This window comes from Lutjanus erythropterus, chromosome 6, assembly GCF_056507025.1.
Source record: "Lutjanus erythropterus isolate fLutEry1 chromosome 6, fLutEry1.hap2, whole genome shotgun sequence".
NCBI lineage: Eukaryota > Metazoa > Chordata > Actinopteri > Lutjaniformes > Lutjanidae > Lutjanus > Lutjanus erythropterus.
This window is the reverse complement of record NC_139322.1, coordinates 14,955,411-15,060,583: the sequence shown is the minus strand read 5'-3', so window position 1 is coordinate 15,060,583 and position 105,173 is coordinate 14,955,411. Positions and strand designations below refer to the sequence as shown.

The following is a 105,173-nucleotide window of genomic DNA, read 5'->3' as shown; positions in this document are numbered from 1 at the left end:
TAGTTACTTGCAGATTAACATAATCTCACCAATCTTGTATAAGGTTTTAGATCTTCTGCAGGAAGGTAACTGGACTGTCTACATACTGGTCTATACAGTTGGTGGGGTCAAATGGGGTCATGTTTACTGTGTTTATGAGATGAGCCTATTTGACCGCCCCCTCATGTTGTGTTCACAACTCCGTGAAGTGGACGACTTCCATGTCATGAGCTCACAAGTTCCATTTGAATGCAGTCATGCGTAGGACCAGCTGGCAAAATGTTGTTTTCTGGGTAGCTGAAAAGTTCACAACATGGTACATTTTTAATAGCTAGGTAAAAAGTTAAATAAATGTTATTGTTTACTAGCTAACTAAAAAAAAATCACAAATCATAACATTGTTTGTGAGCTAGCTAAAAAGTTAGTGATGCCAATTAGCCAACTCATGATGGCTCAGCAGAGAGCAGCTCTAATTTCTCCTTAAACCTGTTGACCGAGGAACTGGCAGGCAAGAAATGAAAGAAAGAAGAGACGCATCATTTTAAAAACTTAAAAAATATATATAAAAAAAACCTCCTCAAATGCAAGTTTAAAGTTAATCACATTTTAAACTGCAGCTCCAAGTTTTGTTGCAATGGATTTAAATTTAATCTTGGATTAGCGTAAAAACTAAATAGGTTTAAATTGAGGTTTTAAGTCTTTTAAAGTTTGGTGTAATATAATTTAAAGTTAAGACATGATTTACTCAAGTTTAAAATTAATCCATATTGCTGCATCTCAGCATAAGTGTTCTTTTATTTAGTCTTGAATGGGTGAGGAGGGGTCTCTGACTGAAAGATTATTGTGTGCGTGTGTAGAGATATGGTACTGTAGACATGTGAGTTACAGTCAGAGTGGAAACCTAAAGCAGACTTTGTTAAAAAAAAAAAAAAAACTGGTTTCCACAACACTAGAAGTTCACCTCCTGTGCTGCTGATGCTTATCAGTAGTTTCCACTCACATTCACAGTGTTTCTCTGAGCAGGAAACAAGACGTCTTCACTCAGAGGGGTGTCGCTATGGTATGAAGATGCAGATGTTATGAGTGGGCGTTCCAAGTCGCGTGGGGGATCATTATCATGTGCGGAAAACATTTATCAAAAAATTTGGTTTGGGGAGAGGAAATTCATATTGGCTTTAAAAAGTAAACTTATGGGAAATGTAATTAAAAGTGCCATTAAACCTGAAAAGGTCATGACATTCATGTAATCATATGTATTTTAAGTCCCCTGCACAATGGTGCAAGGTTTATCTGGTTTATCGGGAGCCCTCGGCAAAAAACAAACAAACAAGCAAAACTGTGCAAAAATCTAGACAGACATATTGATGAAACATCACACTGGTGTGTTTTTGTAAGAGCTGTATGACCAGTAGAACCAGTGTACAGAAAGTCTGTGGTTTATATATTATAAACTGCTGCACAAGCCAAGAAACCTGCAGAGCCAGTGTGGAGGACTTGTAGTCAAGTCCTGACCATTAATCTACATTAACTGTCACAACTTCACAGATAAGTTATCTACTAAGAGAGGAGGGTTTCAGCTTGGGAAACATGTTAAACCGTGATTTTACTCCCTGAGATGTGATAAAGCCTGTGGGCTGAGCAAGGTATGTATCTTCAAGGCGTAACATGTTGGGACACATTAGGTGTTTACAAGAGGAAGTTGAGTGTTCAGGCAAATATGCTGTTTAGCGTGGTCTAAGCTACATCTTAAACTCTTAACTGGTTATAAAACAGTCTCACTTCATTACTGACACCTCTAATATGACCTACATGAGCAAACAAGACCGTCCGTGAGAGGATCGGCCATTTCTATATAGTTATCCTTAACATCCACTCAGTCGGATTCTCCTTAAAATCGGAGAAGCATGTTAACCAGTTAACAGGAAGAAGGAGATTTTAAAGTTGATATTGTATATTTTGTGGTTAACACCATGGAAACACTACTGCTTTTGTTCACAAAAGGCTCCAAAATCAACAAAATCTGAAAGTTCCTTGTAGTAGCTAACCTTCCTTGTACAAGTAACTGCTCTCAAAAAAATGTAGCTTGTCAAGCTAAAACTATTTGACAGTAATAGTAACAGTAAGTAGTTCAACTTGTCTATTCAACAAGTAGTTTATAAGTTTTCACTCCCTAAAGGACACTTATTTAGATAGCTTCAAGTTTGCAGTTATGTCCATAGCTCTTTTCCTAATTTCCCCAACCCTTCCTCAATGATTCTGATTTGGACATTTTCTGGAACATGCATCTTCATCAAAGGGGGTTACTACAGCTATTGACTCAAATATTCGGCACAGTGGTGCAGCGGTTAGTACTTTCACTTCATAGCAAGAATTGCTTTGGTCATGGATCCGAACACGGCCTTTCTGTTTGGAGTTTCCATGTTCTCCCGTGCATGCGTGGGTTTTCCCAACCATCTAAAATTTGTACGAAAGGTCAATTTTCCTGTTGGTACCTCTCACCAAAGTGCAGGCTTAGAACTGAAGTTGGTCCCTGGGCACTGCATAGCGGCTGCTAGGATGGGTTAAATAAATGATGACAATGATGACAATATAACTGTACTTTGTATGGTTGTATATGTCACAGTCAAGTCGACCTTTACCTTTAAATATTCGTAAACTTCATTCAGATTCTCTTTACTGCCTTAAAGCTATCTGGGAGGCAGATTTCAAAGAGGTCATTTCAGGTCTCTTGCAGAAATACTTTATATGGAGTCTCCACCCTGTAATCGATGTCAGCAAACACCAGCAACATATATGCATATGTTCTGGCTCTGCCCTTCCTTTGTAAATACTGGACTGAGACTTTGACACTTTACTTCAGGCTATTACTGCTTTGTTTGGAGTGCCACTCTCACCCCTGTGCTTTATCTCTCTTCCAGTAAAGAGGACATAACAACATTCACTACTCTTTTAGCCAGGAGACTGATAAAATGGAAATCCCCGATTCAGCCTATTTAAACACACTAGATTACAGATGTGCAATATTTTTTTTAAGTACATAAGATTCTGCTAACTTTAGCTCTTTTGACTTTAGTTTCTTTTAACAAACTGTAAAATACCGGGAACTCCTTTCTTTAACATGTTATGAGTACTGTTTTTAAGGCTATTTGAAACTGAGGTTATGGTAATGTATTTTCCCCCATTTTTTTAATCATTCTTTTATTTATAAATAAAATCACTTTGCTTTTGGCTTAATGCTTTTATATTTAATATGTTTATAATTCTTATGGTTGTTTAAAGGGCATTTTTGTATCTTAGGGGGAAGTATGTACTGCAGTGAGCATGGATAGAGTTGTGTATTTAATGTGGTTGCTTAGTGATTGCACCTTCCTTTATTCCCATCTTCTGAAGAATATCAATAACAAAAGTTTGTTTCACAAAGGTTCACCTGAGCTGACACTGACTGAAGTGTAGGTGTGTTTGATTTAGGTATGAGGGCAGGACAGTCCTCACTCAGGCAGCCAGAGGGTGTGTTCAACGGTTAGGATAAAAACTCCCTCTATTAATTTTATGAAAAGGGCTCAAATATACATAAATACCACCTACAATACAAAGGAAAAAGAAAAAAAATAAACAAATGCACAACTTAAATCTTGCAACAGGATTTCATATTGAACAACATATGTGCCAATTCCAATATTGTCTGATATAACTGTGACAGGCTAATATTGGGCTGACAATCTGGGCCAACTGATATATCTGTGTGGCTCCATTTGTAATTAACTACCTAAACCACGACTGAAAGTAGTTAACTACTGAAAAAGCTTCTGAGATTTGAATGCCATTGAACTACCATCCAAGTACGGCAAATTATAGTTATTTTATTATTGTATATTGTTTTATAAACACACATTTTAATCTATGGCTGTATAGTCTTGATTTTAACTATTCTTCTGTCCTTTATTACATAACTATTATAATATTTTTTCTTGGTGCATCTTTTTTACATGATTGTACTTGTAAAACTGGTGTGACAATAAACATCTTGAATTGTATTTTAACAAATAATTGTAGTAGTATCATGTAGATAACCACACATCAACACTGGAAATATGGATCATGAGGAAAAACCAGTCTTTCCACAGAAACATTAAACCTGACAGGTCATGTTCACTGGCAGCAAATCTTTTCACCTGAACTGAAGCGCTCATGTGAATCAGAAACATTCAAACTAATAAGTCTAGAAAAGCTCGTATGAGTCACAACTTCTTTAGAAATTAACAGGCACGAGGGTGGGTAAGAAACATGTGGATATTTGACACATTGGTCTGCAGTCATGCAAAAACCCAGGAAGGTAAACAGACAAAGAGTAACCACAACGTGACCCACAAGTTTAAAAAACTCAATTCTTTTTATTAAACTTCTATCTTTATGCAATCTGTATATATAAAAGTTCTAAAGCCATCAGCCTGAGACTAAGACATACAGTGAGGCGATCGTGTGTTTCAGTTTAGTCCTCATTATTCATTGACCAGCGGCCTGTGTGACACAGACGTACGTTAACAAAACTGTAACAAAAACAGGAGACATGATGGACACAGAGTGACGGACGAAAAAAAAAGGGGGCCACACAACGAAGTCTTGTGCAGCCGGAGTGATTAGAAGTAGTCCATGATAAAAAACGAGTTTGTGGACCTTGTTAAGGAGGAGTAAGCAGAATAAATAACAATGATGTTGCTTGCAACAGTCTCTTGGCGCTCCATTGAAAAATGACTGGACAATAGCACCAGGCCTGGTTTATTTTTTCCTGTTTTTGGGGGGAAAGGTAGGTGATGCATGTGAAGGAGATGTGCTGGGGCAAAGGCATTCTCAGCCAGACCCACGGTGTGTGCATTTTAATGTACACTACATGCATTTTCCTGTTCAAATGTAAAATTACGTGTGAGAGTGTATGTGTGTGTGCATGTGACAGAGAGAGGCAGAGTCGTCTATGCATCATAGTGCAATACTGTGTTCACTTTATGAGTCTGTAAACCATGATCTCATTTGTTTTTGAACATATATCGACCACATACAAGGAATATTTTTATTGGTGATTCTGAACATAACATATTTTTCCATCATTATTATTAATACCTTTTTTTCAATTCTCTTAAATACAATATTTTACATGTCAGATTAAATACGGATTAGTGTGCATGAGTGTGTGTGTGTTTTGGGGCCAAAGTAGTGAATGCTTTCTTTTCCCACTCTGCTACTGGCACTGTTTTTCTTGTGATCTGTGATGGAGGGCTGGGCTCTCATTAGAGAAACATTTACTCCACGACACCTGCAAGGGCCAACACACAAGGTGTGTGTGCGTGTGTGTGTGTATTCAGTCACTGTCACTGGTCTCGCTGCTGGGGTCTCCCTGCACCTTGCTGCGGTGCTGCATGGCGCGGTGATAGGCCACCTGTACTGACTTGCGGATGTTGGACTTCCTGCCCTCCAGCATCTTCTCCTTGTCCAGTTCCTGGTCGACCCCGAGCGGGACCAGCTTAGAGCGCGGCAGCCATTGCCTGGACACACACAAGCAATACACACAAAGAACAGGGATATAATATTTATATTGTATTTTCACATTTAAAGGAGCAATATGTAGCAACTGGGTGCAAAAATGATTACAGCAGTCCAAATATCAAGTTGGAGTTATAGACCATTTTAAAAAGGGTGAAATCCTATTTAATATACAGTCTACGGTTGAAGTGAGTCGTTTCCCCTCAGGCCTTTCCTCCCCAGACACAAGCAGGCTGCACAAACACTGCAGCGCAAGACGACAACATTTTAATTTGACGATAACAAGCGACGACTAGTCCTACGATGTAAGTTGATCAGCTGTTTATAACTGTCAATTGTCTGTCGATGTGAAATTAAGCCTGTTATCCTGAAAGCAAAAGCTAACTGTGAAAATACACACTCTGGAGTTCAGTGACTGACTCCATTAACAAATTGCTCAATTTAGCCATTATGAACATCAGCCTCTTCTAAAAGATTATTAACGATTTCTTAAACTCACCAAGTCAAACATTCTGCATTCATTTGAACTCTAATTAACATGAAATGAGCAAACAAAAACCGTTATTCTGGCCCAGAATAGAAATTTCAAAGGGATATTTCAACTTATCACAACACCTTGAAATGTGATTACATATAATCCAGATTTCTCCTTAAAATAAACAAATCACTGCTTTCACTTCCATGTTGCACTACATTCCTGCTACAATTGTGGCCATCAAAAACATAAGACTGTTCCTTCACAGTGCACTGCTTCACCTTGAAGCAAAATCTAAATAACATTAAATCAGCAGCATTACTTTCACTTTCATATGATGTCTTTAAATTCGATTGAAGTGATGTGATGTCTTGAAGTTCGATTCCCACCTGTGGCCCATTAGCTGCCTGTCATACCCCCTTTCCTGTCATTTCTTCAGCTGTCCTGTGTGTGTCATAACACACATCAGTCGGTAAGTCCAGACAGCTTTAATAGCTTGTTGAAGTGCCATAAAAATTTTCTGTAGGAGAATAATATGCCCAGTCATTTTACGAGGAAAAGAAATTGGATGAACAAGTTCCTGGTTCTTTAACCCTGAAGTTTAGACGCACATGATGTCAAAGCAGCTCAACCTCAGGGGACCATCAAGGTGGTTAAGAATCACACTGGCTGTTGTCATCAAATTTCCAATTTTTTTTTCTTCAAACTTAGAAAACAGATGCAATTGCACAGCACACAATGACCTAAAATATGGCATGTTTTTGCCTCCTCTTCTATTCTCTAAAACCACGTTTGTCCTAATTCTGCTAAATGTTTTGTCAGCTTGCACTTTGGCACAATGAGCGCAGTTTCCTTTGAACTACAGCCACAGCTGCGTATGCACACATCCAGTAACACCAGAAGCCTTTTTTGTTTGCGTCTTGAGTTTTACTGTTCTTCATCATTTAGGGAAAAAAACAAAACAGGATGTCAGGGAGAACAAACAAAGAAGAGCCAATCATTAAAGAGACAGTTCTCCCCAAAATCAAAAATACATAAAAAAAAAAAATTCTTACCAGTAGTGCTTTTTATCCATCTAGATAGTTTTGGCATGAGTTGGAGGGTTTTGGTTTTGGACCTGGATGGCACTCTGCTTTTGGTGCTCAAAGTGCCAAAATTTATGGAGGAACAATTTTCTTTCTACCATCTGCCAAATGTATCACCATGTAGGAGGAAGTATGCATCTACTCCTGGATGAGAGTGTCATGCTCATGACAGCACAGAACATAAATTATTATTAATTATCATTAATGATTATTATTATTGTTATTATCGGAATGGCATGTCAGCTGAGCTACATCCTCTCATCCATGAGTAGATGCACACATTCTTCTGCACAGTTGGCAGGTGTAGTTCAGTAGAAAGACAACAGTTCCAACATTAAACTACTCCCAACAAGGTCTGCAGATTATCTTGAGTAACCAGGTCACTTATTTTCTGCCATCCAGTCCCATTATATATTTTTTGCATTAATTGAATGCAATTTCTCCATAACTCAGCAACTTACACCAAAACAGTCTAGATGGATAAATAGCACTGCAGGCCAGAAGACAAAAATATACTTTTGATTTTGCAGTGAACTGTCCCTTTAAGAATGAGTAACAATTAATTGGATACACAAAAATGAGACAATAAGACCCAGAGCACTGACCAAGTTCTCTTGTTGTCGAAGAAGAGGACCAGGAAGAGGTGCTCTCGGGCCTCCTGGGTCATTTGCTCCCCTAGTTTCAGCACATCCAAAGGGGGGACAGGGATTGGGACACCACGGTGGAACACCCCCTCCCTGGGCATCTTTGGGTCAATTATCTGGAGGCAAATGGTAGCAAGAGGATGGTTAGACGTACGGTCATTAACCTGCAGAATGTCCCAAAGCAAACAGTTCTCTTGACTCTGGTCAAAGCTATTTATTTGTACAGTCCACTTGTGTCTCACCAGTGCAGGATACGAAGGGTAACCTCTGCACTTGGCCCACACCAGGTCCAGAGCTTCCAGAGAAGAATAGTCATCAGAGGTCATCCAGCATCCTGATCTGGCCCGGCCACGCACCACTGATGGTATAACAACACAGGAAACACATTAACAGGAAAACAGTCACCATTGTGTAACCTCAATTCAAGCTAAACACTGGTCATGTACATGATTACACTGTTCTACATGGTTTTTGCAAGTCACATCCTTTTTCACGCTCGACAAAAACATCTTAATAATACTTTTGTTTCCGTAATGGGGCAACTGGGCTGGTTGTGAAAGATCCAGCTTCGATGAGACTGGGTAAGAGATAAATAAATGGTCTTGGTCATCATTTGAGTTTGAAAGTGCAACACATGGACCAGGTAGCACCAACAGAGGTTAGTTTGATCTAAGGTTCTAATCAGAGTCTAGCAAAACTAGGTTTTAAATGAGTAAACCCAGATGTAAAATTAAGAGGAACTCTGACGAACAATTAAACACTAATCTCAGTTTAGTAGTTAAACCCAAGTTTATTGATGTAGGCCAGAATCAAATAGAGTTTAAGCAGTATAGAAATGCTTGCTTACCCAAATATTCAATGATAATAAATAATGAATAAAATAAATACATTTTTAAAAATGAGTGCTGTCAGGACCTGAGGAGGGAACTCATTCATTTTAAGATGCTCTATATTTCTTCACTAAACATTATATTGTTTGCAAGCTGCCTAAAGAGTTAACAAAATGTTACACATTTGCTAACTAGCTAAAAGGTTAGCAAAAGGCTATACTGTCTGTTGATTAGTTTAAAAAAAACCCACTGCAATTAGCTAAAAAGTAAACAAAATATTACATTGTTTTCTAGCTAGTTAAAAGGTTAGTTAGCCTGGTGACAGTTTGGGAGAGAAGGTCTAATTCCTCCTCCTTTGATAACAACCAAATAATAGAAGATTAAAAAAACACAGACGGGGTACAGTAAGGAAAAAAAAGCAGACTGCTTTGCAGCAACTGGCTGACTATTTTAACGGATCAACTGGAGTGAAATGAAGAAGAGACGCATCAATAAAACTCAATTGGGTTGAATTTTTCCCTCCACTTTCTTCGAAGAACTTCACTATTTTGCTCAATCCACCTTATCAAAGCAGCTATTTTAGAAGTTCAACCTCCTCAAGTCTAAGTTTAAAGTTAATACTGGATTACATTTTAAATTGAAGGTTTAACTTTTGGTGCAACTGAAGTAAATTTAATCTAGATTTCGAGTAAAAAACAAACTAGGGCTAAAATAGAGGTTTAAATTTAATGGTGCAACATAATTTAAATTTAAATCATGATTTAATGGTGTTTAAAAAAAATAATCCTTGTTGGTACAACCCAGCTATGGAGAACAGTGGCACACTAGCATTTTCTGTTTTGCCTTATCATACACAGCAACTACAGCAGCTGCCATGCCTATCTGGTGGTGGAAATGTCAAGTTTTCTTTGCACCTCTGGTGGTGAGTTATCTTCTGCCATTTCCTTAGAACTACTGCAACACCAACCAAAGATAATGAATTTATAATAATTAATAGGAGTGTCATGACCTGCAGGACGTACCACGTTTCATTTTAATTTCAATAAAATTGGAATCCAGGGAAAAATGAAAGACATTATACTTTGGAGATGAGCTTTTAAGATCATTTTGAGTCGTGGATAACTTTTAACAAGTGTCATGATAACATCATCAAATCATATTAAATAAATAATCATATTAGATTGGTTACAGACTCAAAGATACTGCAGCTTTCCATAAACAGAAACAAATTGTGTATTCAGTGACATATAGCAGGCATGTGGTTGTGGGTTTGAGTAGCTGCTGAACGTGACAAAAAGTGCTTACAGTGTGAAACGCCCCGTGATCCTCCGACAGAATAAGAATCGTTTTCAGTTCCGGACGTCTCCTCGCTGCTGTCCTCCTGGAAGGCTGAGCGAGAGAACGACGCCTTCCCTCTGCCCTGTTTAGAGGGGGTCGTACTGAGAGAGAAGGAGAGACAGGACTGTAAAGACGCATCAAACTTGGCAAGTGTTAAACATCTGACAAGTCACAGATGTTATCAGCTAGTGGTGTTTTTTATCGGAGTACAGATCATCATGCTTTACTGGTTGCTAAACAAACTGTTGTGGTAAATGAGAGGGGCTGATGATATCATTTTCTTGCGGTTTTGTACTTTTATCTGTTTAGTGTGACTAAAATGTATATTATTTACAGTTACTAACCACTGCACAAATGCCACAGCACTCTTGAAATTACTAACTGGTTGGCCAACACCAGTGCATCATATCTGTAAGAAACTTAAAGGTCAATAGTTTGACATTTGAGGGAATCGTTTTTTTTCCTGAGAGTAAAATGAGAGGATCACTGCCACTCAGCGGCAGCATTAGCTTAGCATGAAGGAATCAGGAAAGATGCAGAGAACCTTTCTGAACCTGTACAAAACCAAAATGTTTGATGCAGCCAACAAGATATGAACAGGTATCAGGTTTTAGAGTTGGTTTTTAAAATTCTGTGTATCATTTTTGAAGCCTGAATGGTTTGGTCCCAAGCTACATTATTGGCCATTTAACCCCCAATGTGTTTCTAGGGGTAGACAAATATTTTATGCAGCAAAGTCAATAATCAGAAATTTAAAACCCAATTCTAAACATTATGATATTGCCTATGACAATTTTGTAAGACCTGGCGGTACTTTCCTTACAGCTGAACCAACTGAATAGTGAAACAAAATGGATGTACACAAGTGTCATGTTTATGATCTCAACTTCTTGACTTTTGGTGAGGATGGCTGGGATGGATATAATCTGACTGGCACTGCAGGGCTTAAAAGCAAACATTTAAAATATAATGGATGTAAATTCATCTGGTTATTTATCTATTGTGGATCATTACAAATACCCTATGTTTAAAAATAGCAAGTTGTCACGCAGTGAGAAAAAATAAACCATATATACAAATCAGAAACTTTGATGTATCGAGATGTATTGATTGGTCTAGAATTGCATCGTATCTTTCATCCTCATTTAAGTCTTATTTATAGGCTAGCCTTCCTGTGATCCCCTGTCTTACCTTATCTTACCCTATCACCTTATTTTTATTGCTCTAGCTCGTATTTTTACATATTGATGTGTTTTATTACTCCATTTTATGATTTATTGCTCATTATACTGTATATTGTTTATTGATGTTACCACTGTTCTTCACATTTTATGATTAGCTGTTGTCTTTATCCTGTAAAGCACCCTGTAAACCCCAATTTGGGAAATTACTCTGTGAATAAAGTTTATTATTGTTACATGCTGGAACTGTTTCTTGGTGACTGGCGGGCAGGTGCAGCGACTTCCTGGAGTCTCTGCTGGCTGTCAGGCAACCTCAAAGTGATGACAAGACAAAAGGAAGTCACAGGAAAGCAAGTAAGAATATTTTTCAAACTGTTCCTTTAAAGTGGCATTAACTGACTTTATGGCCACTTAACTCACCACACCACTGTCCTGTTAATCACTAACCGTCTGTCTGTTGTACAGTGGGTTCGAGTGAGGTTGTTTACACTGATGAAAGAGCTGGGGACTAAACCACACTTGTAAATCTATGCTGTATGTAAGTAGAACTGCAGAGGCGGGTGCCAAGTGACTTAGTCTTTACAAGTGACGCCATTCACTTTACATGTATTCATTTGATTCATTGGTGAAGGAAAAACTACGAGTTAGGGGAACTTTAAAGAACACTGGGTGTGCTGCTCTGTGTCTTATGAACATCCAGTGTGTTTTTGTGCAGTAATAATTACCTGGTCCTGTCAGAAGCTGCACTGCTGCTGCTGCTGGTTGTGGACTCAGAGTCTGAGCTGGATCGAGGGAGACGAGGCTCATTTCTGTACACACGGAAGCTCTCTGTTACCGGCTGACTTCCTCCATCAAAACCGTTACTTGGCAATCCTGAGGGAACAGGCAGTGGAGTGAGTGTGTGTGTGTGTGTGTGATTCAAATACTGGAGGATAAAGTTTATTAGTGTGTTTGTCTGCTGTACCTGGGAGCAGGTCGTCATTGTCACTGTCACTGTCAGAGCTGGAGCTGCTGTGTGGACTGCGGGGCCTCTTCCTCTGCCTGGCTGATGACAGCAAGGGCAGCTGAGGGGGACCGATAGGGCTTTGACTCACCCCTGCCCCACTGTAGGCAGCATCCCGGTTCTTGGGGGGGCGTCCCGGCCTTTTGGGGGGTCCAGCCATTTTTGGGTTCTTCTTAGAGAAGAGGACAGACGTCCGACGGCCCACCTCTGGAGCTAGGGCAGACGAAGACACGCTCAGATCTTGAGGGAGAGAGAATTTGGAATTCGAGCGAAAGTTTATTATGTTACTTTCCTTTAACGTTATTATATTTTTGATATTTTACATCTTCCTAGACGCACCTTTTCCACCAATCTCCTGGCTGCTGCTTTCTCCCCCCTCATCATGGTGTCCTGCAGAGGACGGGTGATGGGGGAGAGAAGAACCCCGGTCTCCGCCTCCCACAGACTCCCGGCCCCCCATACCAGAGCCTCCCTCCCGCTGGTGCGCAAGCTTCCTCTTGATGACACTGATCTCCTTCCTCAGAGCTTTGGCTCTTCGAGACTGACCGATGCTGTGCCTTCCCGAGCTGACCTCATCAAGGCGAGCCTGCAGGTAATGCAGCTGCTCCTCCAGTGGAAGCCGTCGTCTGTTCTCTGGCAGGAGCAGGTCTATGAGGGGCAGGGAGAGAAAAAACATTAAACACCTTCAGTGAGAAAAAAAGAGAAAGAAAATGAAAAAAAGAAAGAAGTCAGATATGACTGAAAATGAACAATAGGAGGAATATGGGCTGTTTCCTGGTAGATGACACATTTGGCAGAATTACTGTTTCCAGAGATGATGACATACTAATTTGTGGATTATTGATATGTGCTGTACCAAAGTCAGCATGTCTGCAAGATTCAAATTTAATCTGACCATGTGCAAATTTAGTCCTAATGGTAGATAAAATTAAAAATGTGACAAAGCCCAATAAGATGGATACAGGTGGGTTTTAACCCAAAGAAGCAGTAAAGTAAGACACACAGTTTTTATAATCAAATAGGATTTGTGATGATGATTTTAGCAAATGAATTGAGTGAATGTGATGCGCCACCTACTGGTCAAGAGGCTTTATTGTGCCAAGGATCTTTTTTACCACCCAATACAATATGTGCCTATTTAGTCTCCATGCATGTCTAATTCTGTTGCAGTGTTCAACAAGAAATGTGTTGCAACTACTAATTCTGTACCATCCAGACACTTCTCCTCCCATCTTACTCCCATTTCTCTACTATCATGATAACCCCCAGTACAAAGCTGAATGGTGACATTCCAGAAGTGAAAATCCCATTCATATTCTGAATTGAGGATTTAGATTATTAGCCATAATGTCATAACCATCCAAGGTAGACAAGGTAGACCATGAGCTGTGAGATTGTGAAGGAACACTATATCTTCCTGTTTTATTTGCCATGTTATGGAGAAGTACTACACTATCCAAAATCCTTAAGTGTAACAGCGAAATCTCTGATTGGTGGAGTTTGCTGTTACCATGGAAATATTAATCACACCTCGAAAGCTTGTGTGCCTTTGCTACCACTGAACTCTATGATCGTTTACGTTACATTTTAAGGAGTGAAAATCAAGAATTCACTCAACCTTGACAAGTGGGGAAAAAGTATTTTAAGGTAGTTTTGACTTTTACTCTTCAATTATGCTGGGAAATTTTAAAAGATCAAACCGGTGACTATTAAACCTTGTCATGGGCTAACCTCCTAATTATTAAATTTATAATTAAATGTTGACATCTTATGGAGTCAACAAAATGTTATACATTTTCCTTTCACAGCACAGCTGTACTGAGTAGCCCTTAATGACAATCAAAATACACATTTTCAAAACAGAATTCTTACTTAGCTTTGATTTACAAGGGCTACGGAGTAGAGTTATGATTGAGACACACATAGGAACATTACTTAATAATTTGTTGGAATCTATAAAGTTTATCATTACTTGAGCTGTATTCCTACCTTTTTTAAAACAGGAAATGAGACATGAGTCCTTAAGGTATACCTAAACCATTTCATGCCCGATTAAATCATATTTTTGTAAAAATCTGACAAAGTTGAGGGAAATCTGGGACAAAACTTAAAAGGGACAACATTTTGTCAAAAACAAAAAAAAAACAAAAAACAAACAACACAGGTATAAATGTGCTATTATAATCATCATATTAAAAACTGTTTATCAGTGTAATTAAAGCAAAACAAAACTTTTTCTAAATTACATATATTTCATATATAAATTATTATTATTACCAAAAACTAAAATCCAAATTAAAGTGTTGATATTAATAATTTTTAAAGTTGTCTTGTTGGTAGGACATGATTTGTCCCAGTTCTCAAGAATGGGTGCACTACAAGTCAGTCAAATGTACTGGACTGTTTGTTTGTGAGGACCAGCTTACTGGTTCTGCCAGTATGACTCACGAGACAAGCAGGATTGTGGTGAGTTTTGCTGGCTGGCTAATTAAGTAGCAAACATGAGTCTACATGAAACTGCACGAATCATACTGATAATGTCGTTATGTGGCAGACACACAAACAACACAAATACATTACAACACTTATGACCAATATAAATATTATAATAATGATAAAAGGTTAAATTTGAGGAGTGCTATCGTTCATAAGGTTTATGGGATGAGTATTTCTTTCACTCTTGAAATAATCATTTACGCAGACTTGTATCTGTTTTCCAATATTTTGCTCCCAATGCAATTTTTTTTAAATCTCATAGTTGGTTGGCTTAGTTCCAGGCTTAAAACTCTTTATATAGGGTTTCTCTGAAACGTCACTGAATGAATGGGAAATTCACTTCTGAAACTGGAGCCACAGAAAAAAAGGGCAGTCACTGGTGAACTCTGTTTCACTTACACTGTGATACAGGATAACTAAGTACATGTGTGCATTTTTGTCTAGCTTCCAGCTGCCAAATGTTTCACAATTGGGAGAGTGTCATTTCAAACATATTGTACTGTCTCCAAGTGTAAGGTATTAACTGGCCACAAAAATGTGGTTGGACAATCTATAAGTAAGACGATCTATATCATTTAAAACATTATACCTCTCACCTACTTTTTCACTTTAGTACTTGAGAAAAAAAAGCTTTTGCTTTTATCAACTTCCCAATCAAAGTGGAACAGGTTGACATACCATCTTCATTAGAAGACAACAGCCCATCTTTTTCTCGCTCTCGCTCTCTCTGCCGTTCTCGCTCCCTCTGCCGCTCTCGCTCTCTCTCTCTGTCCCTTTCTTGGTCACGCTGACTGTCTGGGCTCGGCTCTCGGGGGAGGTGCATGCCAGTCTCGTAGTCAAAGCCGATCCGTTCAGCCTGGCGCCTGGCGGTTCTTATGACGGCCCCGCCCATCTCTCTGAGGCGCAGGGCAGCGCGGTAGAAGACTGTGTCCTTGGCGTTGTACTTGAGACAGTTGTTGACAATGAGGCCAAAGTCTGCCTCGAAGGCCTCAAAAGTGAGGTAGCGATGGGACTCCAGCAGGTTCCACATGGTCTGGAAGTCCATTGGAGTGTCAATGTGGTCCAGGTAGTCTGGCACCTGGATGGTAGAGGACAAAGATCAGGCAGAGGCACATGGGTGGCTTGTAATTTCACAAATATTATATCCTAATTTAAATACATGGTGGAGACAAATCTTAATATAGGCAAATGTGATCAGATTTCACAAAAATGACACTGATATTAAAAAGAAGAAACATAGCAAATGTGAACATGCAAACCTTCTGAGTGTATGTGTGTAACTGTTTGCATTTACCTCTGCCAGCGGTACAGGCTCAGTGAAAAAGTTGTTAGTGTCTCTTTCCTGTAACTGTTCCAGCGTGCTCCTCAACAGCACCAGGAAGGGAGTCAGCTGCATCTCCAGCGCCATCTGCTGCACTTTAATCTGAACATACACACAATTTTTTTTTAGCAGTGTATACTTGCTGACTGAATCAATAAACAGAGAAATCTGAGTGGTAAGAACTGTGTACACAAATTCACCTGCATGTATGCACCCACACACTCACTGTATGTGACTGAACGAAGCTTACATTACTGAGGCAAAGTGTTGTTTCCCAATGTACAGATTTTATTTGGGGGACCCACCTGAACAGTGGGTTGACTGACAAGTGGACAGGTTTGCGTGCTCTCATGTAGATGGAAAGAAACTGATGTTTTGTCGACGATTCTCAAAGGACCCCTGAGTAGGGTTAAGGAGGTATGTTTTCTTTAAAGTATAATCAACTGAAAATAAGGATCATTGTGTTTTCTTTACCTTAGAAAGAGCTGTTTATATCTACAGAGGTAGTGGGTCCTCCTCCACAGAGTTGCCACACTGCCATTTCCACAGTAGCCCAGAATAGACAAACCAACCACTGGCTCTAGAGAGGACCTTTCATGTTTTTCATGATTTTCGTGAACACTCAAGGTTTTCATAATATACTTCTGCATGCTTGGAACAGGGAGGATGAGCGGAGGCTTTTCAAGTGGTAGCAGTTTACAACCTCACTGCTAGAGGCCACTAAATCATCTTCACTGGTCCTTTAAATGTCATACATGTCAGAGCTCCCCCTACATCCACAAGACCTGAGCACGACAAATTAATTCCTAACAAGCAAAAGGACATGTAAAAATAGCTTTTAGATTGTATCAATAATATTTTATTTGGACCTAATTTTTGAAATTATGCTACATTGCATGCATGGAAGCAAGTCTAATTCACACAAAGAACACCTGCACACTAACCACTGTTCCATACAGCTAGTTGGGAAAAACATTTACTATTTTTACACCAAACTTAGTACATATATGCAGTTTTTTCAATGCATGCAAACCTGCTAAAAATAGACAACTGGCTTCTTCCCCAATTGCCTCGTGATGCATCATGTTTGAAATTATGGATGGCCAGAAAACAGAGACAGTCAACAGCAGAGAGCAGCACAGAGGTGAGTGGCAATGTAACAGTAATATTCTCATATCTTTCATTTCTTCAAGTCTCTCAAACTCAACAGCAGCCAATTTGGAACAACTTCTGAATGCTGCATGAACGGAGGATGAAGACAAAAGCCATATGTTTGTGGGTGTTGGTGAGTTTTTTGTCCAGTGTAAAACGGGGTCTAGTGTTCAACAGCTAGTGTAAAGGTTTGGATATCTGTTAATAACAAGGGACTTTTATTGTGAAGAAGTCAAGGAAAACGTGTTTATCCTTGAGACATTTATGAATTTGTTTATCCACCACTATACATCCACACTCGACTCGAGTCTCTTCGAGCTCATCTTCAGGTAAAAAAAAACACCTTCAAGTGGGCAGCCCTGTTGTAATGGAAATGCAAACCCCTGCCATGCTGGGCTGATGACTCAAGTTACCCCAGCTCTGTGTATGGAAAAGGGCCATTAGTGACTCTGTCTTACCGTTTCCCTCTTGAGTTTTTCCCTCTTGCGGATGAGCTCCACCAGTAGCCTGGCTCTCTCCAGGTCATGTCTCAGTCTCTGCCAGGCCTTTAGCTGCTCCTTTAAAGCCGACTGTTTCTCCTCGCTGTCCCTCTGCAATACCACATGTAAAAACCCACAACATGTTAGACCACTGAGTAAGGCAAGTACAGAAATACAGTAACACAAACTAAAATGCATTTTTTTAACAACTATGCTCCTTACTGAAGGGAGCTGTGATGGGGGTTGTGGTGGGAGTGGGTCAATATGTCGCTGTGACTGCAGGTGTGTTTGGAGCCGACGCAGCAGAGGTACGCCGTTACGACTTTGCCTCTTCAGGGTCCAATAGCTGTGAAGTCGCTGCATGAACTGGCTCTTCCTCGGTACTGTCAAGTTACTGGTGATTTTGCTTAGCCTGGAGACCAACAAACACTAATTGAACTCTTGCACTCTCATGTCATGAAAGTAAAACTTTCTTCATTGTTAAAGTACAACTCTCAAGAGGTGAGGGTGATTTACAGAACAGCACTTGCTTAAGTTAGCAGAGATTGGTAAGCAACGAAAAACACAGAAATCTAAGTATAAAAAGTAGAGGTAAAACATGTGTTGTGTACATACCTGTGAGGAGGTATGCAGGGCACAGAGACTACAGGTGCAGCCGCTCTCCTCTCAGCTAAGATCTTCCTCGCTCTTTTCATCTTCAGCCTGGACTTGGCTTTTGCTCTCTTGGCTCGCTCGGAACTCCAGCCCTTGGAGTCATCATCGTGGCCGATGCTGGGTTCGTCATCCTCCTCCAGCTCTCCTTCACTGTGAGATGAGCCCATGCTGGCCCCGCCCACTCCCCCCAAAGGTCGGGCTGATCCTGGAGGCGTGTGAATGTCACAGTAAGCCGTCTTGCGGACACTGAAAGAGGTGCCATTGGCCCCAGTCTCTCTGACAGGCTCCATCTTCATATAGAGGCCGGCCTGCTGAGCACAGGTGACGTGGAAGGCTGTGTAACAGTTGGCCTTGTGACACTGGATGCAGGCGCCTGAACCGCGCTGCTTGCAGATGTAGCAGGTGAGTTTCCAGCGTGCAGGAGGAATGTGCTCAATACTGTCAATTGGCTCCAGAAAGACTGTGTTAGCAAAGCAGACCTGAGGAGAGGCAGAAAAACTCACTTTGAGCCTGTCTACCCTTGATATTCACATGTCCTGGGTGATGCAATCACATGTGGACAGCTTTAAGTACATTTGTGATTTCACAAAAGACACACTGACATCTGATGGCTCAGACTACATTTAGAGGTGGTCTGGGCCACATGTGACCACATTCTTTCAGTGTGTGTATGCCATGTGTCCTCACTGAAGGACCGCCCACTCAAGTGACATCCTGCAAGTACATCACTTGGTTCACTGCAATTCAAATTCTGTGTTTAGGCTCTCTTACCCACCAAATAAAGCAGCAAATGTTTGTGAACACAACAGCAAAAGCAATCACACAATTTTAAGAGTTGCTAAGTTACAGCGGGTCCACATTGCCTGCATGTGCCTATGTGTCACAGAGACCTCGCTGAATTCTTATGCACCCACTGTGGGAAATTTTAAAGCAACTTTAATTCTGAATGAAACAGATTAATACTGAAAGCTGTGTGCTCTGATCAAGAATGCATGTAGTGGTGTCTGGATTTACCTCTGGGATCCAGAGGGCACACACTACATGAGCCCAACGTGCATCGTCTGTCTGTTTGAAAGCACCTCCCTTGTTGGGACAGAGAGCACAGTCCACAGCTCTACTTGGCGACTGCAGACAGCGACGACACAACCACTGGCCCTCTGGGATGTAGGGCACACCGTAGCACTCTTGGTGGACTGCCAGGTTACACATGTCGCAGAACAGGATCACGTTGCTGTTCTGACATTCTCCATCGTTACAGATGCAGCAGACGGCATCTTCATCGATTAGGGTACTGGGGTCCGCCTGGGAGAAAGGAGGCAGAGTTGGATACATTCTACATGTTTCACTGTTAAAATTAGTCCTGGGTGAAATGGATCGTATGTATCATCAGAATAGAATATTCAATAGTTTCACTTAAATGTGTTAAATGCAACTGCCATGAAACATAACAAATACAGCCTGGCTCATAAATCATATCCCTCGACAATGGAGCGTGCCAAGAGTGACACGCAAACGCCCAATCATTGATAGATGTGTCGTTCAGTTGGAACATAAAAATGTGACACAACTGAAACTGTATGGAGTGAGAAAATGAGTACAGATGGTGAGAACATTGTTAATTAAAAGAGGTCAGGTCGTCAGCTTGACAGTATTTAATGCGATCATTACTTTATCCTTATTTCTTTTCAATTTTTGTGCAAATGTATTTATTTGTGTGTTTTTCATTTTAGTGATAACATTAAAATTATTACCTGTGCACCTTGATCAATTAAATGGTTAAATTCAACCTTTTTTTCTCCTGGTTTTATTATAAACAGTTAATTAAAAATTAAAAATAATTAGTGACAGACTGAAATCAAACATTTAATCATGTTAATTTTTTCAGCTATGTCACCCAGCCCTTGTTAAAAATATTATTTTCCCCTCTGTTTCCAAGTTCAGGTACCTTGTTGTGGCTCTCAAAGTAGGACTCCTTCTCTAAACGGTCCATGAGGTACTCAAAGACCTCCTGAGGGATGGGTGTCACACCGTCACGCCGCCGCTTGTCATTCATGATGTCAAGCCAGATGTAGTCCTCTTCATCAATGTCATACTCCACCTCCTCATCCAGCTCCTCCACAGACTTATCAATGTACCTGAGCACCAGAATTGGAAAGGGGGCAAATGACTCTATTATTACATGCAGAGGTGTGTAGTAATAAATAATAAACATTTACTTCATTACATGTATTCAAATAACGTTTTCAAACTTTTTTGAGAAACTGTACTTGTCAGGATAGTTAGGGTAGTTATGTATCCATACACACGGTATATAATGTAATATCATAATATCATGTGGACACGAGTCATATGTTTCAACCACAGATGGTTTTCTTCGGGTCAGAGCTTAGAAGTGAACACACCTGCATTTGACACACAACTAATGCTGAAAAGTTACATCATTATAAAATCCAAATTAGCCTAAAAGAGTCAATTGACATTTTCAGAAAGACTGGATACTGATTTAACCACTTCTATTTGGTCTATTATGCACACTATTTGCTGATTTATTTACCAAATCATAATGTAATATTGGAGACAACAAGGAAAGAATGCAATTTTTAAAATTATTTACTTATTGGTGCGTTTAATAGAGTGGTAGAGTATTAATTAGGGGTGTAATGATTCACTCATGCATCCCATGCATCGGACTTTAATGTGTTAGATACAAGTGTATCAGTTCAGACAGCCTGTCTCTGTAAAAAGCATGAATCTGAAACAAATCAATGGAGCACTAGCGTATCAATACATCTCATTAGGACACGCATATGTTTCAATTTTGGCATCAGCGAGCTGCCGCTGCAAGTTTTCTCTGTTTTCTCTCTCGTCCTCCCTCTGCCTGCACCACTCTCGCTGGACGCCTGCAGCCGCAATCGCACAAAACAAGCGCTCCCTCCTCTCTCTTCTGTGTCTCCTCTTCATTTACTCAAAACAGACTGTGCCGAAAAGAGACAGAAGTGACACTGTACCGCGTTGCACCACCAAACTTTCATAACGCGCAAGTGTAGAATAAGTTTGGGTTTTGTAAGAAAGATGAGAAACACTGCTGCAAATCATTTATGTCCCACAGAGACATCATGTCACTGGGAGAGCAGGTAACACAGAACATCACTGTTCCCCCACACTAATCAAAACCAGATCTCTCTTCATATGAAACAGAGCAGCAGATCATCTTACTGCAAAAATACTAATACTTTAAACAGTTTTAAAGTGTGTTCACAGATTCTCATTCAGGCTACAGTATTTCATTTACACATGAGTCTCATAATAAGATGTTACCACCACTGTAATGTCTCCTTCTGTCTCTCCTGTTACTATATTTAGTAAAATATCAAGATTTGTTTTTGCAACTAACAGCACCCTACAAATGTAGCATTAGTTGAATCAAAATGTAAAGATTCACACATTGCATTGTTTTGTATTGTATTGTATCGAATTGCGACAGAGCTGAATCGTATCGAACCGAATTGGCCATTTAAAAAAAATTAAGATATATAGCATTGTTGAACATGTATCGAAATATCGAATCGGTCTCAGTCAGTGAGATACACACCCGTAATATTAATGTTATATTTTATGATCACCCTTCAGAGATACTTGAGAGATAACTGGGAAAACTGACCAGGTGTACATTAATTTCCTCACAAATAAATACAGATGTATGTTCATTTCTTTACCCTCACCTGAGGAAGACCATCTGTGGTTGAAATAATTCCACTCATATCTACACCAAATGAAACTTGGGAGAAAGAGACAATAGTGTACCAGTGTTGCATCCTTTTTTCTTTTACAATTCTTAAGTTACTCACTAATCAAGTATTTTTTCAGTAAAGTGTTTTGTATCCCAAGTAGCTTGCTACCCACCTCTAATTAAAAAATAGTAAATGGGTAGAAAAGAACTGCCATTAATTCAGGGTATAAGATTGGTACCAACTTCATCTTTCTGTAGAAAAAAGGAATTAATGACAGAATAATAAGAGAAATCTGAGGTCACATTAATTTCCTGATACATGACGATGTACTGCGCAACTGCAAATTAAGTGATGACTTATGTGGTAAAAACGTACTTCAAATGTTCAGGACTCACCACATATATTTTCTGTATAAAAAACATGCCTCCCTCCATACATGCACCCACTGCCATGTGCTTAACAATATTCTCACAGCTGCTTTCCAATTATTACTGAACCAGATTATGACTCTTTATGCAGACCTGTAGTAAGATGATGGTCGAGGAGGAGCGTCGGGTCTCTCTTGGTCCAGTTCTCTGAACACAGCCTCAGGGAGCTTGACTGCAGGACCAGACTGAGCACTGTGATGATGAGATGAGCCGTCCTTCTTCTTTTCTTTACTCTTATGCTTCCCAGACTTTGGGGTGGATTTGCCCCCATTAGAAGATGGGATATCTGGGCGGTCCTTGCCACTACCGCCCACCTCGCTACCTCCACCATCACTACCATTACACACCCCTCCACCGCTGCCGCCAGTACCAGACTGTGGAGCATCCTCTGCATCGCTGTCTTCCTCTGACACCACGTCAATGTTCTCAAAGATGCTGATGCGGTGGATCCGTCCTTGGATCTCAAGCTCCACCATGCGCTGCGCCTGGGCATAGGTCATTGTCTCTCTGCCTGGGGAGTGGGAGCGCTCTGACCGGTTTGGGCTGCCAGGTGTGTTCCCGCCCTGCCCCGGTCCTCCTCCTCCACCTCCACCTCCTCCTCCATTACCTCCACCATCGTCCGTATCCCCTGACCCGGCCAATGAGGCGCGAGGAGGTCGCCCCTTTCTCTTCTTCTGGGGTACAGTCTGTGCAGGAGTTGGGTTGTCATGGTCATAGTGGTAAAGGTGATACTCAATACCACTGTAGCTCTTGTAGACTTTACGGCAGGTCTCCACAGGGCACTCATAAGGGGGCTTGGTGGCCCGCAGATTGTGACAGAATGTCTTCACATCAAAGTCCAGCCCCATTGTGCCAACAGCCACCGCTGGGACAAATACTGTTCAAGTTACATCTGGCAGAAACACAAAGTAGAATAGGAGGATCAGTTCCAGAGATTTAAAGGGACACACAATACATATTTTTCATGTGGCCTGTAGCGCTATTTATACATCTGAGTTTTGGAGATATCAGCCATAGAGATGTCTGCCTTCTCTTAAATATAATGGAACTACATGGCATTTTGCTTGTAGTGCCCCAAAATAATACATTTAAAAAATCAAGATAAATGTCTCTTTCCAGAAATTGTGATCTGATAATACTAATGTAAGAGATAATCATCTGGGAGCTATTTTCTTTCTACCGTCTGCCAACTGTATCACGGTGCAGAAGTAAGTGCGCATCTTTTCATGGATAAGAGGCTTGTGCTCATTAACAACACTGAACGTAAACATTAACAGCATCCTCCTCGGCTGAGCTGAAACCTCTCATCCACGAGTAGATGCACTCTCCCTTCTGTGTGGTGATGCGTTGGCATGTGTAGTTTGGTAGACAGAAAATAGTTCCTACATTAAACTGCTCACTGCAAGGTCTGTGAATTATCTTGAGTGACCTGGTCGTGATTTCTAGAACGACCGTTTGCTGTAATGTTCAAGATGCTTATATTCAAGAGAAGATAAGTATCTTTATGGCTGATATCTCCAAAACTCTGCAACTCACACCAAAACAATCTAGATGGATAAACAACATTACAGGTAAGAGGAAAATATGTATTTTTGATTACGGGGTGAACTGTCCCTTTTGATTGTGATTGCTAGTTTATTTGATCAAAATTCAACACATGAATCAGATGCTAGCCACTGTCCCTGAACTGCGGTAGTCACAGACACCAGTCTAGACAAGTCGTGCCTGCCCATTGTGCACCTGTTATGGTGCAGTCACGTGACATATTTCCCCTATTCCCAGTAACAAACAAATTGTTATGTTCAGTTCACAAATAACAGGTGCAGTTAAGGTCAATATGTTTGCTTTAGTTCCTTGCTAACTACAGTTAAGTTCGGTTAACGTACAGTGAAACAAACATCATGGCAGACAGCCTAGCTGACAGTTGTTTCAAGCTGGAGTACAGTCAAAACATACCTGGCAAAAGCAACAATGCACAGGACAACATTTGGTTTAAATATTCCAAAACTAACCATAGGATTTAATGTATTTTCATCCAGCTAACGCTGGCTGTAGCATTCTGCAGATGCTTCCTCCTCTAACAATGAACCATTGCAGCCTGGAGCGGTCGTGTCAAGAAGGGAACCCCCGACCCGTGAAAGATATCGCGAGAATGATAATATTAACCCATAACATGATCCTTCTCCGTCCCTAATCAAGCATTTTCTGTCCCTAAACGTAACCAATTTTAACCACAGCGTTCTCACATTATGAAACATATACAGTTTGAACAACATACACAATTAAGAAACAACGCAAACAAATCTCGCGAGAATTTCGCAAAACAAGGATTCCCTTCTAGATACGACCGCCGTACGCTGTTAGCCAGCAAGCTAACAGCAGCTAGCAAACAACAACACTAATTCACTGTGCAAACAGCCACGCTACAGAGGGATATTAGCAAATGTTACTACACACGAGTCTACGTTACAAACTAGATATTACTACCTTCCGTTTATTTTTCATGTTATTTGACTCAATGTTTCAGTCAGCTCAGTAACGTTAACTAGGTTAGTTTAATTCCCGTGCTAACTTGTAGCAGAGCAGACGCAAACCTTAGCGCCACAAAAGAGGGGTCACTTTGATCTTAAAGCTTTTTAGTATAGTTAATTAATGGCACATAATAAGAGTGTTTAAAGTTACATACAGTGTAACCTGACTGCAACCATTCAGCCCTCTCAGTGTTTCCCTCCACAATGACCTCACCCTCTGAATCCCACATACAGCAGCAAAATGACAGATTTCATCAGGTTACCACAATACTACAGCATGTGAGCTCAGTTCTATTACTTAATTAAACAGCTACCAAATTAACCCAGTTCTCTGTTGTAAAGCAGCTCTGAAACGTTGAGCGACACGAGAATAAATAGCCAGGCGTGCTTCTTCTGCATTAGGGCTTTACTACTTCGTGTTTTCAGGGCACGGTGGGTTACGATGGAATATTGAAATTACCGTTAAATTACATTAGCTTTACAATGTGACCCAATTCCTCACAAAAACGAGGCTTCAGCCGTTGAACGCTACAGATCTGCTCTAAGGTTATAAACACTTACTACTCCACGTTCCTCAAGACTGCGTGCTTCGGCAACCTCACAGCAGATCGGAAGGGTTGCAGATCGATTTTAATTCATTAGTAAATCCCAGATGAGGCCACGGGAAGCTCAGGAACAGTGAAATGTTTTTGTGAAACAATTTAATATCCCGATCATTTCATTGTGTTGGGAATAATTCAGGAACTCGGTTGAACAAAAGGGGCAACCGTTGCTGTAACGTTACGCCGCAGACGCGGGTTGACACATTCGCCACACAAAGCAGGACCTATTTCTCGGCTGTGGTATTAAAATAAAGCCTATTTACACATTTTAATCGAGATTTAATGATAACTTAAATGATGTTCTGTTCGAAACGTCTATTTAACAATTTATTTTTCATTTCTACTCGACAGATGATTTCCTATTTAATTTTTTAGTTTGCGCTACACGTTGCGAATCTGTGACTTTGTTTCAAAGATGTCGGCAGGACAGAGGGTGAAGCCTAATCTGACAATATCTACAATATAACTGAAAAAAATATTATTTTTTACTATTACATATGTAGATATTCTCTGATTAGGCTTCACCCTCAGTCTTCCGACATCTTTGAAACAAAACCACATATTTGAGGTGTGTGTGTAAGTGTGTGTGTGTGTTTATTGCAGTAAAAATGTCCCAATAGTATACCTAACTTTGATTATATGAATGATAAGATATCTATTGTGATATTACATGGTTAATTATTTTATTTTTGTATTTTTATTTTATTTTATATACTTTTTGCAGATTCTTGTGACTGGCTTCTTTTATTTTAAATTATTAAGGAAAGAAAGCAGAAGCACAAAATTATTTATTATTTAATAAAGGATATTTTAAATCTAATTTTTTTGTTGTAGTTTAATATTGCAATAAATATCGTATCTTGGACTTTTCAATTGTGAGATTGTTGTACTTAAAGTTTTTTGTATTTATTATCCATTTATCTATTTTTAATCTATACCTTTATTATATCCCTCTTTAGCCTATTTATTTCCTTAAATGTATTCATTTCTGTATTTTATTTTTTATTTATCTGTATTTCGTTTCATTATACAAATGAGGGTGTTGTCATTCAAAGTCTCATGGATCAGATATATCAATATTTGCTCCATTCGTCATTTAGTTATTGTTAATGTTGGCAGTTATATTCTTCCATATTAACATTTTTTCAGCATCTAGAAATAAAAACAACAAGACATATCATCAAGCACAAAATAATATTTATTTCTCTCTCAACATACAGTCTGTGATTAGAGTGCAGCAGGGTAGGGTGGGGTAATGCAGTGGGACATACAGCAGGCAGAAGCAATCCCACAGAGTTTAAATACAAGCCTTTGACAACCAGAGCATATTCAACAGGGGGCAGTGTTGTCTAGAGAGACGTTGTGATGAGCAGAGTAGGAGTGAGTGTCAGGACTGCTCCTCCTCTGTGCATTTCAGCCCTCTGTTTGATCACTGCATCCAAATGAATATGCCGACAATAGTTATTCCCTCCTCTGCTCTCCATGAGTTTGCAGTGAGGGAGGTGGAACAAAAACATACCAGATACAAGTGACAGAGAACAGAAATCTCTTACTACTGGAAGTATTTCACCAAAGCAGAAGACTCTGCATAATATCCTATAAAAGTCCAATTCAAACCGAATTGATGGAATAATATACATCAAAGCAACCCCTCCACCACCGCCAACACCCCTACACAATCAAACAAACAAAATGTACAAATATAAACTACAAGAAAACTGTACAATTCACAGCTTGGCAGGATTGGGGTGCTGAAATCTTTCAAATGTGTTGTGGAGATGTGAATTTTCTAACCATAGAAGCTGTATTGTTTATCTTTGCTTTGTGGAACATGAAAAGTTGGCCATGCTTTGTCAGTGATAAAAAAGTACAGGCGGTGAAACCCACTATATACAGTGTAGGAAACTCTTAAACACAGGTTAGAATTAATGGAGACTATTTGTTGTGCAAATCTCCCGCATCAAGTATCATTTGAATTTTGCAATATATATTACTGAAAAGAAAATTAAAAAACAAAGAGGCTGTCGTCAGAAAAGCAACCCGGGAAATCAAAATTCACAACATCAAAATTTCAACAAGGCAATAACACTGCTTTGTGAGCGTTTCTTTTGTTAATTTAATTTGAGGAGTTTATTTTAAGTACCATCTTATGTGACTAGAATGCTTAACTGTACAGTGGAATCACCTCAGACGATAGCAGCATCAAAAAAAAAAAGCTTTAAACGTCAAATAATTTAAAAAACATCAGACTTAACTGGTGATTGCACAAAACATTTTACATACAGTGTATGCTGAGTAATAGGACAGCCAAGTTGAAAGAACATTTTAGCAGTAGTGTCTTCTGTTTGATTTGTGGTTTGTTGTGTTTATGTTTTGCCTGGTAACTATCTGTTGCTTTGTGTTTTTTTGTAACTTTGTTCAACTTTTCAGCTTGCTCCTGTCGCACACATCAGAGATAAGGCTTGTGGCAAGGCCACGATCAAAGCTTTGTGGAGGGGTTAAATTGCACTTTTAAGCCTCAAGCCTTCACATATTAATTGCTACATTCTGATCAATACACTACCAGAGGCATATACTGTAGAAAGAACTATATACAGTATACTGTATATGGCTCTGGACACTGCCTTTCCTCTGAGCACAAGGCTGCAACACTGACAACTCCTGTGCTGTCCAATGCATCAGCTGGCCGTGTCCGACTGAACCATTTGACCTGAAAGAGTGGATTTTGGCTGCTGGCGTTAATTTTTTTTTTCTTCTCTCATCAGTTGTACATTAACCATTTGTTTCTGCAAGGCAACGGTACATCTCACCGCTATGGCATTCCATCTGTCACAGGGGTGGAAAGTAAACAAGGGTTAAAACATGATTTTATTATTTAAATAAGAGCATATACTGTGTTAATAGTGCAGTACTACAAGGGCATTCATATGTAAACCAAAAACAAAAAGTGTCTGTAATGCATTAAAAAAAGAAAGAGACTGCACTCAAGCTACTATTAAATAAAATAACTTGGATGCAGACATGCTTTGTTTCACAGAAGAAGAAAATAAAGAAAATCTATAAATCAATGTTCAAGGCACTACATTTCTTCAAATATCTTCATCATAAATACTGTCCTGTTAATGCATCTCAAACCACTGGTATTTGGATTCCAATGTAGTGTTTAACGTGTACTACGTAACACAGAGAAAGGCTAACTCAATGTGGAAACTGCAGTAATAAAGAATAAAGTGAATTATGCTTTCGTGACCACAGACAAAATGTCTCGTATGGCTGAGTTAAGTCAAGACCAAAAGCCAAAAAGCATTAGGTATCCAGACATACATACTTAACATGTACTGTATAGCATACACACATACGCACACATTCACACATTCACACACACACACACACACACTTAACCACAGATATAGGTGTTGTATAAAGAATATCAACACTTGCGTCATGTTATTTACAAGATCAGATTATGTACATGTGTGGCTCTGGTGAACCAGAACAAACTGGAGTTGAATAATCCCACCCACACACACTAACACATTTTAGTTTGCAGATTAGGTAGTCCTAGTGGTTTTTGGACAGGGGCCGTTCTCTGCATGGTCGTGCATGACCAGAGGGAAGGCTTTGATCCCTGGGTTTGCCATTGTGCCATAGGGCATCATTCTTGCAGCACCAAGCAGGCCTACAGGACCCATGGAGCCTACAGGACTAGGCATGCCAGGCCACTGCTGGGGGTAAAGAGGACCAGGAACCATCCCGCCATAAGAGCCTGCTGGCAAGAGGTAACCAGAGGGTAGCATTGCTGAGGAGTTGGGGGCTAGAGCTGTGGGCATACCGGGCCCTAAAGCAGCAGTCAGGGGGCAGGAGAGAGGCAGCTGGAACTTGCTGGGACGAACTTGGCATTTCATCTGAAACAGAAGGGAGTTGTTGGACGAAGTACTGCATAGTCCACTTCATTTGAGCCTAAAAATGCCATAGTTCAAAGTACAAGACCTTGAAAGATAAATTTGAATAATCTTAAGTGGGGTTGTACGAGGTACTTATGCACAGTCAGTGTATAACCTGCAGTAGATGGCGGTCGACACACCACCAGTTTGGAAAACCAAACGTAGGTGGAGCAGATCATCCTAGTGATGCAGTTGGGAAACAAGACACACATGGGCGTTTTGGTTTGTACATGTAAATTACACTGTACATTTATTGCTAGACTGACAACTTCACTGCTCACCTCTCCCTCTGCTCAGCTGCATTCTCTGTCGCTCTACTGCTTGTTGTACGAAGGGATGGTGTTCTTGATGTGGCTACACTTCATCAATAGACCACAGTGTGGTTTTGTGGGCTGCCATTTTTGAGTGGCTAAAAAAAGTTGGGGTTGCAACTGATGATAGCTTCTGGTTATTTAAAAATGATGCGTTTGTACAGGACGTCCCATGGCACATAACCAATCAGTGGTCTGCAGTGTTTTCATGTCACCGTTTCCATTACAGATGGTACTTTATTTGGTATCAGCGCCATCAAGGTTCCAAACAAGCTGGGCAGATAGTAAAGCCAAAGCGAGGAGAGGAGAGGAGAGTGGAGTCAAGCTGAGCTGCATTATGCAGTGGAAATGTGGTTTTAGCAATGTAAATCAGTTTATGAGTCTGCTATATTTAGAATATTTTCACCACTTAAGCTAGCCATCAGATGATACCCCCCCCAATGGGAAACCTCAGTTATATAGATCAAATATCGCTGTCTCCAACAGCTTATAAAACGGCATTTTCCTGTCAGAAAAGGCTGTCTGCACAGCAAGGTAAATTTATGAAAATAATCAAAATATAGAGTACACTTAAGCTGATAATGATTTTTTTTTCCAGGTTGCCCTGTTTATGTGATTAAAATACATTTTGCTGCTGACCCGGTCCCCAGCAGTACATTGCATTCCTACACTGGTACTCCAGCTACTTCAAGCTGGGAACGTGATGTCTACTATAGGTGAGATACTGACTATAGATAAATACCTCACAGCCCCACTTCACAATATCCAAACTTTCCCTTTAATCATCTAGTTCACATCTCAATTCTGAATACCTCACGTGTAGCTGCTCCCATGGGTGGCGTTCTGCCCTCCAGGTCCTGCTGGCGTCTCAGCTGTTTGATCTGGTTCAAGGAAGGACGTGGTTGACTGGCTGCTGCGACAGTCTCTTTCGTCCAGTCATCTACCAGTTTGTGGAGATCGTCGGTGAACGTGCCTCTCTTGTTGTTGCTGTTGTTGGTCTGGACCTGAGCAAGCCTTGTGATTGGCTGAGGAGATGGTGAGGGTGTGGCTGTGGTGAGTGACGGCTGTGTCTGACTGGCGGCGGTCTGAGCTGTGGTGGTGTTGAGGGAGGACCCTGAAAAGACACAAAGGTCTTAAAAATCTGGCCTGTTCAAATAGTTTCACAGTCAAATCAATTGGCTGCTGTATGGCGCAATTTAAGGCACTTTTGACACATGAACCTATAATATGACCTTCATGAAAGCCAGCTCTCAACATGTTAATAGTCCTATTGGTTTTGCTGAGGCCAGAGTAAATGTGTATAAAACTTATTTACTGTGACACACATTTTGCCAACATAGCAGCCAAAGGATTACAACATAAATGACTTGCATGAGTAATTATAGACAAATGAAATGTCTGATATGCAAGCAATGACAAAATTCAGCAATCCAGACGTTAACATTGCCATGCAAAACAACAACAAACGTAAATTAATGCAACAATCTGTAGAGTACCCACATATTTCAACAATAACTGCCACATTTTTCAAAGTGACAAAAACCAAAAAAAAAAGAGAAAAGAAAGTGCACACACAAACATAAGGAAGACTGAAATAGTGAGGACAGAGTAAGAAAGACAGAGAGTAAGAAAGTAAATGAGATAGTTACTACTACTGCGCTCTTTGCCTAGACATAGTCGTTTCAGAGTGGACCCTATAAAAAGGTAAAACAGCACAAGACAGAAACAGTTAGGCCAGGACACACTGCACACCACACGTATGTGGACAAGCTGCTTCAAAAGCACATTCAGCTACCAAAACAATTGGGGAGAGAGAAAGAGGAAAAGGAGGACAAGGGGGCTGAAAATCAGTGTGGAGGACTGGAAGAAAGAGCCTAGGTGTTCTCTTTAAAATGGGCAATCATTTCAATGGTTGACTATTAGAAAGTGAACCTATCAAGCTTGTGACCCTGCATGTAAATGAATTTCTGCATTTCTAACAACCTTATCAGGAGAAGAGCATCATATTTTATAAATTAAGTTACTGAAAACAAATGTTTTCTTTTTTTTGTTAATAATGCTGTATTGGACAGATATCTGGTTTAGTGCAGTCACAAACATCTTAATCGACTTTACAAATAAAGAATCAAATAATATTGATTTACAACCCTGATTCTAAAGAAGTTGGGACGTTACGTAAAACGTAAACAAAAACAGATGCAATTATTTGTAAATCATATTCAACCAATATTAAATTTAATACAGTACAAAGGCAAGATATTTAATTTTTGTACTTTTGTAAATATACACTAATTCTGAACTTGATGCCTGCAACAGGCTTCAAAAAAGTTGGAACAGTGGCAACAAAAGACTGTGAGAGTTTTGGAATTCTCAGAGAACGCCTGTTTGGAATATTCAACAGGTAAACAAGTAAATCAGTAACAGGTCACAGGATAGGTTGAGTCATTCAAAGGCAGGGATGAGGTGAAGTTCACCACTTTGTGAAAAAACTGCATATGCAACTAGTCCAACAGTTTAAGTTGTTTCTCAAGGCATAGTTACAAGGAATTTGGGGATTTTACCATCCACAATCCATAATATTATTAAAAGATCAGAGAATCCAGAGAAATCTCTGCACAAAAACCAACACTGAATGCCTGTGACCTTTGACCCGTCAGGCAGCACTGCATTAAAAAAACCCATATGATTATGTAAATTATGTTACTAAATGGGTTCGGGAACACTTCTGAAAACCGTGTCTACAAAGTTAAGACTCTACCATGCAAAGTGAAAGCCATATACCAACAGTGTCTAGAAACGCATCCAGGTTCTCTGGGACTGAGCTCATCTGAGATGGACTGACCAAAAGCAGAAAAGTGTGCTGTGGTCTGATGAGTCCACATTTCATATTGTTTTTCATGGATGCCATGTAGACTGGGTTAAAGTGGAAAAGCACCATCCAGATTGTTACCAGAATGTTTTGGAGCATCATATGCTGCCATTCACATGTATTTTTCAGGGACACCCCTACTTAATTCAGCAAAAACAATGCATATCCACGCTCTGCATGTGTTACACTGGCTTTGTAGTAAATGAGTTTGGGTATTAGACTGGACTTCTTACAGTCCAGACCTGTCGCCAACTGAAAATATTTACCACATTATGAAGCACAAAATATGACAATTAAGACCCTGAAGTGTTGAGCACTTGAAGTCATATTACAAGCAAGAAGCAAGGTAACGAATTTTGCTTTCAAAACTTTAACAAGTAGTGTCCTCAGTTTCCGAATGTTTATTGAGTGTTGTTAAAAGTAAAGGTGATGGAAAAGGTCATGTACAGTGGAACGTGTTGCAGGCGTCAAATTCAGAATGAGTCTTTATTTCCAAAAAAACAGTTTAGTTTTTTAGTTTGAACATTATATATCTTGTCTTTGTACTGACTATATGTTGAAAAAGATTCGCAAAGATTTGCATTCTATTTTTATTTAGGCTACATTTTATACAGCGTCTCAACTTTTTTGGACTCAGGATTGTTTGTAAGATTTAGTATGAATTAATGGTCCTTTAGTTGGAAGGGAGAGACCATAACAAGATAATAAGTGTTTTCTAAGAAAGGAAGACTGGAGCCTGGATTAAAAAGAGATCCCTTTGTCGATGTGAGAATGCCTGTGAACAAAACATGAAACCAAAATAAATAAAACTTCGAACTGAAAGAGCACACAGATACTAGCTGGAACTCATCAGAGTCAGCGCTTGTCAGAAACATGCAGGTAACTCAGGAGAGGTGGAAGGAGAAAAAATAAAAGTAGTAATATTGATGATACAGCCCTTCATATGGCGGAGCAAGTCTCCATCAGTGCCCTGCCTGGCGCCTGCACCATGCACGTCTTCTCCGTCCAAACATGAGGGACAGAGAGAGCTCTCCTATAGCACAGCAAAGGGGCCCTGCCTATCAGGGAAGGGCTGGGGAGGGGGTGGTGGGGTTCTCTGTGTTAGTATACAGAGGATTGCTGACTTGGGCAAAGTGCCTCGACTTGGGAGATGTTATACAATTGAAATTAACAGTGGATGGAGACACACAACAAATAAGTAGGGTATAAAGGCTTTGGCATTCTCTCTCACATGTGAACACACACACACTTGTACAACCTGGCACACTGTCTGGGTTTAGATCTAACCTCAGGCCCATGTTTGGAGAGAACGAGCCCCAGTGTGCTTGTGGGGTCTGTTTTTAAAGCCAGAAGCACTGCACAAAGCATTTGTATGAGGGGGAGAGGGCATTATAGCCACAAATGAATGGTTATGAATATAACTGTGGATCTGTGAATTGTGGATGATTGCCAGAGAAAAGACTGTGTAAAGTTACTTGCAGCCTGGGTATCAGAGGCCACACACACACGGATCAATAAGAGGCATGCACAACCGGGAAATGCTTCCTTTTCAATCTTCATGCCAAGAAACTGAATGGTGGCCAGACTCACAAGTCAGTCTCTAAATGCTTCGCTCAGTAGTGACCGAGGACAATTAGCTTTCATTGCTAAAACTGGGTGGAAATAATTCAGAGTTTTAAAAAACCTGCATTGCTAAATCAGTCCAAAGTCTTTAGAGTCTTCCTTCATATTGGGGCAGGGATACTGTGTAAAATTACAGAGAATTGGGGGGAGAGCATCATTTCTGGTAGAAAGAAAATGTAAGGGGCGTAGGATTGTTAGCGGCTGCTCTCACCAGCGTTTAAAAACAACTACTTTGCATTGGTAGGCGGTGAGATCTCTGATTGTTTTAAATTGCAAGACAAAGGTCATTCTGCATGTAAATTCATGGAGCCATGAATTTTAGACCACCAGAGTCATTGCTTCTCACCAGGAGTTATACTGGCAAAATCTTTAAGTATTACTCACTGCACACTGTGGGTGTTGGTAAGATGGCACTGCTACATTACTACACAAGGCTGTATTTACACTGTGCAAGTGCAAAAATGTACAACAAAGCTCATGTTGTTGCACAACTATTTGAGGGACAACCCAGCAATGCAGACCAGGAGGTGAACTTAATATCAAGAACACTTTAACAGGAATTACTCTGTTGAAAATACTGTTCTTGACTACATGTTCAATTTAGAAAATGTTGCTTCAATAAGACACAGCTTCTTATTTTAGCATAAGATACAAGACAACAAATCAGACTGGTGAAACTAAATCTAAATGCCTGCACAAGGCACAACAGATGAAAGAGACAAAAAATGTTCACTGAAATTCAAAATATATTGGTGTCAGAATTTAATTTCATTGGTGTTGAATTAGCAACTCTGTTAAACCCTGCAGAGATTACTATCTGCCACTGTATTTCTATATACTTCCACTGGGGGGGCACCACAATCAGAAACCTTCAAATTCTACATCTAGTGGCTTTAATTCACATTATAGCAATAGCTGATTACAGATCAGAAGAGCAGAATGAATTTATCATGCTGATAGTATCTGTTTATCATCAAAAATTGCTCTCAAACAAAAAGGCAGATTTACATAAGAATGGACTTTGGTCACGAGTCTGTGAATCTTTGACTCTTTCCAGTTTACCTACTTAAAACCTAAAACCTAAATCCAGCAGTCCCAGAGTTTTACATAAAAACTGATAACAAGCTTTAAGCACGATGAGGGCACAGGTTTGATTGATGGAGGTCATACTTGCTGAGCTCTTTCCAGGAAGTGACAAACAAGACTGAGAACCCGCAGACAAGTCCAACAGTAACAGATGAAGAGACTTCAAGTAAAGTCATAATATACACAGAAGTATGACCTGCTTCACTGCATGAAGATGAAAAAGAAAAACATCCCGGCTGCAGAGACCTTTGATTCTGGTGGTGCATGACTTTACTAGCTAGATTCAGTTGATGTTGTTCATAGGAGTTCTGAATACCAACATCAGTGTGTGCATGGGATGGATCTTCTCTGGCGTTAAGAAAATAAATCATACAGAACACAAGCTCCGAGGTTGTTGAAGGAGGGGGTGGTGGTGGGAATAGAAAATGGGTGATGTATGGGTGAGGAGGCCTGTGAAGAGGGTGAAATAGAAGATCCACTAATTTACATATAAATAATAAATATGGTTGATAGAAGAGAGAGGCAGGTTAAATAAAGAAAAGATGGAAATGAGAGAGGGGAAATAGAAAAGAACAAATACAAACAGATGGACAGAGACACAGGTCCACTGAGGAATCTAGTGCGTGGTTTGCTACTAGATTTATAGGTGACTCTCTCTGACGTTTGGTGGTAAACCGTCCAGCCTGTAAAAATGAATATAAGAGGGAAGAAGAGAAGAAACAAGAGAGACACTTTGTAAAAGTGCACAGAGACTGGGATGAGAAACCCCCACCATCAAAAGCACCAGCAAAGGACACCAAGAAGGAGTGCACAATATGCAGGATCCCACTACATTATCTGGTGATTAATGGGACATTTCATCCAATATTTAAAACTGACGATAGAGAGCTTTATTAGGGGGAAAAACAACTATCAGGTTAAGGGTATCATGGCTAAATGCTTGAGTTTCGACCTTGACCTTGATATTATTTGTGTGTTTGTCTATTGATGAATGTATTATTGTTTATTTGATAGGGTCAGATAAAAATGTTGACAGTGTTTATAGTTTTGATTGTAATTTCAAACACCTGTCCCTAGAAGTGATTTTGTCATTGCATAAAGCCAGAAAATACACTAGAATTTAGAATAAAATGTACCTAAATAGTGCACCAAAATGATTAAATAATATCACAGTAACAATTAAATAAATTATTTAAAAATCTAATTAAATAAAAAAAAATGAAACGACAAAATTTCTAAGCAGGAAATTGGGCAGTTACCAAAAACAAAAAAACAAAGGTTCTGGGTCTGGTTTCACAAAGATCAGCTTTGACTGAGGCCTAGATTTAACAAAAAAGATTTTAGATAGAAATCTATGTTCATCAACCACACAAAGCTTAACTACAGTAAGTTAAAACATTTTGGAAAGGGAAACAAGAGAGGCTTAGAAAAATGAGGAAGATAAAGGGGAAAGATAAAGGTAGGAAATTAATGCTCCTAGACTACCTTATCTGAGTTATGTTCCTATTCTTAGATTGATGAATATTCTTTTCTCTTATGTAGTATATACAAATTTATTTTATCTTATTTTAGCCAACTTTCATTTAATTCAATTATTTATTTCTTTAATATTAAAAATTAGGTGATACAAGGGCAACAGAAAAACAATACACAAGTGTTATGTAACTCATTATCCTCTCCACTGTGAATTATAGCAGATTCATTTAATAACTTTCCATGTTTTTCCTGATCTCGTGTTTTATTTTTGCTATCTGTGTACTTTTTGTTTTTACAATAAGTCCTTGGCAAGAACTGGATGTTAACTCACTGCTCTTTTATTATGTAGCATTGGAAGAAACACAGCAGACAAACTATTACTTGAATTTATATTCCATGTGAATTTAGGATGTGAACTTGGTTATGGTGCTAACCTGAAACTACAGACAATTAACAGTCATCATTATCTGCTCAGACATTCCACGTGGGTGTATATGTATTACAGAGATGGAATATATACACACACAACGGGAAACAATGCATATATTGATGACAGCATATAACTGCCACTGAGTAAATTTACAATGTGTGTGTTTAACATAATGGTTTAGTATGTATTCTCTCTTTGTGTCTGTAATCCTTCACAGTGAGCTCTTTGATCCTACTTGATAAATGTTGTCTATGGACAACATCAACACTGTTACCTCAGCCCAAGAGGTTATTTTGTAGATAACATGCCCCGTCTGCGCGTGCACACACACACACACACACACACCAGCATGCACATGAACCTGTAATGTGTACCTTGGCCAGGGCCAGCTTGGTTGGTCGTTCCATCAGCGTGTCGCCCGGCGTAGATGTTGTCTGAGGAGAAGGAGCCCTTCAAGGAACAGGGTTGCTGGGTGTGGACCTGCTCTGTGGCGGCATTGGGCTGATTGCTGGAGCTGGAGCTGCCGCTGGAGTGGGCAGAGCCATCTGACAGAATTGAACTCTTCGCAGGGGAGCCGGATGAACTGGCAGCACTTTCACCTTGGTGCAAAAACAAAAAGAAAAAAAGTGTGAGTCAGAGTGAATCACTCTGTGAATCACACACTCCTACAGTTTTCTGAACCTGACGCCATTCCTGTGTTTTCCACTTGTGTTCTTCAGACTGAAAAAGCTCTCCCATATGCACACAGATCATCTCTATAAACCACTTATCGCCACAGCATCTCTTCCCACACACCTTTCCTCTCTGTGGAGGTGTTGAGATTGTTTTTGAGCTGCTGCACCATCGGATTGAGCAGTTTTCCAGCCTTCAGCTTGTGTTTGCTGGCCCTGCGCCTGCGGCCACTTGGGGGTGCAGCGTGAAGCAGGCCAACATTGGGGGGCAGTGTTTTGCCCAGCTCCTTGTACAGACGCTCAATCTCATTCCTCTGGAACGCCTGCAGCTCAGAGATCTCTTTCATGTGTCTAGTGAGAAGGTACAGTACAGGGAGAGAACAGACAGCAATTTACTTACATTATTTCTGAAAAGCTGCGAGTCAATTTCATCATCTTTTTTCAAGCATTCCCTCAGTAATTTACTCTCCACAAAGTCGACTAAAGCCTCTGTCATTAGGGCCTGCAGTCATGATACCTGCGTCAAGGGACATCCTCTCCTGATACGTGTCTTAAATGGACTGAGTCATTCAAAAACCTCTCTGCGTCTTTTAGAAATGAGCTGCATCGACTCCACTGACAGTCCTAAACTCTAAACCTACTGGATTCTGATCATTTTATGGGCTTCATCAGTGCTGAACATTGATGGCACTGAAAATATGGAGAGAAAGCAACAAAAAAAGAAAAAAACACACAGACACTGAAGCTTTTCATGAGCTCTGTGCACAGGAAAAGAACATATTGCAAAAATGGAAAAAGATGTTATGTGTGCATTTCGTTTACTCTTATTAAGATCATAATAATGCTGAACATATCCATTTGGCAGCCAAAAATTGCCATTAAAGCACTGAGTGACTGTATTTGGGTGCATCATGTTAATTAATGTTAAGTAATTCTCATAGCATTTTTACAGATGCCAAAAAGAATGGTATAATTTCAGCATGTAATGTCTGCTTGCTGACAATTAGTTATAGCACATTACAAATATTCCCCTTTTTCATGCCACTACAAACAATTTCCTTTTGGCTTTTTATGCCATTATCACAAAAACACTGCTGGTTCAGTAATTTCAACTGTGGGGGACACATTGTTACCAAATGTTTACTGAAATATACAACATAACAGATTCATAACAGTTCAGTTCTGGAGATTGTGAAGTGAAGTGAATACTGGGAAGTTGTTCATGTGCTAGGGCATGCAGTGATTACATTACTTTCCCACCACCCCCACTGTAGTTTACTGTTTTTATAGGAATGAAATCTGCACTTTGATAAGGACACATTTGGCACTGAATAAAGTTTCTTGCCTTTAGTCCATGTGCTCCAGTATACTTTGGAATATTTAATTAATATTTAATATTTAAAAAAAAAAAACTAAAACAAACTAATTTGTAAAATACTAAGTGTGTTTTCAATAATTAGTCTGATGACTGACTGGTTGCCGGGGTGGAAACAGTAGACTTTCAGAGAGTTATACATGATGTACAGTGTCAGAAATGGGATGTGATCATGAAGCGAAAAAAAAAAGTTGCAAAATTAAATAATTGTAACCTCAGGGCGAAACTGGAAGAGGGCAATGAAAAACATGAAGATCAGAAGCTGTTAGCAACTGTGGTGGAACATTTTCTCATTGTGGCATCCTTAAAGATAAGTGTTCCTCAATTAATTGATAAAGCCTGCTTATTTTTAATAACTTTGTAATGTGATATCCCAAAGATAATCAATAATACTGAGGGAGAATGGGCCTCCTTTCACAAAGGTGTCATGACTGAAAACTGAATTAATGTGTGGCATCTTCAATAAATTAAAACAATTTTGCAATTACTGCAGTCAGACCATGGGAACTAAAAAGTAAGCCCTGAAGCCCTGAAGTACTGAAGAAAAGATGAAGAATCACATCTTCTCTTTTATAAATACAGGCAGTGAAACCCAAGTAATGTTCACTGTTTAGCTTCAAAGGTGGTTAATGTTTCATGAGAACACTGCTGACAGACAATGTGACACATCTGTGCAGCTGTGGGTAAGTGCATATGTGTGTACGTTACTTTTCTCTCAGCTTCTGTAGCTCTTTCTTCATATCTGCATCCTCAAACTCGGAGTCGTTGTCACTGCTGATATAGGATGAATGGGCGTGTCCTGCAGCAGGAGAGGGAGCGTGACCGTTCATTGCCACGGGCTGTCGGCTCGGTGAATCAGAGCCCTGCTCACTTTTGCTCCGACCGGAGCGCCGCAGGAAGGCCACTGCCCTCTTCATGAGGTCACTTCCACTGTGCTCAGACAGGGCGTGAGCTGGAGGAGTGGGGTGGGCTGGAGGAAGGGCTACGCTGCTGCTGTCCTCATCTGCTGAGTCAGAGTAGAGGTGAGAGGACTGGTGGTAGTGCTGATGGGTTGGAGTGTCGATGGTCTGGGCCCGGGGGATATGGCGTGGGGTGAGATCGGGACTGGAAGTGGAGGTGGCCTGGTAGAAGTTTGGTGGCGCAGAGTAACGGTTACTACTGTGGGGTTTGGATGTTCCTGCTTTCTCATTATCAGCTGCAGCTGTCACAGACGACCTGCCCGCGGTCACACTGCTCTTCTCTTTGCTCCCTTTGCCCTGGCTCTGGCTGTGTGACCCTCCAGAACCACTAGAGGGTGCTGCAGAGCTGCAGGTGCTGTAGCTCGACCTGCCTTTCTCTAAACGACAGATGACATCCGGTGGAGTAGGGACAATCTGGAAAGAAGAGACGCCAATGTTCATAACAAAATTAGGGTTTGTAAACATCAACTAATCCAGTGTTTTAGCAACAAACTGTACTCAGGACAAACAAACAATGGACGTCATGACTTGTAATAAAACTTAATTCAAGTTTTGGTCATATGACATTCATACTGAATAGTTTTGCTAATTTTAAAAGCAAATTCTTACTTGAAAACGGCTTTTGGAGCTGGTGGTCGCATCTCGTCTGCTCAAAACCCTGTTGGCTGAAACAGCAGGATGGTTTTTCAAAACAAATTATTCTCAGACTACCATGCATTCATTATGTGATATGGACATTACATAAATAATATTACCTACCTGCCACTGCAGAGTCACTTAGTGCACCCACACTATCTGTACGCTCAGGAATCTGAGGCTGAAAGAGAAAAAGAGAGGGGTGTGTGTGGGGGAGGATGCACTCATTTTGAATAGTGGCAAGTGGTAAATCGCTAGATGCACTGGATGAGTGTGGTGAGGCTAGCCATTATCCTCTCCTGACCTCAGTTTTGTCTGAGTGAGTCAGACCCTAATTTGTTTTTAGTAGCATGCATGCACACAAAAAAACACATACACAGAATGAAGCTGGCAAAAGAAGAGATCATGATGAATTATCGTGCTGACAGTAGTAATTTTGTTAGCCTCCCCTCTTTCTAAACACAGTATTGGTCTTGCTCTTTAAAGCCAATAGTCAAATCAATAACAGTGCAGGGAAATGACTCAATGATGCTGTCATTAACTCAGCTCCTAACCAACTGAAAGTTCAGATTTCCCTGATTCTGATTCTCAGATTTCTCTGCCCTTAAAATACAGACAGCAGACCACCAATAGAGGGTTCTACATGGCGCTGCTGCCTCAATTGATTTCTTACAAGTGTCCTTTCTGTGATCTACATGAGACCATTTTTCATATTGTTACTTTATTCTTTTGACTTGACTTTATGTTTTAGTCCTTTTGGTGAAGGTTCTGAGACCAGGTTTCTTTTAGGACTCTTTTAGAACTAAACCAATATATCTGTCAGCTGTGGGGATGTGACAATTCTGACAATGTTGTTGTTTATAATTATTAAAAATACCAGTAAAAGTTCACCGTTTCATTTCCCTGATGACATTTTGGATTTTATATACATACATAAAGAATATTGGCTGCTATATCAGTATCAGATTTTTTTCCCCCCTAATATCAATATCAGCATCGGCCCCAAAAATCCAGTACTGGTTTCTAATAAGAAGACAAACTGACCAGACACTAAATTTTCTCTCTAGGGAAGCTATACTGGCTGTATATGTCAGCAGGGCAGGTCAGGAGACCACATCAGTATGGCTCTGTAATATCAGGTCCAGACTGTTGCTGAAGTTTAGGTTTTACACGATTTTGTGGGACTTGGAAACTTCTGAACAACAGTGGTGATATGGGGACATCATGTATACTGTTAATGAAGATGAACTGCAATTTATATGTTTTATTGTATAAGTTTTATGTAAGTACGGAAGGAAGGAAGGGGGAGAATATGCACTGTTTTACTGATGTGTCTAGAAATATGCAACAATGTAAATAAACTGTTTTTGTCGATATCCCCCCCAAAATTCTCTCTCACACACACAGATATCAGTGTATTTTACCAGTGGCTCCCCTTTCTTCTTCGAGTGTGCTCCCTCTGTGCTCTGGCCATCTGACACTGGAGGCGAGCTCACTCCCTCCATGCTGGAGGCCTGGGGGTCAGACACAGAGCTGGAGGGCTGGGAGGGGGCATGCTCCTGGTACAACAAATTTCTCAGCTTCTCATCCAAAGTCTTGATTGTGCGGTCCACAAACTCCACCCTCCGTGGTCCCTCGCTGTCAGACTCTCCCGGCCCACCGCTCGCTGGCTGCTGGTGGCTCGTTGACTGGGGGCCCTGAGAGGCCTGGTGTGCTGGACTCTGAGGCTGGGAGGTGACTGTCCCAGGCTGCATGGGGGTGGCGTAGGGCTGCTGCAGGACCACAGACTGATGGGAGGCCAGCTGAGGGGGCAGTTCACCAGTCGGGCTGGACTTTTGATTAGGCTGACTGGTTTGAGAAGAGGCCACACCACCAGCTGCTCCTTTATCAATAGTATTCACATCCAGGGAGACAGGTGGCACAATAGCGCAGCATGGCATGTCAGTTACCATAGAGACAGCAGAGATACAAGTCTCCTCCACAGGAAGAGGTTTGTGATGGCTGGCCCCAGCAGCAGCAGAGAGGGCGTGTTTAGATACACAAGGCTGAGGCTGCTGGATACGAGCTTTGTCAACATTTTGGTCTTGAGGTTGCACTGAGGTCTGAGCTGCAGGGGCCAGAGAGGAGGAGGAGGACGGAGTTTGAGAGGATAAAGATGCAATCGATGCAATCGATGCAGTCGCTGCGGTTGTGTTGGTGCTGGGCCTCGCTGATGATGAGGCAGCCTTTTCAGATTCTGGAGAAATAAAAAGGTTAATTAGGAGGAGAACAGATTGGGAATGTGTTCTCAGTTCAGCCAAGGCCACGAAGAACAGGAGCTGGGTCCTGTGGGTGCCAGAGTGTTACATCACGGCTTGTCTTGCCCCATCAGGCTCTGTCAGCTGGAGTATAAATCCTGCCCTTCACTGCTGCCTGGAACCACTGCAGAAGCACTCTTATATAATTGACCCCAACTCTGATGCATGAGCAGCATCTTCACAATCCACAGCAGCAAGTATGATAAAAATGATTCAGTTTATGCTACAGAAAATATACAGGGCTCCTACACATTTTCCATTTCAAATTTAGATTATTTTCCACACTTTTACAGACTATTTTTGACATTTGAGTGCAAATTGCTTTGTGTTTATTATGCGAATACAAGATTTAAACTCCAATTGTTAATTCCACTATCAAATATCACAAAGAAGTTAACTAATGGGTACTACTTATATACTGTCCCTTCACATCAGAGCTGCAGCAATTAATCGATGAGAATTTTTCTGGTTTCTTTAGGCACTTTGGTTTGGTATGGTTTCCTTACACAAAAAATGTATTCTAATAACTATATCACTGCATAACTTGTAAATATTTAGACAAGGTCATTATTTGGTTATTAATGATGCAATGTATATATGAAATTCAATGATGTATCTCCATTTCTTTCAAACTAATTTGGTTGCAGATGTCTGGATTTCGTTCCATTATAAGGTACTTGGGGCAGAGCTGTGATGCAGGCTGTGACATACAGGCGTAAAGGCGGCTCTGCATAGGAGTGTCCATTCAGACACACGCTGCACTTCCTGTCTTGCTTTCAATAACACCAAGCTCACTCTGGCCTGGGTTCTCTCACCCAGTGATCCACGTTCTGCCTGCTCCAAATGCCTTGAAAAACCCTGCTTGTACAATCAATTTACTTTTAGAATTTCAAAATTTTACATTTTAGAAAACTTGGGGACAAAAGACTGGAAAATATTTTTCTGTGCTATTTTTTTCTTTTTTCCATACTTATCCAGACTTGAAAATTACAAAAAAATTCCATACTTTCCCATTCTACATACAAACCCTGAATACACTCCTGGAGTAGAGAGAAAATCTTCATATTAAAGAATTGTTCTTAGTAAGTAGTAAATCTGAAGACATGAAGGAAGTACTAATGATACAGTTCTGAGTGTGTAGCATACCCTGGGTTGTAGAGGTGTGAGATGTAGTCTTCTCTTTGTCTAACACAGGCGTCTCAGCCACAGGGCAGATGATGAACCAGCGCTTTCCAGTGTGGAGGACTGTCAAGGACAAGGAGACTCATAAATCCACATCTACTTAAAATCAATTCAGCAGAAGGGCTAAAGGTACTGACTAAACACTTTAAAAGCATAAACAATGGGAGAATACAAAATCTTTATGTAATTCATTAAAGAGTGTATTAGTGTATTGCTTTACCTTGCAGTAAAGCCAAATATTGCTGTCTCCAAATCAACCAAATTCAATAAATCTAAATCAGTAATTCTGCCTGCAGAACATGGAAGTTGTTGATTTGCTACTGCCTCAGTGTGTTCGCTTGTTGTTTAGGCTGTCTGATGGCATGGTACAGCACTGAAAATATTCTAAATACATCGTACAGATTATTTTCGGTGGACCTTCTTATGGCTAATATACCCTTTGTTGCTGACCCTCTCTGCTTTACCAAACTGATAATCAGCTGGCATCTACTGTAGGTAATACACTGACTATGGATAAGTACCTCATACAACCCCACTTCAAATAATCCAAGTTATACCTTTAAATCATATTCATTCCAATGCTGCAATGCAACAGACCTCTTAAGAATGCAAACGAGTTTAACTAGAGTTGAAAAGTGTGAGTGGATTTTGTTTGACTGAATATAAAGTTCCAGGTGGCTCAAAGTCTTACCATTTTGCTGGTACACCAGCTGTGGGGTGCTGGGTGTGGAAGCTTTCAATCCCTAAAGAAAAAGAAGGATTACTTCACAGATGTGATGCGTGTGCATCTACTTAATAGACATTTAAAAAGGGTTCCTCCAAAGAGCTGAACCTCAGAAATAAATTCAGTTAGATCAAAATGTCACATCAGCAAGAATGGTATTTTTGGCAGCTCCTGTTGGCAGCGCTGCATGCAAAGTCATCTTGAGAGTGCTGTCAGGATGATGTATCCGCGGCAGAGCCACTCAGAAACAAATCGCGCCATTGCAACTATTAACTGTCAACAGTTCCTTCTCACCTCTGCTCCCAGAATGCCAGCTCCGTCACTCTGATTGGGACTGCCTCCCTGGTCAGAGTTCCTCTCACCCTCAGTGTCCTCACTCAGCATGTCCTCAGCCTTGTCCACAATGTCCTTCAGCTGCTCTATGAACACTTCTTTTTCTAAAGGCAGAATGAAATCATTCTCCACCTGAGGGGCACCATGACAGAAAAAGGGGACAGAACATAACAGGTATTAGCTTAAAAGTAAAACTGTGCCAGGAACAACATGTACAAGCATGTTTAGGAGAGAAAAACATTGTAAAGTGTCAACAAAAATAGTGAAATTCCAGACATATTCTCTTATATTATCTCTGCCAAGATAAAGCAGCATTTTTTAGTTTATTTGTGAGGGACAAGTACAGAAAAACATGCCCATTTGTCTAAACAGTTTCCGATGTTCTGTACATGTGTTTATAGCAGAAGCTGATGGGCACTGATAGTCCAGGCAATTGCTTGTTGCGGTGTAAAATCTTAAAGTCAGTCCAAGCAGTAATCAATAACAACAACAGCCATCCATGACAACACAAAAACAAACATATAAACAGACAAATAAAACAAACTAAACACAAAACATCAGGACCTCAAGTATACAGATAATAGCCAGTTAGTGTCATGATTCCAGTTCAGACCAAGTTTTAACCAGGATTTGATTGTTGAAGAAAATGTTTTAAAATCATAAATCTGCTTTAAACGGGCAGGTAGGGAATTCCAGAGCTCTCTCTATTCAATTTAAGGCTGAAGAAAATCCAAGGACAACTACTGCATCATTTAAGTTTAGTAAGTATTTATATTTCTAAGCATTTCACATCATGAAAAGTAATTAAATATTTTGCTTTAGAAAGCTTCACGAGTAAATATCTGCCTTAGACCACCTATTTTATACCCAATAAGTTCATGTAGCAGTTCTGCCATAAATATTCATCCATCTTTCTGAATATATGAGCACAATATGAAATGGTTGGGATTTGAGGAGAGAGAAGGTGCCAGAGAGAGACAGACAGATTTTTTGCTGCATTGCAGCTGAGAACAGCAACACAGGGAGTTTCAGTTCTGAGCCGTCACAAAGCATCTCAGGCAATGCACAGCTTACAGCACGCTACAAAAACCTTTTCCATGAACTCAAGTGGCAGTGGCTCACTCCCACAGCATACCATGTATGTAGCGATCTCCTCCGGTGCGTCTCCATCCAGATCAAACTTGAAGGTGACCATTTTGTGGTTGTGAGTTTCCAACTGACACTCTACCATCTTATCACCAGTGTTACACACCTGCAACAAGAGTGGACATAAAAAATATTTTTTCTACTGTTACATTATGTTTCAGCTGTTCCTTGTGGGAATACATTTTGGTTACTCACATTAAGCATGTTGAGCTTTGGCCTGCTAATCTTCTCTTGCCGAGAACGTGTCCGTGTGGACCTGCGGTGGTGTTTGCGGACTTTCCCTTCGCCTTTACCTCCATGTGTCCCCTCGTAACCATCACTCATCTCCTTCCCTGACGTTGCATCCGAGTTGACACTGTTTTGGAGAGGAAAGGCAAGTATTAGTGGAAGTATTGCTTTTGTCAAGAATATGTGAACACTGAACACACAGTCCTACATTTATTTCATGTGGCTATTATGGTTTCAAGATCAAAATACACCAGCTGTTGAAACTTGAAGGGAAAAATTGGCACTTTTCATGTGGATGCACAGTGAATGTTGATGCTAAATATACTCATTTGTTCTTCCTGCATCCAGTGATGTCACATGATGTCCTTGGCATGAAGGAAAAACTTTGGATATCTTGTCTCCACCTCCGGTTTTTGTCACCTAATGCTAGATCTTAGCCAGAAAACTAATAACTATAGCCTAAGGTGGTGATACACGGCAATATGGGCATGGACATCCCAAACCTGCGTCTAATGCATCCTGTTACATTTAAGCACTCCAGAGGTGGCTCCACATGTAGAACAACTCTGCTGTCTGCTCAAGAAAGCACACACTGAGGAATTTATTGTTTCAACTGACAATCAGCACTGACTGAACATTCATGTGACCTAGCCTCCACTCTGCCACCCTGTACCTACAGCCATATACAGTACTTCTGGATGTGTTATTTTATAAATTTTGGGTTTGTACACAATCCAAATGTTGTTGTGCATTTACTTGCTTTGATGGCGGTTGTGTTGTTATGTCGATACTGCAATAAATAAATAAATAAATAAATAAATCTTTAAAAAATCACCTGCAGTTGAACTTGCACACACAAACATTTTCAAATCCCTAGTGCCTAAATAAAGATGGTGGAATGGCATAGGGAGAAACAGCATTTAAGGTGTATAATAAATAGAAGAAAAAAAAAAAAGAATTATCTCAGTGAAATTTGAGACAAGAATCTTGAGTATCACACAATCTTTGAGGTGAAATAGACATGAATCTTGTATTGGAAATGGAAAGAGGATAATGTTCTTTACATCCTCCCCTGGATATGGAGCTTAGTAAAAAGGTTTTGTATTTATCGCTGCTTTGGAATGCCTGCAGGATTTGGCAAAAGTCTGATGTATCAGCCATGGGTGACACTAAACTCCACATAATCTTAAATGGGATGTAGATTTATGGAGGATTAGTTATCTATAGCTCCATTATGAGCAACTGAACTTGAACCTGAAATTAAAGTTTTAGCTGCTGGTCACAATAATACAAAAAGATCAACAGAGCCATCAGAGTGCTCATCAGAGTGTTCTGTGGTTTTATAGACATGTTTGTGTCTAGCTGGAGGGTCGTGCTTTGGTCAACACGCTGCCAGAGAAAGTCAGCAGAGATGGCTGTCAACTAGGTCCACATTACACAACAAATCATACAGTACAACAAATAGGAGCCTTTGTACTTTAGGGGGAACAGCTAGTTAGGAGTTGTTACATCCAGGGTCCCTCCAGGGTTCTTCAAGATAAGTGTAAGACTATTTAAGACCTTTTTAAATGTCACTTACAATGAAATTGAATGGCAACTTTATGGCCATGCCAGCAAAAGTATGAGCTCTAGAAAACTATCATTAACCAAGCAATTGAATTTGGTAAAACATTTTATTATAACACTCCAATTCATATTGCCTGGAATGGACTTGACCCACTTGTACTTTTGCTTCTGCTGCCATTTAAGAAACAGCACTAAAAGATTCTTTTTCATCACTAAATAATTGCTTTTTAAATCTTAGGAGAGTTTATTATTTAAAAGAATAAATTCAAAGCAGGACTAGAATTGAATATTTCAAATGCAACTAGGCCTAAATGTTGTTTCTAGAGCAGCAACATTAATGTTTACAACAGAAAACTCACTATATAAACTCAATCCTATAACCTCACTGGAAACGGATATGTTCATAAAATAAATCATATAATTCTGACAGCATAATACTGATTGAAGTTTAGAAAGAACGAAGAGCACAGACTTCAGTCAGTGTCAGTCTTTCATCCTGTCCTCCTCCCTCTGCTGCTGATGTGATTCACTGCCTGCAGGTACTGCTGGTAGAGGGAGGAGGTGCTCCTTTGTTTCAGCCAGTGTTGTTGTTAAATTTTATAGATATGTGGCAAACTGAGCTACGAAGTTCAACATGCACACAGCTTTCATTTTAGCTTTTTTTGGTCACAATTCACGATTAGCCGAGCTAGCATGCCATATTTATGTCAAACATAATGGAGAGATGAGACTGTGGACAGAGCAGATTAACTACAAGTTTGCACTTGTTGAACAGGCATATTGGCTTTTAGATTTATTGCACTTACAGTAACGTGCACATTTGTGGCCAACTTGTCTCAAATGGAAAGTCAGCCTTTATCTACTCTACTGTTTTTGGTTGATTTTTCTGTTTGAAAACTGGTCACCATTTATTTAAACTGTTTGAGAGATTCTGCAATGCTGTTTTCCTGTGAAAGTGTTTTGTCGACTAAAAAACTAAACCCAACCTTCAATCAGCATGAGCATGAGTACATAATGACTGAATTTTCATTTTTGGGTGAACTGTCCCTTTAAACAACAAAAGTACTAAGCTTTTAAAACATTATGGAAAACTTTCTCCTAAAACCTCTGACTGAATATGTTTATATTTGTGCATATGTGTACGCCTCTTTTTTATGTAATTGTCTTGTAATATTTTGGTTTTATCGTCATCAGATATATTTGTGTAACTTTGATATGCCACACAGTGTCCCATTCTTCTTTATATCATTCTGGGTCCCGGAAGCCTCTAACACACAAGCACTGCAGGTGACGTCAGCTACAGTCTGTAAAGGTTCAGGGCTTAAGGCTTTAGGGAGGACATTGGGATCGAGTCTGTGTGTGTATGTGGAGGAGCTCAGCCCTGATACAGAGAACGGAGAGAGGCTGCAGCGTGATAATAAATTACACCAAAACGTTCTACACATTTTGCAGTTATGACATTGCTATATTTCTATAATCCTATGAAAGGACAAGAAAAAGCAAAGGCCTTATTTTGAGATGCATCATTTCTGAGGACTGGTGACAACTCTTAATATTTTCCAAAGGCAAAGCAACATCTCTGCTTCAGGGAGTTTAAAAACAAGACATCTGACAGAGCCAATGCTTTCAATAATGTTGTGCTTCACTTTTTATTTGGGGATGAAAAGAGCAAGCCAACCAATACAAGGTTCCTTTCAACATGGCAGCATTGGTGACACTTGTAATCATTTGAGTCTGAAGTAAGAGGATGGAAAAGACCCAAGTGCTTTATGTCAACACTCATGTCACTGCTTATCAGGCAGAGTGTGGCTCTAGGGATTAATGTCAATTTCACAGCACCTGAAGCTGGCTGAGATTACTCTGCAATTCTAAGAAATGCATACTGGCCCAATCACTGATTTGTCCCCTGCAAAGATGACTAAGGGAAAATAAGCTAGTACCTGTCATAGCTCTGTCCTCCAGTGGGTTTCTCTGCAGCTTGATCCTACAAACAGAACACAGAAATCATCAGAGAGACCGAATACAAGATAGTGACATGTGGCAAGTACTTCCTGACAGTGACCTGAGAAAAAGTATGATATACTATACGCAAGGGCACTGGAATCTTTGCAAAGCAAGGTGGGCAGAGGAACAAACATGGAGTGAGAACTAAAAAAGTGTGGAAGTGACTCATGTGTCCATACCTCTGTGTTGGTCTCTGTTGGCCCCTGACCTGCAGCTCCTGTGAGAGTACCGAGCTGTTTCTGCTGAGTCAGACTGGAACTGGCAGACCCAGATGACGCTCGCTGAGAATCAGAGGGCTGCAGCACAGGAATCTGGCTCTGAATCTGGCTCTGAGACTGGGCCTGCAGGGGAAGCTGGCATGGGTTCTGGCTGTCCAGCTGGGCAGCAGCGGTGGCTGTGGCCGGGTCTGACCCGTTCTGCACAGTTGAGGAGAAGACTGCAGGCTGGGTGAGCTGAGCAGAGGGGACAAGCTCAGGGTGACTGACCTGGGCCTGCTGAGGAACCTGCTGTAAAAGACAAATAAGATTACACATATTATTATGGTTTAAAAAAGTGTCATCTGAATCCTTTGTAGACATTTTAACATATTTAGATTTTGGAATATTTGTTGTCAGTGTTTGATCTGATTGCAGCTGAAGTGGTAGTTACATTACTTAAGTCAGCCATAAAGTGTGTGGATCAGCTCAGGTTGCAGTGTAATAGTTAATGCTGTGTTCTGTGTTTGGTGCCACAGAAAAGAAATAAGAACTCCCTGTTTATGTATCATTACTACAAACTGTGAATGTAAAGCTAATGTAAGGCCAAGTTTAGTTAGTTAGCTGCTATGAGGACGGCTGCAACTACCATTTTTCCCCCCCATTATGGATTAATCTGCAAATTATTTCATGACTAAATAAATAATAGTTTAGTCTAAAAAATGTTGAAAATTGTGAAATGGGCTCATCACAATTTCCTAGAGTCCAAATTGATGTCTTCAAATTGTTTCTTTTATGCAACAAACAAAGCAGCAGCAAAAGCAGCAAATCCTCACATTTAAGAAGCTGGGAGCAGCAAATGTTTGACATTCTTGCCTGAAAAACGGTTGAAATGATTCATTGATTTTTAAAATAGATGACTATTGATTTTCTTTCAATCAACTAATTGATTAATTGACTAATCGTTGCAGTTTTGTGATTTTTTTCACTATGGTGGGAAAAACCGTAAGAGAAAACAAAAGCAATCATCCAATCACATTTGTTACTCCACCCACAGCTTCAAGCTCTGGAACGGATCTGAGATAACTCACCCACAAGCCCACCTTCCTTAAAGGAGAAGGCTTAACCAGAAACACACAGGTGCAGGTTGTGTATGTGTCTATGCATTGATTTGGGGAAAATCTTTCATAGTTTGCCATCCAACAAAAGTAATAATACTCCACTGAGAAAATACAACAATACTAGTAAAAGTTCTGCTTTCTAAACCTTACTAAAGTGAAACTATCTAGGCATTATAAAAAATGATTCAGTCATTGTGCAGTAAAATGGTCCCCGTCAGTGTTTTTAGATTAATATTACAGTTGCTTTAATGTGTGTGTTGACTTTACTGCTGCAGATGTTTAAAGTTTAGTTAACATATACTGTTGGGTAGTTCATTTGACAACAATACACAATTCTATACATCCAGAGGTTCATATGTTTGCACTATTTGAGAATTTACAGCATATTATACGAAAATGTGTATGTCCACATATATATCGTATATAATGGAATAGCCAAAAAATAGATATTTATCATCCATATCGCCCAGCCCAAACATAAATGTTCACTATTCTTCAGCAACACAACATTAGTGCAGTGACTCTAAAAACAACACTTTTCTGTGATGCAAACACAACAACCTAACAGAGATTATCACAATCAAAGGTTCCAGTTCACACCCTCTTGGTAAACATCTGTGCTCCATTGCAGCCATTATAATTACCTGTATCAGAGGCTGAGTGCTGCCATTTGTGGGAGGGTGTGTGTTCTGGGACGGGGCAGCATGTGTGTGTATGGGGTGAGTGGTTAGTGCTGATATGAATGCAGGCTGTGAATGAGAAGCTTCAGATCTAACACTCGGCTGCAGAGCAGCGATGGGCTGGTGCTGTGGGGATGGAGGTCCCACTTTGCCCAGCATGGGTGTGGGAGAAGGTATGAGGGACACTGGGATGGGTGACACTAATGTGTTTTCAGTGTGTAGAGGAGACAGGGGGGAGACAGAGGGGGTGACAGGGAGAGTCTGTGCAGGGGAAAGGAAGATGGGATTAAGAGAAGAGGAGGTTGAAGGGTGAGGGGCAGGGCAGGAGTGAGGGTAGGAGGGTTCACAGTCAGTCACAGCTGTCATCACCTGCACTGTGGGATACTGTGAAGGAAACTGAAGGGAAAAGAACAAAAGAAAGAAACAGAGGAAAATCAAATAGTCTAGTCTAGAGAGCAAGTTCAAACATAGGAGGAAAATGTTCCAAGACCATTTAAATTTCTATCATTATGATTGTATGACTGGTATTGGGGTGTTAGAGCCATTGGGTTGAAAAAAAACAAAAACATTATGGACCCGGGGGAAGGGGGTAATATGTCGAGAGTTAAGTGGTAAACATATGAGAATAAAACTCAGAGAATCTGAGAGTAGTAAGTTTACAAGGAAACCTCACAAATGTACAAGAAAAAAACTTGGATATTCTTGAAAAAAAACAAACATTCTCTGACAATAAAGTCAGAAATTTACAAGAATAAAACTGTGAAGTATAGTTTTTTGTTAAAGTCAGGATAACTTATATCTAATAATTATTTCCAACAATTAACAACAAATTGAGAAGATTTTACACTACAGCAGACAGCAAATTTAAACACTAATGTATTAAATTCAGAATTTTCAAGTTTGTTTTCCTGTAAATTTACGATTTTTAATCCAAGAAATTCGAGTTTTTTCGCCCTCTCTCAACTTGGAATTTATTTATTTTTAGTGATAATGGCCCCAGTATGCCATCCTGTAGACCCTTTTACAGTTGAGAAAGCTGCATGCGCAGTCTGGCAACGGAATTATGGTAGACCACAACAGCTTGTCAATGAGCATTACAAACACAAGCAGTTTTGATTGCATCCTAAGGCCAGTCAATACGTTTAAGAGCTTGCAGCCATAGATGCCACCAATTGCTCTGAAATCATCCTGTCTGAATCCTGTACAACTTGAGTTGACCAATGGACTATCGCTTCTGACGTGTTGTATACACAACGGGTAAACACTTTGGTGATTTTGGTGGTGGTAAAACATCTAATTCAACATATGCAGCTTGATAACTTATCTGGATGACTGGGGGAGACCACTTCTTCTGTTGCTGAAATGCGCACTCAGCTTTTTTATGACATCAGCTGTAACAGGGTCTATTACTGGTCTGTATAATCCAAGCAATTCATCCAATATCTCGACACAAGAAAAACTATCAACGGAAGATATTTGTCAAAGCAGTGAGAACAGACCAAGAATACCTGGGATGGGTGTGTTGGTGGTAAAGAGTTTGAAATCTGTAGAGGTTGGAGTGGTTTGTGGACAGTAGCCTGGGCCATTGACTGCTGAGGAGGAAGTGCCTGGGCTGGCACACTGGAAGCTGATTGGCTGAGAGTCTGTCCATGAATCTGTCCATCTTGTCCAAGCTGTGAAATGTTTTGACCAGCAGGAACATTCTACAGAAGAACAAAAAGAAGAAGAACAGGGAGAAAAAGGGGGGGGAAATTCAATAAAGGGAGGGATTCTTGTTTCATTTCTCAGTTTGGAAATCTGCAGTTCCTGCTATTGACCCAGATGAGAATAGCTCACATTTTCCATCCTGTCCCTAAGCCTGGAATCAGTCTGAATCTGCTGCACGTACTGGAGTATTATACACTTCAGACACAGAGCAGGCCTGGGAGGGCTGGCGGATGCAGCAGCTAAAACCACTGTTATTGTTTTCATGACTATTCAATTATTTCTCTAGTGACTGGTGTCCAAGGAAACTCCTGTTTATTGGGCTGCTCATTTTTTTCTTTCACCTGCTGTCCACCAACACAGCTGCTTCCAATTCAGCTGCACCAAATCAAAACCAGGCACCATAATATGAGTGGCTCCTACACTAGCATTACCACAAATAATGTTAACTCGTTTAAATGCCATAATTTTCTGTCCCTCCCACAGTGAGCCCCACAGTGACAAAGTGTGTTGAGACAAAGGCGTTCTACCTGATTCAGGAAAGCAGCGATGCAAAGATAGGGTTGAAACTGATGAAAAATGAGAACAGGGCGAGGTCAGAGGAAGGAAAAACATAAGATCCAAAACTGGGGCACTATGTATGCCACCTTGCTACAATGTACTGTAGAGTGATCATCCTCACTGTTCACTCACCTGCTGGGAGATAAGTGCAGCCTGGCTGTGCTGTGAGGAGGCCGGAAGGCTCTGAGGAGCAACTACCTGGTTAGCTCCTCCATAGGTCTGTGGCGCAGGAGTAGACTGTGCAGGCAGGTATTGGCTCGGAGCTGGAGCGGCCTGTTGCTGCAGCACGTTGAGGGCAGAATGTGGAGCAGCAGAGTAACTCTGCATAACCGGGGCGGCTGTAGGATGAGGTTGAGGAGCTGGAGTCTGAACTTGTTGGACTGTAGGCTGGGACACATCCTGGCTCTGTTGTTGAACTGTCTGCATGGTTTTCTGACTGTGCTTCTGTAGAGTTGGGGTGTGTACCTGTTGCTGAATACTTTGAGAACGGTGGGTCGGCTGTTGTGCCATTTGTTGGTGTATGCTTTGCAGAGTTTCTTGGCTATGCTGGAGTTGAGGCTGAATATAAGCCTGCCCAGCGTGCTGTGGGAGAGTATTTTGCAGTAAGGGCTGTTGGTGCTCTTGCTGAATCGATATCTGTTGGTTATAAAGTGCTGGTGTGGAAGAGCTCTGACCAGGCTGCTGACTTGGCAGATTGACTGTGGCTTGGACCTGTTGCAGCGCGCTGGGAGCTTGTGCAGGATGACACTGGGCTGTGGCTGCCAGAGCTGGAGCTACAGATGCAAGAGGGTAGCTTTGTGCTGGCTGCTGTGCTGGCAGGGTGGTTGGTGCTGCTGCAGTCTGTTGCTGAACTGGAGGAAGATATCCTGATGCTAAGTTAGCCTGCTGCTGAGCTGGGGCCACACAGTTCTGATAGGTTTGTTGGACTTTCAAAGGAAAAGTCAAAGAGTTTGCTGCTGCTGCTGCTGCTGCCTGCTGCTGTTGGTGGCCTGGTGCTGGGTAGCTCTGCGCAACATGTTGTGGCACAGCTGATGCTGACATACTTGCTGCAGCTTGGGTCTGCACACTTGGAGGTGTGTAACTGGCAGCACTGACTGTATTCTGGATGTTGACTGAACACAGACTAGCTGAAGCTGGTGTTGCAGCACTGTGTTGGGCAGCATATGGAGCAGCAGGGTAGCTGTGTCCAGCCTGAAGGTACTGCAGTGGTGCGTGAACTGGTGTGCTGGAAGCGGGCAGGCCCTGGACAGATGGTTGGTTCTGGTGACCTGCCGAACTGGCCTGAGGACACAAAGGAGAAAAATTCAAATTAGATCCTCTTGGGAATGAATTTTACTAATCAGGAATACAATCCCACAAAAACTAAAAACTGTGCCAATTACATTAAATCATACCAGATGAAAGTATAATGAAAGGATGAGGGATAAAAATAAGTTAATGAAACATCTGTTTCAACAATGAGCAGGCAGTGACAGTTGTGCGCTAAAATAAGGATGGGAGAAACGGTAGGAGACACCGAGAGGAGGGAGATCAGACAGCCACCCCTTCTCCTCTGATCAGAGACCATCTATCCAAGGCAAACTAAGGAGCAAGACAGCGGCAGCACTGAGCCAGTAAAGCAGAAAAGGAAAATGTTAAAATCGAGGTCAGTTCTAGAAGGGGTTGATTAAAGTTAATCAGCAGGGAAATGTGATCTGTTAGAGACTGCGCCATTGTCCTCTGACAGGAGCAAGGTTATGATTTGTAAGAGAACGGGCAGCTCTGTAGCCGTATGCAGGCAGCAGACAGGAGATCAGACCAGCTCCATGCAGGAAAAACGCTGTCTCTCCTACAGGCTGGGAGAAATTAGTTAAGCAGGTGTTGGCCCCACATGGGAAACTAAAGCGACTTGTGGTGCTATTGTGACCTACCACTCCCACAGCCCTGGCCACTTGCTGCTCTCCAGTACAGACTCTATCCTCACAGTCTCGGAGGGGTTCTTGGTCCCCAACTAAACTGCCACTCAGGAGGTGACTCTTCGTGCTGCCATCTCCATCACTGCAGGCAGGTCTTTGGGCAGCTGAGGGGTGCAGCAGGGAGGTTTGGGTGGGTGCAGTGTGACAGGGGGCTGCTTTGCGGCTGATTATGTTGAACAGGGACTGCTGAAGCAGTGAGAAATCAGAACAATCACTTGAACTTTTCTGCCGTCCATAACCAGGGGCAGTCATAGTTCCACCAGAAGATGGGTGGTATCTAAAGTCACATGGACAGAGGTGTGTTGGCATGGCAACAGAAGAACGCCGATGACTCCCTTCTCGTGACCTTAGATGAAGCAAAGAGAGGCAGGCCTGGCACATGTGGCCTCTATGCATTGCTAAATGGTGTTTATGATGAGAGGCTAGACTCAGAAGACTGCTAAGGTCAGAGTGTCTGCGTCCACCCGGCACAGGCAAGGTTAAGTTCTCACTGGTGGCCTCAGATGACGGCCTAATGTTGGTGTCACTGAGGCGGCGGTACTCAGAGGGTGAAGAGACAGGGGAGACCTGCAGCAGTGGCAGAGAACTCTGGGAAGGGAAGCTGTTCTCAGCCTCTGAGTGCAGCCCAGGGGGGCTGAGTCCTGGCTGGTTCTCTGGCACTGTGGGGGTAGGGCTGATTGATCTGTGAGACTGAATGAGGGCATGGAGTTGAGCAATATGGTTTGCCCTCTGTGTGTCAATAACAGGGGCACTTCCTCTCCGGGCTGAAGCTCCCAAACGAGTCGTGAGCTCTGGGCTCAGTTTTGCCCCCCATACTTCATCCTTTTCACAGGAGCGAGGTCGATCTGTCGGAAAAGGGCTACTGCTCCGGAACTGATAGAGGAGCAACCCAAAAGCAAAAAACATGTTACTCAAAATGAAAAGATCTTAACAAAAAAAAGTTATGTATGATGAGATGAGGACAAACAAGCCTGCAATGACATATGAATGCATGAGAAATATTGAAAATGTTAATGAACACTGATCTGCACATGTGTATGTGTAAAAATGTGTATGCATGTGGACTGTGTACATTGTTTTTAAAAGGGAAAGTTCATCCCAAAACCAAAAAATGCATATTTTTTCTTTGGCCTGTAATACTATTTCTGCATCTAGATGGTTTTGGTCAAAGGTGGTCAGAGTACAAATACATTGTTACTATACTTAAATAGAGTTTTCAGGTATCTGTCCCTGAGAACAAAATTTTCTGACAATGTTTTAGTTTTTCTCCCTATATTTTAACACAAATATATATGTATCTCATTCTCCTTACGTTTGCATTTCTTAGTTTTAATGAATTTGAGGGGAATTATTGAGCATTTCTATTTTGCATCATTGCCACCTCCCCAAAAGACCAATTTCAATCTAAATGGATGGAACAATAAAAAAAACGATTCCTTGGTGTATCCATCAGTGCATATCACATGTAACAGATGTAAAAAAAAAAAAAAAAAACAATGTAAAAGACTTAACAAGATGGAACAAGACGCAAATAAACAAGAGGAGACTCAACCACAAGTGAGGTTTAATTAGCTTTGCACAGAAACAGCTAGTAGAAATGGCTACTTTTTACTTTTACTTTTATACTTTAAGTACAATACTGTACTTTTTCACTTTTTTGCTTAAGTAAAGAAGTTGAATCAGTACTTCTAGTTTTACGAGTCTTTTTTACACAAGTATCTAATTCTACTGGAGAAAAGAATGTTTGTACTTTGTGAGTAAGACGAAATTCAGTACTTCGGAGTTTTTTAAGAAAAAAGCTTAAAAAATTCAAAAGCAATTTTCCAGAAATCATAACCCACTTACTTAAGTTAATCCACAGACCTTGTTGTGAACTGTCTCATGGAGAAACTATTTTCCTTCTAGTTCTTTCTATGGTAGAAAGAGAACCATCTACTTTCATTATATTTGGGAAAAGGCAGATATCTCTAAGGTTGATATCCCCAAAACTCGACAATGCATACTAAAACACTCTAGATGGATAAATAACACCATAGGTAAGAGGGAAAATGTGAATTTTTGATTTAAGGGTAAACTGTCCCTTTAAGTGTGTGAATGCAGTGCCTGTGTTCTGTTCCAAGGCCACGTGAGCGATGGCTGCTTTCAAGGTGTGTGTGTGTTTTAATAAATCTGAATGTACATGGTCCACCTGGGTGTGTATGCTCCTGATACAGACCTGCTGCGTTGCCATAGTAATAGGCTCCAGCAGGGACTGGTAGAGGACACTCTGCTGGCTGCTGTGGGAGTCTGAGTACACAGTGGAGCCCATGCCACTGTCAAGTGTGCTGTCTGCTGCAGAAACACACAAACCATGCACTCATTAAAAAGTCAAAGATTAAAGCTTGCGTGTGTTTGGCTGGAAGAACAGTCTCTCTTACATGTCACTGAGGTGGCACTGGCTGGCAGGTTTCGCAGCCTGTTGTGCAGGTCTGCTTCTGGCTCCTCAGGCTCCAGCAAAGGCTGTCCAACATGTGCAGCCCCAGCAGAGATGCCCTGAGATGGTGTCATCTGGACCCTGTGCCCCCCTTCACCTTGATCCACTGCAGCTGCAGCAGACACTGTTCTCTCCCTTCTCCACTTGATCAGTGCCACACGGTCCCTGATCGACTTTCCCACAGTCTTAGCATCACTCTCGTGGAAGAAGCCAGACTCCACCTGACAAAGAAAAGGGAAGAGCATGACTTCCAGGATATTTTTAGCAGTGAGCATGTGAGAGAAGAGAGGGCGCATTAAAAAGGGGAGCGTGTGAGGGAGAGAGAAAGAGCAAGAAAAGGAAGGAATAGAAAATCTATTTTAAGGGGATCGGAGCAGTGGGGAACTATTCCCTTTGTCAGCAGCTTGGTTCATTGTTCACAACAGAACTGTCTGGACTGTTACATCTGCAAATAACAAAGATGAAGACACAATGCATAGAACAAATGTTGAACATGAAAAAATACAGTTTTGTTTCAAAACCAAAAGGGAAGAGGACAGCACAAAGCCATGCAAAAACTGGCTTTAATTGAGAGATGTACCAATCTTCTTCAGAACCTTTTCAGTTTCTTTTTCAGTATGATCCAATTTTGATACCTGAATTTGGATATCTGCCAATACTGATACCTCCTCCTCCTCTAACCCCCCTCTACAATTACTACTGCTGCTACTACTACATGAGGCTGAAACTGAACTTCAGATTAGTGTGATTTAGTGAGTTTACATCTCCTGGAAAGCTTGTGTAGTTTGTGTTATGTAGCTGTGTAACGGCATCCTCTAACCATTGGGGCGCTGTAGGATTGTGCATTTTGACATTCACATGTGCTGCAGATAATGCTTAGAGATGGCTCTCATTTCCCATGATTCATTACTGAGAGTTTAAGTTTGCTATTTCATGTTTGTAATGTGTTGTTCAGAACATAGTGGCTTATTTAGGTAGCACCTTGAGTTATGTCGCTAGTACATTTCTTCACTCCAGCTGTATTTCACAGTTGGATCTTTGAACATGTTTCCCATTTATTATATGCTAATGTAATTAAAAATAAAATAAAACAAAACATGCTGTGCATCTCTTCAAGCACACTGCTTAGCGCCATATTTATAGATACAAAGTACATGGGTTTATGGAATTCAGATCAGAACGCAGATCAGTGACTTGAGTCTAATATTCTATGAATGACTTATGTCAATATTGGGCACCAATACTAATATTGAATCACACTGGTCCCATCTCTACTTTACTGCCTTCTGAATTTAGAGAACTTAGAAATTACTCATTAGGGTGGATGACTCAATGTGCTGCTGGTCCAAATGTCTGCTCTCATTCCCAAAGCGGCTTTTACAGAGAGGCTGTAAGTTTTATTCCAAGTCTCACAGCTGGTCAAGGCCAACAGCACAGACAAATGGAAGGAGAGAGAGCAGACAAGACAAAGGAAAGGAGATGTGTGGGAGAACAATAATGAAAAGGCAGACATTGATTAGATCAAGAGACAGAAAATAACAACCCAAGGACAGCAGGTTCTCACTCACTGTCACAGGATGAGTTTTAATTGAATTTGTATTAAATGAAACATTCCTTTTTTTAATGATATGAGGGAGAACACACCTCACTAAAGTGACCTCTTGGCTGAGTCACCCCACTGACTTTAAACTTCTTTATTTAAACAGGTACACAGCACTGCAGGCCACACAGCAGGTTAAACAATTTGTGCAATAGGGTAGATGATTTTAAGGCCCTTGAAGTACTTTTTCTAGTAGGCCATTTTTATGTTCCTGCTAATTTCCCTACAGGTGCTAGTTTAATTTACGGCATCCCTACGTGCTGTGTTTTATTTTACCCACTGTTTTATGCTTTATGTTTTATGATTATTATATGGGTTGGATGTGTTTGACACTTCATCTTTTGTCTTGTTCTTTATTAGTAAGTTGTTTTACTATTTTTCTGCCCATAGGTGAGCTCACCAAGACAAATTCCAATAATAAAAAGTGTTAAAATAGTAGTAGTGGTATAAAGAATTTAATCTTAAGTGAGCTCACCAAGGCAAATTCCAATCAAAAAGTATTGAAAAGGTAGTTGTGGAATACAGTGTTGAACCTTGAATCAACTGTTAAAGTCTTCGTGCGATATCCGATAACACATTACAGACAGTCCTCAGTCCTTTTGCAATATGCACTGGCCTAACACAAATTTGTTTTAAAGAAAGTTTGTTTGAAGTCATTTTGTATAGCCCCAGCAAAATGCCACTCCTGAGAAATATATCCTCCTTTTACATGTCCCACTGAAGATTTGGTCTCTCTGGAATTGCTAACTTTCATTTTATTTTTTTATTTTAACGATGCAAGCTTTATAAATACTACCAGACAGACCATCACTCATCTGCAGTTATTCAGGATATTGTGCACCAGTTTCATTTAAAAAAACAAAAAAACAAAACCTGTTTAAGACCGTTAAGAGCAAAGCCAGACAATGATTATGTTTACATGCTCCAGATGACATCGAGCTGTGATAGCTCACTCACTTAATCCCATACCCCTATAAATAATGTCATGGTGCTGCAGAATGTTGAAGAAGCTTGCGGTCAGTATTATCATGGCTTCCACACTGAGAGAAATCTTCAGTTGACACCATCAGTTAAGGTCCTTCAATACAAGCCAGGCCCAGAAAAACGGGAAAAAAATCATGTAAACATAATGAAAAAAATCAAAATAAAACCACAATCACTGTATTCCTGGAAAAGCAGAGCACGTTATCACCAGCAATCTCCATGTAAGTACATTCCCTGATAATGAGATATGAGCACTGCAGCAAGAGCACAACAAGCCACTAAGACATGCGAAGCATGACATACTGCATCACTAACATGGGTTAAAAACTTAGAATTGAAATTGAAATTATGCAAAGGATTATGAAGAAGTTGAATAATTTATAGGTAATATTTTTGCTGGTAGACAGCACAATGTAAACAAAGGAGTGCATAAGATAGTTCACAGGATTCCAAAACCACATTTATCTCAGAATATGTTCTGAAAAAGTTCTTCTGACTACACCTTTAATTATTCACTCACCATCTCTTGCGCCACAACCTCAGGGACATCCTTTTCCAGGTCAAATGTGAACTCGATGGCTCCACTCTCCTTGTACTTCCCTTTTAACTTCTTGTGGTCTTCCACCCATAGTTTCAGGGCTATTGAGGCCTTCTTCCCATCATCCTCCTCAGCTAGTTCCACCCTTACGCCTGTATCCTCAGCAAAGAAAGCATGGTTCAACAGGTCCTTAATGGTGTACCTAGGAGAAGGAAGACCAAAGCTCAAGACTGATTTGTATGACACGTGCTGATGCCACTTATCTGTAATGTACAGTGTTTGCAGATAGTGTTAGAATAATGAGCTGTAGTACAAGAGTTCTAACGTGTTAATAATGAAAAGTACATCCTGGCCCATGGTTTTCATGTGCTGCCCAGACAAAAGTCACTCACTGAACCCAATCATGCTTCAATGAAAAAAACACCACTGGAAGCTAATTAAGGGTTATTTTCCCCTCTGCACACAAACTCATTATGTAACAGAAAATGAAAGACACCCTGCAGATATGGTGGGAGACTGCAGTGCTGCTGAGAGCCCAACTGTCAGCGCCACCGCAATGAAGCGGGGGAGGTGAGACAAGGCATGAAAGATGAGAGGGCACCTTGTGGGCCCTGTTGGCCGGACACTGGACAATGATGGGGACAGTCACTCACCGCTCCTCTTTCTTTTGGCAGATACACTCCCCAATAATCTCCTTGATTTCAGGATCCATGACCTTGTTGTAGCTGGCTGGCTTCACTCCCTGAGGAAAAGGAAATATAAACAAAACACTGAGGACATGCCATGAAGGGATACAAATCACGAAGGAAAAAACAAAAGGAAGGAGAGTGCAAGGATGTTTTTGTGCTACTCCACTCCAAATCTTATCTTTTAAGTATCACACACTCACACCCTGTAGGCTTGTCAACCTTGACAGAGCAAAGCAGATCTGGTCAGCTTGAATTCATGTCAGTAACAGTGGATTCAAAAAGCATGAAAGCACCATAGGAGCCTCACAAACAACTGCCCAAACCAAAACCCAAAACCTGTTCCTGATATTGTTTTGTTTGTAATCTACAAGTAGAACACAACTGGCATTATTCCTGTGATATTGTGACTACTCAAAATAGCCTAAACTTACTGAACAAAGCTTATGTTATCCGGTAATTACCACTATTTTACCAGGAAAATCTGGTGAATATATTTTTACATATGTCAATCTCTCCGGTCATAATGTCCAGTGAAAATAATTCAACCAAACATTCAAACACTGTGATGACAGTGCATCACAGTTACGGAGGCTTGAATTTCTCAATGGCCTCATTGTGGAGTTTTAGCTAAATCAGTCCTGAGAGAGAGTTCTCTCTGCATAACTGAACCAAAACAGCACAAGACAAGATTACAAGGCTTATGTAAATTTCAATTTGCTGACAAACACCTGGCACCTTTGATTTTTTTAATTCGGCAGCTCAGTTCAGCATGGTTCAATGTTGTGAAAAAGTGTAAAAAGTAAAATGATTAGTAGTAGGTGATATAACCTGTAAATATTGTACCATCTCAATACTTTTAGCCTATGCCTAAATATTACAAATATCTCGATATACAAATTTTCTCTAAAATATACATACCAAACATTTTCTAATAGTGCAAACTAGAGCTTGGTAATATGGAAAAAATCAAATCATGAGATTTGTGACCAAATACCTTTGTGATATTGCAACAATACTGTACTTCAGGGGCCTGTGACTGATATCAGACAGTATGTCAATTTCAACCATCCAGTGACACTTACGTCAACTCACAAAAAGCAACTGAATTATGATTCAATAATTTGATAACTGAACTTTTACAGACATTTGTGACACAGACATGCCAGGAGAATTTCAAAATAAACATGTATCTTAGAGATGACGATATAGATCAATACTTTGACTTTGAAACTATCATATTGGATCATTACACACTGAATTGAAATATTGATCCAGATCAGTGTATCGTTGCATCCCTTGCTAATACTACATTGTCTTTGCTAAGCTCTCTGACCTTCTTTACTAATCTTTTTTGCAGGCACATTTGCCCAGTTATTCTCTCCATGGTGCAGCATTAGCTCTGGTGTTGACATAACTTGTGAGATCATTAATTCTTAAAAAGAGATACTTTCTGCATCTAAGATATAAATTATATGCATCTTCTGGATTAAAATCCCTTCAAATTATGCAGCTGCATGTGCTTAGGGAGTAGTATAAAGCTATCATGGTTCCTCTTTGATCAATCTCCTATTAATATCCTGCAGTGGTCCCTGCAGGGCACTCTCATATGCATACAGTAACAATGCAGAGAACAGTATCCAGAGACAGCTGCACTGACGCTGCCCTGCCATTAATATGGGCATAGAGGCCTCCTCTTCTTTAAAAGCAGGTGAAAGAGTCATCTCTCAGATTCCAAACCATGCCAAGTCTCAAGAGTGGAAAATCAATACTCTTCATCAAATCAGGAAGTCTATCATGACTTCAGACACCCCCTAATCTAAAAACAGTTTGCAGTATCCTTTGCTTGCAGAGATGTGCTCTTTGTAATGGAGTGGAATACAGCCTTCAGGCTTTATCTAAAAAACAAAGGGGATTTGGACTCCCTCTGTGACTCCATATGGCTCATTAGATTTTTCACCCAAGAAATTCAAGGCTGAGGGTCCATCTAGCTGAAAACAAAGGAGCAGATCTTCTAACAAAAGCAGAATTTATCCAATTAAAAACACCCCAGATTTATTATGTGGCGAAGCAGCCAAAAACATACTTGACATTACTACGACACATCTTAGAAGTTCACCAAGCATGACCCTGAATTATTACAAAAAGCAGGCAAGCAGGGTGTCTTTTAGAAGATGGTGGTATAAACAAGCTTTTTTGTTGACAATGTTAGACACAAAATTACAGTTACACTGTATGGTAGTAAGACTTCTGACTTTATTTAAATTATTAATACACATATTGGATAAAAATTGTATATAAATTTAAATTATTAATAAAAAGATTATTATCCGATATTGTATTATATTGTTTATACCTGTTTTTATTATTTGAAACTGGCTTGATGTTACTTGGTTTTATTATTTGAAACTACTTTGTTTTTATGGCATTTCTTATTTCAAAGAATTACTGCTGCACACTCATTGTGTGAATTTAAAATTACTTACAAGGAGTTTAACAGGTTTTTGAAACAGTTTCAATTTATTACTGATGCTCCTATTTGACCTACATAAGTTAATGAGATCAGCAACAAAGATCAACTATTTCTCTATAGTTATTCTTAATGTCAGATAAAATGAGCCTGTGCTTACATTTTCACAGGCAGAATTACAGTAAGCAGTGTGTTAGCTGTTTTTAGTCAGATAACTTTATTTTTGATGTTTTATTTTGTGGTTATTATGGTGGAAACACTACCTCTTTTGTCCACAGGGGCCTTCAACATCAAAATCAACACAATAGCAGCACATTTGTGCAAAGGTATCTATATATGATCTATTTATATTATGCAACATTGCTTTACTTTACCTTGCCTATATGGTATGTGAGACAATTAATGCACAATTAGTACAGTCCCTGTTTTCTCTGTAAAGTAATGGCACAATTTATTATTAGTACATTGTCACAGCTGTTATTATTTGCCTGTCTTTTTTATCTGTTATTAATTGCAGTAAGCCAAATATTTTCCCTAAAAATCTTATTTTTGAAAGAAGTTAGAAAATCTGGACTCACGCTTGTGACTTTGCGGTATATCTGAGCAGCATTCTGACACTCTGAGTAGGGATACTCTGAGGTGGCCATCTCTAGCATACACATGCCAAAGGCGTAGACATCCACAGCTTCATCATAGTGCTCCTCATACATCTCCGGAGCCATGAACTCTGGGGTGCCTGAAGAAAAAAAGAGTGACAAATGGATATATCATTTACTTTTTTATTGTGAGAACCATTCATCTGGCAAGTTACAATTTAAAGTCTCCTACCTATGACACTCTTAGCAAAGGAAGCCGCCTTGAGTGTTGCCAGTCCTAAATCCCCTATCTTGACCGAGCCTGTAGGTCCAGTGATAAAGATGTTATCACATTTGAGGTCCCTGTGGATGATGGGGGGTGTCCTAGTGTGGAGGAAGTGAAGGCCTTTCAGGATCTGTCTGCACCAGCTCCTCAGCACCTTGGGCTTCATTACTTTGAAACGCTTTAGATAGCTGTAGGAAGGAGAGGGAAACACATTACCCGAAATTCATATGAGTATTCAAATTTATTCTGAGTCAACATATGGAACACAAAGTAAAATGCTACAAGTGAAAAGGTAAGTTCACTTTAACTGGTATATAAATGTGTAAAAGGTACAAATATATTTATATCACCTTCATCAGTACTCACGTTTTTAGTGTTCCTGATGTCATGAGCTCTGTTACTAAAACAATGCACTTCTTCCCTTTCATGGGTGACTCCCAAAAGTCATAGAAACGGACGATGTTGGGATGTTGAAGACCCTTCAACATCTCTGCCTCCTCCTTAAAGCGCTGGCGTTCCACCTTTGACAGCTTACGATCCTAGAGGAAAGACGACAGATGCAGTGGGAAAAAACAATTAGTATGAAGCCCTAATGACAGGATACTTATTATATCTTATTTGCTTCAAAGGAACTGCCAGATGGAAGACACCATCACCTTGGAGGCACTCCCCTGCACATTTTGAATTCATACATCCTGTATGTTTTACCACATGGGAAAAACAGAATGAGTGAGGGGGAGGTTAGTGTCAGTCTTTGAGCTATATACACATCTCTAATTGGACCATATGTACAACTGTATATCAAAGCTGATGACAGTCAGCAGTTTATGTGTGGGGGAAGAATCCAGATCGAGGGCTTTCTGAAGCAGCAGTAACATTCAGCGTAGCGCTGGGTGATATGGACAAAATCAAATATTATAATATTGCTGACCAAATACCTTGATATCTATATTTATTGATATTACAATGTTGTACGAGGCATATTGGTGCTTTCACAAAAAAAATAACAAAATCAGATTTTTGATAACTAATCACAACTGTGAACATAATACCAGATACCAATACCATAATACCATAAAGGATGTCCCAGGGACAACACAAAACAGCACCTGGGACACAAAGATATAGTGTCTGGGGCAATTCTGGGACAGTACAGAAACACTAAAAATGTAATCAACAAATATCTATGCCTCATGGAATGTAAAGTATATAACTGTAATTGTTAGAAGTTTAAAATAAAAAAAAAAGTGAGGTGGCAACAACACTGCAGTTTGCAGTGATCCGTTTGTTGAACAAACAAGAAACAGTGACTCAACCAAACTCAAGCAATGACTAAAAGAATCAGTGACTCAACCAATGACCAGAAGAATAATGAACACTGATTGTGACCAAACACCTACATGCAGGGTGTTTTCAAAATGTTTTCGATTACAAGTACAGGGCCCAACTATCAAAACTTCCACAGCAGACCAGAGTAAGTCAATGAAGTGATGTGAATTCATGAAAATAAGTTATTAAACTAAATTTATTCTGCCTATGTAGAATGAAAGAAGAGCTTCAATTTGGGACAATGGATGTTAAGTTTGGGACAGATGAGCGGGAGGAGCCTTGAAGCGATAGTTCACCCAAAAATGAAATTTGATAAAATGATATTGAGTGAAATTTCATTTTTAGGTGAACTACCATTTTAAGTACAGAAAATTACACCATGTTACTATAATGCAGACTTTACAACAGGAAAAAAAACACCTATGCAATGTCATATTACAGGCCTGATAATACCTAGTACAGCTGGATTATTCTAATAATCGATCAGTCAATCAAGAGAAAATTTGTTGCCAACTATTTATAAAGTGTTTCAGTTATTTTTAAAGGCAAAAATAGTGAAAATTTGCTGGTTCCGACTTCTTAAATGTCAGGATTTGCTGCTTTTATTTGTCATTTATGATAGCCTGGTAAATGAAGAGTCTTTGGGTTTTGGACTGTTGGTTGGACAATAAATAAATAAATAAAAAATTGAAGATGTCACTTTGGGCTCTGGAAAATTGTGATTAGCACACAAAATTTTTTTCTTATATATATTTTATAGACTGAACAAACAAATTTAGCACCAGCTATTAGCCAAATGCTGGTTGACTGACTCGTAAAACTTGAACAGTCACATTCACTACACATTTGATCTCAAATCACAATATCAATATAATTTCGATATATTACCCAGCCCTAATTCAGCCTAAATACCATGCATGTGTGTGATATTTAATTAAAAGTATAATAGCAGATATGATCTCGAACATTTAACTTCAGTACATCCAGAAACACAAAGGCTTTGTAACAAGACATTAAAGGGTGACAAACCACAGTGACTGGGGGGGAGAATGAACCCTCACATTAACACGACCACACCCACTGCACACTGCAGTTTAAGGTTATGTGTCATCGATCTCTTCCATCTCCTTCACTTGTTTTCCCTCTCTCTCATCCACTACCTTTTGCTCCCCCTACCCCCCCACCCCCATATCTGCAATCCATCTCCCTCTCTGCACCCCGAACATCAACCACTCCCTCCTCCATCATCAAACATCCCCCGCACACACTAAAACACATCTTCGCTAAACGCTCCCTCTCAATCCCTTCACTCTCCAATTCTCTGTGAAGCTGACCCCCCACTCCGACAGCACCTTGCTCTAGGTATTGCCTTGGGTTTCTTTACTGCGATTCCTCTGTCTTTCTTTTTTTTTAACCATCACAGCAATGACTTACGTAATAAAACACACATGTGCAGCCAGTGCTGAGCATGGACTAGAAGCACGACCCCACCCCTCACAGTGACGGACGACACCGACAGTGGAATGCGATGAGCACAACATACCGAGATCTAATCTATTTAATTATTCAACCACAGTGAACTCCCGGTGAGATGAAGCAGCAGAACAAATAGAAATCAGCCTGAATAGCCTGAAAAATAACTATGGATGCAAGATGTGTGTGACGCAATGTGTTGGAAGAGTGGAGTGATATGATGATAAAGCATTATGTGTGTGTGCGTGAACGTGGCATATCAGGTTCTGTGTGCAAGTGTGTGGGGGGTGGGGATTTTCACTGCACTCTTCTAAAGTCCAATGAATAATTCAGTTCTGCAGAGAACCCTTTCTACTGAGGCAAGCTGAGCAATGGAGGGCTGGGACCAAGTTGGGCTGGGTTATCCCCAAGTGCTCTTTGCTGCACAAAAGCAGCACATGGACCAAAGTTTACCTGAACCTCAGGTCTAAAACAAGAGACAGCGAGGAGCTCGACAGACAGCTTAGAACATATTTTAACCCCGGAGCACTGCAGCTTTCCTCCCCTCCTCTCCCCACACTCCCCTTTCCTTTCTTGTCCTTTCATTTTATCATCTCTGCTCTTTTCTTTCAGGAATCCTGCTGCTTTTCCAAAATAACCCCCATACCCCCTCAACAGAGTGTTCCCCAAGTCTCTCTCACACACAGACACACACACACAGACACACACACACACACACACACACACACACACACACACACACACACACACACACACACACACACACACACACACACACCTCCATTTGCTCTCCCCACTTCTATTTTCCCTCTCAGCAGACATTGGGACTCCTGCATAATTCAGAAGCCACATGTAGGCTCAGAGGTGTTGTGCACAGCATGGCGAGATACACAGACAGATACATATGCACTGGGGCACTGGAAGAATGTCACTCCCATGGCACACACACACTAGACATAAGATATCACTGCATCAATACATTAGACTTGTTAACGGCTTCATAGTTACTGTGAGGGATGTAAGCTTTTAACAAATGTGACTCATTATTAAATTTGAAGTCATTTGACATTTGAGTGGTATGAGGAGTGGAATACATTTTCACTGTCTTGAAATAAATGCTTAATGCCCAATTTGTAAATAATCTGGCTGGTCAATGAGAATGAGGTTTTTTTTAAAACACCAATACTAATTTCCAATGAAGACAAAATATCTAATCCACTCTGTAGGAGAGGATGTAGCTTAACAGGAGACTTTCCCACATTTATTGGGATTGTCCTAAACTACAAGCCTATTGGAAGAAGGTAAAAAGGAAGGCTAGGACAGAACTCCCATTTTGACTGCTTATTATAGCCACAGACATTTCAGGCTAGGCACCCTTCATCAGTGCGTGTACTGGCAGTTTAACAATAAATCCATACAGGTGGAATTAATTATACATGACCACAACCAGTGCTGGACTAAACATCTGTGTAGCAATAATAAATAGTCAAAACGGGAGTGCTGCCCTTGTCTTTGTTGTTTTTGTGATCTACATTAAGGATTCAGCACCCAGTCTAAGATTTAACTGTGAGTTGAATGCTCCGACTCTTATTTTCCAAAAATGTAAAAAAGAAAATAGTTGATACTTGACAATGTATCTCTGAGGGGAAAACAAATTAGATATTCTCAGAGCTCTTGTGTTAATAGTTCATAAAATGATTACAATAAACTTGCTTAAAACTCACACACCCACCTACCTTGGAACAATAGATGCAAAGACTTGCAAAGGCCTTTTCACACCATCGTGCAGCACCCTCCAGTCATTTCAATGAGGGGAAGCAGCAGAGGGGAAATGGTTTCGGTCACAGCCATGGGGATAAAAAGTGGCTGCCACCCATGTGAACATGCAAAGATTTGTCTTTGCTGCTTAGAGTTCACCATGCTGAACTTGTGGTGGTAACCACCTGGTATTTGCCAGTTAGGGTGAATGGGGTGAATGTGAAAGTATGTACAACCTGTTTCATGTCCTTGTATGGCCACTTATTTTTCTATACCTATACCAAGAATCTGGTTTTAATAAATGTTAAAAAATATACATTTTTTTAGGGCTTGGCAACATGGCTTATAAATAATATTAGTATTTTTAGGCTATGCCAAAGTATATGATATACATTTTGATATACACATTTTCTCTTAAATAACATACCATAAAGTCTCAATTGCTGCAAACATATAATGATCATGTAGAATAAGATGCACTGCCGTAGGTTTAACTACCCAACAGTTTGGCTGAAAAATATGGACAAAATCAAGTATCACAATATTTTTGACCAAACAGTCTGGAACAGTGAGTTCAGAAAATTACATCACTTTACTATAATGCAGCCTTTAAAACCAGGAAAAGACAACATTTATGCCATATCACGATATCCAAAGTGTAAGGCAATCTCTAGTCTCACATCATAACATCAATATAACACGGATATATTGCCCAACCCTAGTTGTTTGGGCATGGATATTTTCATAATCTTATCACACGTGCACTGTTCACTTGGCTAAAGAAAAGGCTCAGCTGACCAGTGACCACAGCAGAGTGTGGAGCCTCCCAGCCGAGGTTTAACACACTCAAAGAAAACCATACAGGGCGGCAAGGACAGGAAAAATAGATTGTGACATTAGCAGGAAGCAATCTATAAACCTGTGCTCCACTATGCTGCCACCCACTACATCTGTGAGCTGACTGGAGCACTATTAGCACCACAGCTCTGGTAGCTTGTACAGTAACACAGACTCTCAGACGGAGATACCAAACAGGGAGGCCTCTGGTGCACTAGAGGGACCAGGTAATAGATTAAAATATTAGTCCTGGGAACTCTGCTTGCAAATATACCATGTAATTGCAAAACTATGTGTTCAAGTCAACTTCTTGGCCTAATGTCACATGTCAACCTTGATGCATACTGTGCATTTAAGAAGAAAGTGCCCTCATTGTGGAGAGATGGCTATCATCTCATCTACTTTAACTGAGGATCTAAAGGTAGATAAAACAAAATTGTAAGACCTGTGATTCCCAGCTAGAGGAACTAATTGATTTCATGTAAAGGACTCTACTCGTTTGCCTGTCAGATATTTAATCAGCAATGTATATTATAACTATGGGCAGGAGGAAACAAACACAGCCTTGGTTTGGAATCAGAATTACACCGAGGCCATCTATGTTACAGAATGTACGGTATGCACAGTACTGTAGATTGTATCGCTGCAGGTGCCTTACAGTGTCCGCAAAGTGCATATTTTGTTATGCAGTCCAATTCCTAGTCAAGTCTACTTTTAAGAACTCAAATTTATCTGGACACAATGCATAGAGTTTGCAAGCGTAATATACTGGATAAAGAAACTTTCGTGCCATTGGTGAAACTTTGATAAATAGGTTAGATTACTGAAGAATGCTATGTGAATAAAAGCACAAAACTGGAAGCAGGTTTGTATAATGTGCTCAGCACTGCTAATCAAGCTTGATTATCTGCCTATCAAACTCGTGCAGAGAGCAGTGAAAACACAGACAAACACAAATCTGCCAGACAATGAGCATCCCTCATGTGAAAATAGCTCTGGATCATCCAGCTCCCAACAAACACAAGTACTTAAGTACAGTAGAGAGCTCTGCAAGCATGTCAACGGATTCACCATTAAATTGGAATCTCTTCCATGAACAGAAGCATAAAAAAACAACAAAAACAACTTGCTATGCTCAAACAACATTACAAACACTAATGGTGCGTACAAACTCAGTGCAGGCACAGCTATGTGTAGATAGACAAGTCAAAACATTGTTTCACTAACAATGATGCAGCCATTTTTTACTCAGGGGGCCAGTTTTTGCTTGATAAAAAAAATGTGGTGAGGTACTACAGGGATTTGACGGGGGCTATAGTGGGATGAGGGACTACTATTGATTATCCACTAATAGAATCAGATTGCTCCTGGCAGGGGGGAGCTGTCGGGCTAAAGAGTGTTGAGGCAGGCCTCCTCTCTCAAGCATCAATCTAAATAGACATCTGACAGACAAGAGCATGCACACGCGCACACACACACATACACACACAAGTGAGTGATATATTCTGTTGGAGTTCTCAAGAAAAGAAAACTTTGATAACAAATGTTTTACACACACACACACACACACACACACACACACACACACACACACACACACACACACACACACACACACACACACACACACACACAGAGTATCACCCACACATTGCTTTAAGTGCAAAAAAGGTGAGTCATGACATTTATGAAGATGGATTCTTCCCATCTCATAACTGAAATTACAAACTCCAAATTAAGGGTGTGAATAATCTTACACAAGCCTGTAGTCTAAAAAGGTACAGATAGATTTCAGCAGGCTTAAAATAGGTAAACAGACTTCCTATTTGTTTATTGCTGTAAAATGTCAGTGGTATACAACAGCCAAATAACTTAAAACATAATAGCTGACTGTAAATTAGAAATCATTAAGTATTTGTATCCGAGTTAAGAAATCGTTATGTCATTATCAAGTCATATATCATCATTATATCCAGAAATACAGGAAAGGCAAAAGCAAAATATTTATTATTATATATATAATTATATATTTATAATTTCTGCTGATTAGCCCCTAGCATTAATGGGCCTTCATGAGGGGATAACAGGTGCTCACTTCTCATCAAATAAAGTTTATTTATAAATTAGGGGTCTAATGGTATGTGTATTTTTCCCGAACCGTTTCATACAGGACATTTGAGTCGGTGTTCAACTTCTGTGACCCAAACATTTACTACTCAGACTTGTCTAACACAAATTCTATAGCGCAAATTTTACCCACTAAGTTTTGGCAGTGCACCAGTTGTCTATTAGCTGTAGCTAATAGACAACTGGTGCTGCTATTTGGCTTAGCCTGGTTACTACACTCATGTAGTGTTCCAGCCATCTGTATGGCAAATACAAATAAGAGACCAAAGCTGGAGAAACCTCCTGTGACATTTAGAACCAACGATTTATGCAGCATCACCCGGACGTGTTGATTTGCAGAACGGGACAAAAACAGACTGGGAGGCAAACCGTTATCACCATAGCGTTCAGGCAGATTCTCACTGTATTCAGACAACATCAAAAAAAAAAAGAACTAATAACCCAGTCACAGAGAATACAGGATCAGTCAAAGTGCTGGAGCCCTGCAACAATGTGTCTTCATGTATATATCTTAGTCCGTTGTGCCCGCCCTGTATAAACAAGTCCAAGCTGTCGGTGTTCAAGAATTATCTTGGGTTGTGCCATGAAAGAAGTATACAAAGATGCACAGTGATAGATTCCTTGTGACAACATGCGCAGGTGGTTAACTCATGTAAGACACTGAAATAAGTGGTTGGTTTCAGCTCATGTGTTTTTAAAATTGTCACATGGCACACAGAGCAATGCAACATCATGACAAGCTTTGTCATGACAAACTTTACAATAAGGCCAATAACCAATAGTTGAATGTTTACTTTCTCAAAATTCATGACATAAATGTTACTTTCTACATTTTTTTTGTTTTACCCATTGTACCAAAAACAGACCGTACTGTGACACCAAAACACCCCTATTATAAATGATAAAAAAAACAACATCTTTGCTTGGCACTCACACAAAAACTGTACAGCACTGGATCATTATTTTTAACACTACTAAAGTCCCCCCTATGAAATGAACAGTCTTTTATTTTTGGCTAAATGGTCACACACACACACACTACATAAAAGAGAAAAGTCCAGTTTTACTCTCTAGTAAGAAATCTTAGGACTATAATGTTTTGGACATTGGCCCAGATGGGTCTATAAAATGACCAAGCAGCTGACCTAAGTCACCATCTAGACACAATCCAATCTGTCTTATCTAGTGCTCCCTATTCTCACAGTACCCCTGATGAGACAAAGATTTCACAGGTTCTTATCTAATATGCAAATCTCTAAGATCAGTGAACCAGTGAGATCCACAACCAGAGGAGTAATCTGATTAGAAGAGCAACAGGTTTCGGCATTAGTCCTAATTACAGCAGCTGATTTACACTAAAGAAAAGAAAAATCAACTTGGTTACTCTCCACTGCTGTGTGTTCCTAATTACAATCTCTTCTTTCCCTCATTAACCTGGCCTCATCTTGATCCTTGGTTAATAAGGAGCAGATTAGCATTATTTGGGCTTATTAACAATAGTGTGACAGGGATTTATATTCAAACAACTTGTTAACAGTCTCTACTATAAAACCTAGACAGCTAAACCTAGCGTATTCGATGTGTGTCACAACATTTTGCTAAGGAGATTAAGAAAGGAAATATTTAACCCCAGGATGTACTTGTACAACAAACTAAACTTGGACTCTATTGAAATCACTAAGATATTTAAAGGTAAAAGTGCACAGATTCGTCTGTACAGTTTTACTAGAGAGAAAACAGGCTTTAGAGTAGCTTTTTAATAATGCGACAAAAACCTTTAGTTCAATCACAGTCATAATATGATGCTTTATTGATCCATGCAGGATGATTCTATTTATTGGACGTCAGAACCAGACAGACATCAACCCTAAAGCTGTGTCTTATCCACAGTTTATTCAGACATTTCAACAATGGCATTGTTAAGAATCATGGGACATGAGCCCTGGTTGCCAGGTTGAAGGAGGTATGCTAAATTACTTGGCCATCCTGCCACCCCTCTGCACCAGTCCTACATAACAGATGGGTAATGCAGTGCTTCCACTGCCGTAACAAAAGCTGGTGCAGGGCGAGCGATGAGCCAGCAGGCTGCCCACAGCGGAATTGTGTCCCATCAGTCATGTCTGCAGGAGATTTTGGCCAACAGCTGTGCTGGTCACTCTGTTATCTCTATTACAGTGTTACCCTGACATGCAGCCACTCTACACCCCAGCAGAGCTAATTGGTAAGCTGGCACTCAGGGTGGCACAGTACAATATTTTAAATGGGGAAGTGCTAGTGAGACTGCTGAAAGGCTAAGAGGAGAGCAAAAATGTGCATGTATTACACAGCCTTGTCAAGGCGGAGCCTGAAAGACAGGAACAATGTCAGAGATGACGAGCACTGTGATGCTGTGATGATAAAATAATCATTTTAATGACCAAATGACTATTCTGCTGTTCAAGTGTGAATGGAGTGAGCTAAGAAAATGAGGAAGATCGATAAGGAGAAGTTATGAGGAGATTTATGGCAAATATTATGCCACCACACCCCCAGCAGCATTAGTTAACAGGAAACAAAATGATGTATTATGTCACATATTCACTTATGACTAAATTGAGACACTTCTGTTTGTTGTATGGGTGGTTAAGTGTATGAGTGTATCTGGCTGACTGTGACCGGGAGTTGGCCAATGTGGATTAGGGCATACAAACCTCCTATAAACCTCTTTCCTGACACAGACTCAATGCGTAGGCTGACAAACAAATAGTTCTTTGACACGCAGTCTTTTGAGGAGGCAAGTGTGTAATTAGAAATTTTTGTTTCTTTGTCTAATGCTGCTTATGCAATAGCCATGACAACTGCTGACTGATCACATCTTTGTTAAGAGCCTGGCTGACGCTGGAGTTTTGAGGCCAACGCTGATATCAAGATTTGTTTGGTTTTTTAAATAAGATTGTGTCTGTATGTGAGAAAAATAATGCTACCAGATACTTAACACACATAACAAATGCATATTCTTAACAAGGTTCACAAAAAAAAATATAAAATAACAAATTTCTGTATTGTAAATGTTACTGGAAATTAATTCTTGTCAACTAATGGTGAACAAAAAGGTTTGTAAATTAGACATAAATAATGGAATAAAATAGGTCTACATAAAAATGCATCAAAAATATCTGTGTACTATAACTTCTTTTCAGATATATGTTCTAATGTACATACACTGGTAGAAATGGATACATATGTGATAAGCCAATTAGAGCTGGAACTAGGGTGAAAAATTTGGTATTTATTTATTTATTTATTTATTTATTTATTTATTTTTGGTTGGTCAGTGCAACAAATGTACCAGCCACCGCTGCTAATTTTGTGCTCTGGCTGCAACTAATTAAAATATTGATTAACGTGTTCATTACTTCTTTGATGAATCAGTGAATCATTTAGTCTATTAAGTCATAAAATAGGGAAAACTGGCCATCATAAATTTCCATATCACAGGGGGGCATCCTCCCAGTGCTTATTTTGTCTTCCAATAATCTCAAACCAAATTTACAATGGCATAAAGAAGGGGAAACTACCAAATCCTTGCAATAAAGACGCTGGAACCACAGAATGCTGGGTTTCGTTGCACTTTGCTTCTACTAATTTATTAATCAACTAATCTTTTCTTTTTTCATCCCTATGTATTCGCTGGGCTCCAATCTTCTGTAACAAGAGATACATTGAAACAGGGAACGAGAGAGAGGGTTGTGTCTAGAAGGGAACACCAGACCTGTAAAAAATCTTGCAAGTTACCCTGACATTCAAATATAAATATTCAATTATTATTATTGCTTAGATTGTCATCTACAGACAGGGTACCCAAACCCTAACCCAAAATCTGAGAAGCTCATCAGAGCAGTTAAATATTATGAGGGAAACCTTCCTATGTTTCCATCAGACACACAGCAAACAGACCTGTTAGCCTCCCTCTAGTAATGCACAGGGCCTGGACAGGGTAGGTCACTGAGATTCAAAGTACCCCAGTTAACACTAGTATGCTTTCTAGTACTCTTCAGTAGTGCTAGAACTATTAGTTGTTTAATCAGGGCAGGTCAGCTGACTATTGATACTGATGTGTAATCACTTATCCTTTATCCTGACTCTACAGTCAAGCAGCAAAGATCAAAATATGCTTTGTTTCTTTAGATTTTTAATTTCTAATTTACATGGCTTCATAGAGGACAGGAGGCAGTGTTAACCAGTGTGTCCAGCAGAACTTGAGACACGACAGCTGGTGGTGACATCTTCAACACACACTCCTCCCAGATAGCAAACATCTATGTTTAATAGTAACACACAAATATTCAGACCCATTATAAAAACCATACACTAGCTAATATAGCAACTTACGCATAGCTGTGGTGCTACGATACCCCTGGTGGCAATGTCACCCAGCTCCATGTGAGCAAATGTGCTCAATGCCCATGTAAATGACTAAAACCTAATGAAGCCAGCATGGACAGATGAGAGCCAGAGAGTGAGGGTGTGGAGGGTGGGCAATCTTGCACATGAGCCCCTTTTCCCCACATCGCTGATGATGAGGGTTGGAGCTGAGACAAGGCAGAGAGGAGTGGTGCTCTGGGTAAAGATGTCCTCAGCCGAACCGGGCGGCCTGGCCAAACCCCCTCCCTTGACCATTTTATCAGCTGCTGCAGTGTGGGGGCACAGAGCCAGAGAGACAGCCTTGATTCAGCATAATACCCTGACCCAGACTAAACACCACACGGGCAATACACAAGCAAGGGCTTTTCCTGGTGGAGAATTTAAAAGCAGCCCTCTTTCTTAATGTCCGAGGCACCTAAACCACAACGCAGGCAGCAAGGTCATCAATAATAAAAAATGATTTCGAGAACGCTGTGTTAAATGTATCACTGCCAACTGTAACTGCAACTACTACGCTAAAAAGACACCATAGCAGCAGGATATGCCATCTTAATAATGCTGGCCAGTAAAATCATAATTCACATTACAAAAACAATGCTTTAATTTGTCAGGTTTGACGGTGGAATATAGGAATATAGGGCAACTGCTGCAGTAGGAAGGAACCAATGATAAAAGGGAGAGTCAAAGTAGCAGTGTTACAGACCAACTGGTTTTCCTATTAACTATGGATGTGTTTAAAAACAGAAAGCCTCTACAAAAGCTGTCCTCATGGACATACATGCCTTCTAGTGTAAGTCAAACCAGTGCAGCATCAGTGCAAACTGGAGCTTCTAAAATGACCACAGGATACATACTCAACATAAGATTTATAAGGTTACAATTTATTAGTCAGGTACTCAGTATTCCAACTTTTCAGATCTTTTAAATGTATATCGCATGCAATGTAGCAACTGCACTGAGTCTAGGGCCTTGTGCATCAACTTAGTTTTTTCTAGGGATGCAACTAACAATTATATTCATTACTATCAGTGTGTGACAGTATATGAACTGTCAGAAACTGGTGATAACGTTGGTCAGTTTCCTAAGGCCCACTGTAAAGTCCTTAAAAAGTTGTTCTTGTTTCAGTGGATTTTCAATAAAAATGAATAAATCAAGGTTCAACAGTGACACCTTTGGTACCATCCTTGCCACATTACAAGCCAGGGGAAAACCCTGAAAGCAAACACTGAAACCCCCAGATGGGTGCACTAAATATACAAAGTGTGGGGTGGCCGTATAGCTCAGTTGGTAGAGCGTCCACCCCATGTACTGAGGCTGTTAGTCCTCTGCAGTGGTTGCTTTGCTGCGTGTCATCCTCCCTCTCTTCACCCTGTTTCCTGTCTGCTCTTCAGCTGTCCTATCCAATGAAGGCAAAAAGGTAAAAAACAAAAACCCTCAGAAAAACTCTACTAATCTATCCAACAGACCTTGAACATAAGAGGCTTTACATTTAAATTAGCTGTCAAAATACATGTTAACAGTTTACAGTTGGATTTAAGACACAAGTGCTACTGTGTGGCTATTTGTTGTGCACTCATTATTACATAAATAGCTTAGTGATGCAGAGGTCAACTAGAGTGTGCATTAAAAGTAACCCTTGTCTTCATACCACAGAGTCTAAGCAGGATACAGGGGTGTTCCAGATTTTTTTTCATACAAATAACCATCTTAAATTCCAAAAGGGATTACTAATCTTAATGAGCTGTTGTGACACTTTCTATTGTTGAGGGAGGTCAAAGGTCATTTAGTTAAATCTTCCATCAGTTCAATGTTAGACTGCCGGAGTACTCAAAGCAAGCCTCTAGAGGTTGCTCACTGAATCTTATATGATCAATGAAAACGATAAATCAGATGTGCAGCCACAGCAAGCACAATTATATATTTTGACCACTTGATGACTAAATAGTGTCACCTTTAATAATGCAGGGACACGAGGTTAGACTACTGTTAATGTAGGACTGAAATGAATAGTCCATTGACTGATGAGTCGATCAACAGAAATTTAATCTACAACTATTACAAATGCAAGATCAATCGCTTTTGTACACAGTTTGGACTCTCTGGGACAAAACATGACATCATGTTAAGGACTCTGGTCTGTAAATTGGCAGAAAATAGTAACCAAAAAAAAAAAAAAAAAAAAATCCCAAACAATTTCTCAAAAAAATAAACACCAGATTAACCAATCACAGAATAATAATTCATCACAGTCCTACTGTAATGTAATGTGGCAATGACGAAAGTCTCCATTATGAAAACAAATCAAATGCATTCAAAAACACATTGGCAAAGCAGCAGACCCACACAGATCCTCACCAAAACTGACAGAAATACAACTAGAATTTGCTTAACAATTGCAACACACTGGGAAATAGACAAATCTGCAAACTCATATTTGATTTGCTCATGGCAGAAATGTTCAAACATTTTTTGCTGCTTGAAGATGGCCCAAGCACTGCCCCAACTTGCATAGCACTACGTCACACTTTCTGTTGCTCTGATGGGTTGCAGGTCTGTCCAATCTGCAGAGGCATTTTGGTGTGCACGCACTGATAATGCAGAGTGAATTTATCTGGAGTCTCTCAGTTCATTTTTGATGCCAAGCAAACAAATTGTGGCCGTAAAGTGACAAAACAACAGATCTAACAAGTAGGGTTGGGTACCGAACACAGCACAGGTTCCCACAAGACCAATACCTACCGGACCAAATCAAAACACAGATTACAGTGCCACATGTCTGATCTGTCTATAGAAATAGTTTCAGTCTGGTGCAGACAGAACAGCTCCCTCTATAACAGCAGGAAGTCTTCTGCTAGGCAATAGCCATGTTAAACACAGTTAAAAGGGTGAGTTTAACTGTCTAAAGGACCTCTGTATTTCACTTCAAATGAGTACAACATCGGTCAGGATATCAAACAAACAATTGTGTGTAATTGGGGGCAGCATCTGGCAACACATGGGACGCATTTTTTTTCCCTCAAGATTGCAAAGTCTGACTTCGCCATCCTAGAGAAAATAAATGGTGCATGGAACACTAAGCAGAGAGATGGGAAGCATAAATATTAAACACTAGATAAGATTTGTTATTATGACTTGAAATTTATATCTAAGACGAGGAGCCCACTGATGATGATAGCAGCCTTCATCAGGTTAGAAAACATAATTATATTCTTCAGAAGAAGAAAGAAAGAAAAGAGCAGAGGTTTTGCGGTTATTAGTACTGTAACTAATGAAGTGTTAAATTATTGTAGTTGGGTTCGATTTTATTTATCATATCAATTTGTTATGTAAATTTGTTTTGTGTTTAGTATTTAATTATATCTATATGTTTAAGTTTACTTTAAACTGTTAACAGTATCTGTCAGGCACCGTAAGGGGTGGGGGGTCTTTTCCCCATTTGACAACACTAATTGTCAACCACTTTACCTGTAAGTGGTGTGAGTGCATGCATGTGTTCCCAAGCCTTTGCTAAACACTCAGATATACAAAAACTGGTTGCACAAAGCATAAATTAATTTAAGATGAAAGCTGATTTTAAAACACTTATTCCCTGGCATCCTTTCCTTTTAATGTGGAATTAAATGCAAGGTCATACTTTTCTGTTAGCTACCTTTTAATAGTCAAGACATGCTCTGGTTTTATGACTCTGAGCTACATTGTTAGCTTTTTCTTACTATATGCAGCCACACCAGGGAGGGAGACAGTGGAAAAAAAAACCTCATTTGTATATAGTATACAAGCTTCTGAGATTGTGGTTTTCAGTCAGTCATTCAAATTAGTCTCATCTCTTACTACTCAAAAACAATGTGAAACTGACAACACACTGAGAAGTAAGCTTTTTAAAACTGTTAATTTTTCTGACAAGGTAAAAATAATGCGAGCTGTTGACTATCTTCTATGTATTAAATCTAGATTCCATTAACTAGCCTCTTTCCAGCAAGCCTGTTGGAGTTATACCACAGACTGCATTGCTGTGGCTCTAACAGGCTTGTCCTACTTCCCTCAGGGTCTTTGGCTGGCTGAGTGACATGGGAGCTAAGGCATGCCTGGAGATGAGGCCACTGACAAGGCATTGTTAGCTACAGCCACTGGGTCTGGCTGTCCTTGCTTCCCTGGGCCCTTATTGCCAAATGGGCTGTAACCAATGACCCACTTGAGCATCTCCAGCCATGTTTTCCTTTTGCCATCTGGGAGGTCAAGACAGGGTTGTTGTTGTTAGCACTATACATGTTAATCCCAAGAGACAGTCATAAACTATGCTCAGAGACACATTAACATCCTATAACATGGCTCAATATAACCTACCGTTACAGCTAAACCCAGTGTCTGGAACCAAGACATTGACCTAGTGACTCATGGTGTCATTTGCTGGGTTTGTTTGGTTTAAGACTTGCCAAATCTCCAGCAAACACTCAGAGACAGGCAGTTTCATATCACTGCCAGGGTATCATAGCCAGCTCTGCATTCACAAGCTGAGAGCCAGATTTAATCTACAGAACAACAAGCTGCCAAATACCACAGAGAAGTCTGCAGAGTCAGAAGTAAACTCTGTCTGCGAGTATGCGCACAGCATTCAACAATGAGATAAAAATCTATACACAGAACCACAATTGGCAGAAAAGGGAAGTTTCCAAAGTTTAAAAAATAAATTCCAGCAAGCTATGATAGAATGAGACAAACAGAAACACAAGAAGTGTTTCCTCTCGACAATGAAAAAACCCAGAACAGGCATCTTTCTCTCAGATTAACATCCTTGCCTGAGCCAGGGCCATCTGTGTTATGCCAGCAGCCTGGCACAATAACAGAGATGTGGGGGAGATGGGTATGGGAGGAAAGGGGCAGGGGAGTGTGTAAGAGAGGGGGGAGAGAAGGGAGACAGAAAGAATAAACACAGGGCCAGATTAAAATTTCTAGGCAAGAAAGTCATGTGACCACTCTGGAAGAAGGGAAAACAGTGGAAAATCACAGAGTCATATCTCTTTCACAGAGAGCGCCTCTGTCTTCCCCTTTTCCACCACAGTTTTCTTAGCATGGCAAAGCTGGCATCAGCTAGATGCGACACTAATGAGTTAACATGCATAATACAGGCATGAAATAGATGATACCTGTACCTGCTCTTTGCTGTTGAACATGACCGAGAAGATCTGGTGCGATTGTGGCCAGTGTGGGTTCTTGGCTCAGACCACCAGACTTTACAGTGGCTCTTCACATAACACACAACAACATTAAGCGTGGTGATAAATCCCACAGGAGCAACAAACTAAAAATTTCTCTTTAAGGGCAATAAAACATCTAATTTGCTGCACTAAGATGTAGACTCCGCTGACCAATCTTAGTGCACTTACTCAGATTGAGGATGTGTTAAGTGTTCATCATCACATAACAATGCAACTCTAAAGCTTGTCCAAATTACTTCACATTAAATGGAGTGATTGTGGCTTTATGTACAATTGTAGCTCATACATACAATGAAATACTCAAAATAACTAGAGATAAAAAGATCAATTAATCGACTGTTGCTGGTTTATATTCAGTCAATTTTGATAATCGATTATTGCTCAGTTTATGTTAAGTAGAATCCCCTGGTTCTAGCATCTCAGATATGATTATTTGCTGAGTTTCTTGGTCTTAATATAGTAAATGGTGATAGTAAACTAAGTAACTGTTCAGTTTTGGACTGTTGGTCAGACAAAACAGGACATCTTAAATAGATCTTTATTTTTATTTTATTTCTGTTAATTTGCATATTATTTTCCTGATCAAAGCTTCTACAAGCAATTATGGAGAAAGACATTTGATTGTTGAGTCTCAATCACAGGTCGTCAAATACTGATGTTATGGGTTGATGACTTGATCAACTCTTTCCACAAAATCACTTCTAGCAGCTTTAATGGTCTATTAAACACCAGAGAGGAGTGAAAAAATATCCATCCAGATATAAACATGGTGGTAATATAAATGTTCATGGTAACATTACCTAGTGTGACTTTATTTTTCCCTTTTTGTCATGTACTTCTGTCATGCACCTAGAATATATTGCAGTTGGATTTGTTTTTTGAAAGTTTCTGCAAAAATATTTATTACAATTCCTTTGAGCCAAAGGTGCCATCACTATATATCTTGTTTTGTCCGATCAACAGGATAATCCAAAAAGAATCAATTTAATACAAGGAAGGAAAATCAACAAATTCCTGACCGAACAAATTTTCAACCAACAAATCAATTTATCAATAAATATTTGCAGCTTTGAACTGAAGATATCATAGGCAGGGTGGAGCGGAGCAGAGGTTACTTTTACGTACTACACAGACTCCATCTTTGCAGCATGTGGTTGCATGCCAGCTGTGTTTTCTGAGGAGATTTGAAGTAATATAAATTACAGCTGGTTGGTTTCCCTGCGTGCATATTTAATTTTGCCAAGTGATAATGCAGTTGGTTTTGCAGGGTTTGGAAGAGTAGCGCATACTGAATTAATTAACTAGATCGTTTTAACTACATTGTCACGGATATACATTAATTTGATTGATTTTTTTTAATGTGTAATGTAAAACCACCTACAAAGTTGCTACCCTACGTCACATTGCCACTGGTACGGCATTTATTTGAATCATTTTTAAACTTTTTTTTACAGTTCTATGTAGTTTTTACCTGATAGTAGGCGGCGTAGCTTTGTGTACAGAAAAATCTGTTTTTTGTGTTTATTTTGTGTTTAAGTATTTTTTAGGCTTTTGTGCCTTTATTAGGATAGCATAGCTGTATAGAAGACAGGAAAGGGAGGAGGCTGAGAGGAGATGACATGCACCAAAGGGCCGCAGAGAGGAAATTGAAGCCATGGCTGCTGCAGAGGACTATATACTGAGCTACAGGCAGTCCCCAAGAAAGAAAAGTCAGCTGCAGGCCTACTGAAATGTACCGAAGCAAGGAGAACAGTCTCAAACACATGCCAAACGCAGTCAAAAATGCACTTAAATTGGTTAATTGAAGCACTAAAAAAAAAACACAATTTCATATGAACTTTCGCAATACGGATCTGCCACATTTTATTTGTCTGACATGATTCAGCAATGCTCTAATAGCTTAATATTGAACTGCTTGCCATAAACAGCTTTGACGGTTCAACTCACTGGACAATCAATTTCATAAAGGCAGGATTAATCAACATGAGATCACAAACAATTCTGATCAACTGTAAGGAACCGCGTGAGACCATATTGACTCTGGCACACAAAGTCTCTAATGGTTCTGAGCCACTCAGTAAGCTAATGAGCCAAAGAGTGCTCTGATGAAACACATTGATCAGGTCAGCACAGTATTTTGTTTATCCAGCTGTTTTTTTTATGGAAGACAGCTCAAAGCTACAATATACCAGAGACAGCGCCTGGATGAAAACATGGTTGTGAGAAAGGATCATTTGTATTGTGATTAACATCCATTATTGACTGTCCACTAGAGGGAGTTTTAATGTGTGTCACTAGGGGAGAATAAAACATAGTAAAGTGCTTCCGGTTCCAATTCCTATCATCCACTGAGTCCAATTCCACTTCAGTGTTGTCAGGTTGAGGGAGATGTGGGATTGCTCATTGCTATTATCAGTCTGCATGACATCATCATCCAAATGAAGTCATTGCATGTCTCTCAGCACTACTGTAAATTTACTTATTCCTAGCAATGGCATGTTCTTCTCAGTCATCACTACCTTGTGATGCTACAGTCATACAAAAGGGGTTTGGCTCTTTCAATGCATCGAGCAGTTTGCATTCTTCATTCTCTCAGGTTACTGACGCAGCATGTTTTCAGTACCCCAGGCATTAGTATTCATTGAGGCCACAGGACGGCCACACATTTCCCAGCAGGCTACAGCGCACTTCAGCTGCTTCCTGTCTGCCTACCTCCTGTTGCACAGAGGGAGGGACGTAGGGAGTAGCACGGCTCATAACATGCAGACACACTGCTGGGACCGAGTGCACACAAGCATCTCCTGTACTGTCCCATCTAATAACTGCGCTCAGTGTCACTGCATTGTTAGCTGAGCAAGAGACTGGAGCAAAACTAAAGGACAGTTGAACGGAAACTGTTGAATGAATTCTTAACTATTTTAACCTGAATGGTGAAAGAATAACAAATCACAGTACAAGTTTTCTTCCTTTGAGGGGGCCAGTCATGCTTACTGTAGTCCCCCTTAAGCCTCCTGGGAGAGAGAGGGAGAGAGAGATAATCCCTGCTGCAGTCTCGAAAGGACGGAAATAATTAGTTAATACCTTTGCACAGTCTAAGCTGCTGATTTTCCTTTCTCTGTGTAATGCAAGACAAGATAGACTCTCCTTGAGCATTTGCAAAACTGCTGATCACTATACTTCAGTGATGGTATGCATCTCCACGTCAGCAGCTAATGCTTGTCAATCACTTTTCCTGTGTAAACCATTTAAAATTTAGTGGTAACCCATTAGCAACGCAGTGGAATCCCTGGTGAGACTCTGGCTGATTGACAGCTCCCCGAAGACAACACCATTATACCATCGACATGTGTGAACCTTCACTAACAGCGAGGGGAGCACACAGAGGGGGCATTCCACCATTAATAAAAATCACTGAGTGAAACAGAACTTATGTATTGTACATAACAGAAATGTGACAATAAGTTATTACTAAATTACATATATTGTTTGAAAGTGTCTCCCATGCCCACCTGTAAGTGTAAGAATTAGAAAAAAGTGTGGTATATGTGGCTGCTGAATATGCTTTGCCTATTCTTAACTGACAATCTCACTGCTTGGGTGTAGGTCTGCAACTAACATTAATTATCATTATCGATGGTGGTGGTGGTGTCATCAACTTGCATCTTTTTTGCGGGGTTACACATTTATTTATTTATGTAGTTATTTATTGATTTTCTCCACTTGCCCAATCAGAAATCTTGCATAAGATTACTTACCTAAAGCAAATTTTTACTTGACCCTGTACAAATTGTTTTATTTAGCACTTATCAAATAACAACAAAGACTAAAGTCAATTGTCATATTTAATCTAGGGCTGTAAATGTCTATTAAAAAGTCAGAAAATAGTGAAAAATGTCCATCCCAGGTCCAAAGTAATGTCATCTTGTTTTGCAAAAGCAGCATTTTCTACCAGCTGTGCAAGAAAAATTACTTTTACCATTAATTGACTATCAAAACAGTCTATTACTTATTAGTTGCTAGATTTATTAGTGCAAAGTTGCATTTTACTTGCCCTGGGCAAGCAGGCAACCTTTATGGTTGATCCCTGCTGTGATGGCATGTAAGTTGTCCAATTTACTGTTACAGCACATAATGCAGATTTTTTTGTTCTACAGGCATCATTTTATGTATATTTTGGTTTTTCTTAATTTAATATTATTATGTTTTTCCATTTGTGCTTTTTTATATAGATTATAATTTTTTAATTATTCAAAATACCAGTGAAAATGTACGTTTCAGAGTCTTGGTGTAATTTTGGACAGTTCATTGTTAAACTGTAAAAATATCCTGCCTGACTGTACATATCTTTGTCACAAGGATTTGATAACCACACTTGAGTGATTATTGCATATTGGAAGATATTGACTCCACAAATCAATATTGGTCAGGCCCTACTTCAAACTGATTCTTATGTCCACCTAACAGTCCAAACCTGAAGACTACTCGTTTACTATCAAAAATGACAAAGAAAAGCAGTAAATCCTTACATTTAACAAGCTGGAACCAGCAAATATTTGATATTTTTGCGTGAGACATGACTGAAATAATTAGACAGTTATCAAAAAAAGGTGACAACAAATTTTCTTTTCAGCAATTATTCAAAGAATTTTTGCAACTCCACTTGGGTGCCTAAGGAGTTTTCGTACATTACCTGCAGCTCACACCAGGCAACTTCCACCCAGGTCTCAGTATCCAGGCCCTTGTAGACTGTCTTGAAGGACCCTCTACCCAGCTCGATGTCAAATTTGAGGAATCTTCCTCCTGGAGATGTGGAGACCGCTTTCATCTCTGCCTCCTCCTCGTTCTCCTCACTGGCTGCCTTGATAGCAGCTTTACCAGCATCACTGCATGTCAGATTTAATGCATCTCCACCTTTCTCCTTCTCCTCGTCGGCACTGGCGCTCTCTGTTGCACTGTCTTTTTGCCCACCTTGACTTTCAGTGCTGGAACCTTCCTGTATCCCACAACTAGTCCCCCGCGTCCTGTCCACTATTGTTCGCAGGTTAATGTTTAGGATCTTACTCCTGTTATCGCACTCAGGTGCCTCAAAGGCCTGCTCATCTGTGTCTGAGAACCACAGACTCCTCCTGATGAATCTCTGATGCACATTCCTCTGATAGCTGGAGGAAGGATATGCACTGGGGTCACTCCCACCTCTCACTACTGAGTCCACAAGATTGACATTTCCATCACCCATGGCCCCATACATATTCATGGACAGTTCACACTGGGGATTGGGTACTGATGGATATTTCAGTTCTTGGTGGGGCTCGGAGTTGGAATTCGCCTCCGGCTCCATGGTGATTTGAAACTTCAGTCACTTTGGCTTCCAGGTCATTCGTGCCATGGCTAGACTTCCCAACATGCGGCTTCAGAGATGAGTACCTGCAGCGCCCACTCGGTGACGCAGTTTGCCAGCAGAGGCCCCTAACAACACCGGGATGGATGACAGACGAGATTTCATCCAATATCAAGAGCTGCAAAAGAAATGTTGCCAGTTTGTGAAACAAAATCCGACAATTCTCGGTGCTATACATTGGTTGTAAGGGTGTCTGTCTTTGTGGAGTTTAAGTTAGTTGGTGTTAGTAAAAAAAAAACCGCAGGTGGATGAAAAGACAAGCCCATGAGTTAAAAACAGACGTGTCTAGAAGCGAACCCCATATTCGCGAAAGATCTCGCGAGAGTTGTAAAAATCATGATTTTTCCTAACCTTAACAAAGTCTTTTTATCCCCAATTCTGTTCAAATCCTAATCACAGAATTGTTACTTTACAAAACCTAATTAGGCTGTAGAAGGTGTATAATTAAGTAAAGACGCATCTAAACATCGCGAGAGTTCCGCAAAAATAGAGTTCTCATTTATCTAGACACGACCGTTAAAAAGATAATGTTAGCGCGAGCCATCATCGGCCAGGTGAACGAAAAACTAGCAAGATGGTTCTGACGAAGTTAACGATAAGTTCGGCAATTAAGAACTTTGTAACTAACATAAAACAGCTACTCTTAAAACATTTTATTACAATTACATTGAACCAAGGTGGGACACTACTTACCGTGTTCAAAAAACGAAGAAATCCGTCCAAACCTCGGCTAAAGTCAAGCAGGTCCGGTATCAGAAGAACCTCGCTAACGTTAGCCGATTGTCCACGGCAGAAAGGTGGACTTTAAAACGCCCTATCTGCATATTATCCACATATTCACGCACAAGAGCCGCCCAAACGACCGCAAAGAAATTAAAATTCAACTCTGTCTTCGCCAACTGAAAACACACCCCCACATTAGCGAGGAAAAATGACGAATATGTAGTATTTATCTCCTTTCAAGTCCTCGCATCCCTCTCCTCTCCTCGGTTGCAGATGCCGAGCCTCTCCACTGCTTCTTCTTCGTGTATGCGGAGCGTGTAGTTGAAGACCACTCGGACCGCTTTAAGACACGGGAAATTTTAGTTTTTCAGTCGTCCCCACGGCAATTAATTCACGCCGACTACTGCTTTCGCGTGTCATCGTCTCTCCCCTATTAGGTTAATAATACAACGGTGAGGTGAGGCACACAAATGTGTTTCCCATTCAGCTCGCTTGGTTCCACGCCCCTGGTAACGACTGGAGGGACCGTCCAATAACACAGCACGCTGGGACACCGCTCACACTGCTGTACTGCTCAACAGCAAGAGTGACATTTATCTCGCATGAAAAGATCAACAAAGCCTGTCTGGCATCAGTGCAAGTGGACGACACAAGCGGTTAAATGATTATTCCTTGCAAATGCCTGTTATGGTCTGAAAAAAAATTCTTTCACGCCCTTCACCAACTCATCCAATCACGTGTCTCTGTCTATAATTCTCACTCATGGCTCAACAGCTTGCTGCACACCACATTTTTTTCTAAACAAAATCATAATAATATATCTGGCACGTAATAAAACAACTACATGTGCATCCGATACTCTGTTAAGTGGGCTATAAGCTTGCAGGTCCCGTCTTCTCTTCCCTCACTACAGGACACTTTGCAGCTCAGTTTCCCTGAGCTGCAGCCTGCAGCTGAGGTGCAGCAGTATCTCATATGCATCCATGGCTAAATGATGAACATCAGCAGCAGCAACAGGGGAAGTGGGACTGAGGTAAGACGTTTTAAACCATGTTCGTGCTTTGTGCCATACTAGCATATGCTTTGTGCCTTTTACTTTTTAAGCCCACTCACTTCTCTCCATTCCACTGTCCAGGTATAATCTAACAGTGATCATGCATTTATTTTCCTCTTCAAGACTGTGGAACAGTTGACTACTACTACTACTGCTACTACTACTATTAGATTTTCTTCTTCAATTTACTTTTAAGATCATTTTTATCTGTTTTATGTGTGCTTTCAACAGTGCTTTTGTATTTTCTATAAAAAAAAACTAACTTATATTCAAACAATAATCTAAAATTGGCTGTATATGTGTCAGAGTTTTGAAGTAGTATAGATTGGTATGTTAAGTGCTGGGCTGCACACAAAGTTTTTTTTTTCTTTTTTCTTTTTTGTATTCTTGCAAACAACTGCATCCATATAGAGAAAATCCAGCCAGTGCCAAAAATTGCATAGAGATGGACACATTTAGTACCTGTACCTACCTACATTTAGCACTACCTACATTGTGGCCGATGAATTATCAGCCAATAATGGGGAATTCATATTATCATTATTATTGTTATTAATTAATCTGATAATGAAATTATAGCTGATAAATATTGGCTATAACAATATCTGTTATGACAGATTATGTCAAAGCCTTAGTTTGAATTCTTAGACAAAATGCTCTATAAATCCAAAGGATATTTATATATGATGTTTTTTATGTATTTGAAGACGTATTAGAAAAATTAACTGAACATTTGAAGAATTTAAATTGTTCTTTGTGTTGTTAAAATAGTACTGTCAGATAGATTTGAACATAATCCCTACCAATCTCTTATGACCCACTAGAAGTGTTTGGTGGTGTGTGTATGTGCAGAGACCCTGCACCCTGCCTGCAATTTCTTATTTATATATAGGATACTTTACCGACCCAAAACGTCAGTATTAGACACCCTGCGAATGAGACACAACAATCAACTATCATTCTGGTGCGTTTATGGACACCTCGGACAAATCTTGCTGATTCTACCTATAAATGATCCATCTTTGCATGCTACAGTTTACCATTTCTTACCTTCAGATGTGCAGGTTATATGAATGTTTATGAAATACAAAAATGTGAAATTATCAGTTAGCTTATAGGTATCAGCCATAAGAAGCAGGTAATTATGGGTTATTGTATCAGCTGAAATTAAATCCATATTGTGCATCCCTAGTGTCTGGGAAATTGAATGGAATTCAATGCAGCAGTCATGCAATAAATCCTTAAGTTGTTGAGGTTAAATTATTAAATATTTGTTTGGACTTCGATGGCCATGTCTGAAGCCATAGCGTGTGTCACTGTTGCATTTTTATGTCAGTTGATCATATATCCACCCTATGTGGTTTCCGCATTTTCATGCCACATTTGGCCTCTTCTCATATTACATGCCATCTATATAAGGGTGGAAAAACTACATAAACGCTGCAGAACAGAAATGATGCTGAATTTGATATAATATTGCATCCCACACAGAAACAAGACAATAAAAGAAAGCATTTGCACAGATATCTTCATGTCTGTTTTAGGCATGCTGGGTCAGGTGACAGACAGTCTGGTTCAGTTGAGGACTGAAGCATTGTTGGCACCTGAGTGACCTTATAAATAATGAATGCGCTCCTTTGTTTCCACTTGACTGGCCAAGATGCACGCACAAACACGTGCACACACACACACACAGAGTTTATTTTTACATAATGTCATCCTACTTCATACCACAACTAGATTGTTTTATTATGTTTTATGTGGTGATTGAGGTTGCCATTTGACTATTAATTACAATATATTGTCGTTTAGAGCTGCATCCGGTTTTACAAGGCGAGGAAATGGACTTCACTGTCATCTCCATACACACTGTCTTAATAGCGCCATTTAATGTCAGATAGATGCGTAAGTGTGTGTGTCTGTGTTTGAGGAAGAAGGGAGGAGGAAGAGAGACATACCCTGGCAGGCAGAGGTACTTCCTTGTGACTGTCAGTGCTCAGCCAACAGATGCAGAATGTAATACCCTTACGCTCAATAAAATGACCAATTGGTCTCATTTACAATGTGTCTGCCTGCACCAGTGTGAGTCAATAAGAATGGAATCAATCCATGGTTGTTTAGTGGAGTGAAGATCTTATATACAGACTTTCCACAGGCTTTTAATATCTGAGCCTGTGTTAGACTGAAATCTGAGACCCGTGTCAGATTTCAGTACAGCACTAACACCTTCTTCAGTTTGTCCTTTTGTCTTTTTTGATGGGTTTTACATTGCAACTTTCTCCAGTCTGAGAGAGTGTTTGATTCTCTGAGTGATACGGACCACGATCTGAAACAGCCATGTTTGCTTTGCACTGTGTAAGGCTGTAAAACTAAAAGCCCTACAGAGAATCATGGAAATTAGATTTACAGTTGGGTCGATCCCCATCTGGACGAGGGCCAGAGTTTGAGGTGAGTGAGAGAGGAGGCAGCCTGCTGATAGGACATGATGGATGGAAAGCAAAGAAGTGCTGATGTATAAGAAAAAAAAACAAAAGGAGGGGACACACACACACACACACACACACACACACTCACACAGTAACAGATGCAAGTTCATTTGCTTTTTCATCATGTAGCTGAACAGCAGCAAGTTCAGTTTAACTAAATAATAAATGCAGGGTCTCCCTGTGTCTTAAGTGGTGTCCTGTATTGTTGCTGCAAAGAGTTTTCAGATAGAGAACTGAGTGGTACAAAGCAAGTCATGACACACTCTCACAGTAACTGACATGCAGGTATTTAGCCGAGCTGTAATCAGCTAGTGTGACGATGTGGGAAAAGGGGAAAAGTTTAGGATTAGGTGTGCAAGTTGAATGGGTTCATTTCTCTTCTTGGAAGTAAGCCACAATTTTACTTGGCCTTTGAATACACAATGAAAAATTATTTTAAGGTTCAATTAGGTTTAAGGCTTAGGTACAATCTCTGGAATTTAAAATTGCAGCTTTTCGAAAGGCTGCACTGCAACAACCTAGGCTAGATGAGGTAGGCATAAAGATGGTTAGTTATGATGGGACACAATGTTATTTGTTGGTGAGTGAAAGCATTAAGGTTATTGATGTAAAGAAGCAGGTTTTTATTTGTTTTTTAAAATACTGCATGAATCGCTCTCCGTTTAAATCTCTCTTTAAATTACCTCCAGGCTCTTCAGTTTTTCAGCCCAATTACTCCTCCTCACTCCACTGTTCAGGTACAATCGAACAGTGATCATGCATTTTCAACTTTTCCCCAGAGACTGGGGAATAGTTAACTACCCACTAGATTTTCTTCTTCAGTTTACTTTTAAAATACATTTTATTACTCAGTCTTCGTAACTTTTAAGTGACTGTATTTTTATGTGTTCTTTGTACTGTGCATAGATTTTGACTATAATGTGAAAAATGGGAGCACACACAAATAAGTTAAATTTCTATTTATGTTGAGTTTCAAAGATTATATTCAAGCATAATGTTGAAATTGTATTGTATATTTCCTAGTGTATGTTATAGGCAGTCCAGGTTGTTTGGGTGGTATTTATGCATTTGTTCATTCATTCATCAAGTCATTTAAAGACATCAAGACATATTTTAACATGTATACAAATATCTCTAAATCATAATTTATGTTCCTTTTACAAATGAGTTCAGTTAACTTGTTAAAATCTTTTAAATGACATCTACTCCTCCTCCATTGAAAATCCAGAAAATATAAATATGAGTTGAACTGCTGGACGACAGGTTCAACTCATTTTAAAGTCCATTCTCAGTGTATGTGCACTGGAGGCTTCAAGTTTCCACATCAGACTTTTGCAAGTTGAACATTGGACCAGGCCCAGAGTATTTGTGATGTCACAAATCGTGTTTGTACGCCCACCCCTGAAAATGGGATTTTCAATGAGCACACTTTGAGCATGTGAATGTCAACCCATGTCAACATGTGAGCAAACTCTGCACGTATATCATTTTGTAGTTTGAGGTTCAAACATTCAACTGTGGGATCAAGAAGAAAAACTTTTTTTTAGTATAGGGGAACTTTAAGTTATATGAATGTATCTGAACCTCTCAGTATAGCACTGTGGTTAACAATCATATTAAGAAGTCCTCTATAACTAAATTACTTGACCATCTGATTTCCTTTGAAGCACTTTCTCTTATACCCAAACAGTGTAATATTAATGACACATTATCTGCATGAATCAATCTGCTATTCCTCAGTGATGCATAACTGAGAGTTAATACAGATTCAAACAACTTTTCTGTCTTTGTCTCCCCTCCCCTCCACATCCTTCTACCATTCTCTCTTCTCAGTGCGTCCCCTGAGTCTGTTTCAGACAAGGAATGCAGTGTGAATAATTCATCACAAAAATAAGCATCGCAACCTCAGACCAGTGCAGAGCAATTGACTTAATGAGAACCTTTTGTTTTAGATGGTGCAAAATAAAAATAGATAGATGACTGACAAGTGCTGTGTTCCTCAAATGGGAAAAGAAAAATTGCTGAAAATATGCAAATGTGGGTTGTCTTCCATGTTTTTTGGTAAACCCTTTTAACGGCAGCCATTTTGACATGAAGTAGAGTTAACACAAGTGTTACCATTGTGTCCATTGAGACCTTACTTATGAAAGAAAAATCAATTGTGAGAGACAAATAATGTTTTGATCTGTTTGAATTGTGCCACGAAATATACATATGATGTTTGTCAATTTGACAAAATAATTTTACAAGTCAAGAAAGACCATTTGTTGTTGTTTAGTTCAGTTTTGTATGAGACTCCTCAGTGAACTACATTTCTTGTCTCACACAACATTTGTCATCAAGACCAACATCGTTGTCCCTTCTAACATTATTTTACCTTAAGTATTTATTACTTGTGCAACAGAATCCCATTACAAAAACACACAAGCATTGTAGCTTCAGCAGCTAACATTAAGCTTGTGGAAGGAGAAAGTCATGACGTTACTTAAGTGACTTTTGAAAGTGTGACTTTTCTAACTATGTATCTTCACAATATTATACTTGAACTTTTGACAAACAGTGTCTTTCTTGATTAGTTTTTTACAAAATGACTTTTAATATTTGTCTCACCACTGACTACTGTTCATAGTTTTCCCAAGTACGGTACAATGGTGGTCCAACAGAAGGGGAGGGTCTTCACCTCTCTATTGACCCTTCCTAAGTCCTGTCCGTTTTGTGACTTCGGTCAGCTTTCTCCTTTCTGTTTATTGAGATATACTACGTGCTTGGCTTGTCTACATTGAAAAGAAAACCAAATTTTCAAGATTGTTAAAGAATGTTGCTGGGGGATCTGCAAAACGCAACATATAGCCACATTTTAAGTTAGCTAATGTTAGCAAAATGGTAGCTACCTCGCTAGCTAAGGTTTGTTTTTGAAGATAGTTAAAAGATGTTGCTTTGAGACCTGTAAAGGCATCATATAGTCACATCTTCACAATTTGGTTTTCTTTTCAACATAGATGAGCGTAACACCAAGTACAGGAAACAGGGAAGAAGAAAGGTGACTAAGGTTCTGGTGGATTCCAAGTTTACTCAGCTGTCATTGGAACACAGAGCAAAAAAGGGCAAGACTTAGGAAGGGTCGATTAGTAAAGCCTCCATTCACTTCTGGTGAAACAGAGTCAGGGTGCTACTACTATGGATATTGGATCACTGGAACAGCTCTGCTACACAAAATGGAACAGGACCTTAATAATCATTGGTAATACCTGTGTTTACTCTAACGTTTCATGTCAATATGGTTGCTGTGAAAAATGTATATTTGAGGAGTTTTCCAAATGAACACCTGGATCATGTTCATCCGGTAATATGGGTTTTTCCATGTGAAGCATGTCCCCGCCTTCCCTCATGACAGTACAGTGTGACACACCATGACACATATTCACTATCTTTTTGTTCTACGTCATCTACTCTGATTAGTTGTTGTTCTGTGTTCTCAGCCATAAGATATGATTAGACAGCTAACAAAAAGCTTGGGCTGACTGAGTAGGTGACTTTTATTCTTGGCCTAGTAGACTCAGCAAAAATATAAATGCAGCACTTTTGTTCTTGCTCCTATTTTTCACAAGTTGAAGTAAAAAATCTAAAACTTCTTCCATGCAAACAAAAGGTTTATTTCTCTCAAATGTTATTCACAAATTTATTAAAATTCCTGTTAGTGAGCTCTTCTCCTTTGCCAAGACAATCCATCCACCTGGCAGGTGTGGCATATAGAGATATTGAATAAACAGAGTGATTATTGCACAAGTGTGCACTAAGTGTCTTATTGCAAGTATCTCAGCCATTCTAAATGTGCAGTTTTACTTTGAAAAAGAGACATTTATTAGGCACTGATCTTTGACTGTTTTACACCGGATTACAGATGCGATTTTCACCAGGAGGGCAAAGTCATGACCTGCCTTAGTCTGCCTCTAATTGGTTCACCCTGATATTCCTACCCTAAGCCTAACCAATCACTTCTCAGACCTAAACCTAACTGACCAAACCCAACCAACAAAGGCAACAAATCATGACTTGAAAATGAGTATCTGTAGCCCTATGTGAAATAGCCATAATTCAGTGTCAAGTGTATCTTTTTCAAGATATAACCGCAAATTTTTAACACAGATTTGTGAACATAATTTGAGACAAATAAACCTTTTGTGTGCATAGAAGTAGTCTTAGATCTCTAACTTCAACTCATGCAAAAATGGGAGCAAAACAAGTGTTGCATTTACGTTTTTGTTAAGTGTACAGTGTTAAGTGTGTACAAACGCAATACTATATGTCAAAAGTCATAGAGGGACTTCTTTATATTTGCTACTGTGTTTCTAGACATACTGGCTGCACGTTTCTAACCTGTGATCTCACAACAAGCATTATCTCACTGTGGTGTGTTGACTCGGGGATAAAGGGCTGTCTTTGAAAAGCTTGTGTCAGTGTTTGACCCTGACACGTCATGACAGTGTGCCATTTTGTGGCGTTTGGCTCGAAATCACAGTCACAAGGGCACCTCACCGCACCACATTGCTTCTTTTTATCTGTGGAATGTAGGGAAACATGTTTTGAAGAGCTGTTTAATTCCTTGTTATGAGTCTTACCACGGGGCATTATGGCTCAGAGTGAAAAAGATTTGGAAAAAGCCCATGGAGACTTTTTTATTTTTGAAGGTTTGCTGGATGTTGTTGGGATGTCTCTGCGGTGTTCACATGAAGCTATGCCAAATTATAAAATCTAAAATGATATGAGGTCCTCTGCCAGATGAAGAACTCGGCCAGTTACACATGTAATCCATGTCCCAGAAAGCAATGGCTTATTAAGAGAATTAAACATGGTTTGTCCAGTAGTTATCACAGGGCTGAAAAAAAAAACTCATCAAGATAATTACTGCAACCAGAGTACTACTAGCTCCTCGCCAACCCCCACGACCACACCTTCTGTGCAGCTTGTACTTCCCCCTCATACATCAACTTAACCATGCCAGCTGATTGTTGTGAATCTCCTAAAGACATTGTAATTCAGCTGTAGCCTACCCTGTGGCAAATTAGAGGGTGCAGCTCTTCTTTTCTCTCTTTTTTTTTTGTCTCTATCCCCGGAGCAGAGGGAAGACAGTTCGTACCAGCTCTGTCGTTTGGTTAATCCCCGACAAGCTATGCTCTCTGCAGCTGCAGGGGTGTGTTGTGAGAAAAAGGAAGGCTTCGGTATCGAGGAAGAGACTGCTGATTATTTTGAGTTATGTGAGCAGCGTGCCGGGTTTGGCCTTGACACGGCCAGACCTTCAGTGAGGGTGCTCAGGTGTGAGCCAGGCTCAGCTGAACAGGAGGCCCAAAGTGGATGTTCATTCAGCAGCAGTGCTCCAGATGGAAGATGTGTGTTCATCATTTTAAAAGAGAGTGATTTCTTATTTATCAACAAGCAGACTGTTTATCCAGCACCTGCTGACCCAGAACATGTTTTTCTCTTTATAGTGCAGAGTCCACTGGGATGGAGTAGACGCACACACACGCAAAACCTGAGCTTTTGTTACATAATCGTCACCCACGCAAGAATCAATAGGTTATAGGATTGAACTTAAAGGGATCGTTTGGATTTTTGGAAATGAGGCACTCGTCCGGTCAATGTATTACCAACAGTAGATGGTGGTCAGCATGCCCCCAGTTTGTAGAAGCAGCCGTAGTACCAGTGTAGGAAGCAAAGCAATGTGGTGCTGTGTGACGGTCAACAGCAAAACATATTTGAGCCATTTAAAAAAGGCCTAAATATCTAAATAAATTAATTAAAGTGTAGGGCTGCAGGATTTTGTTAAAAAAAATCATATTGCGATAATTTTGAATGAAATTGTGATTGTAATATGCAGTAAGATTAGAGGAAAATGATCAGTTTTTCATTACAATTTTCATTGTACTCTTAAAGTTATGATGACGTGACATTTGTGGTGGTCTGTACCAAACAAATGTTTTGTTTTGTTCTTTGATCTGGAGAGCAAGATTTTTAGGCCAGGTCATCGATGCAGCACTACAGTACAGTTTCCTTCTTCAGACGTCTGTTCTTGGATGGGAGCGTTCCCTGACCAATTTCCCCCCAGGAATTAAAAGTATTTCCGATTCTGATTTTGACTTTTCAAACTGGGGGCATGCCAGTCGCCATCTACTGTAGCTAGTACACTGACTATTGATAAGTACCTCAGACACCCGCACTTCAAAAAATTAAAACTGTCCCTTTAAAAATAATACATGTTTTTAAAGAATACTTTTGGTTAACATCTATTGCTTGCTCAACAATTCCCTGCTGATAGAATATGTAATATAAGAAATGAAATACTGTGTGTTTTATGATCTGCTCAATATACAGTATAAATAAAATGTTAATATTCAGAAAAAGATGCTGTCTCACAAAGCAGGAATAATGCAGCTGTCATAAAAGAGCTGTTCCAGATTTTACTCAGTGCAGATATCCAGCTAACCCTGTTATCCTGCTTCCAGGGACAGGGATAGATGAGCAGGATATGACTTAAGGGGCACACAATCAGTATGGTTTCAAACACAAGACAGACAAGCTCAATGCTTTCATTTGAAAAGTCAACAAATGGTGGAATGGAGGCCTCATGGTATGAGATATTAGGTTGACATTTTTAGATACTAACTAATTATTTTGAGATACTAAGTAATGGAAAGTTTCTCATTGTGATGACTTACAGGATCTTTTTTTTCCATTACATTGGCAGAAATGGGCTTCCATACACAGTAACATATACAGCATGAAATGCTCTGAGAACAAGAAAATGTGCAGATTGAATGTCATCATTTGAAACCACAGCTAGTGGGGAACCTTGAACGCTGCACATGCTGACTGGTTTACGTTCACCATGTTGTTAATGGTTCTGTTACCAGTGTGTCAGTATCTCTTTGCTGTACTAATGGCTCTGTTTTCAAAGGTCACTCTTCTGTAATGGCTGCGTGTTGTGCTAATTAGGTCAGAATGATAACCAGATCCTCACCATCAATGCACAGGAAGCACAAAATTACTGCTCGCCTCATCAACATGCTGCTTCGTTGCTCTGCTGGGAGAACAAAACACAGCAGCAGCAGCAACACAGAGCATGCACTTCTGTTTATTTCCAGGCATTCTTCTTTCAGGCGTTATCTCAGGGCCATCAACATTATCTCTGTGCCAGTAACTTTCTCCTCTCCCCCAGGCCTCCCATCCAGATGTTTGGCCCGGCAGCCCAGCCCCTCTAAACATGAACCACTACGCCAACAAGAAGAGTGCGGCTGAGAGCATGTTGGATGTGGCTCTGCTGATGGCCAACGCTTCTCAGCTGAAGGCTGTGCTGGAACAGGGGCCAAAAGTCTCCTTTTACACCCTTCTGATCACCCTGATAAGCATTTCCCTGTGTCTGCAGGTCACAGTTGGGGTCCTGCTTATCTTCATAGGTGAGAAAATAAACAAAAGAAGTCCTTTTGGTGTAGGCGAGCTTCACACCCTTCACATGCCCTTTTCTGTTTCATCCCCTCAGCAAGATTCACCAATGTCAAGTCCACTCACTCCTCACAAACAGCCCATTACCATTTGACTCTAGCTGTAACCATGACAACCAGAACTGACACTAGGTCAGAGTTCACTAGTGCTCCTGGGAGTGGAGGGAGGGAGGTGATTTCATTTCCCCTGCTGTGTGCAAATGTGTCAATATGTGTGTCTCTGCATGTGTTGGAGTAAATAGAAAGAAAGAAAATAAACTAAATATAAAAAATCCCATCTGTTCACACACATTCACAGATTTCATTTTGAGGATGTCGACATTTTAACAGCCAGTCACATCTGGGGTGTGAAAAACCAGCCTGTGAAGATGAGTTATGATGAGATGCAGCGGTGCAGGTTGGACTGCAGTTTATTTTCCTTTGATGGACCGAACAGCGGGTCAGTGAACTTTAGCCAGATCACAATGACTCATCTCAGCTCCAGCAGGAGTAGTAAATAACAGAATGTTTGTCAGTATCGTCTCCATACCTGAAATATAACCACTGTACTGCTGTATACTTACCTGTCTCTCCTGTGCTCCTCTCTCAAAAGTGATCTATAATCTTAATAATCTAAAATTCATCATATTTAATTAGATTATAGGCCATATCCCCCATGAATGTGTAATTTTCCTACTTACTCAAAGGTAGAATCAATAAGATTGGTCTGAGCTGAGACATTTTGGTTTTTTTTAAGTGTCATCAGCACAGGGCAGGGCAGGGTCTCTGCAGATACAGACACCACCACGCGCTTATAGAGGGTCATAAGTGATGACTGATGTCTGTATGAGTATACATCTCAAAAATAATGAGTTAGTACAAGGTTCAGCAACTTTTACTGTCAAAAGAGCTATTTTAACTCTGAGACATTTCCTCTTTTTGGATTTGACATCCTTAGTTAGCCAAAGGAAACATAAGACTAGCCACCATCACTGGGAAAAACACTGAGATATAGGCTACACACATTGTTTTCTTCATTCAGTGTGTAGACAACACATTGTTACAGTTGGAGACTGTAAGAATCACATTAGGCCCTACAACTATAAGTGAAAATTAAAATGTTAAAAAAAAAGGTGCTGTTATACATTTCTATTTATTTTTTTTGTCAAAGACACAGTGAGCCAATACAGAGGGGCAAAAGATCCACATGCAGCTCTGGAGCAGCAGGTTAGTTTCTCAAAATAATGACTCAGTGATGCAAAATAACGACTTAGTATCTCAAAATTTTAACTTAGTATTGCAAAGTAATAACTAAGTATAGGAAAATAATGAGTTAATATTTCTCCACAATGAAATACTTCCTCAAAATACTAACTTAACTTCATAAAATAATGAGTCAGTATCTCCACACCATGAAAAAGAAATTCAAAATAAGTAATACAGTAAAAATTAAAAAATAAATTTTGAGAGTTTCTCTTTATTTTGAGAAAGTTTTTCATTATTTTGATCTCTCAACAGCTGAATTGGGCTTCAATACTTTCTAGATATTTTTACAATCAAGATATTAAAAGATGCAGTAAGCAATTCTGGAGAAAGAAAGTTTTTTGTCAACACTCAAGCCGTCAAACTACCGTCACTTTGGATTGGTGCCTCGAAGATGGTTGATTTCCCAGGTTGCAAATGTAAAATGTTTTGACATTTTGGGAATGAGACTCCACAATGATATATTTTACAACCTGTGATTCGCTAGAATCTCCCTTAACAGGCTATATTTTCTAAAGGCTGAAAACAGAGAAGCAGAACTCTAGTTTTCTCTCAATCCACTTCAATTACATTATACTGAAAGGTTATTATGGAACGTTTACCCAATGATGCCAAAAATAAACTGCCTGTCCCAGCTTTAATTATCTGCCAGTTTGTATATTTCAGAATAGCTGTAATTAATCAGCATTATAATCCATCAAAATTAAATGTAAAATAAGATTTGCATTACATTTTGCTTTGTCTGAAGGATCACATGTCAGAAAGAAGGTCAGTCAGCATGTTCGAGTCATCACACATACATGAAGGCCTGCCCCTCCTTTGACCCCCACCATCCACCAAATCCTCTGACTCCTGCAGCCCCCCTCGTCTCCCCCAGAATATCAAACACATCTCATTCCCGTCGCTCTTTTCATTCCTCTTCCTTCATTTTCTTTGACTGTTCTGAACCCCGCTGCCCTCTCCCACTCTCCCCCCCCCCCTCCGTTCTCCCCTCCCTCCCTCTCCTCTGGATCCAGTTCTGTCTAATAGAGCCAGTGGTGCGTGATGTGAGTGGCCTACATACCACCACCACCACCACCACCACCACACCACCCCAACCCTGAGTTCACCCCACCCCTGACAGATCACACACACAGAGACAGCCAGGCGGGGTCTTTACACCATTTAACCTTTGGTAATCTCCCACAAACATACACATACACAGTCATATAGCGTGTGTCTGTAGAGTCACAGCTACTGTGAACTCCTCCCCGATCACACCTTATTTTGACATCATTCATAGACCTGTCCCTGTGAGGATAAAAATGACAACATGTGTTATTTATGTCATTATCACAATATGGATCAGTTGTTTTTTTTTCATAGTTTTGTTTAGATCAAGGTGTTAACAAAACACGAATGAAATGAAGCACTGTTATAAAGGAAATACAAGCTTCCCTTGATCAGTTCACTCTTCCCTCCATTGTTATTTCTGTATATTTCTGTGTGCTTTGAAACAGATCCATGTTGTTTCCGCTTGTCTTAAAATAATAGAATCCACAATGACAGACAGACGCCTAAAAATAACAAGTATTTGGATTTTAAGTCGAATGCAAAGACTCTGAATGTGTTAATCGCACCACAGATGGGTTGTTGATTTCATACCATACATTCCCTATACATTTCTGAAAATTATATTCTTCTCATATAAACACTAAATTGTAAATGGAGTTTATGTGTTTTGATTGTTTGGGTTCTCGTAGACCACACTGCTGCATGTATAAAAATAACAGTAATAATTGTAAAATCAACCAAAATTTCCTTTAGATTTTTAAGAATTTAAATGCCCTTCCTTTTCAAACTGAGTTCACATATTTGATGAATGTGTTGAAATAAAAAAAAGGGCAAGTGCAGGGGTGTCCAAAATTTTTTTTTTCTTGGTCCAAACTCATGCATAAATGTTTTGAAAGAAAATGTTTCCAGTTTTCAGTTGGAAGTGAATGATAAAATATGTGAAATACACAATATGAGTGTTTTCTATTAATTATACTAATTTATTATGACAAGGGCAGTTAAATAGAATGAAAGTTGCACATAGTACTCCTTTAACCTCTTATGGACTGGACTGCATTTTAAAGGTGCTTTACAACTACAGTAGCACATGTCACAGTCACTGAGTCGCACACTGAGCCATCAGGGACTAATTTGGGGTTCAGTATCTGTCCCAAGACCTCCTCAACATGCAGACTGGATGAGCCAGGAATTGAATCACTGACCTTTTCATTTAGTAGACAACCCACAGCTACCCAGGTCAAAATTAAATATTTGGCACTGTGCATTTTTGTTGGCTCATTCATGGACATATGAACTTCTTCTTGCACACAGAATTAAGTATATATTGACTGATGGCTGACAGTAAATCTGTGCAGAATGAGTTGGCTTGAGTCCCAGAATAAAGTAGATTGCTGATGTTTGACTGGACGTTCATTGAGAGTGTGTTTGTGTGTTGTTAAATTGTATTTCCCGTTTTTGTCCACAGTTCGATGGAACTTGAATGATGAAGAGAAGCACTGGAGGTTGAACTTCATGGAAAACTTGACCACAGGCCTGGTTTTTATGATAGTGGTCATCAATGTCTTCATCACAGCCTTTGGCGTCCACAGGCCGAACCACAGTGGTCACTGAGCAAGAACACAGACACACTCACAGGTATCCTTTCTCTTTTTTACTCATCACATATATTCTTTATGTTCACCCAGGTGTCATTCACACTGGTGACATGTCCCCACCACTTTCTGAAATGTCCGATTTTCACATTTTAAAAGCATAACTTGTTAAAAAAAAAAAAGAAGTTCAGAAAAATCGCAAGGAATGTTAACTAACAAATGAGAACACTTTGAGAACTGTTCATTTGCACAGTAAAAAACACACACATATCTCTTGATTGATTGAAATTGACTCATGAACTCTGTGAACTCTTAAGTATGCAGCATCAAAACAGCTAGGCAGTTTTACTTGACTTTGAGGAACCAACAAACCAGTACCACCCAAACAACCACCCACACAACCAAAAAGTACCACCCAACCAACCAATTAGCCAACCAACCAACCAACCAACCAATACCAAACAATACCAACCAGCCAAACAAAGAAACAACCAATACATACAAACCAACCAGAGAGTTGAGATACCAAGTCATTATTTTGAGAATGTTTCTCATTTTGAGATACTAACTCATTATTTTGACACACTAACTCATTATTTTGAGAATGTTTCTCATTTTGAGATACAAAGCCATTATTTTGAAAAGGTTTCTCATTATTTTTGGATACTAAGTGATTATTTTTGAGATACTATGTCATTATTTTAAGATACAAAGTCATCATTTTAAGATAAGAAGTCATAATTGTTTTGAGTTACTAAGTCATCATTTTAAGATACTGAGTCATAATTTTTTTTTGACATACTTTCTCATCATTATGACTTACAGGATCTTTTG

General features: G+C 40.0%; 3 protein-coding genes across 12 annotated transcripts; 1 reads left to right on the top strand and 2 right to left on the bottom strand.

The window, feature by feature from the left end:
• Nucleotides 1-4,350: 4,350 nt before the first annotated feature.
• Nucleotides 4,351-25,646, bottom strand: brpf1 (bromodomain and PHD finger containing, 1). 4 transcript variants are annotated; one of them, XM_084720767.1, is made up of 16 exons: nt 25,424-25,646; nt 22,425-23,223; nt 20,118-20,307; nt 19,187-19,474; nt 18,134-18,651; nt 17,741-17,930; nt 17,498-17,629; nt 15,861-15,989; nt 15,245-15,644; nt 12,410-12,718; nt 12,032-12,310; nt 11,793-11,940; nt 9,854-9,987; nt 7,961-8,076; nt 7,680-7,834; nt 4,351-5,516 (listed from the first exon to the last, which is right to left on the bottom strand). In XM_084720767.1, exons 2-16 carry the CDS (start codon nt 23,177-23,179, stop codon nt 5,333-5,335), a joined length of 3,927 nt encoding a protein of 1,308 aa, XP_084576893.1. In that variant the 5' UTR covers nt 23,180-23,223; nt 25,424-25,646; the 3' UTR covers nt 4,351-5,332. The 4 variants fall into 4 exon arrangements, with proteins under 4 accessions (XP_084576893.1, XP_084576896.1, XP_084576894.1 ...); XM_084720770.1 differs by having other exon boundaries at nt 12,032-12,283; XM_084720768.1 differs by lacking the exon at nt 25,424-25,646 and adding an exon at nt 24,344-24,438.
• Nucleotides 25,647-26,644: 998 nt separating this feature from the next.
• On the bottom strand, nt 26,645-90,074 carry LOC146325030 (serine/threonine-protein kinase WNK2). 7 transcript variants are annotated; one of them, XM_084720766.1, is made up of 31 exons: nt 89,387-90,074; nt 87,986-88,811; nt 66,518-66,690; nt 66,119-66,339; nt 65,869-66,026; nt 62,788-62,876; nt 62,117-62,336; nt 58,957-59,233; nt 58,755-58,870; nt 56,495-57,412; nt 54,717-55,865; nt 54,554-54,592; nt 53,828-54,022; nt 52,284-52,715; nt 50,504-50,830; nt 50,261-50,304; nt 46,722-46,881; nt 46,516-46,632; nt 45,342-45,512; nt 45,015-45,066; nt 44,288-44,386; nt 42,269-43,080; nt 40,968-41,025; nt 40,818-40,873; nt 39,958-40,622; nt 37,999-38,225; nt 37,578-37,802; nt 35,882-35,980; nt 31,369-31,413; nt 30,532-30,833; nt 26,645-29,369 (listed from the first exon to the last, which is right to left on the bottom strand). In XM_084720766.1, the coding sequence occupies exons 2-31, from the start codon at nt 88,631-88,633 to the stop codon at nt 29,016-29,018; spliced, it is 8,448 nt and encodes a 2,815-aa protein (XP_084576892.1). In that variant the 5' UTR covers nt 88,634-88,811; nt 89,387-90,074; the 3' UTR covers nt 26,645-29,015. The 7 variants fall into 7 exon arrangements, with proteins under 7 accessions (XP_084576892.1, XP_084576886.1, XP_084576885.1 ...); XM_084720760.1 differs by lacking the exon at nt 54,554-54,592 and having other exon boundaries at nt 58,755-58,867; XM_084720759.1 differs by lacking the exon at nt 54,554-54,592 and having other exon boundaries at nt 89,387-90,073.
• Nucleotides 90,075-100,181: 10,107 nt separating this feature from the next.
• On the top strand, nt 100,182-104,455 carry LOC146325029 (ninjurin-1). The gene is made up of 2 exons (XM_084720758.1): nt 100,182-100,407; nt 104,213-104,455. The coding sequence occupies exons 1-2, from the start codon at nt 100,215-100,217 to the stop codon at nt 104,356-104,358; spliced, it is 339 nt and encodes a 112-aa protein (XP_084576884.1). The 5' UTR covers nt 100,182-100,214; the 3' UTR covers nt 104,359-104,455.
• The last annotated feature ends 718 nt before the right edge of the window (nt 104,456-105,173 follow it).

Coding starts and splice junctions, on each gene's coding strand:
- brpf1 (XM_084720767.1), bottom strand. CDS start 23,179: ATGGGGCTGGACTTTGATGTGAAGACATTCTGTCACAATCTGCGGGCC. Junction 15,645..15,860: donor AGCCTGTACCGCTGGCAGAG/GTAAATGCAAAC, acceptor TCTACCATCCAG/GTGCCAGACTACCTGGACCA. Junction 8,077..9,853: donor ATCACGGGGCGTTTCACACT/GTAAGCACTTTT, acceptor TTATACCATCAG/TGGTGCGTGGCCGGGCCAGA.
- LOC146325030 (XM_084720766.1), bottom strand. CDS start 88,633: ATGGAGCCGGAGGCGAATTCCAACTCCGAGCCCCACCAAGAACTGAAA. Junction 62,337..62,787: donor TGCCAAAAGAAAGAGGAGCG/GTGAGTGACTGT, acceptor TCCTTCTCCTAG/GTACACCATTAAGGACCTGT. Junction 45,513..46,515: donor AGGAGATCGCTACATACATG/GTATGCTGTGGG, acceptor GGTGCCCCTCAG/GTGGAGAATGATTTCATTCT.
- LOC146325029 (XM_084720758.1), top strand. CDS start 100,215: ATGAACCACTACGCCAACAAGAAGAGTGCGGCTGAGAGCATGTTGGAT. Junction 100,408..104,212: donor GGTCCTGCTTATCTTCATAG/GTGAGAAAATAA, acceptor TTTTGTCCACAG/TTCGATGGAACTTGAATGAT.